At 39.4% G+C, this 121,896-nt stretch overlaps 1 protein-coding gene across 1 annotated transcript; it reads left to right on the forward strand.

Moving 5' to 3' along the window:
• The first annotated feature begins 28,921 nt into the window (after positions 1 to 28,921).
• On the forward strand, positions 28,922 to 121,074 carry RfC4 (replication factor C subunit RfC4). Its single transcript, XM_067155099.2, has 8 exons — positions 28,922 to 29,398; positions 29,484 to 29,595; positions 61,507 to 61,715; positions 76,523 to 76,718; positions 91,480 to 91,608; positions 97,845 to 97,925; positions 105,993 to 106,106; positions 119,699 to 121,074. The coding sequence occupies exons 1-8, from the start codon at positions 29,349 to 29,351 to the stop codon at positions 119,876 to 119,878; spliced, it is 1,071 nt and encodes a 356-aa protein (XP_067011200.1). The 5' UTR covers positions 28,922 to 29,348; the 3' UTR covers positions 119,879 to 121,074.
• Positions 121,075 to 121,896: the final 822 nt, after the last annotated feature.

A 121,896-nucleotide genomic window follows, 5' to 3' on the forward strand; every position in this document is an offset into this window, starting at 1 on the left:
CAACCAGCCGACTTCCTCTTTCGTTCCTTTGTCCCAATCCAAATTCTCCTTCTGTACTACCTTCTCTTCCTTGGCCTACCACTGCATTCCAGTCTCCCATCACAATTAGATTCTCGTCACCTTTTACATATTGTATTAAATCTTCTATCTCCTCATATATTCTTTTGATTTCTTCATCATCCGCTGAACTAGTAGGCATATAGACCTGCACTATTGTGGTGGGCATTGGTTTGGTGTCTATCTTGACAACAATAATTCTTTCACTATGCTGGTCGTAGTAACTTACCCGCTGCCCTATTTTCTTATTCATTATTAAACCAACTCCTGCATTTCCCCTGTTTGATTTTGTGTTGATAATTCGGTAGTCGCCTGACCAAAAATCTTGTTCTTCCTGCCAACGTACTTCACTTATACCAACTAGATCTAACTTTAGCCTATCCATCTCCCTTTTCAGATTCTCTAACCTACCACAATGATTCAAGCTTCTAACATTCCACGCTCCGACTCGCAGAATGTCAGTATCCATCTTCCTGATGATCGCCCCCTCTCGTGTAGTCCCCACCCGGAGATCCGAATGGGGGACTAGTTTACCTCCGGAATATTTTACCCGGGAGGAAGCCATCATCAGTACATCATTCATACAGAGAGAGCTGCATGACCTCGGGAGGTAGTTACGGCTGTAGTTTCCCATTCCTTTCAGCCGTGTAGCAGTGTCAACACAGCTAAGCCATGTTGAGTATTATTACAAGGCCGTATCAGTCAATCATCTAGACTGCCGCCCTTGCAACTACCGAAAGGCTGCTACCCCCCTTTCGATGAACCATTCGTTAGTCTGGTCTCTCAACAGATACCCATCCGATATGGTTGCCCCTGCGGCTCGGCTATCTGCATCATTGGGGCACGCAAGCCTCCCCACCGCGGCAAGGTCACATGGTTCGCAGAGGAGGGTGGTAAGGAATGGTAAAGACCCACCTTACTATAATAGAGAAATAAAGAGACTAAGAAGGAGGTGCAGACTGGAAGGAAATAGAAATGGCTGTGGAAGTAAGGAGAAATTGAAGGAACTTACTAGAAAATTGAATCTAGCAAAGAAGGCAGCTAAGGATAACATGATGGCAAGCATAATTGGCAGTCATACAAATTTTAGTGAAAAATGGAAGAGTATGTATAGGTATTTTAAGGCAGAAACAGGTTCCAACAAGGACATTCCTGGAATAATTAGTGCACAAGGGGAGTGTGTATGTGAGGATCTTTAAAAGGCAGAAGTATTCAGTCAGCAGTATGTAAAGATTGTTGGTTACAAGGATAATGTCGAGATAGAGGAGGAGACTAAGGCCAAAGAAGTAATAAAATTTACATATGATAACAATGACATTTACAATAAGATACAAAAGTTGAAAACTAGAAAAGTGGCTGGAATTGATAAGATTTATGGGGATATACTAAAGACAATGGGTTGGGATATACTACCATATCTGAAGTAGGGCTAACTTACTTGATTATTGTTTGGTTGGAGGAGCTATACCAGATGAATGGAGAGTTTCTATAGTAGCCCCTGTGTATAAAGGAAAGGGTGACAGACATAAAGCTGAAAATTACAGGCCAGTAAGTTTGACATGCATTGTATGTAAGCTTTGGAAAGGCATTCGTTCTGATTATATAAGACATGTTTGTGAAATTAATAATTGGTTCGACAGAAGGCAGTTTGGTTTTAGGAAAGGTTATTCCACTGAAGCTCAACTTGTAGGATTCCAGCAAGATATAGCAGATATCTTGGATTCAGGGGGTCAAATGGACTGTATCGCGATTGAGCTGTCTAAAGCATTTGATAGGGTGGATCATGGGAGTCTACTGGCAAAAATGAGTGCAATTGGACTAGACAAAAGAGTGACTGAATGGGTTGCTATATTACTAGAAAATAGATCTCAGAGAATTAGAGTGGGTGAAGCTTTATCTGACCCTGTAATAATTAAGAGAGGTAAATTCCTCAAGGCAGTATTATTTACCTTTATGTTTTCTTATATATATAAATGATATGAGTAAAGAAGTGGAATCAGAGGTAAGGCTTTTTGCGGATGATGTTATTCTCTATAGAGTAATAAATAAGTTACAAGTTTGTGAACAACTGCAAAATGACCTCGATAGTGTTGTGAGATGGACAGCGGGCTATGGTATTTTGATAAACGGGATTAAAAGTCAGGTTTTGTGTTTCACAAATAGGAAAAGTCCCATCAGTTTTAATTACTGCGTTGATGGGGTGAAAGTTCCCTTTGGGGATCATTGTAAGTATCTAGGTGTTAATATAAGGAAAGATCTTCATTGGGGTAATCACATAAATGGGATTGTAAAAAAAGGGTACAGATCTCTGCACATGGTTATGAGGGTGTTTAGGGGTTGTAGTAAGGATGTAAAGGAGAGGACATATAAGTCTCTGGTAAGACCCCCAATTAGAGTATGGTTCCAGTGTATGGGACCCTCACCAGGTTTACCTGATTCAAGAACTGGAAAAAATCCAAAGAAAATCAGCTCGATTTGTTCTGGGTGATTTCCGACAAAAGAGTAGCGTTACAAAAATGTTGCAAAGTTTGGGCTGGGAAGAATTGGGAAAAAGAAGAAGAGCTGCTCGACTAAGTGGTATGTAAAATTCTAAATTCCCATGGAGGGAATTAGATATTTTTCACCAATAGAGCATGTCAAAAATGTCAAAAACATATCAGATGAAAGGCTTTTTCATGCGTTTGCTCTATTAACCAGTGTTTTGTCTTAGGTCTGACACTAGACTCATCAGAGTGGGATGTGCCAGACCCTACCCACTGACACTGGGGTGTAAGAGGCACAGAGTGTAGGGTCTGGCACATCCCACTCTGATGAGTCTAGTGTCAGACCTAAGACGAAACGCTGTTTAATAGAGCAAACGCCTGAAAAGCCTTTCATCTGATATGTTTTTGTCACTTTTGACATGCTCTATTGGTGAAAAATATCTAATTCCCTCCATGGGAATTTAGAATTTTCCATTCGGAATTGCTAGGCGGGCAATAATTCCATTGTGGAGATTTATCTCCCGTATGCAGTTATCAGACTGTGCCTCTTATAAGGGCTTCTGATAAGTTCACCTGCATTAGAGGTGTGACGGTCCAGAAATAATGTGTCATTGCTCCAACTGCTCCGGTGACACGACTGGAGCAGTGACACGTTGCCGGTCCACTGACAAACCGGTCCAACCACAGATTGAGCTGAGGAGCATGGCAGAGCATGGTGACACGCTGCCGGTCCAGTGACAGACCGGTCCAGCTGAGGAGCAAGGCTTTGCGGTGACACGCTACCGGTCCAGTGACAACCGGTACAAGCACAAATGGAGCTGAGAAACATAGCATAGTAGGTTTACGTAGTCAGCGGAACGCACGATTCGCTCTGTTCTTCGATTATGTCATGATTACGCCTGTCTTATCTGATTCAATAATGGCACACTAGTGGTAGGTTGAAAGAATCGAAAATATTTTTTATCTTCAATTAATAAATACATACATAATAATGTTATTTGTTTTATGTCCCAATAAGTACATTTACTGTTTTCGGAGACGCCGAGGTGCCGGAATTTTGTTCTACAGGAGTTCTTTATCTTGCCAGTAAATCTACTAATAATAATGTTATTTGCTTTACGTCCCACTAACTACTATTACGATTTTCGGAGACACCGAGAGGCCAAAATTTAGTTCCGCATGAGTTCCTTTACGTGCCTCTAAATCTACCGATACGAGGCTGACGTATTTGAGCACCTTCAGATACCACCCGACTGAGCCAGGATCGAACCTCCAAGTTGGGGTCAGAAGGCCAGCGCTGTACCGACCAAGCTACTCCGCCCGGCACAATTTTATTTCAAGAAGTAAATTACAAGTAGACTTTGTGGAAAAAGTAACGATTACAAGTATTTTTTTAAAAAAATGTAATCGTTACAAGTAATCCGATTACTTTTACCCAGTTACTTCCCAACTAGGAAAATGATAATATTTTGTGTGCAATTCTTCCCTAAGATTCTGACATGTGAATGACCTATAATGTTGTTTAGAAATCGCCGATGATCATTTTGAAATATCTGACGTTTTAAAAAGTATTCGGTGTTGTGAATTTAAAATGTTCATTGATCGTATTTGCCAGATTAAATGATTAGTTATACTATTAAAAGAGACATTTAACTATATTTTAACTATGTAAAGAAAAACAGTCATTAATAATAATCACAATAATGTATTATTATTATTATTATTATTATTATTATTATTATTATTATTATTATTATTATTATTATTATTATTATTATTATTATTATTTGTAGAAACGTTTTAATGCTGAAATAGATTACTGTGGATTTCTTTCGTTTGCATGAAATATTGAACACCATACCGGTATGACTTCGTCCTGTTCTTGTCACAACCTCCCTAACGGTACGAGACGCCGACGGCTGTGTCACTGGACCGTTTGCGAATAGCAGTAACAGCACTTCCCGGTACAGCAAACTGCGAGTCGCAGCGCAAGACCGTCACAGTCTGGTCACAGTAGCAGACAGCAGTGGACCGGTAGCAGCAAACTGCGAGTCGCAACGCAAGACTGTCACAGTAGCAGTGGACCAGTAGCAGCAAACTGCGAGTCGCATTGCAAAACTGACACAGTAGCAGTGGACCGGTAGCAGCAAACTGCGAGTCGCATCGCAACACTGTCACAATAGCAGTGGACCGGTAGAGAAGAGGATCCTGGAGCAGGTTGTCACTGCTCCATTCGGAGAATAGGTGACGCGTACCGGTACACCAGTACCGACACACCTCTAATCTGCATACACCCCAGCATCAGTGGGTAGGGTCTGGCACATCCAACTCTGATGAGTCTAATGTCAAACCTAAGACAAAACGCTGGTTAATAGAGTAAACGCCTGAAATGCCTTTCATTTGATATGTTTTTGACATTTTTAAGAAGTATGTTCCGAGCTGTCAGCGGAGAGATGCCGTGGAATGACATTAGTAGATGAATAAGTTTGAGTGGCATTTATAAAAGTAGGAAAGATCACAATATGAAGATAAAGTTGGAATTCAAGAGGACAAACTGGGGCAAATATTCATTTGTAGGAAGGGGAATTAGGGATTGGAATAACTTACCAAGGGAGATGTTAAATAAATTTCCAATTTCTTTGAAATCATTTAGGAAAAGGCTAGGAAAACAACAGATAGGTTCTTCTTAATTATTATTTTGTGCATTACTGCCATTAATGGTGATAATGCACTATTTTGCTGCACTCCTTTTGTTATCTTAAACCAATTTGGGTATCAGTATCTATCTCCAATCTGGACAAAGTTCTGAGATTCCTTACAAAATATTTTGTACTTATATTAGTGCTGTAGCTACAATATACTCTTGTCTTCACTCTGTGGACACTACCATAAGTCTTCTCTGTGACAAGGAATAAAAATGCTTGGTCTTTTCTTCAGTCCCTAGGGGTGTAATAGCCAAGAGGTATAGTAACTGGCATTCCACAATGGTGATTGCAGTTCAGAATCCATGCAACACTGGAAGTCCCATGACTATTAAGACAATATCAAGAGTTGCATAAAACTACAAGTTTGCTTATTCTTCTCTTATAATACTTTTCAGAAATCATATGAACAACAGACACAGGTCAACTGGAAATCAGTCTTCCTGAACCCATAGAAATAATAATGGCCTTGGCCCATCAACTAAAATCTTGAGGTGTGGTAGATTAAAACAAAATCAATATTTACAAAATTAGGTCTTCAAACCATCCAGCATTTTATTTTATCTCACCTTGTGGATTCTCTCATCAGATGTAGATGAAAATAATAATAATAATAATTTCTAATGACTAGATTGTGTGCCAAAAACCTCTCCACAGTGATTCGTTTGTTGGCTGGAGACATAAAGCCTTGAGCAGTCCCCTTGGTGCTATTTGACAGGAGTACGATATGTGCCGGCACTGGGTTTCACCCTCTCCCTTCCTACTGTCATATATCATGTAATTCATTCCATCTCATTAACTCCTCTGATGAGGGTGACATGAGGAAGGGCATCCGGTCGTAAAAACTCGGTACGAAGATTCATCTCACTTCATACCCGACTCTGTAGAGAGACATGATATACATATGTATAATAATAATAATAATTTATTTACAGAGTTTACGCCCACATTGGAGCACTTAAATCAGACTACAACAAATTTATCCTCCTTTTCTTCTCCCAAAAAGTCTTGAGTCTGGTTGACCTGGCTGCCCTCTCCGCATCCGTTATAACATATTGTTTCCTCTGTACAGTGGTCAGAGGAAGCCTGATGCATTTATTCTTCAAAATACTTTTCTCGCCTCTGTTTTCTATGGTTTGCATGGTAATATTCAACTCCTCCAAATCACTTTGAACTTCTTTAAACCAATTGTTTTTTGATTTACTATTCCAAAAGTAATTAAATAATTGTTTTAAAACTCTGTTATCACTTAGTCGAAATATATGACAAAAAAGGCATAATAATAATAATAATAATAATAATAATAATAATAATAATAATAATAATAATAATAATAATAATAATAATAATAATAATAATAATAATAATAATAATAATAATAATAAATTTTGCCTGCAGTTGCTGCTGGGTGAATTGAGTAGCTCAGTAATTGTTGTTGCTGGTCCCAAGCCCGGATAAAGGAGGAGGGTTCAATGACAGGCTTACAGCAAAAACATCTGTTGAATCTAAATGCACTGGCTAAAATAAATATTGAGATACAAACTACTAGGGCATTCCCCACTTTAAGCGATGCACATCATTATCGCCTGAATGGTGTGAGAAATGTGCAAGGGCTACCCACTGAAGGATGGGGTGGGCTTAAGAAGCAAGTCCAACAAATCAGGATAGCATCCATCAACATTGGTACTCTGAATATTCGAAGTCGAGAACTTGCTGATGTACTGAATAACCGGCACAAAGACATTGCCTGCATCCAAGAAACAAAGTGGACTAGTTCCAAGGCTTAAGATATTGGTGAAGGATACAAGTTGTTTTACCATGGTTAAACACCTAACCGTAATGGCGTAGCTACTGCTGTCAGCCCTAGCATCCGAGATCATGTCAACGACGTTAGCCGTTTATTCGACCGACTGATGTCCATCAAGATTAGTAGTGGAACAAAATTGTTGCGCATAATCTCCTACTATGCCCAACAAACTGGATGTACCGACAATAAAAAGGATGAATTCTGGACCAGTCTTGAAACTCACCTACAATCTCTTGAGGAAAACAAGCTCCTTTTCATTGGTGGTGACTTAAATGGACACGTTGGGAAAAATAGGGATGGATATGATAGAATACATGGAGGTCAGGGGTTTGGAGAGAGAAATGAGGATGGGAACAGAATCTTGGATTGTGCTATGGCATTTGACCTGGCAGTAGCCAAAACCTTTTTCATAAAACGTCCATCGCACCTCATTACTTTTAGCAGTGGTGGAAGAAGTACACAGATTGATTACTGGTTAGTACAAAGGCGTGACCTGAAGTCAGTCATTGACAATACGGTTATTCCATATGATAATATTGCACCCCAACATCATCTGCTCCTCCCCAGATTTAGAATGCACCTTGATCTCTGTAGAAAAACCCTGAAGTCTACGTCTGAGAAAATTAAGTGGTGGAAAATAAACCAGCATTACACCCAGCTGAAAACCTCACTCAGTCCTTTAATTGTGCAACATGGAAAAAATGTCAACAAGGTTTTGACAACAATCACCAAACACATAAAGACTTTTGCCATGACCATTGTGGGTACAACAAAACCTGGATGTCGTTTCATCAACAAGGAGGTTTGGTGGTGGGGAGAACATGTACAAGAGGCCATTAAAGCAAAGAAATTAGCCTATAAGACCTGGCTCAATTTGAGAGCTGATGCTGATCATCAACAATACACCGGGCAATTTGGCTGTGCAGTTAGTAGTGCAGCTGTGAGCTTGCATCTGGGAGATAGTGGGTTTGAATCCCACTGTCGGCAGCTCTGAAGATGGTTTTCTGTGGTTTCCCATTTTCACACCAGGCAAATGCTGGGGCTGTGCTTTAATTAAGGCCATGGTCACTTCCTTTCAACTCCTACGCCTTCCTTATCCCATCATTGCCATAAGACCTATCTGTGTCGGTGCGATGTAAAGCAAATAGCAAAATGGTGTCAACAATACAGATGACTAAAGTCACTAGCAAAACAGGAAGTTGCGAAAGCTAAAGAGGAACATTATAGAGACAGGTATGATAAACTCAACACCCCAGAGGGAGCAAAATATATTTACCAACTAGCGAAAAATTGTCACCGTTCCACAAAGGATATTAGACATGTCATGACGATAAAGGATGAACACCAGAAACTACTAGAAAGACCAACTGAGGTCCTTGACCGATGGAAGAAACATTTTGAAAAAATCTCCTTAAAGAATTCCTACACCCGCCAATACCAACAGTAGATTCTGTGCATGGTCCAGCTCCACCCATCACGGTTGCTGAAGTAGAGGTCGCCATTAAGAAAATGAAAAACAGAAAGGCAACTGGACCGGATGACCTTCCATCAGAGGTGTGGAAGATGCTTGGACCACAAGCAGCTACGTTCCTGGTAGACCTATTCAACAAGAATTATTGATGAAGACTGTGCCCCTTCTAGTTGGCTTACCAGTGTTACTATTCTCATCTGGAAAGGGAAAGGAGATGTCAGAGACTGCTCCAACTATTGACCAGTTCGTTTGCTTTGTCATACAATGAAGATATTCGAGCGTGCCCTAGATGCATGCCTTCGTGACATAGTCCACATTGCCCCAAACCAATGTGGCTTTGTGAAAGGAACGGGAACGATCAACCCTATACATGCAACAGGTCTTTTGATAGAACGTCATAATGAAAAGAAGAAGCCACTCCACATCACTTTCTTGGATCTCGAAAAGGCCTTTGACAGGGTGCCTCGTGATTTATTTGGCATGCACTTAGGCTGCATGGTGTACCAGAAGTATATATTCGATGGATCCAGCTTCTGTATTGGAATGCCACCAGCTCTGTCCGATGTGCTGCTGAAATGTCTGCACCATTTCACATTCAAGTTGGCATTCATCAGGGATTGGCTCTAGCTCCACTTCTGTTCATTCTCTGTATCGACACCATCAGCACAAAAGTGTTAATACCACACTTGTGGACTCTACTCTATGCTGATGACATTATGGTCGCTTGTGAATCCTGCCAAGATTTGCAACAACTAGTCCAACATTAGAAAAACTCCTCGGACAGATATGGCCTGTGACTTGCTGTCGGGAAGACTGAGTACCTAGCGTGTGGGGTACAAAGTGATGGGTCTTTTAACATTAACTGCGTCCATATTCTGAAAACATCTCATTTTAAATATCTGGGATCACTTATATAATCACTTATATAATCGAATGGTGACACGCTCCCAGATGTTCAAAGCAGAATCAACGATGCCTGGATGAAGTGGCGCCAAGTCACAGGAGTCCTTCTTAATCAGAAGGTGCCAATATACCTGGAATCCAAAATCCATAGAACCATCATTAGACCAGTGGCACTGTATGGAATCGAGTGTTGGCCAATAACAAGGAGACACAAGCAACAGCTGCATGTCATGGAGATGAATATGCTTCACTGGCCAATGGGATTCACTAGACTGTACCACATCAGAAATGAGGATGTTTGGATGACATTTGGTAAGCCCTCAATCCCTGAGAAAATGCGAGAGAATCGTTTGCGATGGTATTGCCACGTGCTACGCAGAAACGGTTTTTCAGTTGCGAGAAGGGCATTACACTTAAGTCCTGAGGACCAGAGACCACAAGGGCGACCAAAGAAGTGCTGGCTCAACACTCTGCGGGAGGACATGCATGTGGTGAAAGTCTCTCCTAAAGATGCACAAGTCCGCATCAAGTGGAAATGAAATTGCACAACAGCAGACCTTGCAATTAAGCAGGATTAACAACAACAACAACAACAACAACAACAACAACAACAACAACAATAATTCTTCTTTCTTCTTTTCCTGCCGCTTTTCCCACACCTGTGGGGTCGCGGGTGCGAACTGCGTCGCACATGTGGATTTGGCCCTGTTTTTACGGCCGGATGCCCTTCCTGACGCCAACCCTCTATGGAGGGATGTAAGCACTATTGCGTGTTTCTGTGATGGTTGGTAGTGTAGTGTGGTGTCTGAATATGATGAGGAGAGTGTTGGGACGGACATATACACCCAGTCCCCGAGCCAGAAGAATTAATCAGAAGCGATTAAAATCCCCGACCCGGCCGGGAATCGAACCCGGGACCCTCTGAACCGAAGGCCAGTACGCTGACCGTTCAGCCAACGAGTCGGACAACAATAATAATAATAATAATAATAATAATAATAATAATAATAATAATAATAATAATGGCATGTGGCCTGTGGAGATACCTGGTGCTGATCTTTCAGGTTGACCCCTAATACAAATGGCACTAGGAAAGTTTTGCAATACGCAAAAACGGTTGGCTGGACACCCCTGTTATGGTGAGGGATGAAAAGAGGGGTGAAAACTAGTCTAGAAGACAGAAAGGCGTGACCTTCACACCAGTTGTTACCAAGCAGTGGGATTGAAAGCAAGTTAGGATGTCAGTGTGGTCTCAAGGTGAATATCGCGCAATTATCCGCTACAATTTTGCTCGTGGATTAATTGTTGACCAGTGCCTGGAGGAAATGACTCCTGTGCTGGGAAAAGACTGTCCACATCGGACTACAATTTTCCGCTGGTACAAAGAGTTCCAGAAGGGAAATTTTGGGGTTGAAGACGATCCTTGTTCTGGGCGACTGTCTGAATCAGTGACTGAGGAAAACATTGAAACTGTGAGGAAAATGTTACAGCAAGAGAGGCGGTTGACATATCGGCAGGTAGAAGAGACCCTCCACATCCCTGCACCAGTTATTCATTCAATTCTACAAGATCATCTCCATGTTAGAAAGGTTTGTTCCCATTGGGTGCCCCATTCACTTTCAGAGGAACAAAGGGCACGTCGAGTGAAATGGTGCCGAGAAATACTAAAACAATTTGAAAATGGGACTTCGCGTAATGTCGATAGCATCATTACAGGTGACGAAACTTAACTTTATTATTACGATGTCCCAACAAAATTCCAGAACAAGGTGTGGCTGTTTGAAGATGAGGGTACTCCTGTGACTGTGCGAAAGTCAAGGTCAGTGAAGAAAAGTATGATTGCAGTATTCTTCACTAAATGGGGCATCCTGACTTGGGTTGTGCTAGAAACGCAAAGGAAGTGGTACAGTGAGACTTGTCTGCCTCAGGTCATCCAGGCTCTCAAGCAGCTCCATCCAAGGTCACGGCTCAACACTTGCCCCTTGCATCATGACAATGCTCCAGCATATTGTGCTAATGTAAAAATGGATTTTATTGCCAGATCAGGGTTGACTGTGCTTGATCACCCTCCATACAGTCCTGATCTTGCCCTATGTGACTTCGCAGTCTTCCCAGAAGTGAAGATGAAGCTGAAAGGGCGGCGTTTTGCATCCGACGAGGAGCTTCTGGCAGCATGGGATCAAGAGTATAAAAATATAACCAAAGAAAAGTGGCAGATTTGGTTCAGTGACTGGTTTCAACGTATGGAGAACTGTATTGAGTGTGGTGGAAATTATTTTGAAAAAGTCTAAAGCGTTCACTCACATTGCAAAGGTTTCCTAGTGCCCTTTGTAGGTCACCTGTGCATCTGATAAAAACCTGACCCACGACCCACTGGACCAAAGGCCAGTATGCTAACCATTAATCAATCTATCAGTCACTACTGACCTGCATTTAGGGCAGTCGCCCAGGTGGCAGATTCCCTGTCTGTTGTTTTCCTAGCCTTTTCTTAAATGATTGCAAAGAAATTGGAAAATTATTGAACATTTCCCTTGGTAAGTTATTCCAATCCCTAACTCCCCTTCCTATAAACGAATATTTGCCCCAATTTGTCCTCTTGAATTCCAACTTTATCTTCATATTGTGATCTTTCCTACTTTTAAAGACACCAATCAAACTTATTCGTCTACTGATGTCCTCCCACGCCATCTCTCCACTGACAGCTCGGAACATACCACTTACATGTTATTTATTTGACAAACCACTTAATCGAGCAGCTCATCTCCTTTCTCCCAAGTCCTCCCAGCCCAAACTATGCAACATTTTTGTAACGCTACTCTTTTGTCGGAAATCACCCAGAACAAATCGAGCTGCTTTTCTTTGGATTTTTTCCAGTTCTTGAATCAAGTAATCCTGGTGAAGGTCCCATACACTGGAACCATACTCTAGTTGGTGTCTTATCAGAGACTTATATGCCCTCTCCTTCATATCCTTACTGAAAATGAAAACCTACAACTTGTTTTCCAGTCATTGACCGGGTCAGGGATGTAATGAATGAATCATATATAGGCTGTTAGTACAATGGGGTCGCCACTCCCAAAGTGATATATTAATGACTGATAGATGCTATGAAATGAGAATGGAGAGTGTTGCTGGAATGAAAGATGACAGGGAAAACCGGAGTACCCAGAGAAAAACCTGTCCCGCTTCCGCTTTGTCCAGCACAAATCTCACATGGAGTGCCGGGATTTGAACCACGGTATCCAGCGGTGAGAGGCCGACGCGCTGCTGTCTGACCCACGGAGGCTCTTACATCCTTACTACAATCCCTAAATACCCTCAAAACCATGTGCAGAGATCTGTACCCTTTATTAACAATCATATTTATGTGATTACCCCATTGAAGGTCTTTTCTTATATTAACACCTAGGTACTTACAATGATTCCCAAAAGGAACTTTCACCCCATCAACACAGTAATTAAAACTGAGAGGACTTTTCCTATTTGTCAAACTCACAACCTGACTTTTAACCCCGTTTATCATCATACCATTGCCCATCGTGCATCTCACAACACTAACAAGGTCACCCTGCAGCTGCTCACAATCTTGTAACTTATTTATTACACTGTACAAAATAACATCATCTGCAAACAATCTTATCTCTGATTCCACTTCTTTACACATATCATTGATATATATAAGAAAACATAAAGGTCCAAAAATACTGTCTTGAGGAATTTACCTCTTAATTATTACAGGGTCAGATAAAGCTTTGCCTACTCTAATTCTCTGAGGTCTATTTTCTAGAAATATAGCCACCCATTCAGTCACTTTTTTTTCTAGTCCAATAGTACTCATTTTTGCCAGTAGTCTCCCATGATCTACCCTATCAAATGCCTTAGATAGGTCAATCGCAATACAGTCCATTTGGTCTCCTGAATCCAGGATATCTGCTATATCTTGCTGAAATCCTACAAGCTGAGCTTCAGTGGAATAACCTTTTCTAAACCCAAACTGCCTTTTGTCAAACCAGTTATTAATTTTGCAAACATGTCTAGTATAATCAGAAAGAATGCTTTCCCAAAGCTTACATGCAATGCATGTCAAACTTACTGGCCTGTAATTTTCAGCTTTATGTCTGTCACCCTTTCCTTTATACACAGGGGCTACTATAGAAACTCTCCATTCATCTGGTATAGCTCCTCCAACCAAACAATAATCAAGTAAGTTAGCCCTACTTCAGATATGGTAGTGTATCTCAACCCATTGTCTTTAGTATATCCCCATAAATCTTATCAATTCCAGCCACTTTTCTAGTTTTCAACTTTTGTATCTTACTCTAAATGTCATTGTTATCAAAGGTAAATTTTAATACTTCTTTAGTATTACTCACAGCTGCTATCTGGACATTATCCTTGTAACCAACAATCTTTACATACTGCTGACTAAATACTTATGCCTTTTGAAGATCCTCGCATACACACTCCCCTCGTTCATTAATGATTCCTGGAGTGTCCTTCTTTGAACCTGTTTCTGCCTTAAAGTACCTGTACATACCCTTCCATTTTTCACTAAAATTTGTATGACCACCAATTATGCTTGCCATCATGTTATCCTTAGCTGATTTCTTTGCTAGATTCAATTTCCTAGTAAGTTCCTTCAATTTCTCCTTACTTCCATAACCATTTCTAACTCAATTTCGTTCCAACCTGCATCTCCTTCTTAGTCTCTTTACTTCTCTGTTATAATATAGTGGATCTTTATCATTCCTTACCACCTTTAAAGGTACAAACCTATTTTCACATTCCTCAACAATTGCTTTAAACCCATCCCAGAGTCTGTTTACATTTTTATTTACCATTTTCCAGCGATCATAGTTACTTTTTAAAAACTCCCTCATGCCTGTTTTATCAGCTCTATGGTACTGCCTAATAGTCCTAATTTTAATACCTTCCTTTCTATCACATTTACTTTTAACTACGACAAAAACAATCACTAATACCATCTATTACTTCAGTTTCACTATAAGGCTCATCTGGTTTTATCAGCACCGCCATCAGATGTACAATGCATTTGCTTACGGATGGGGCTGGGAGAAACCTTGCTTGCCTGGCGCTAGCCACTTGTGGGCTTGAGACGCGCCAGTTAAGGTCGAAGCATCTCTTGCCAGGCACTAGCTACGTTGGCAAGTAGGAATCAGCTATCTGTATGCTTCCACTGTCTACATTACAGTGGCTACCAAGACACACGGATTCACAAGGATAAGTTCTTGTTCGGTAATTTTCCCAGTTTCTGTTGTTATATTCTCCTTCAATTGTCTGCGTTATGTGGATTATTCCCCACAGATAGAAATCACACACACTGTGAGGTCGGGGAACATGGCAACCATAAACCCTGAGAAATGATCCTTTCTCCAAACTACTACTACTTCTTCTTCTTGATACATTTCTGCTTATGCAGGTCGTTCACAGAGCCTCTTCCAATCTTATCTTTTTTCCCACATTCTATCGTTCATCGCTGTCTGTCACTGTCATCCTCTCCAATTTATGTCATCCTTCACCTAATCCCTCCATCTTGTTCGTGGTCTTCCAATTGGTCTTCTTCCAGATTCTGTCCATTCCAGAGCTCTTCTTGGTAATCTTTCTTGTCCCATTCTTTTGACGTGGCCGAACCATTTCAGCCTGTTTCTCTCCAAAGTTTCTTTTAGAGGGTTAATCTGTAGCATGTTTCATATGGTTTCATTTCTTATCTTGTCCCTCCTTGTTTAGCTAAGATCTCTCGCAGGAAGTGCATCTCTGTCGTTTGTAATCTACTCAGATTTCTTTTTGACCAAGTCCAACATTCTGCTCCATAAGTCAATATTGGCAAATAATACAATTTATATATCATGATTTTTGCTTTGGTAGGTACTTTCCAATTTCTAATTATGTCTGATACACTGTAATACAATTTTGAGCAATTTCCTATCCTCTCCAAAATTTTTTCCTTGATGTTTCATTTCCCAGTTAGCTTACTTCCTAGGTATTTAAAAGCACCTACTTCTTTAAGAATTTTTCCATTATACCTAACATCCTTTATTTTTTTGTTTCCTGTACTGATTTTCATTACCTCACTTCTCGTTAAATTTATTTCCACGCCTGCTTCTTCAATTGCCTTCGGCCAGGTATTTCGTTGTTCTTCCAATTTTTGTTCATATTCTTCTCATATCATTACATCATCTGCATATGCTGTTGACCCTTGACGAACTTTCCTCATAATGTTGTCCATCACTATATTTAAGAGCACTGTTGAAAGTATACTTCCTTATCGAACTCCTCTGTCTGTTCTAAACCATTCTGACTTTTGCCATCTATTTTATTACACAGTTCAGACATTTGTTATACATGTTTCTAATTCTGAATTGCATTTCTCTTGATAATTCCATTCTATTCAGCCCTTGCCATATCTCTTCTCTTCTAACCTTGTCATAAGCCTTTTGCATATCTATGAATGCAACTGCGATGTCTTTCCCAAATTCCCATTTCTTTTCTACTACTTGTCTAGCTGTAAATATGGCATCAATAGTTGATCTTTCAGGTCTAAATCCTTGTTGTTCTTCTTTTAATTGTGAATATATCTTGTTCTTGATTTTTGTAAGATTATTTTTTCATAAATCTTCATGCAATGACACAGTAATGGTATTCCTCTGTAGTTCTCACAAAGTGCCTTATTACCTTTTTTTAAAAATAGGTACAATAATTGCCCTTGTCCAATCATCAGGAAGCTCTCCGTCAGTCCATACTATCTTCATTATTCTATACAGCCACTGCATTCCAATAGGTCCTGCAGCTTTAATAATTTCCACTGTGATGTCATCTATTCCAGGAGCTTTGGCATTTTTCATTTCTAATACAGCTTTTTCTACAGCCGACATTTGTAGATCTTTTCTTCCTATTTCATCTGATCGTTTATTCATCCCTTCCACTGTGATGTATAATATATAATTTCGTATGGCTATTTCTAGCCTAGTGCAGCCCTTGTAAGGCAGACCCTCCGATGAGGGTGGGCGGCATCTGCCATGTGTAGGTAACTGCGTGTTATTGTGGTGGAGGATAGTGTTATATGTGGTGTGTCAGTTGCAGGGATGTTGGGAACAGCACAAACACCCAGCCCCCGTGCCATTGGAATTAACCAATGAAGATTAAAATCCCCGACCCGGCCGGGAATCGACCTGGGACCCTCTGAACCGAAGGCCAGTACGCTGACCATTCAGCCAACGAGTCGGACACTGTGATGGTGATATTTATTTTATCTTCATCTATTTGCTTCGGTTCATTTGTTACATTTTGTCCTTCGTGTAGATTGTGGAAGTATTCTCTCCATAGTTTCAAAACTTCTTTTTCTTCCCACACAGGTTTTCCATCTTTGTTGATAACGTTTGATGTATTTTCTTTTTGCTTCCTTCTGTTACCTAATATGCAGTATAATATTTTCTTGTCATTATAATTCTCTTCTATCACCTTTGTAAATTTTTTTCAGGACATCTTTTTAGAAAATGCTATCATTTTCCTTGCTCTGTGCTCAGTCATTTCCATTTGTCTCTATTATGTCCGTTCTATTTCTGAACCATTCTCTCCACGCATTATTCTTCTTCTTGACTGCATCTGCAATTCTCTCATTCCATCATATAATTTCTTTGTGTCTGACTTTTGTTGATGTCCTTCCACAGGTTTCTTCTGCTGCTTTGACTAAAGCCTGTTTGAACCTTTTCCATTCTTCCTCAACATTCTTCCTCTCATCTTTAGGAAGTTGAGTTTTAATCTTTTCCCTATATGTCTCTTGGATTTCTCTATCTTTTAGTTTCCAGCATTTGATTTTATCCTGTCTTTCCCCCCCATATTTACCCCTTCTGAATTTCAACAATATCCCCACCAATAGTCTGTGGTCACCATCAAGATAAATGCTTGGTATCACTTTCACATATGTCAAGCATCTTCTGATTTCTCCGATTATTATTATATAATCAATTATGAATTTCTGTTGCAAGTTCCAACTGTATCTGGTAAACTTGTGACTATTTCTTTTCTTATACCATCCATTACCGATTATCCATTTATTTCTAATAACATCTCCCCTTCATCATTTCTGTGATCTTCTCCGTGGCTTCCTATATAACTGTTTCATATCCTCTTCTATCATTTCCAACTCTAGCATTGAAGTCTCCTATAATCACAGTCTTGTTAGATGTTACAGCATCCTCCAGTTTAGTGATAAACTCTTACTTTTCATCTATTTCACAACCTACGAGGATTGGGGCAAAAGTCGTGGCAACTATTTTTTTTCTTGTAGATATGTGAACGGATCACAAACGTATATGTGTCGTGTGGAAGTTCTGCAGGCATAGTGTGTATGCAGAACAACAGATGGCTCTGTGATAGCTGGTAGTAACGCAGCGAGGGCTGTAAAATCACAGTCGGTGAGTGTCGTGCGAGATGGAAGTAACTCATGTTGAGCAGCGTGCTTACATCAAAATAGCCATTCTCCGAGGGAGAAATGCGATGGAATGTCACAGTGAATTAGTAGAAGCCCTTGGGAATAATGCCCTACCATACCGTACAGTAGCACGGTGGGTAGGAAGGTTTCGGCAAGGACGTATATCAACCAGTGATGAGCAACGTTCGGGACGACCTGTCAGTGTGCGGACCGACGTGGCACGTGCCGTCATCGAGCAGCTCCTGGATGAAGACAGACGATGGACGCTACTGTAGTTAGAGAGGGCAAGTGACATCGAGGAACGCACCATCCACAGGATATTGCGTAATGAGCTGCAAATGCGCAAAATCGCATTGCGGTGGGTACCGCATCCACTGACGGAAGTTCAAAGATGGGTGCGCTATGCAATATGCTCCGACCACCTTGCATGCTGGCAACATGATGGCGATCAGTTCTTGTCACGAATAATTGCCATCGATGAATTTTGGGCCAGGGCATATGAACCATAACTGAAACGTCAGTCCGCGGAGTGGTGACATGCTAGATCCCGAAGGAGGCAGAAAGTCTGTCAGAATCCTTCCCCAGTCAGATTGATGGTGATTGTTTCGTATGACGTCAGGGGTGTCATTGTTAGCCACTTTGTTCCACATGGCAGAACAGTGACCGCACAGTACTACAGGGACTTCCTTGTGCAACAGGTACGACGTGGCGTTCGGGAGAAACGTCCGGATCTTGTGGACAGTGCAATAATCCTGCATGACAGTACAAAACCACATTAAAGCAGAGCGTGTAGGGCAGCTACTGCGACGTTGGGGATGGAAAGAATTGGAGCACCCACCGTACTCTCCCGATATTTGTCCCTGTGACTTTGATCTCATTCGAAAGATTAAGGAACCACTATGTGGTAGGCGGTTTGCAACACAAGACGACATTGCTAATGCTGTGTGCCAACAGGTGACCTGATTCACACATGGTGCGGCAAATGCTGAGGCAGATGGTATTCAGCGCCTCCCCCATCGTTGGCAGCGTGTGGTGTCAGTAGGAGGAGACTACTTTGAGGGTCTTTAGGCCCAGGTTTGTCATGTCAACTTTATGTGTATTGTGTTGTCATTCTTTTGCACCTGGAAGGCCATATTGCCCTGCATACTACCATAATAAATTAGTGTGTTACGATTTTTCAGTGCTATTCATTGTCCACACATGTAGTTAATTCCTTGTCCTTTCGCCTGTATATGTCACATTTTCCAACCGGACTGGTATCTTCAAGAAAAAAATAGTTGCCATGACTTTTGCGCCAACCCTCATATTTGAGGAGCATAAACCTGGGTTATATCAAGGATATTTCCTTCCATCATTGACTGAACTTTAATTATTCTGTTGCAAACATAATCCACATTGAGTACTTTGTTTGCCAATTCTTTAGCCACTATTACTGCAATACCATTTCTTCTTTTGTCTCTTCAACATCACTTTCAACAATCAAATGAGCTTTTCTCCAAACATGTCAGTTAATTCAGTCATGGATTCATGAGCTGTATTGACTGTTGCTGAATCTTGTTGGAAATACCCATAAAATTTCTCTTCATCTAATAACAATTTGGAAAAATGGCAGTAGTAGTAGACTGCAATATCTTTGTGCATTTATTGTATCCTGAAAAAAAAAAAAAAAAAAAAAAAAAAAGCCCAATAATTAGTTTCGCTGTAACAGCACACCAAACACCAATTTTTTCGTCCGTCGCCATAAGATCTATCTGTGTCGGTGCGACGTAAAGCCCCTAACAAAAAAACAAAAAAAAAATTGTTTTCGTCATGCAATGGAACCTCATGAATTAAATAGCGATTAGGTGTACTCCAATACCGATTGTTCTGTGAGCCAACATGTCCTCATAGATGAAACCATGCCTCATCAGAAAAAATTGAGGAAATTTTTGAAGACCGTGTTATTAGTACGGACTTATGGCCGTCACGGTTCCCAAATTTAACTGTTTGTGACCTTTATTTATGGGGGAGCTTAAAAAAATAAAGTGTATGCAGAAACCCTCACATATTGGACGAACTGAAAGAACATATCCGGAGAGAAATAGCCTCAATTACGGAAGACAAATTTATGCACGTGAATCGGAGTTTCCTAAGACGATTGCAGAAATGTGTGGATGCAGTAGGAGGACATTGGAGGTACGAGCTTATTTTCTTAATTCTTATTTTCTTAATTCTTATTTTCTTAATTCTTATTTTCTTAATTTTAATTTTCATCTTATGTCATGCACAGATAAAGTGAGCAAAGTGCTGCCCTTGTTGCTATGCCGCAGAGTGGAGTGATAAGTCAAATCAAATCAAAATCAAATCAAATCAAAATCTCTTTATTTGTAAATGAGGTGTCTACCTCAGTGGCAAATGGTACACTAAAATACATTATTGTCAAGCACTAAATATTAAATTAACAAGAGAAGAAAATTTTTCCTATAATACAATATTATACAATTTACGCTAACAATGTTTTCTATTAAACACACAGCTCATCCTTAATAAATTTATATTGTTTACAAAATTCTACTTATAATATCTCCTGTACTACTTACAAATATAGTCAACTGAGATACAGTATGTGGAATTACTTCAAATGGTACTATACAACTGGTATAACATTAATATTTACATTGCATTTATTTATTTACTATTTTTTTTTTTTTTTTTTTTACCCGTTCTGGATCCTAAGTAGCATAACGACCTGCTGCGTCTTAACCAGAGCCCCTTTTGCCACCACTTTTCAGAGTTCCTGAAGGGCCTTCACAGCTACCGTAGCGGTCCCAGGGCCCTCGAAGTCCCCACTGTACTTCACCCCTACAGGCAGTCCCCTACTTTGGCTGTCCAAACTCCTTAGACCAGGGGATGGAATTAATTTATTCACACACATTTTTTTTATTTACAATAACCTGCACTGGTCGAATGCCCTCTAACACTTCATTTATTTTCTCTGTTGCTGTTTATTCTCTTCTTGAATATCTGTACAGATTTTGGAAAGGATCAAACACTACCCCTGGTAAACTGTTCCACTCCTTCACACCCTTCCCAATGAATGAAAATTTACCCCAATCGCTTCTGCTAAAATTCCTTCTAATTTTATATTTGTGGTCAGTCAACAGGACATAGATAAGCTGGATGTGCCATTTGCCCAACTGATCAGAGAAACTCACTGTAGCTATTTCAGCCTCAGCCAGCCCTTAAGCTCAAAAGTACCTGGATCCAAAGCAGCTCTGGCTTGCTTGACATTTTCTCAACTTCAGTTTAAAATAAAAAAATTAAAAAAAGTGCTCCATTTAGTTAGCACAAGAGATTTATTGCACACCAAACTTTTGACACCTATAAAAAATAAAAGTATAAAATAAAAACACCTATCCGTACTTGATAAACATGTGTCAACATTGATGGACTTTCGTCAAAGGATATTACCTTCTTTTAACCATATCCAACAGTTGCATAGGGTCCATGGATATGTTGGAAGCGCCACTTCTGTTCAAATTTTAAATACTACATGAATTTATAAATTAAGGATTTGTATGCAATATTTTAATTTCACTGGTAAATCTGCGAGGCAGATAGTGCACAAACTCCCAACTCCCATTACAAAAGTTGACCGACAGTCAGCCAAACTTCCGAGCCCCATTTCTAGGTCTGCCATTGGGTGGTAGATAGTAGGAACTCCGGAGCCTCTTGGATGTGTTTTTAAAGTTACAGGCAAGGTTACAAAGTAGTATGAATGCATAGTAAAGTTATCTTCCGTATTGCTGTTTAGTTTTTCATTAGGTGCATTCTCAATGTCAGTGGTATATTTAATTAGTGTATGGTATTATGTACATCAATGAAGTGAATTTTATCTTGCACTAGAGGAGAATAGTACATTTGAGACTTCCAGTGTGCTGTGAACTAGTGTATATGTATGTGAGTTCAAGAGTGGTGTAAATACAGACTGCGGTACAGGGATTACAGAAAGCAGTTGGAAGTGTTCAATTGAAAACTACTTATGGCTCCTTTCTTTATGTTCATTCCCTCTCACTCTCTCTGAGGTAATGACTATCAGAGGCATGTTTTGTTGCCTTAATTCTTACCTTACTCCTCCACAAAAGACTGGAGAATTGATTTAGCTTGCAAGAAGTAAGGTTAGCAATATTTTACTTAAATGCTTTCATAATCATTCAGAAACTGTTATAAAGCTAGAAAACTATTGTGTTTGTTTTATCGATAATCACATATGAATTCAATGTGATATGGTTTAGTTGACAGTTTCCTCTAAGTAGAAATCCACACAACGCCACTGCATCCAAAGGTATTTATTACAGATTAGGATCTCTAAATCGTGGCTACTACTACTAAATTGTTTTTATTCTTTCCCTAAATGGGGAGGAGGGCCTCTAGATGGTGCGCCGACTCTCAGACCAGGAGATTTGTTATGGCGAAAGAGATGCTAGGAGGTGACGGGTTTGGCTGCCGTGGCCTATACTAGGAACTGTCCCAGCCTTAGTGCAGGAGAATAGAAAACCTTGGTAAACCATTCTCAGGGCAGTCGACAGTGGGGACCAGAATTATTGAATACAGAGGCGTAGAACCACGGTAGAGCCATTGCCACCCCTCTTCTGCTCGGTTGGTTGGAGTGCAGAGCTGTCGGACCAGCCGTGGCCACTTGTAAGCCGAAGTCTACTCTGCAACCACCGCCGTAAATCGCGATTTGTTTTTTGGTCCTTAACTCGCGAACAGTACCACAACGGCGTATAGGTAGAGCCCTGCACGGCTGCGGATATCCACGAAGTTACTGTCTTGGTGGATGCAAACTGTATGGCAGAGTGGATAATTTTGCTGATAATATTTACATTATCCACGGATAACAATTCACGGATGCAGATAATGAAGTTTATTCATTTTCACTCAGGTATACTCTTATTTTTGCTTGTCGTTACGTGACCCTTGACAGTGGTATGGGAGAATTGTGATATATATATATAAAGAGCCTTGAGACCATAAAGCCGTAAATCTGACTTAAGCCCAACTGGCTCCTGCCCATAATTAACGGAAGGAAGGAACGAAGGTCAATACGTTGGTAGTTGTCGCAAGAGAAAATCCCTCATAAATCCGTGACTGTGGGGATCTGATGCCAGGAATCAGGCCTATTGTATTATATTAACAGATCTATCTGTTTCAATACCTTCGGTGTTATATAGGAACTTAAGTTAATATTTACAATATGTGGATAACCATTTGCGGATGCAGATACCATTTGTATATCTGCGCAGGGCTCTACGTATAAGTAGGGAGTTAATATCACACCGATTAAAAACAATACCACTTTTGCTTATTTATTTTCTCGACAAGCACACGTAAAATTAATAATAATATGAAATCTCAGCACGTTCTTATTTTCCACCGTCTCTTATACTCGTATTTTTTCATTTATTTCTTCCACCGCCGTCTCGATCCTCTTATACTGCCTGCTCTATACCATTAGTTTAACACAGGAAGGCGCGACTACCAACAGTTCTCCAAATCGCCGTAAGAGTGCAGCAGTAGACGCACAATCTTCGCTGTCAGTGTGGGTGTAGCACTGTATTATTGGTGCATGAATGTGTGTGAAAACCTGAGTTATTTTGTATAATGAGTAAACGTGTCTGGTCACTTTCGTTCGTACAAGATATATTTTGAATAGAACTGTGAAATGAATTAATCATGTTATGTTTATAGATATTTCAAAAGTGATTTTAAGGTGTTGGTACTTGTTTCTTTCCGTTCGTGCAAGGTATATTTTTCGTAGAACTGAAACTTCAGATTCTTTCCCCGAAATATTCAACTGTTGTATACCATGTTGCCAATCTCAGCAAGGTTGTTCGCAGCCAGAAAATATACGACTCCATGAAATACAGTCTAGAAGAGAATTGAGAGAAAAGCGGCTGTCGGCTTTATCTAGGCAAGGACCTAATGAAGGAAGTAATTGGATATCCTCAGATTACTCTCGCATCTGTGCCTTTACACCTTATTTCAGAATTTGATGGAGCCTCCGCGGCTCAGGCGGTAGACGCTGGCCTCTCACCGCTGCGTTCTGTGTTTCAAATACCGGTCATTCCATGTGAGATTTGTGCTGTACAAAGCGGAGGCGGGACAGGTTTTTCTCCGGATACTCCGATTTTCCCTGTGATATTTAATTCCAGAAACACTCTTGAATATAATTTCCTTTCATCTGTCATTCATTAATCATTGCCCCGGAGGGGTGCGACAGGCTTCGCCAACCGGCACAATTCCTATCCTCCCTGCTAGATGGGGGGGCTTCATTCATTCCTTCCTGGCCCGGTCGAATGACTGGAAAGAGGCTGCGGATTTTTTTTCCAGAAGGTGATTAAAGCCGTGGTGGACAGTGGATTCCTTGCGATAAAAATTGTGACGGACAATCACTAAACGCCTCATGTTTAGAAATTTTGGACAACCTCAGATATCCAGACGATAATATTCCAATCAAACTAGAAACAGGAAATCAAATCCTAGCTTGCGGGTACTAGGTTCGTGTTGTTGAAGAGAGGATGGAGTGTGGCATTTGTGTCAATAATAATGTTATTTGTTTTACGTCCCACTAGGCATTTGTGTCAGCAACATCTCACTGCCTAGAGCTTCGACACCTCTAAATGGAACTGATTATACATCAGGACAGAGGAGGAGTTCGATACCCAAAACCTAGTTTTGTTGCTCTGGTGAAGCATCTCCAGGAGTTCGTTTAAACTGATGTGCCCTATTGTCGAAGTCCTTCAAGCGCATGAGCGTAATACGAGGACTTGCGACGTCTTCCCTTTCAGAATACCGGGCGAGTTGGCCGTGCGGTTAGGAGCGCGCAGCTATGAGCTTGCATCCGGGAGATAGTGGGTTCGAACCCCACGGTTTGCAGCCCTGAAGCCGTTGGTTTTCCGTGGTTTCCCATTTTCACACCAGGCAAATTCTGGGCTGTACCTTAATTAAGACCACGGCCGCTTCCTTCCCATTCCTAGGCATTTACTATCCCATCATCGCCATAAGACCCATCTGTATCGGTGCGACGTAAAACAAATATTAAAAATCTTTCAGAACGTGTTTTGTTACAGTGTGAGGTCAAAGAACATCAGCAAAATGTTAGTGATATTATCCTAACCAAGTTCGTAAGACCTCTATTATTTGATATTGCGTTGGCAAGAACACAAAAAGTACGGTACCACTCCAAGCCTTCGTCCAGGAAAATCTTTAAATTGTGCATGAAGAGGCCAACTGCGACTTCGTGCAGGTAATATTGCCGATATTTAATATTACAGATGTATTTTACGAGCTTCAGTGAACATATGACCATACTGCATAGTGTTTTGTAGGCTGTCGTCATTAGAATAAGTTTAGACCATTGTGCGTCTATGTCTGCCATCTAGCGGAGAAATTTTGTCGCAGCGTGGTCGCAAAAAGGCTCGCATAGAGCAGGCAGTATAGGAGGATCGAGACGGCGGTGATTTCTTCAATCACCGGGCGAGTAGAGTTGGGTCGGAGTCGTTCAAAGGAAGGAGCGCGCTCTTTCGCTCCGCTCTCCAGATGGAGTCAGCTCCGGGGAGTCGTTCGAAGGAGCGGTTTGCTCCAAGCATCGCACGGCTCGAAGAGCCTAGCCTCTTCCGCACCCGCACCCCACACACCACATTCACTCGCTCCTTCGACACGCTCCAAGCATTGTATCGCTCTTCCTTCGCTCATTTAAAGAAGTGTGCGTCTGTGCCAATGCTGCCAACGACATCGTGAGAAGGTAAGGAAGGAAATGGTTGAAAATCTATATTATTAATAAATACATTCTGATGTAAGTCCTTGCATGGAATATTGGAATGATATAATTCCGAGAAGAAGAATATTTTTCCTGTTAAATATTTTAAAAATAACGACGACAAACAATCTGTGTTGGTAAGCTGTACCCTTGTTCACCCCCACCCCTTACTACAAACTGTGTTTAGGACGTAATTCATCAAATAGCCAATAGATAGCATTGCAATACGGTTCTAAACCCGACAAATTGCGAGAAATACATACACAGGAAGAGAGAGGGTATCAGCATCTGTTAACCAGATGTGTCAGTCACAGTATACCTGCCCCTGCCATACAGACATTATGACCAACTCAACCCGTAAACCATTCATTAATAAACAAATTCTCATAATTCCAATGTACATTGAGAAAATTCGTCATTTCTCTTACGCAGAATTTGATCACTTCCATAACGCGACAAATCCCTATGTCTTTCTTTAATTATTTTATAGAAAAACATATGCGTCAAAATTTCGAGTAGGCAACATTATCTGCTTTTTCCTTTTTATTCATTGGCACCAATGTTCCATTGTGAACTGGAGTTTGTCGAATATCGGTCTATGGTCAGTTTTGCCTACAGTGTTCAGTGGGAATCATGGCTTCAAGGCAAAAGAAAAGGAGTGACATTTTAAACTTTTTTAAAGATTTAGGCGATGGGAAAGCAAAGTGCAATTTTTGCTCAAAACAGATTTCGTATAAAAGTGGCAGTATGTTTAATCTCGAGCGCCACGTTCGAAATTTACATCCTACTATGTCGTTATCTACAGAACGGCTAACGCCCGCTCTTCCCTCTTCAGAAGAAATTTCGGATGATCGTAGGTCAGCAGTGGCTTCGATTGCAACTTCTAATGAAGATTGTACAGTCACACCAGCATCAGCCTGTGTTACACTTGAGTAAAGCGGAACGCCCCACCGGAATTCGGGTCAGACGTCCATTAGTTCCTAGATGCACCGACCTCTTTCCAACAAAAGGAGTAGAGAAATCGACTTTTTAGTTTTGGAGTCAATTGTGGAAAATTACTTGCCATTCCGCATCGTTGAAAGTAAAAAATTTAGGGCACTGATTCATAAACTCAATAAAGCTTATAATTTGCCTAAAAGAAAAACTCTATCGCAAGTAATTCTTCCACAATTGTATAATATGACGAAAGAATTTGTCAAAGAACAATTGGAGTCCGCAGTCTACTGTATGTGACATTACCTACTGACTTGGACTTCTATGAACAACGATTCCTACTTGTCCGTGACGGCTTATTTCATCGAGGGAGTCGAGTTGGTACCATCTGTTCTACTGGAGTGTTTCATTACGACGAGAAGCACACGGCTCGAAACTTGGCTGAAGAACTCATAAGAGTTGCTTGTGAGTGGAAAGTGGAGACTAAAATCGTGTGTATTGTTAGCGATAACGCTGCAAATATTGTGGCTGCAATACATCAGACAGCCTGGAGGCAAATCCCATGTTTTGCCCATAATTTAAATTTAGTTGTGAAGTCGAACTCCACTGTGTTAAAGACATCACTGCGAAAGTGAAAAAAAAATGTGGACTTTTTCAAACGCAGCTCACAAGCTGAAGGCAAACTGCGAAAAATGCAGGAGCAGATGGATGAACCAGTCTTGCGTATTAAACAAGATGTGGTAACGAGGTGGAATTCCACCTTCGTTATGCTCGAGAGGATTATTGAGGTCCAACAGCCCTAATTTCAACAATTGCCTTAAACTACCCTGATCTGCCGCAGCTAACTAGCGATGACATCCAAAAGATCAAGCAAGTTTGTGAAGTACTCAGAGCTTTCAAACGGGTCACTGAAGAGATGAACAGTGAGAAACAAGTGGCAGCCTCTAAAGTGATTCTGCTGAGCCAGTCACTTAGACAATGGTGTGCCCAGTTTGTAAATAACTATGCAATGTGTACGGAAGTGCAGGAGATGGCTCAAAAGATACTGGAAGCTCCCACAGTAAGGTTTACAAATATCAAAAAGAGTGCCATATTTTCAGAGGCAACAGCAGTAGATCCGCGCTTTAAATTGCATGGTTTCGCGGATAAGAGTTGTTATAACTCTTGCAAACAATGACTTATCCCTTTTTTGTGAAAGTCACCAACTTCCCGTCAGCTCAGATGATGTTTCTCCTATTGCCCTCTCTGAAAGGAGTCCATTCACAGCTAAAGTTTCGAGTTTTGTCCGGAGTCCACACCCAAAATCAGCTGCGATAATTCAAGTGGATAACTTTCAAGAGCCATTGTTGCCTCTGAAAGGAAATCCACTTGTTTGGTGGTCAGAAAGACAACATGTGTACCCTTCTCTCCACAAACTGGCATTGAAGCGTTTGTGTGTAGTCGCTACTTCAACGCCTTGGGAGAGATTTTTTTCTTTTCAAAAGCGAATGTCCCAGATTTTATTTTTAAATTATAATTTAAGTGAGTGGTGTATTTCGGGCGATGTACTTTGTGTAAATAGTTTGTACATAAACTTTAGCTTCTAGTTTTAGATGCCTTAGAATATTATTATAAGAGTGCAGCCGAATGAGTTTACCATATTAAACACTACGTCATTCCATTTAAAGTGATAATTTACTGGCACGAAACAAATGTTGAATAGCGAATTTGGACAGGCGCTGTGTGTTGCCAAAGGACGTCGTTTTAAACGTGGCGGTAAACACAGACAGGTTACGTGTACGTGTCGAAGGAGCGGGAGTTGGAGAGGGAAGAGCGGAATGGCGAGGAGCGGAGCGAGCTCGGGGGATGAGCTGGTTGAAACTCAAGGTAAGTTCTCTTCACTCTCTCTCTCGACGCTCTCAGTATGAGCGAGTGTTATGTTTGAACGGTCCGCTCTTTTGAAAGGAGCGAGCGGGGAGTCGCACCACAAAAAGAGTCGTTCACCAGGAACGACTCGCTCCTGAGCGACCCAACACTACGGGCGAGTTGGCCGTGCGGTTAGGAGCGTGCGGCTGTGAGCTTGCATCCGAGAGATAGTTGGTTCGAATCCCACTGTCGGCAGCCCTGAAGATGGTTTTCCGTGGTTTCCCATTTTTACACCAGGCAAATGCTGTACCTCAGTTATGGCCACGACCACTTCCTTCCAATTCCTAGGCCTTTCCTATCCCATAGTAAGACCTATCTGTGTCGGTGCGACGTAAAGCAACTAACAAAAAATATTTTCTTTATCTAAACTTTTTTCTTTTTGTGTAGAAGTTCGCTACATTGCACGTCATGCAATAGGTAATCATTCAAGTAGGCCCAACATCGTCAGACGTTCGGCGAGGAACTTGTTCCATCATAACCCCGGATAAATCTAAAGAAGGACTAAACCAAATAATTATTCTGTTCGTTATGGAAGGACATTCTTAGTACAAGAACAATTTTGCTAAGGCGATTTCAAACCACAACAGCGAAGCCTAACTTGTTGGTTTATGTCAAGCCTATATAGACCCATTGTTTCTCATAAGTTGGTGCACGTGAGAAAAGAGCGCCAAAATGTTGGTTCACAACTGGTTGACGTAAGTCTCATGCTCTGTCATGTATAATAGTGCTCCCTTAAGATAAATAAAGAAAATAGAAGAAATCATTCACATAGTATCTACTTCCGACGTAAAGAAGAAGACAGTGCTTGTGGTAACAAAATAAGATATTACAATAATGGTTGAAGAAACAAGTGGTACGAAGAAAAGTGGCTTTTCAATGCCATGGTAAGATGAATTTCCCCACAAATTCCCGGTATTTTCTGCTGTAAACTGTTCCTAATGTGTGATATAATTGGTATTCTAATTTCAGGATTGAAAAGTATCGTCCTCGAACATTCGATGAAATAGTTGGCAATGAGGAAACTGTGGCCAGATTGGAAGTATTTTCACGGAATGGAAATTTTCCGAACATTATCATTGCAGTAAGTATGTAGCCTAATTTTGGAATCTTGTAGTCCTCAGAATTTATTGTTTTAAGGCACAATTGACAATATTACTACTGTCTCACTGCTGTTATTCATATTGTTCACATAAAAATATTTAACCAGAGCATAGTCTTCAACTGTGGTGCCATAAGAGCAACAGGATTCAGTTTATATCTACAGAGTTTTGTATTTTTTTGTGTGGATAACTCATGATAAACTTTGATTCTCAATTGAAATGGGGCCTACTGTAACAATTGAGCAAAAGTAATCTAGGGGAGTGAGGTCTAGTGGTAAAAATCTTGGACGATGGGTAGCAATTTGTCATAAAAGAAAGAAAAGTTCCACCTGATCAATACTTATTTATTATCACATGTATGATAGAATTCACATGTATATTAGGACCGGTTTCGACCTCTTACAAGGTCATCCTCAGCTGCATTAGAATCTTACGTTTGCATTTTGTATTATGCCTCATTCTTGAAAGCTTTATGACATACTCTGAAATTTAACAACATTATGTTGATTACATTGCTAAGAGTTCCAATGTTACAACATAGCTAAGTTTATAACATGTTAAATACTCTTATTACATAATATAATAACCCAATGTACACATATAATTATAATAAAATGAGTTTGTCTTTTTTTTCTTTCTAATGCGTAATGAGTAGGGCCTATGTAGGAATAGTTTACCATAGGCATTTGCCTATTCAGTTAAAATAAGCTCCATTCTCATAAATGTTTAGTCATGTATGAGGCGAGCTTTGTTGATGCTTATGAAGTGATTAATGTTATTATAGCAGTAAATTAGCAGTAAAATACGCTATCCAAATGGAATTATATGCTGAGAGTTCAATAAAACATATTATAGGCCTATATCTACATTAAAATATTAGCAAACGTAGTTAAACGTGCTTGAATGCATTTGTGAAAGTCTAAAACAGCTGATAACAATAAAGCTTGCGTTGTTTTACAGTACGTATTACATTACCGTGTTTTTGTGGTAGTTATGCGTGAAAGAAGGTGCGGGGTGGTGAATAGGTCTCAGGCTACGAAATTAAAGTGAATTTAAAATTTAACAAGGTTATATTTTCTTTTCAAAATCAAGAAATAACAAACATGGCAGGTACAGAGTAGCAAGGCAACAAAAGTACAATTACAGTATTTACAGGATTTGGGCTTCGAGCCCCGCGATCACAATCCTTGAGCAATTAGCTCAGTTTTACCCCAAACACAAGTGTCAACAGAGGGGCAGAGAACCCCATTCATGCCTAGGAGCACTTGCTCCAAAATACACAGTAAGGCCTCCTAGAGGTGCGCAGAAAACAAAATTTTCAGAAAAAGAGCAACTTGCTCTCAAAATTCAGGCCTGTCAAAGGCCCCACCTAATTCCACTTTCAAGCTGTCCTTTCAGGACATATACACAGGGGTAAAATACCCAACCTACTGAGGTCTGTTAAATGACAAGAAGGTTAATTACATGACCTCTAAAATAACAATTTGAGAGGAGGCGATCTGCACTCCTAATACACTTGTTTTTAAAACCTAATCTGGCTCTAGGCCACTAATGCAAGGGCTAATCCCATACTACAGAGGTGACTTTAGAAAAGAACAATTTGCTTTACGTTAACGAAGAATAGGTTGAGAAAAATAAGTTCACCTCAAAACAATATGATTGGGAGCTCGAGAGGGTTAAGCACTCTCTATCCCGATATGCAGTTTAAAAGATGGAATAGATACAAGTTTCTTTACGTTTTAAGGAAGGTTACATAATGGAAAAACTTCGGACCCGCCCCGAGAGTTAAACTGCTGAGCAAGCAAGAAAAGAAGTAATTAATCGGCCATTACCTGGTTGTTGACTGCCGCCGAAGAAAGAGGCGCTTCCCGCCCCCTGCTATGTACTTTACACACGAAAAGATGGAACAGAAGTGGCCCGGAGACCCTAAAATCAGCAGTTTATATACTCTCGCGGAAAGTTCGAGGCGTTAGAGGAATGAGAACACCCTCCCACAAACTCTTTATTGGGTAGGATACAGCAACATATTCAAGTTGGGGGAAGATACATCCGATTGGTCAGAAATTAATAAAAGAAATTCGGGATTGGCTAAATTTAAAACAAGGGGAAAGAAAGGGTTAATATTGCCAACTTAAACAATGACAGAAGGAAATTTAACAAAGAACAAACTTTTGAAATTAAATTTTCTCCAAAAGAACAGTTCTTTTTCTTCGCACTAGGGTGCACTATTGTAGTTCTTCAGTAGTGTCCTCTAGAAGAGAAAGTTCACACTTCTTACTACCGGTAAAACAAAAATACATCAAAAGTGGCACAGTTCAAAAACTTCAAACTTTCCAAGTAGTGACATCTTCCGAGAAACTTGAAAATTAATACCGTCGATAAAGTTCAGACTTCCTCCAGCAGAGGAGTTTCAATTGGCGCACATTTTAAATTAGCGGCGTGGAGGTGTACCGCCCGGTACAGAAATAATGTGAAATTTGCCCATTATACAAACATATAAACACATTAAAATATTAAAACATTGTAAGATATGTTTCGACGCAAATGTCTGTCTGTAGTCTAAATTAACAAGTGACAGCACATTTTTATGTTGTTTTAAAAAGACTAATGAACATGCGAGTTACAAGCCTGAATTTGTATAAACTTAGCCGATACACTTTGTGTATAACTCAACCACTTTATCTTTCTAATTTTGTTTTTGTGACTTGAACATAATCCTGGCTTGTTTGACGTGGCTGATGTTCTGGAAATTGTTCAATTTGAATGACAAAGTCGTAATTATTGGTGGCTCTTTCCTTTCTTATGATGTTGGTAAATATTGTTGTGGAGTGGTTGAGATGCATGCTGCTTGGCTGTCTGTCGCGTATTGTAACATTGGAACTCTTATCAAAAGTGTAATCAACATAATGTTGTTAAATTTCAGAGTATGTCATAAAGCTTTCAAGAATGAGGTATAATACAAAATGCAAACGTAAGATTCTAATGCAGCTGAGGATGACCTTGTAAGAGGTCGAAACCGGTCCTAATATACATGTGAATTCTATCATACATGTGATAATAAATAAGTATTAATCAGGTGGAACTTTTCTTTCTTTTATGACATTTGGTGGCTATCAATATGGAACAAAATGAAATTTATAAATCAGGGTAGCAATTTGTCATGGTGAATGCTGGGTACACAGTCATCAAAACTACGCACCTTCTAAGGTTGTCAATTTTGAGAGTGGTTGGCAACAGTTCCCTAAGAGTCTCTCCTATTCTTCTCAGTTTTTGGTTAACTCTGTCCAGGATATCTTCAGTGAGCATTCTGTAATAGCATTAACTTGAATGCTTTTGACTCTTCTTCCATCTTGCAAGCGGTCATCTGCATTTTCCGTATCAATGTTATACAGATAATAGGTTAGAAAACTTCAAGGCCTTACTCATAATGCTGATGCATTCTTTATCCGATATTGCTGTGATACCATCTTTCACATGAAATTGAGTCATGCCCTCTGTTATCCTCCCAATACTAATATCAGCTAGTAGTTGAAATTAATTCAAAAAGTTGGAAGATTGCATGTTCAAATCACGTCAGGGCTATCAGTTGTTGGCTTTGCGCACAAGTAGGGTCACTGTTATTTTCATATAATACACTTCATCATTGTATAACCACATCACAGAACACTTCAAATATTTCAACACTTTGTTAGTCAGCTCAGAACTGAAAACTTTCAGCACTACTCCACTTTTACTTAAACAGCAAATACAATTGAAACACTTTTGCTGCCAACTTACTTAATCAGAATTACTTTCTCAGTTTGATGTTCTGTCTTCACTTCAGCCTCCTGTATCAGTGCGTATGTCGAGCTAAGCAAGTATTAATTTATCACTATTTAAATAGCCATGAATGAAATCGAACATCTGCGGAGTCTCTCAGTGGATACAGTGAAGCTCTTTAAAGTGAATATCTCCTTATTTTTATTTTTTGCTTTACGTCGCACCGACACAGATAAGTCTTATGGCGACGATGGGACAGGAAAGGCCTGGGAGTAGGAAGGAAGCGGCCGTGGCCTTAATTAAGGTACAGCCCCAGCATTTGCCTGGTATGAAAATGGGAAACCACGGAAAACCATCTTCACGGCTGCCGACAGTGGGATTCGAACTCACTATCTCCCGGATGCAAGTTCACAGCTGTGCGGCCCTAACCGCACGGCCAACTCGCCCGGTTAAGTGAAGATCTCACCAATAGTGAGTTACGGACTACAGTTAGTATGGGACCATTTTACCAAGAGTAATTAAAGAGATTTAGAGAAGACGAAAGCTGTTTATCTAAAGAAAGTTCTTAACCTATCGAAATTTACTCCCTCACGATTTGTATACGAACTAGTTAGAGAGAGGTTCTTTATAGAGGACCTGCGAGAGTGGATGCTACTACATTCTACACCTGCCTTCAACAGTGTTCTACAAGAACTTTATTTAAAGAAAAAGGAAATATGGAGCACGTTTTATACCACGGATGCCATGATCACTCAAGATTGGAAACAATCAAATTATGAGGTATGACGTCATGACACGATTTGCGGTACATGGCTTCCATCACAGAATGTGACAATACGAAACATCATGAACCGCAGGATTGTATGTGTTAGCTGTGCAAGAATTGTTGTGACTGCTATCACTTCCAGGAATGTGGAAAAAGAGTGGTGTCCTTGACCAAATTTTGTAGGACTAACACAAAGATCTACATATGGTATTTTAAGTTAACATTTATTCCATGTATTTATGTATATAACTATCCCATGACCATTGGCTGCATTAAATTATTAAATATACAATTTAGGGTGTCTAATGTTACAAAGCTTTCCTAGTATTACGTATAGGAGAGATAGAAGTGTTCATTGCTACTGCTGAGGACTGTTCTGCCCGCTCTAATAAATACGGTTATTTTTATAGTAAAATATCACAAAATGAGCAACATTACAAAGTAGCCGGCTGAATGAATAATGCCGTTGGCCATAATTAATTCTATGTGGCGTCACTCCCAGAAGTCAACACAAATAGTTTTCATTACCAGTGGGGAACAATAAAAAACTCCTAAACAATCAGACCAGCGGTCTGATATGAAACAGTGCCCCTGCATCACAGGGTCACACTCCCGTCGAGACGTGCTCTGCGAACTACCTTTGACCGGGTGAGTTGGCCGTCCGGTTAGGGGCGTGTGACTGTGAGCTTGCATCTAGGAGATAGCGGGCTCGAATCCTACTGTCGGCAGCCCTGAAGATGGTTTTCAGTGGTTTCCCATTTTCACACCAGGCAGATGCTGGGGCTGTACCTTAACACTCCAGTGGGCGTGCGGAATACAGGTGTCCTCCAGTGATTTTGTTTTGCGTGACTACAAGGGTTGGCAGCACTCGTGACGTTGAGCGGCCATATACCTTTCTTCCCACTCACCCTCCGCCCATCAGTGTATTGTCAGCTTTTATGCTCGCCAATTGTTGCTGTGACCTCGTGTTTATTTGTGCTGTGCAGTAGTGGAGGACACTTGTCCGTGGGCTCACTGGCGTTACAGTTTTTTCGGATATTGCTGTGGTATTTTTTTTATTTCATAGTTTTGAACGTCGTAACGGTTTAATTGAAATAGTTTATGCGTGATAACAATTAATGACAAGTGAACGTGAACAGGTACGCCGTTGGCTAGATGAGACTGAGGGTAACGAGAGTGTTCTAGGTATAGAGGATGAAGATGAACGAGAAGAAGACCACTTGGAATATGACACAGAGAGTAGAGAAGATGAAATCAATGCAGAGGATAACCCGGCTGATGTTCCTGACGACTCTGAGGAAATGGAAGTAGTAGAAGAAGCAGTTCTTCCTCCTGGCCCGGTCCTTCCTGCCGCTTTCGTCAACTCAGAGTTTTATTTTGGAAAAGATCGCGCATCAAGGTGGTGCTTAGAACCTCAAGTTGCCCAGACTTCTCGTACAAGTCATAACATTATATCAGTTTTCCATCGCCCAGGACCTCAAGGGTCTGCGAAAAATGCTATCACTCCAGAAGCTGCATTATAATGTATAATTGATGACGAAATGGTGAAAAAATACTTGATTGTACTAACATATACATAACTAAAATTCGCCCTCAGTTTGTCAGACAAAGGGATGCTAGGCCCACTGATTCCCGAGAAATTCGTGCATTGATTGGTATATCTTGCTGGGGTTTTGAGGGCTGGAAGAAGAAACGTATATGAAATGTGGGATAATTCACACGGCACGGGAGTAGAGGCTGTTTATGTAACCATGAGCGCAAAGAGGTTTTGATTTCTTTTATGTTGTCTGAGATTTGATAACGTACTCAACAGAGATAAAAGAAAATCTGTTGACAAACTAGCTGCTTTTCGAGAAATCTTTGATATGTTCGTGCTCAGTTGCAAGAATGCATACAGACCAGCCGACTATCTTACCATTGATGAACAGCTAGTTGCATTTAGAGGAAACTGTCCCTTCTGGGTGTATATGCCTAGTAAACCTGCAAAGTATGGGATAAAGATCTTTGCTATGGTTTCCACAACAACCTTCTATGCTACAAACCTTGAAGTGTATGTAGGGAAACAACCAAATGGCCCTTTCAGAAGAAGCAGCAACACGTCAGATTTAGTTTTGAGATCGGTGCAGCCTATTTCAGGAACCAATAGGAATATTACCTGTGACAATTGGTTTGCATCTGTGCCCTTGGCAATAAAGATACGGGAAGAAGAAAAAGTAACTATGATTGCTACACTGAGAAAGAACAAAGCAGAAGTTCCCCCAAACTTTCTACCTGATAAGTCAAGAGAAGTCAAAAGCAATTTGTTTGGTTTTCAAAAAAGCTGTACGTTGGTATCTTACGTACCGAAGAAGAATAAGGCTGTGTTGGCAATATCAACTATGCATGACAACATGGCAATCAATCCAGATACAGGTGATGAGGGAAAGCCCGTGATCTTTACTTCCTACAATGAAACCAAGTATGGCGTTGACATTTTGGACAAAATGTGCCATCAATATGACACTGCGAGAAACTCAAGAAGATGGCCACTAACAATCTTCTTTCATATTCTGAATGTGGGAGGAGTAAATGCTCTTGTAATCTATAAAACAAATCAAAAACTTGGCTTTGTGAGCTGCTGTGATTTTTTGAAACAAATGGCTTTCACCCTGATTAGACCACAAATTGGACATTGTATCAGTTTGGAGACGATACCACAGGAAATAAAGACAAGAGGAAGGATCCTGCTGAAACTGGACAGGGAAGAAGTTCCACCTCAACCAGCATCCCGAGGAGTGGCTGTGAAAGGAAGATGCTACCTCTGCGGCAGAGCCAGGAACAAGACTTCAAGGAAAGAGTGTATGAAGTGTCATGTGTGGGTGTGTGTTGATCATATGAGAAATATATGTGCAAGGTGCATTGAATAAGCTAAAGTTTATAAAGTTTCAACATTTGTTATGCTTCACTAATATGGAAAATTAGGTATGTACTTTAATTTTTTATACTAAGAAACCAATTTGTATTTTCAAACTAGAAAGTAATAACATTTAATTTTTATAGTTTGTCATTTAAAACATAAAACATATACATATTCACGTTTTTATAATATTCATAACATATCAAACTTATACATGTTTTTGTTTGATTTACCATGATTGTATATTTTCTACTTAATATTTTGTAGAATACACTCTTTTTATTAAAAATGTGTTTAATATATTCCTACCTAATGCAAAACAAACAATCATGATAGCTAAATATACATTTCCTAGGGTAAAATCGCAAAACAAAGTGGAGGACACCTGTCCTCCATGCGCCCACTCGCGATACAGCAAACTGCGTGCCCACTGGAGTGTTAATTGGCCATGGCTGCTTCCTTGTAACTCCTAGGCCTTTCCTACCCCATTGTCGCTATAAGACCTATCTGTGTCGGTGTGACGTAAAGCGACTACCAAAAAAGTACCTTTGATGTGTTAGACCAGAACATAATGAAATAAAACCAGGGCACACTTGTACACTTTGTTTGTATCGCTGTAGTGTTGTGCAATTTTTTAATCATGTTTTAGTGAATATCTTTTAAATATCATATAACACAACTAGTAATCACAGAATCCTTTAAGCTGCTAGTTTGTAGAATAGTGAAGACTGTATGTTTTTGAGAGGGTTTAAAGAAATTTCAATCGTGACCATCTTGGTGAGAGGTTATTGACTATATTCTCGCTGCTGGATGTTGTCGCACAATCATATTCTGCCATTTAGATATTCATAGGTAGTCACAACAAAAGTATTCAGAAGAGGTTGTTGACAATGACCCTTCATGTTGTGATTTAAAAATTAAATAAATTGCCAAGCTGAGTTGCTCAGACAGTGGGGCCTGGCTTTCTGAGCCCGAGTTGGTGGGATAGCCTAGATCCTGGATTAGTCTGGCGGTATTTGAAGGTTCTCAAATATGCCAGCTTCTTGTCATTAAATTTTTTGGGACATTAAAGAACTGCTGTAGGATTAAATTGTTGCACCTTGGTATCTCTGAAAGCTGTAAAAGTAATGTAAAAACCCCATAAGATTATTATAATTATGACACCGTGGTTAGCTGGTTCGAGTCCCATTGGTTGAAAACATTTTCACCATCAGAATGTTGGCCGGCAGGATAGGGGAGGTAGTGGTATACGATTTCTAATCACTAGATTGCGTGCCAAAAGCCTGGATGAAATTCTAAACCTCTCCGCAGTGCTCATGGAGTGAGAGCATATGACGCTGTTGATGGTGTTATTCAACAGGAGTAGGCTATGTGCTGGCACCAGGTTTCATCCTCTCCCATTCTACTGTCATGTATCACATCATTCATTTCATCTCATTAACTCCTCTGGTGAGGATGTCAGGAAGGGCATCCAGTCATAAAAACCCGCCACGACAGATTCATCTCGCTTCATACTCGACTCCGTAGAGAAGCGGGACAAGGGTAGGACAAACAAACAAATAAACATTATTATTATTATTATCATTATTATTACTAGTACTTGAATGACAGGTTATAAGCTGCTATTTTTCCTTTCTTTTTTTTATGGTTGCATTCTTTAATTAAAGCACTGTTCACATCTAATTTTCTATTAAGTACTGGATAGGAACACATAATAGGATAAACAGAACGACACGTCAAAATCAGAAGAGGGAACTTAATGTTGATTGAGCCGTTGGTTTCTTTTCCACTTTTCATATTTGTCCTGTATTCCTAGTCCTTTACCACCTGTATTCATCTTTATCCTTTTGCTCTTCCATTTTCCTGTGTTTTAACCAACTTTCTTCTTATCTCACACTTCCCACATCAAGACTGAAGATCTGTCAAGGTGGTCCCTTGAAAAGTGTTGAAGGCCGCTACCTGACGAAGCTGGGAAGCAGAAACAAGCTTATCGGGGGGCTGAGAAGATATGGATGTAGAAGAATTGGGATTGATGAGGTGAGAGCATATTTTTAGACATGATAATGTAGCTTTTGGGCTCATTCCATGTCGGGGGGGAAAAAAAAGAGGAGAAATTCTTTATGTTTTGCGGAAACTTTGCTCCACGTCTTCTGGAGATAAACTCGTCTGGCCACAAGGAGGATTTCTATAATAATGACAGTTTGAATTTGGGAATAGGAGGCTGAGAAGAAATGGATATAGTTCTCTCAAATTCAAACGGACTTGAAAACATCAGTCTAAATATTTCGGTGGGGTGGGGGTCTTGGATTTATGTCACTTTGGAACTGAAGAGAGGCTCGAAATACGAATTATGCAGAACAAGTAGACTAGATTACTTTGTAAGTACTCAAACTTTCAAATATAATGCTTAATGATATATTTAATCAAATATTTCACAAATGCTGTATTTATTCACAATTTACAAATTTTATAATGCATAATAATATGAATAAAAAATAAAAATGCCTACAATACGCAAAACATAAATTTAATTTAGCAAAACCTAACATATGACAGGAAACAAAGCTGATTGCCTCGAATTATATCTTGTATTTTTGAACCACAAATTTTTGGGGATAATGTTTGTAAGGACCCATTGGTACAGTACAGTATTGTTTACGTTGCATAAACTTGTCAATGATAGAGAGTTGGGTGATAATATGAACAAGTATTATCAATACTGTACATATTTACGCATGATTTAAATGATTTGATAGAATCTGAGGATGTTCTTGTAGAACGAAACACATCATTCTTTGTGTAATAATGTGTATTTTTTACAGGTATGTTTATAGTGTTATAATTTTTATTGAAATTTTGTGTGTTTGACAGACTGGAAAGTTTTTTATGTCCTTATTCGGTTGTAGTAACCCCTATAATACTTCATCATAATCAGTTTTCCACTCCAGTTGCCCGGGTGTGGTTTACAAGTTCTCTCCACATCTGTCTGTCCATGTACCACTCTTCTCTCAAGACGACATCCCAGCTGACTCCTCTTGTTCCTGTGTCCTCTTTCACTTGGTCCAGCCATCTCTTCCTAGGTCTTCCTACTGGTCGTTTTCTGGCCATGACTGTGTGTAGCCATTGTTTTGCTGTCCTTCTATCGTCCATTCGTTTGACATGGCCAAACCATTTCAAACGGGCCCTTGTCACTTTTTTATTCAGGGATGGGTACACACCAGCTTCCTCCTTTATTCTTTCATTCCTTACCCTGTCCCTTTTTGTCTTCTGTACCATAGTTCGTAGGAACTTCATTTCTGCGGTTTGTAGTTTGCTATCCACTTGTTGGGTTGTTGTGCAGGTTTCTAGGCCATATGTTATTATGGGGGTGAAGTATGATTGGAATAGAATCTGCTTTGATCTTAAGGGAACTTTCGTTCCAGGGGAGGTTCCGAACTTGATGGTAAAAGTGAGCTGATTTTTGAATGCGGTTATTATTCTCATGCTGTATTCTGATATCACTTGAAATGATGCACCCAAGATATTTATATTGGTCTACTGTTTCCAGCTGTGTACCTTCCAGCATTATTTTTCTTTCTTCTTCTGCTTGTTGACAGACATAGTAACAGTTTTCGATTTATTTATTGTTAATCCGTGTGCTTTCAAATGTTCATTCCAGGTGTTCAGCCTCTCTTGGACTCCCTTCTCTGTATTTCCCCAAATTACTACATCATCTGCAAATGCATTGATGTACATATTGTTCTTCTGCTTAATTTCTTTCATGACTTCATCCATGGCAGTGATAAAAAGTAAGGGTGAAAAAGTACTGCCTTGTTGCACTCCTTTAGTGGCTTGGAACCAATCAGAATTACCGTTTCCTATGTGTATGCAACTGCAGCAGTCTTCATAAAGCATTTTAACTTTCTGGATAAGCCCTTCGGGTACATTTTTCTTTCTTAAGCATTCCCATATAGTCTTCCTTGGAACACTATCAAATGCTTTTTCGAGATCCAAAAACACTAGTGTTAAGTCTTTGCCCTTCTCCCAATGCTTTTCTAACAGTATTCTAAGTGCAAATATGAGATCGGTAGTTGATCGGTGTTCTCTGAATCCATGTTGTTCTTCCCGTAGTTGTGGTTCTATTATTTTCCTTAGCCTTTTTTCAAGTATTTTCTCAAATATTTTCAAACCATGAGACAATAAAGTGATCCTTCTATAATTGCTACATTTCTTCCGGCTTCCTGTTTTGAAGAGAGGTATTATTATTCCCTTTTTCCAATCATCTGGGACTTTCCTATCCTTCCATATTGCATTAATTACTGTATGAAGCCACTGCAATACTTACATATCAAAATTATGTTTGAACCTTATTATATATTTCTCATATTGTCTAATTGGTGCACCTATTCTGGAGGAAGGTTGAGCCACACCAAAGGACATTATAAAAGTCATATATTGAAAGATTATATTTGTAATGTGTTTTTATGTTATTGAAAATGTGTAATATTTAAATCATATATCAAGAACATAGTATTTTTTTTTTACAAGAACAAATGATTCATATGTGCAAGTGACATTAGTTTAAATGGACTCTTGTATGATCATAGCATGTTGTATCAGTGAATCAAGATATTCCAGTGCGGTATATTGAATATTGATGACAGTAAGTTGCATATAATGTCTTTTCCAATTGTGATTGAAAGGATCGAAACTAGTCCCTAATATATAATGATTAACACGTTCGCTGCCACCATTTTCTAAAATACCTTTCTCAGGAGCTGTTTTGGCAGTAACTTTGTGTCAGCCAATCCTAATAAATGGCACTAAATTTTGTCAAAAATGTGTCCATCGAATTAAAAAATAAATATGCATTTAAAACAATATTTATTTTTTGACTCTTGAACGTGTCAGTGGCACTTCAGGCCGTGTTTCGGATGAGAGTGACATAAAGCGTCAAGCAATACTTTTCTCTTGTACTAATTATTTGTATAACAATGCACAATGTGATGGATCAGAGAGCACAGTATTGTAAATAAACATTTGTTTGTCCCAAATTGTGATGAAATCCAGTTTTATTGTTTCATCTACAACTTCTTGGAGAAATAAATCTTCAGTAAAAGATGGAAGTAGTCAATAGGCTGGTTAACGTCCAGGCAAATAAGAAGGCTTTCCTTCTTAGTAAACGGGAAACAAGTCATTCCTATTGGATTACCTACCCAATTAATTTCCTCCTCATTTGCGGATGTTGATTGCACATTTTCACGAACACTGTCGTCTTCATTCAGCGCACTGTTGTCACTTTCACTATCATAATCCTCCACTCATCGTCCTCATTGCCTGACAGTATATCAGATTCGCTGTCAGAAACCTCTAACGTTTTAATTAAATCTTCATTACTATAAAATTGTCTCTCGTACTTCTTTTTAGGATGAGATGGACCGGGCCCTGACCTGTTCTTCTCCATTTCGAAGCAATACTGTTTATCAACTAATTACTCAAAAATGGAACCGTGCGTGGCAAAATTGTTCTAAAGATAACCTTCCTGCAGTGCCGGAATAACCACTAGCATCAATCCCCAAGCCAGCGCGTTTCTATGTAGCTTTAGAAACATAGGGCTCTGGATGCTTTAAAGCGGCAGCGGCATTGCTGCATTTATCACCTTGACGCTTTACGATGTGCATTCAAGTTCTAAGGCCTCCGATTTTTTTTCTCCAGACTGGAAAGAAATAGAAACATGTGCATTGTTTTAAAAGGAGCCCGCGTTCGTTGTCAAAACGTCACAGAGATGGCAGCACTATACGACAGATGGATTTTTAGCGCCAGCCGCGAGAATGAGAACTGTTTTAGATACTTAAAATGGCGAGGTTTTCCTTACGTGAACAGCGTGCAATCATTCGTTTTTTGAATTTGCGTGGTGTGACACCAATTGAAATTCATCGACAGTTGAAGGAGACATGTGGTGATGGAGTTATGGATGTGTCGAAGGTGCGTTCGTGGGTGCGACAGTTTAATGCAGGCAGAACATCGTGTGACAACAAGCCGTAACAACCTCGGGCTCGCACAAGCCGGTCTGACGACATGATCGAGAAAGTGGAGAGAATTGTTTTGGGGGATCGCCGAATGACTGTTGAACAGATCGCCTCCAGAGTTGGCATTTCCGTGGGTTCTGTGCACACAATCCTGCATGACGACCTGAAAATACGAAAAGTGTCATCCAGGTGGGTGCCACAAATGCTGACGGACGACCACAAGGCTGCCCGTGTGGCATGTTGCCAAGCAATGTTGACGCGCAACGACAGCATGGATGGGACTTTCTTTTCGTCGATTGTGACAATGGATGAGACGTGGATGCCATTTTTCAATCCAGAAACAAAGCGCCAGTCAGCTCAATGGAAGCACATCCGCCACCAAAAAAATTTTGAGTAACCGCCAGTGCTGAAAAAATGATGGTGTCCATGTTCTGGGACAGCGAGGGCGTAATCCTTACCCATTGCGTTCCAAAGGGCACTACGGTAACAGGTGCATCATATGAAAATGTTTTGAAGAACAAGTTCCTTCCTGCACTGCACAAAAACGTCTGGGAAAGGCTGCGCGTGTGGTTTCACCAAGACAATGCACCCGCACATCGAGCTAACGTTACGCAAACATTTCTTCGTGAAAACAACTTTGAAGTGATCCCTCATGCTCCCTATTCACCTGACCTGGCTCCTAGTGACTTTTGGCTTTTTCCAACAATGAAAGACACACTCCGTGGCCGCACATTCACCAGCCGTGCTGCTATTGCCGTAGCGATTTCCCAGTGGTCAAAACATACTCCTAAAGAAGCCTTCACCGCTGCCATGGAATCATGGCGTCGACGTTGTGAAAAATGTGTACGTCTGCAGGGTGATTACGTCGAGAAGTAACGCCAGTTTCATCGTTTTCGGGTGAGTAGTTAGTTAGAAAAAAATCGGAGGCCTTAGAACTTGAATGCACCTCGTAAAGCGTCAGTGGTAGTGAGCGTATTAAATAATTATAACATAATTTACGGTATTGAATAGGTGGAACTTCCAATCTTTGTTCATAGTGATACTGATAATTTTTAATATGGACCATAATGAAATTAATTTCACATAACCCACACCCATTCACTACGTTTTCCTTTCACACGCGGAGCTTTAGGTGCAGTTTCACAGTCTTTTGTATGAGATGAACTGTCACTTTCACTTAAAATTTCTTCTTCACTATTACCATAATCGCCATCACTATCCTCTGAATCACTGTCTGAAACACTTTCAATTAACTCTGCAATAGTATTGCTGTCTTTGCCCTGTATTCCGCCCGGACCCAAGGCTAGGAGACCGACTGACACCTGATGAAATGATTTTGCTTTCAGAGGCTACAATAGGGCAATATTTAATGGTACAAGTTCTTAGAAGGAGAGCTATAAACAAGCCACTTTCCTGTTCTGTTTATAGTTGCAAAAGAGAAAACTTTGCAGGGGTGATCAAAATAAAATGTGGATGGAGAACTCCCATTCTTGATGTACTTGTGAAGGGAGAAGGCTGGCATCTAGCCCACACAATATACAGGAAGCCTACACATGCTGACTTTTATTTCAATAAGCAGAAACAGTCGATGATGAGGATGCTGTTTGAGCTAGCGAAGAGATTGTGTCAGCCAGATCTATAGCAAAGTGGCCCCTCTTCTCGGCTTTACAAGCTAATGCCCATAGTAAAACTGCAATGAAGAGGGCTATTGGAGTGTCCTTCATAATCGGAGGGCAGACGCATGAGAAAAAAGCATTCTTTCCATATATCCCAATAATTATGAATGGGAGAGATAAAGTTGTAAAGCATCACAAAAACAAGGGTGCCTTTACAACAACAAAGTAATAGGGTACCCATTTTCTGGAAAAAACAGGGAAAACAAAGGAAAATAAAAATGCAGAAAATATACGGGAAAAACAAGGAAATTACTTGTCACATCAAAATTAAGCTTTCAATCTAAGACTAATGGTTCATGGTGTGGGTTACTGTAGTCACGTCCTAGTTCGTGAACCATGGGCATTGGCTGAGTGGCCTATTAAGTGGTCCTGAGAGTCGAGATACCAGTTGCTATGGAATGGGAGTGGGCATCTCCGACACATTCTTAGTCTTGGCCCTCCTTGTGCTCAGGCGGCTAGGACTATACAATCCACCGGTGGTCCATAACCCGTTAGAGGAGAGATCCTCACTTGGACTATGTGTAAGTAGGGTAGCATCCTGCTTCATGAATTTACCGAGCTCAGAACATTTTAAGCAAGCCTCGGACCTATGGGAGTAACGGAGTCCCACTCCCATTTGACAGGCGAGGGACTCCTTGGAAACAGCTTGGCTAACGAAATGGAATGATGCAGAGTTGATTCCCATAGGGAACCTAAAATATTTGTCCTGAATGAGTAAATTTATAATACCAATATAATGGTCCGTTATTGGACATTATAAATTTTCCAGCTAACTCATTCTTGGTTGCCTGCGTTTTGCCCTAGTCTGCTAAGTTAGGCTCGTCAGTTAGGACTTAGCACACCACCCAAGACGCAAGGCTAGTGCATACCGTGGAGGCCACTGCATAGGCTATTTGAAGCCACCAGCAGTGCCAATGCACTATGAGAGCTATGTCTCATTTCCAAACATAGATGCCTGCCTGGCCATCAAATGATGGTGAGTTGATTCCCGTAGGGAACCTAAAATATTTGTCCTGAATGAGTAAATTTATAATACCAATATAATGGTCCGTTATTGGACATTATAAATTTTCCAGCTAACTCATTCTTGGTTGCCTGCGTTTCGCCCTCGTGTGCTAAGTTAGGCTCGTCAGTTGGGACTTAGCACACCACCCAAGACGCAAGGCTAGTGCATACCGTGGGTGGTGTGCTAAGTCCCAAATGACGAGCCTAACTTAGCACACGAGGGCGAAACGCAGGCAACCAAGAATGAGTTAGCTGGAAAATTTATAATGTCCAATAACGGACCATTATATTGGTATTATAAATTTACTCATTCAGGACAAATATTTTAGGTTCCCTATGGGAATCAACTCTGCATCATTTGATGGCCAGGCTGGCATCTATTTTTGGAAATGAGACATAGCTCTCATAGTGCATTGGCACTGCTGGTGGCTTCAAATAGCCTATGCAGTGGCCTCCACGGTATGCACTAGCCTTGCGTCTTGGGTGGTGTGCTAAGTCCCAACTGACGAGCCTAACTTAGCACACGAGGGCGAAACGCAGGCAACCAAGAATGAGTTAGCTGTAAAATTTATAATGTCCAATAACGGACCATTATATTGGTATTATAACGAAATGGAATTCGATGGGGAGCTAGCAGTATTAATGGGGCTTATGGAAGAAAGAAGGTAGAACTGGCTGAGTCAGCAAAGAGGATGCATCTGGATGTGCTAGGAGTAAGTGATATTCGGGTAAGGGGAGATAACGAGGAAGAGGTAGGAGATTATAAAGTGTACTTGACGGGCGTGAGAAAGGGAAGGGCAGAGTATGGGCTAGGGCTGTTTATCAGCAGTACCATTGCACGCAACATAGTTTCTGTTAGGCATGTAAAGGAGCGTATGATGTGGGTAGATTTGGTGGTTGGAGGAATTAGGACGAGGATTGTCTCCGTGTATTCACCATGTGAGGTTGCAGATGAGGATGAAGTTGACAAGTTTTATGAAGCATTGAATGACATTGTGGTCAGGGTCTACAGCAAGGATAGAATAGTGCTAATGGGTGATTTCAATGCAAGAGTTGGGAATAGAACTGAAGGATACGTAAGGGTGATTGGTAAATGTGGGGAAGATATGGAAGTTAATGGGAATGGGAAGCGTTTGCTGAACTGTGCTAGTATGGGTTAAGCAGTTACGAATACATTCTTCAAGCATAAGGCTATACACCGCTACACATGGGAGGCTAGGGGTACCAGATCCATAACAGACTACATCTTAACTGACTTCGAATTCAGGAAATCTGTTAGGAATGTACGAGTTTTCTGGGGATTTTTCGATGATACAGACCCCTACCTGATCTGTAGTGAACTAAGTATCTCTAGGCCTAGGGTAGAGAAAGTGAAATCTGTCTGCAAACGAATAAGGGTAGAAAATCTCCAGGACGAGGAAATTAGACAGAAGTACATGGACATGATTAGTGAGAAGTTTCGAAGATTAGACAGTAAGCAAGTTCAGGATATAGAAAGTGAATTGGTGGCATACAGGGATGCTGTAGTAGAAACACCAAGGGAATGCCTAGGAACAACTGTGTGTAAAGATGGGAAAAGGCGAACATCTTGGTGGAATGATGAAGTGAGAGCAGTTTGTAAATGTAAAAAGAAGGCTTATCAGAAATGGCTCAAAACAAGGGCCGAGGCAGACAGGGATTTGTACGTAAATGAAAGAAACAGAGCAAAACAAATAGTTGCTGAATCCAAGAAGAAGTCGTGAGAAGAATTTGGTAATAACCTGGAAAGGCTAGGTAAAGCAGCAGGGAAACCTTTCTGGACAATGATAAAGAATCTTAGGAAGGGAGGTAAAAAGGAAATTAACAGTGTTTTGAGTAATTCAGGTGAACTCATAATAGATCGCAAGGAATCACTGGAGAGGTGGAGGGAATATTTTGAACATCTTCTCAATGTAAAAGGAAATCTTCCTGGTGGTGTTGAGAACAGCCAATCTCATGGGGAGGAGGAAAATGTTGTTGAAATTACACTTGAGGAAGTGGAAAGGATGGTAAATAAACTCCATTGTCATAAAGCAGCAGGAATAGATGAAATTAGACCTGAAATGGTGAAGTATAGTGGGAAGGCAGGGCTGAAATGGCTTCAGAGAGTAGTGAGATTAGCATGGAGTGTTGGTAAGGTACCTTCAGATTGGACAAACGCAGTAATTGCACCTATCTATAAGCAAGGGAACAGGAAGAATTGCAACAACTATCGGTATCTCATTGATTAGTATACCAGGCAACGTATTTACTGGCATCTTGGAAGAGAGGGTGCGATCAGTAGTTGAGAGGAAGTTGGATGAAAACCAGTGTGGTTTCAGACCACAGAGGGGCTGTCAGGATCAGATTTTCAGTATGCGCCAGGTAATTGAAAAATGCTACAAGAGAAATAGGCAGTTGTGTTTGTTTCATAGATCTAGAGAAAGCATATGACAGGGTACCGAGGGAAAAGATGTTCGCCATACTGGGGGACTATGGAATTAAAGTTAGATCATTAAAATCAATCAAAGGCATTTATGTTGACAATTGGGCTTCAGTGAGAATTGATGGTAGAATGAGTTAGACAAGGCTGTAATCTTTCATCTTTGCTGTTCGTAATTTACATGGATCATCTGCTGAAAGGTATAAAATGGCAGGGAGGGATTCAGTTAGGTGGAAATGTAGTAAGCAGTCTGGCCTATACTGACGAGTTGGTCTTAATGGCAGACTGTGTCGAAAGCCTGCAGTCTAATATCTTGGAACTTGAAAGTAGGTGCAATGAGTATGGTATGAAAACTAGCCTCTCGAAGACTAAACTGATGTCAGTAGGTAAGAAATTCAACAGAACTGAATGTCAGATTGGTGATACAAAGCTAGAACAGGTCAATAATTTCAAGTATTTAGGTTGTGTGTTCTCCCAGGATGGTAATATGGTGAGATTGAATCAAGGTGTTGTAAAGGTAATGCAGTGAGCTCGCAGTTGCGATCAACAGTATTATGTAAGAAGGAAGTCAGCTCCCAGACAAAACTATCTTTACACCGGTCTGTGTTCAGACCAACTTTGCTTTACTGGAGCGAAAGCTGGGTGGACTCAGTATATCTTATTCATAAGTTAGAAGTAACAGACATGAAAGTAGCAAGAATGATTGCTGGTACAAACAGGTGGGAACAATGGCAGGAGGGTACTTGGAATGAGGAGATAAAGGCTAATTTAGGAATGAACTCGATGGATGAAGCTGTACGCATAAACCGGCTTCGGTGGTGGGGTCATGTGAGGCGAATGGAGGAGGATATGTTACGTAGGATAGGACTTTACAAGATCAGTGATATAGGGACAAACAAAGGGGGTCTGGGGGCGTAATCCCTCGTGTTAGAAGCCGTGAAGCGGCCTTAGGCATCTACTTTCGTGTGGAAACATAATTGAATAGGGTAAGAGAAGTAGAGGGAGACCAAGAGGACGATGGTTAGACTCAGTTTCTAATGATTTAAGGATAAGAGGTATAGAACTAAATGAGGCCACAGCACTAGTTGCAAATAGAGGATTGTGGCGACGCTTAGTAAATTCACAGAGTCTTGCAGACTGAACGTTGAAAGGCATAACAGTCTATAATTTTAGTGTATGTATGTATGTATCTAAGACTGGACCTGAACGGAATGATCGAGCAAGTCATACACAGCAAATAGTACTTTGTGTGTGAGAGAGAGAGCAATAAGATAATTTCTGGTCTTTACTTTGATAGTAAAATACAATGTTTGTAGACTATAACTTCCTTCAGTAATTTGTAATAGCTTTGTTCTCATTAAATCAAAACTTACATTATAATGTAATAATATAAATAATACAATTTAATAATATTATAAATTAAATATACAATAACTCTCATCTTCTTAATGTTCCTTTTAGAATATCCTGTGTTCTAAAATGTTTTAATATGTGCCAACTTTTATGTATTGCCTGTAATTACTATGGATTTTGCCTCACTATTGTGGAAAAATTATTACCCGAAAGCAAACTTATCACAGAAAAAAATTCTATAAAGAAAGGAATGTGTCTCTGGTGCTTGTTTCTATACACACTAGTTGACCAGCATACTGTTCAAACAACACTTCCATTTGCTATAGGAACTGGGATCTTATTCCTGAAATTCCGAACACTTACCCATATGTTTCTCTTACGAGTGTGTGTAGAAAGGGGCACGCTCACTCATACTGATTTGGAGAATTAGTTCCCTGATGAACACAGGCATTAGTTTAAAGAGTGATCAACTGATGGCTTGCTGTGAGTAGTGTAATTCATCAATACTTTAGCCCTGGAGACAAGACTTTCACAAGCCCGGAACGACTGTCGTTTGTTTCCATGCTCGCGGACTTCTCGGGAAGGATGTTGTCAAGCGGTGCTCAATGCTGCCAACCTCTCTACTTACGAACTAAAGAGTGAGTGGTGCTTAAATTGGTGGTGGTGGTGATTATTGTTACACCATTTGTCTGGTCTGGTTCTTGCCTTGCGGACGGTTAGGATAGGACCTGGACAAGATCAGTGATATAGGGACAAACAAAGGGGGTCTGGGGGTGTAATCCCCTGTGTTAGAAGCCGTGAAGCGGCCTTAGGCCTCTACTTTCGTGTGGAAACATAATTGTTCTGAACTGGTTCTTGCCGTGCGGATGGTTAGGATAGGAACTGGACAAGACCATTGGTCTGGACTGGTTCTTGCCGTGCGGACAGTTAGGATAGGATCTGGACAAAACCTGTGCTATAGGGACAAGCAAAGGGGCGCTTTTATTGTGCTGGGGTTGGTAACAGATTATGATTATCATAATTGACGGAAATGAGATCACATGCCACTTTACGTTGGCTAATAGGAATGCAAGTAGCTACTTCAGCAATGAAAATGGCATGTAATACTCATTAGTTTATAACAGTAAATGTATATCTTGGGGCAGGATGGTGGGTTCCTGGACATCGCTATGAACACGTCTCTCTTCTGAGATGCATTCCAAGTAAGATTTCATTAATTTTCATTTACTTATAACGTTAGAAAAATCTTGTCTCCAAGGCTGGATTTTTAACTTGATAGCCCACTTCACAGATTGGTATAGCTTGTTTCACGTATGATACATTTATTTCAAGTTCTTTATGCTATTGTAAGTATTTGTGCAAAATATGTTTCAGAATGAGAATTCCAGAGTATGATACTTACTTGACTGTGTCTCTTATATATCATGTGGGATGTCACACTAAATTTAATGTAGGGAAAAGAGATTTAGTTTACTAGTGGGCATCCTGAGTAAATACAGTATTCCAGCAGCTCTGATCATCTAAAGACCCTCGGGACCGTCTCTCCAGCACTGGCGTGTATCATATTCCTTGATTGCACAGAAGGGTTTATCAAATGCAGCATTATTACCATGTTGTTTGTTGTATCATCCAAGCAGAAAAATCTGCAGTGGAAGGGTACGCTTGCTTCTTTGTAGGACATGGAGTGCAATATGAGGACCCCACCCCCATATCATTCTTGTTTCTACCGAGAAGTTATCTGTAACATTGTGTTGCTGTTAAACCAACCTATTTTTTACCCCCAGAAAAATAGATATTTCAGTTCAGGCCGTATGATATTTCTGCATCTTGAGTATGTTTTATGCAACCTTACCAATCAGAAAACCAAACATTCAAAAGAAAAGCACAAACATCAAGAAGAAAACAAGCACAATACTTACCGAAAGGCAGTAGCATAAAATATGAAGCGTGGAAGGCAAAGCGAGAATTAAAAAGGCCAGGATCTTACATAACTTTGACAGGTTGCCAGGTAAATACTGCTAGCTACTAAATGACACACCAGATAAATTTGAAATGAAGAAAATTTACTAAGCAAATGTAATTTGAAAATGGTATAAAATAAGAACAATAAAAAATATATAAAATTCTTTTTCTGAAATTTAAAAATGCAATCAAGCTAGACGAGGAAAACAGTATTTTAAAATAAAGTAGAAATTAAGGAAAAATGGAGCTCACATAAACATAGGCTTCCGCCGAAATTAAGGTTTGAAAATTCATTAATAACTCATTACCTTACATATAGAAACATTAAAATTGGTTGCAACCGATATGCGGGCCCGCGATATAAAATCACTTTAAAACTGAAATTTGCTACACTACAAGATACTAAGTTACAAGATGCACACAAGGACACACGAAAAAGAAGAAAATTTAGTGGCTCCAACCGCGAATAAACATTACACAAAAGAAACGAGCTAGATGAAAACACAATAAAATAATAGTGCAGAGCAATCCGAACAAAATGAAGTATATTAAAGGAAATTTACAATTAACGGTGCACTCATAAAAATAATAAAGGACACCGAAAAACCAAACAGAAGCTACCCGTTACCGACGCGAAGCCAAGATCCCCTAATAATCATCAAAGCCACCCAAAATATTAACGTATCATCAGATAAGATAAGAAGGGGTGACATGACGTAATAAAGACAAAAGCAAGGAACCCAAACAATGGGAGAAAAGATAATAAGACAACGAAAGAAAAGTCCCATTATTAAACTTAATTTCGACCAGCAAATTTCAATTTTAAGATTTTAAGTTATTAAAATAATAATAATAATAATTATCATTTATCCAAGAGGTGATAGTGCCAGTTTACATTAGCCTTACTTAATTAAATCACCAGCGATTTACATACTTTAGAACAGAGGGGGCCGTGGAATGCGCTACGATGCGAATATGAGGTGTCATTAATTGAGGCCCGTAACAATGCGATAATCATTACATACAGATAACCAGCCACGAAGGCAATAGGACAAAATTAGACAGCAATATCAACCAAACAGGACAACACTAAGGGAGAAAACACGCACCGAAATGAATTACCAAAAAAATAAAAGTAATAATAATAATAATAATAATAATAATCGCCATCATAATGAATATCAAGAAACACAGTTGGCAAAAATGCACCCCGACAAAAACGTAAGATAAAATCACTTACACAAAATATCACCTCATAGATGCATAACTAGCGATCCTCGAGCTCCCTACATTACATTAAATTTTCTTTTTCAAATGCATTCACTTCAAATATATATCAGATTTTGCTTACAAGGTTAACCAATACCAAAATAGTCGTTTATAATGTTGCTCATGTCCAAGATGAAATTACTCACATAGGTGCCTGAACGACTGGGATCCCTTCAATAAATTATAATTTTCAGTACTTACTTGGAGTAAAGATATCCAAACTTACAAGACACTTGAAACTTTGAATTCCGATAACGGATAACTCACTGCACCAAGTTTACATGTTACATTAAGAACAAAAAAAGGGTTGGAGCACACTGGATAACTTTGAAGGAATAATAGGGCCTAGCCCTCACATTACTCCTTAACCGCCGGAGTCAAGCTCCATTATAATAGCTTTCCCTTTTCGCCAAGCCGTCTGCTTGGGAGCTTCATACAACACAGCCATCTTGGAGAGTAACGGGGAGCTGACTACAGCAGACTACTGAGCTCACACCGAGCTAGCCGAGAGGCAGTCCCATAATTCAATGCGTGCACCGCGAAAATGCGCAGAAGTTACAAATGATAATTCGGCGCACTACAGAGTTCAGTCAAATGCCTGACAATAATGGATAGATAACTTGAATTAAATTGGTCTGGTAACTTCCACAGTTAAGAAACAGTTCTAACAATGGCCGATAATACAGATAACGGCTGGATACACAAGTCGACATGACAGATGAATAAATAAATACACTTAGATGCTTTGATGTAATAATTCAGTTATGTCCTGTAAATATTAGTTCCCATTTTCACATTACAGTTCTCCCCTCCCGAAGCCAGAACACAGGGGAGGCGCAAGTCCAAAACAATGGATAGCATGCCAATGGTATAATTTCAATGTCCAAACAAATCTTCATACGTTGGATACAGGAAGAGAGACACCAATTTTTTTTTTTTTTTTTTTTTTTTTTTTTTTTTTTTTTTTTTTTTTTTTTTTTTTAGGTTCAAATAACAAGGAATGGTCTTACTTGGTTGCAGGAATGTTGACCTTCACACAATACTAGCAGATTACATGTTGAGTGTGAACAGAATGGGATGCAACGTGGCCAGCGTCTCATCACACACCACACAAGTTGACAGTACATGACACAGAGTAGGATTATCATACCAGTACAGAGTGTAGTAGGCAACCATAGGTATCATACATTCTTGCTCTCTTAAGGTAGTTGCATGGTTGGAAAAGCGCGCGCAACACAAACTGCAACATAATATGTCGGAGCACAGAATAATGCTCCAAAGACCGTAAATAATTTTGCAGGTCGAAATACACAACACAGGCATAAATGGCGTCGTGGCATGGCACATAACTAATCACTCGAACAGCCGAAACGAAGTAGCACTCGAAAAAGTCTGATGGAGGATACCGTTGAAAATTTAGATGTATAATTTATGATGTCACTTGAAGTTTATAATCATAATAATTTACATAGTCTGTCATCGATAGTAATATCTGACAATGTATCTTGCGTGTGAGTAAGTTACATAATTTTGAAGAAAATAATAAACGCTATTTTTAAGGAATCCAGTTTACATGACCATAAATATGTTTACAAAATTTTGATGATTAAGTAGGCTTAATTTGACTCAAGTGTACACGTCTAATGCGTTTGGCAATAGGGTCGTTAACTAACAAGGATACTGGAGTTAAGAACTCTAATACCGTACAAGGACCGTGATAACGAGCTGCTAATTTAGCAGAAAATTTATTTACAGCTTTACTACTAGGATAAGACTTGACAAAAACAGTGTCACCCACAGATAGATTGGTAGGCCTGCGTCCTTTGTCATACTTCTTTTGCACATTATCATAGGAAACAACAAGTTTTGCTCTAGCTCTGTTCCACATTTTACGAATCTCCTCCGGATCTGGATCATCAGGGAGGAGGGAATCAATGTTAAGCACATTAGAAATGGGGGAAAATGGGGTAAATCCAAGCATTAAAGACATGGGTGTTTGGCCATGAGACTCGTGAACAGATGAATTAAACGCATAAGTAAGCCAATGAATACAAGAATCCCATTTAGGTTGTTGGTTATGATGGTATGCAATGAGGGCAGCACGTAAGTTGCGGTTAACTCTTTCAGCAAAACTGGGGTTGGGATAGTAAGGAGTAGTGGTGACGTGAGATATCGAGAGATCAAAACAGAACTTCCTAAACAGGTTACATGCAAAGGATCTAGCATTGTCAGACACAATAAACTTAGGAGGACCAAATACAGAAAAGATCGAATTGAGACAAGATATAGTGGTCTGAGCATCCATCTTTCTCGTCGGGAAAATCCAAGTAAAACGGGTAAAACCGTCAACACACACTAGTGCAAATCGATTTCCTTTAGAGCTTAATGGGAACGCTCCGACATAATCAATGAACAGTCTCTCCATTGGTTTAGTAGGGTGAGATGAGGACAACAACCCAACACGGGTATTCAAACTAGGTTTACTTATACTGCACAGTCTACAAGCTTTGACCATTTCCCTAATGTGAAAATCCATATTCTTCCATATGAAATGCGTTCGTATCTTTTGTCGAGTTTTGAAAACACCTAAATGTCCTCCCATGGGGGAGTCATGGTAATACTTAAAGATTTCAGGGATGAGGATTTGAGGACACACAATTTTGTACTTATTGTCATGTCTGGCCTTGCAACATAGGACATTGTTAACAAGCTTATAAGGTTTAACAACATTACCATCTTCAAGTTGTTTAACAATAGAACTAATTTCAGGATCACTAGCTTGCAATTTTGACATATCATGGAACAGCAACGGAGAGTCAGTCAAGATAGCATTAATGCAATTGGATTGGCATGCAGAATAGTTAGGAAGGGAATTGACATCAAAATCAGGAGGGTGAAGAGGCTTTTCACCAAACATCCTACTCAATCCATCAGCTACAACATTTTCAGTACCACGGATGTGGCGAACATCAAAATTAAAGGCGGAAATGCGGATTGCCCAACGGGTCAATCTACCCGTGCGCTTAGGTCTATTTAATACCCAACTAAGTGCCATGTTGTCAGTTTCAAGAAGAAATTTAGAGTGTTCTACATACATGCGGAACTTTTCAAGGGAAAAAATAACGGCCAAACATTCAAGTTCGTATATGGAATACTTCATTTCATCTGAATTCAGGGTACGCGAGGCATAAGCAATGGGTCTCCTACCTAGCTCATCTTCTTGGAGGAGGACACCAGCAACGGCAGAACCAGAAGCATCAGTTTGAATAATGAAAGGTTTTGAGAAGTTAGGAATTGCCAGGACAGGGGCATTTGCCAGAGCAGATTTAAGTTTATCAAAAGCAATTTGTTGAGGTTCCTTCCAGACAAATTTAACATCCTTACGCCGAAGGGCATTAAGGGGAGCAGCAATTTGGGCAAAATTTGGGATAAATTTTCGAAAAAAATTGGCCATACCAACGAAGCGGGCTATTCCCTTCTGATCCTTAGGTACTGGAAAATCATAGATGGCTTGGGTTCTACTCTGGTCCACAGCTACACCATTAGGTGATACGATATGACCCAGGAAAGACATACGAGGCTGCGCAAAGGAAACTTTAGATCGCTTGACAGTGAGACCAGCTTGCTTAAAGCGACGAACCACTTCCCTGATATGAGAGAGATGTTCCTCAAAGGTTTCCGAGTACACGACGACATCGTCAAGATAATTGTACACAAACCTGAACTTAATGTCAGACAATATGGAATCTAGTAGTCTCGACAACACAGCTGCGCCCGTACTGAGGCCAAACGGGATTCGTTCGTACTCGTATAAGTTCCAGTCCGTGATAAATGCAGTTAAATGCTTACTTTCCTCGGCCAGAGGGATCTGGTGATACGCCTGATTGAGATCAAATACAGAATAAAATTTAGCACCATAGAAGAATGAAAAGCAAGTATGCAAGTCAGGTAGTGGAATTGATTGCAAGATAATCTTCTTATTGAGAGATCGGTAGTCGATCACAGGCCTGAAGCCACCTTGGGGCTTAGGACTAGGAAGATGGGGGACGCATAAGCAGAAGTTGAAGGCCTGATAACTCCTTCCTCAAGCATCTTATCAATAATTTCTTTCAGAACCTTCATACGTGGGGGAGATAGACGATAGGGAGGAGATCGAACAGGGATGGTGTCACTCACATCAATTTTATACTCAAGCACATTAGTTACCCCTAGCTTATCCGTGAATACCTCAGGAAATTCATCACACAATTCATGTATCAGTTGAGCTTGTTCACTAGTTAAATGACTCAGGTCACATTTTTCCTCAGTAACTTGGTCGTGTGCATCAATAGAACAGAGATGTTTACCAGAACAAGGGAGATAATTGACCAATGGCAGAGCATAATCTGTACAAAACTTGAAAGACAGACAACGATTATGGGCATCAAGAATTAATCCTACGTGAACAGCAAAGTCGTAACCAAGAATTACATCATGCGATAATCCTTCGACCACAATGAAATTAAATTTCCAGGTGAAATGATTAATACGAATTTTGACCTTTACATAACCTTTAACATTCAAGACAGAGCCGTTTGCGGCATGAAACACAGTTGAAAGGGGCTCAAGGTTCGGAAATTTACAGACAGATTGATTTTTAGAAAACCAAGACCAATTAATAGCAGAGGTAACACTGCCAGAGTCCACCAGTGCAAATGTAGGCTCATTATTGATTTCTACAGGAATAATCGGAATTTTAGAATGGACATTCCCTGAAATACTTTTACAGTCACCAGGACAAACATCATCATTATCATAGACATAAGTATTATCATGGTCATTCAAATTACTCATGGAGGGGCTTGCGTTATCAGTACTTTCACCTAGTCAGATGCGCTGATTAGTATTACTCAAGTTGAAATTAGCAGAGGGAGGTGGATAATTTGGCACCGGGTAAGCAACGCCTTGAAATTGGGGGCTAGGAAAATTACTAGTAGGCAAATTCTTCCTCTTTACCAATGGGCATTTGTTCCTCAGATGGTCTTTAGACCCACAAGCAAAACATTTTTTTGAAACAGCACCTAAACTACTGGCGTTCAGACCAGAGGACTGCCTAGGAGAAGGACCAGTTGGAGGGGGTACATTAACAGGTCTACAACTATCACCATGTTTGGCTTCTTCAGCCTTAATACAAGCCACTTTCAGCTCACTAAAGGTTTCAGGACATTTCCTAAAGGACAGGTATGAACGGTACTCAGGGGATACACCACTCATTATACTATCTACCATATTTGCCTCATCAATAGATAACCTGAACACATTACAATAAAACTTAAGGTCATTGACATAGTTAAACAGGCTTTCAGAATACAACTGTACCCGAAAACAATGTTTTGCAGTTAAATCTTTGAGCGCTCTGAAAGGTATAAACTTCCTTAAAATTCCATCATGAAATTGGTCCAAGGTAGTATCACCTGAACAAGCTTCTAAGATCTCAGATTTAAGGATACCAACACAATGGGAAAATAGGGTTCGGAATACACTGGAAGAGCTAAGTTTAAAACAATTTGCGGTCTCTTTTACCTCGACCAGTAATCTCAAAAAGGACACTGTTTCCTCAATTGAATCAATGGACAACTTGGTAACCCCTTTAAGCAAATCACAAACAGGGTTCACATTATCGCACCTTAGCATGCCAGGATTATCAACCAATAATACAGGTTGGCCATGAAAAGCAGCTAATGAGTGATTACCCAAAACAGAGCCAGAAATGGGTTGGTTAAAATCATGAGCAGCAGAAATATTGGGGTCATTATCTTGAGAACCAGCATTAATATTAATACTTCCCAGTTTAAGAGTTTGCATGATGACGTTCAAATCAGCAGATATGTTAACAGCCCTAGTTAGCAACACAGTACATTGGTTCAGAGTGGACCGATCCATTTTTAAGGTAAACAGATCCTGGAGGCGATTCGTGTAATGCGTTACACGTGCTATTTGTCTCTGTACCTGGTACTCTGAAGGTTGAGATGTTTTAAAGGCATCAGTTAATTCACTTATTTCATCTAAGGCATCAGTAATGAACAAAACAGACTCACCAATCTCTGCTTCTGACATGTCAGGTACAACAATGGGGAGATCAGCAATTTCTGAAAGTAATTCTACGTCACCCTGGATAGTACCGGATGGCTTCCTACCGCGAATCTGCACCTCATAGCTTAACTCCAGCTTCCGCAACATTCTAGGAACTGGCAAGGGGCGAGACTCCATGATTGACATGAAACAGACAACAGTTAGATTAGACTTTACACTTGGTCTTACAAATACAAGTTTAAATACCAGTTATTTTATTTTGAGCAACTAGCAATGTTGACCTGGGCAACTTATCAAGGTGTTAGAATAACAATAACAGTAACCACGCTCTGCTACCACTCACTACTGCAACCTTACCAATCAGAAAACCAAACATTCAAAAGAAAAGCACAAACATCAAGAAGAAAACAAGCACAATACTTACCGAAAGGCAGTAGCATAAAATATGAAGCGTGGAAGGCAAAGCGAGAATTAAAAAGGCCAGGATCTTACATAACTTTGACAGGTTGCCAGGTAAATACTGCTAGCTACTAAATGACACACCAGATAAATTTGAAATGAAGAAAATTTACTAAGCAAATGTAATTTGAAAATGGTATAAAATAAGAACAATAAAAAATATATAAAATTCTTTTTCTGAAATTTAAAAATGCAATCAAGCTAGACGAGGAAAACAGTATTTTAAAATAAAGTAGAAATTAAGGAAAAATGGAGCTCACATAAACATAGGCTTCCGCCGAAATTAAGGTTTGAAAATTCATTAATAACTCATTACCTTACATATAGAAACATTAAAATTGGTTGCAACCGATATGCGGGCCCGCGATATAAAATCACTTTAAAACTGAAATTTGCTACACTACAAGATACTAAGTTACAAGATGCACACAAGGACACACGAAAAAGAAGAAAATTTAGTGGCTCCAACCGCGAATAAACATTACACAAAAGAAACGAGCTAGATGAAAACACAATAAAATAATAGTGCAGAGCAATCCGAACAAAATGAAGTATATTAAAGGAAATTTACAATTAACGGTGCACTCATAAAAATAATAAAGGACACCGAAAAACCAAACAGAAGCTACCCGTTACCGACGCGAAGCCAAGATCCCCTAATAATCATCAAAGCCACCCAAAATATTAACGTATCATCAGATAAGATAAGAAGGGGTGACATGACGTAATAAAGACAAAAGCAAGGAACCCAAACAATGGGAGAAAAGATAATAAGACAACGAAAGAAAAGTCCCATTATTAAACTTAATTTCGACCAGCAAATTTCAATTTTAAGATTTTAAGTTATTAAAATAATAATAATAATAATTATCATTTATCCAAGAGGTGATAGTGCCAGTTTACATTAGCCTTACTTAATTAAATCACCAGCGATTTACATACTTTAGAACAGAGGGGGCCGTGGAATGCGCTACGATGCGAATATGAGGTGTCATTAATTGAGGCCCGTAACAATGCGATAATCATTACATACAGATAACCAGCCACGAAGGCAATAGGACAAAATTAGACAGCAATATCAACCAAACAGGACAACACTAAGGGAGAAAACACGCACCGAAATGAATTACCAAAAAAATAAAAGTAATAATAATAATAATAATAATAATAATCGCCATCATAATGAATATCAAGAAACACAGTTGGCAAAAATGCACCCCGACAAAAACGTAAGATAAAATCACTTACACAAAATATCACCTCATAGATGCATAACTAGCGATCCTCGAGCTCCCTACATTACATTAAATTTTCTTTTTCAAATGCATTCACTTCAAATATATATCAGATTTTGCTTACAAGGTTAACCAATACCAAAATAGTCGTTTATAATGTTGCTCATGTCCAAGATGAAATTACTCACATAGGTGCCTGAACGACTGGGATCCCTTCAATAAATTATAATTTTCAGTACTTACTTGGAGTAAAGATATCCAAACTTACAAGACACTTGAAACTTTGAATTCCGATAACGGATAACTCACTGCACCAAGTTTACATGTTACATTAAGAACAAAAAAAGGGTTGGAGCACACTGGATAACTTTGAAGGAATAATAGGGCCTAGCCCTCACATTACTCCTTAACCGCCGGAGTCAAGCTCCATTATAATAGCTTTCCCTTTTCGCCAAGCCGTCTGCTTGGGAGCTTCATACAACACAGCCATCTTGGAGAGTAACGGGGAGCTGACTACAGCAGACTACTGAGCTCACACCGAGCTAGCCGAGAGGCAGTCCCATAATTCAATGCGTGCACCGCGAAAATGCGCAGAAGTTACAAATGATAATTCGGCGCACTACAGAGTTCAGTCAAATGCCTGACAATAATGGATAGATAACTTGAATTAAATTGGTCTGGTAACTTCCACAGTTAAGAAACAGTTCTAACAATGGCCGATAATACAGATAACGGCTGGATACACAAGTCGACATGACAGATGAATAAATAAATACACTTAGATGCTTTGATGTAATAATTCAGTTATGTCCTGTAAATATTAGTTCCCATTTTCACATTACATTTTAGGAGTGTGATATCTTGCTTAGAATATGTATGTGAATACTATGAAAATTAGAACTAAGTCAGAAAAGTTTCAGAAGTTGTATGCATCTCAAGACTAACTTTCTCTACTCATTAAAAAAAATAAATGATGATTTCTTTTATTTCAGGGCCCTCCTGGCGTCGGAAAAACCACCACTATACTGTGCTTGGCCCGTGCACTTTTGGGGTCTGAATTTGAATCAGCTATTTTAGAGCTGAATGCATCAAATGATAGAGGAATTGAAGTTGTGCGCAATACAATAAAGATGTTCGCTCAAAGAAAAATTAATTTACCACCTGGTCGCCATAAAATTATTATCCTAGATGAAGCAGACAGGTGAGTTTATTTTCAGAGAGTTTATTCCAGTATATATATAGCTTCTCTAGGCCACAAGGCATTCTATATTTTACAACTGTCGAATTACATTGTGAAGGTTTGTTTTGTGAAAATAATGACTAAACAATGTATACGGACCAATAAGTTTGGATGCCCTGTATTCTATGATTGGTATTTTTAACTGAGCTCCGTTGTGATTGTTTTATTTCACAGACTTTTTTTTTTATAGTTGTGAGACCACATAATTTTTACAAATTTAATGCTGTTTCATTTGTAATCAGTTATTGGCAAATTTTATAGTACAGTAGAAGTCCGTTATAGCGAGAACTCATACCAGCGAAAATTTTACTCGCTATAGCGGATTCTTGTTATACCCAATTTTTTTAAAAAAAATCGGAAGAACCCCCATGCACATTAAAATCAGAATGAAAAGGCAATCAGATTGTTCAAAACTTGCGTTTCCGCAGATGGTATCTACACTACGGCTTACTTGTTTGTTATTTTTCGTGAAAGTGAGAGTTTAATTTCATTCTGAAAAAAATTATAGTACCGTATTTCTCTGAATCCAAGGCGAACACCACTTTTTTCTTCAAAAATGTAAATCAGGCTCAAAAAGGGCTTTGTAAAATCATATGAATGCCTTTGTTGTAGAGTACGCATTTTAGATGCCGAACACTGGCTTTTGTTATGCCATATTTTTATGCAGCTGTACAATTATTTTTTTTCATTTATGCGGTTTTGATGACCATTAACTTAAAATTGGCATCATAATACTGAAGGGAACCCGTTGAGAATTTGCCGGCAATACCTATTCCATGAGTCTCTACAATACGACGATCCACCAGGAAAATATTCTTGCTGCCTATAAAACTGTTATTTTTTACTCAGCGTCAGATATAACCGGCAACCACTTCGCGCACATCTCGCTTGCCGAGTTCGGCCAACTTCAGCGGCTAGCGATGTATAGGCCTAATCGCGTACGTTGAAGTTCAAGGAAAGAGTTTATTGCACCACGGTATGGCCATTCTGCTCTTGAGTTTTTCGTGCATATACGGTACCTCATAATTTCATCTTCGTCTTCTTTAAAGCGTCCTTGTCACATTTTTTGTACAGTACGCACTTTTTAAGCTATCTTTGTCTTCACGCTAACGTCAGATATTGGCTTTAGTTAGGCCTATGCACAATTATACTACATTTCCGAATATTTAATAACCATTAACTTAAAATGGGCATCGTAATATCGACGAAAACCCGTTGTTAATTTGCCGGCAATACCTGTTCCGCGTATCTTTATAAAACGACTATCCGTCACGAAAATGTCCCTGCTGTCTATAAAACTTAATTTTACTAAGCGTCAGGTACAGTAGACGCGTTATAACTCTGCCAATGAATAGCCGTGGCCTTTGTAAGAATTCAAAGGCTAGCATGTTTTGATGCCATTGTGCAGATTTGAGAAACAATTTTGTAGAGGCTAATAGAACGCCATTCTCTCTTCACTATTTTCCAAGGTCCATTGACGTTACACACAGGCACTGTACAACCGGTTGTCGCGGCTAGCGATGTATAATAAAGAGGCGGTCGTTTATTGTCAGCCACAGACGTATAGATGGTTGTCAAGGAGTTTTGTGTATACGTGTGCGTGCGGGAGTGAAAAGAAGCAGCGTGGTTACCACAGCAGTTGCCAGTGGTATTCGTTACTGTTAGGCCGGGAATGCAAGACAACCCTTGATTTTTGGCGCATGAAACTCTGAGGAAAAAAACGTCGTCTTGGATTCGGAGAAGTACGGTATCACTCAGAGGCTTCTGTGGCAAACATTGCCGATTTCTTCTTCAAACGGCATTGCCCAACCTAACCGTATATGTATCATGAAAACATATTTGTAATGCATGTAGAGAAATGATAACCTCCTCGCTAAAAATTTACATGTGAATAGCCTTACTATAATCTATCAGCTTCATTGTCCGTATTGATGAATTAAGAATGCAAGTATGAAGAATGAGATTTCCACCTAATCAATACTTTATTACAAAATGTTTAAAGTTATCTACATTGCGAAATGTAACTAGACGCGAGAAAAGGTGAACTATCCTCTGAAATCAGTGATGTACTCTGCCATATCTTGAGGTGTATCAGATTCTTACTTAACTTCAGCCTTTATTTTTAACGAGTTAACAACTGCCATGTTATTTATGCATTTATTACGAAAACGTGTTAGGTATCGTCTTTCATTTTGAATTTTCTTTAGATTACAGCAGTCGACGGATATTACCTACTAATCGACTCCAACATTGCCTTCGAATTTCGACGAGAGCGCTCGCAAATGCACATAGTGAGAAAACTGTACTGTACCAAAGATGATTGATCACATTTTGTGGCAAACGTTTCAGTTTTCTTATTCAAACAGCGTCGCCTATCCTGACTTAACCGTACTAGACGTATGATGAAAACGCTTCAAGCACTGTCAACGAGAGAACTTGCTAGTGAAAATAGCGACGAAACGATACCGAAGGTAATCAAACGCATGCAACATAATCGCTGGGGTGCATAAATATTGGTAAGGGGAAAAATCGCGCGCGCTTAAGCGCTCGAATAACGAATGCGTCAATGATAGGGCTCTCGCTGTAACCGAAGGATAGTACATGGTTTAATATAGGAAATTTGAAGGGACAGCAAACAATCGGCGTTATAGCGGGGTTCTTGTTATATGTGGTACTCGCTATATCGGACTTCTACTGTATTTGAAGTGAAGGAAATGTGCATATAACTGGGCAGAAAATTTGTATGAATTTCATGTTATATCACTTCGGACAAACAAAGGTCAAATAAACTCTTTCCAACTAGAGCATAAAGTAAGCGTAAACTAAACAATGTAACTTTGACTGATTCACATTTCTTTCCTTGTTTATCCGCCCAGTATATAGTCCATTGCTACATTTAAAAATGAGCTGTTTCTGTAAGTTTGAAGTTCAGAGTATTGAATGTGAAAGCATTGTATTGATTGAAAATTATATTATTGTTCTAAATTTCTGGTCAACATCTTAAACATCCGATATCTCCTCACGGAAATGCCTAAATGTCTGGTAGCTGTCAGCCATGAGGAAGGTCACGCACGATTGCACAACCTTGAGTCATTTCGCGTCAGTGGCTGCTGTTAAAAAGCATAACTGAGGGAAACGTCTGAAAAGTGTTGAAGACTATTGTCTTAAATGTACTTTAATAAGTTTATGGAAACATATCCCAACAGTTCAATTAACAATATCATGAAATTAACATCAGAGTTCACCAATGCGTCTGTTTCAAGTGTATACAATGCATGGGAAGAATTTTCTACTACCGATCATGTTTTGAATTTGTTTGTTTTACTATTCGGAGGAACGTGCACAAATTTTCAGAAACGCAATGAACCCCCTGCAATTAACAAAGTGTTATTAGAGGTAAATTCTGATCCTGAACTGCCAGATTTTAAAAACATCTTCCCATCACACGCTACGGAAAGAAATACGTTTCGAGTTCATCAGCAGAAATCTAAAAAGCGTTGTAGTTGACAGAGATGATGATATGCTGTAGTATAGACGTTATCTCCGCAAGATAACGGATTTGACACAACAGGGGCGTAAATTATACTATTTGGATGAGATTTGGATTAAGGAAGGGCATACAGCATCAAAGGTATGGAAAAACACTACTGTAACGTCGAACAAACAGTAATTTATTTCGGGTTTAAGCACAGGGCTAAAAATCCAACAGGGAAGGGTAAGTACATTGAAAGTGATGACAGTTTCGTGGAGGGTGGTGATCTTGTGTTGGAGTCTTGAAAAAAACGGAGACCATCACGAGGAAATAACTGGTGACATATTTAAATTGTGGTTTGAAAGAATATTACCAAAACTGATGCCTGGTAATGTTATCGTGTTAGACAATGCTCCTAATCACACTGTGAAGTTAGAATGTATCCCAAACAAATCCTGGAAGAAAGCTGAAGTAATTTCCTGCTTGAGAAGTAAACTCGTATCCTCATCCTGAGGTGGAGCAGCTCTTTTCAGGCACACCCCCGATGGAGGTGAGCTGCATGTACCATTTTAACCGCATACCAGCCCTCCTGCCATATTTAAATTTCTGGCAGTACCGGGAATCGAACACGGGCCTCCGAGGACGGCAGCTAATAGTGCTAACCATTACGCTACGAAGGCGGAGTAAAAATGCAACATGTGATGAAGGACTTGTTAAAACCAAATTGCTAGAATTGGTGAAGACTTGTAGGCCTTGGTTCGAGAAATATGTAATAGATAACTTAGCCGAACAAGCGAGGCGCACTGTACTCCAAACTGCCTCCGTATCACTGTGAATTAAATCCAGTAGAGATGGTGTCGAACCAGATCAAACGTTATGGTGCCAGCCTGAACACCACTTTCAAACTTTGTAACGTTTGTAAACATCTTGACAGCATTTTGTGAGGTGAGAGCTGGTCAATTATCTTCCTGTGTCCAGCATGTGGGTACATGAGGAGAAAACAAAATGGGACCTATAAAGTGCCATAGTTACTGTAGTTTAAAAAAAAAAACTATGAATTTAGGAGAGGATTCTAGTGATGCAAGTGACAGGGAATTGAGCCGTTTGTAAGTTCAGATTAATGAAATAGAGGTACGTGTCACGTAAGTAGGTCTACTTTTTAATTTTCATGGCAAATATATTTTATAACAATGATGAAAATTACAGAGGCATTACCCTCCTATCACATGGCGTTAAAATTATGGAGAATTATTGAAGCCAGAGTAAGGGATATACATACTAGAGCTTATCTTAGAAGAGGAACAACATGGCTTTAGGGCTGGAAGAAGCACAACAGATCTGATATTTGCTTTGAGGATGTTAGCAGAGAAACACTGGGAAAGAGGAAAAGACCTAATTATTGTGTTTATGGACCTTGAAAAGATATGATAATGTTCCTAGATCAACTATTTGTAAAAGGCTTAGAAAACTTGGAGATGGTCACTTTGAATGGTTCAATACAACCCGAGGAGTACAACAGGGAAGTGCCTTACCACCTCTTGTATTCATAGCAGTTATGGATATAATTTTAAAGTAACTAAAAGGAAAAGGTAATAAAGATCTTCAGTCTCTGGTGTTTGCAAATGATGTGGCGATATGGGATGAAACAGATGAGGGAGTGCAAAATAATCTGAATATATGGTGTAAGAAGTTTGATGATTATGGAATGAAATTGAACCCATTAAAAGCAGTAGCATTGAAAATCAGCAGACAGAATACAGAATGCAACATAAAAATACAGGATCACCAAGTTGAAGTACAGTGTCTTATTTTTAGCTGGTTCCGCAGCACCACTCAGAGCACGGCATGGCTGGTGCAATGACACTCGGTCGCTAGCCGGTATAATGCGTGCTTTTCCTCCCCACTACTCACAGCAATTCACACTTATAGAAATCCATTTCTAGTGAAACTATTAGTCTAAAACCTACCTGGCATTACATTTGGTGTTCAGAATGTTGTTCCCTCAGCTATCAAACACGCCTGACACCTAGTAAATAGATTTGCAGACACTCGGCGAATCTCAGCCCGTGTGATGTTCGAAATAACTTGTGTAATGTTCTCTTGTAGTTCTCTTGTGTGAGGGTTGTTCACATACACTTTTCCCTTCAGCATCCCCCACAGGTAATAATCATGGAGATTTAAATCAGGAGATCTACGGGGATAATTAACCACACAATCTTCGAAAACTTTCCGTATTACCTCCATGGACCAATTAGCAGTGTGTGCCGTCGCATTATCTTGCATAAAGTAACCATTACTCCTTTCTTCTTCCATGAGCACTTGAAGGAATGGTCTGGAAATGAGGTCTATATATCGATCAGCATTTATTGTTTCGTAGAAAAATACAGGCCCTATAATTCTATGAGCACTTATTGAGCACCAAACACTTATTTTTACATCATGAAGTGGACGGACATGCAGGGTGGGATTTTCTGCACACTAGTAGCGATTGTTTTGATTATTTACATAGCCAATTAAGTGTAGCCATGCTTCATCACTATAAAATAAAAGTTCTGGGTCAACATACCCATCGTGAACTGACTGAAGCAACCAGTTACAATACCGAACCCTAGCAAAACTGTCTGGTCCTCTTAAATATTGGGCAGGGGTGGGTTTGTACAGTTTTGCTTTTAACAGAGGATAATGACACATTAGCTTGTACACCGAAATGCGACAGGGATTTTGTTGGAGTTCTTTTCAAGAGAGCTCCTATCTCGTTCAGCTTTTTCTCTGTTAAAACGGTTCGTCTCCTGCATGATTTCTTGTCAAGAATGGACCTGATGGTGCAGAACGTCTTGACTAATTTACATACCGTTCTCCTATGGGGAGGGAGGATGCCAGGAAATTTGCGAATGAATCGAAAGTGGCATTCTGTATAAGAAGAATGCTTCTCATAGCACAACACAATGAATACAGGCTGTTCTACTGTATACATCACTCGTTAAACACACAGTTAGTATTCCTACAGAAACTACGCTTTTTTAAAGCAAACACATTGAACACTACCAATACCGCAGATGTTGAACTGAACTATTGCTGTGAAGCAAGGTTATCGCTACCGTACTGCATTAGATCATCTTAGCCGGTCATGAAGCAATATATCTCTCGGCAAATGATTCACCTGGCCGCGCTATCGCCTTCCGTGCATGTTCCCCGACACATAAAAGCCATAAAAAAGACCCTCTAGTACACCAATTCAGATATTTAGGAAGCGTAATGGCTAGTAATAATAGAGCTGAGATAGAAATAACAAACAGAGTAACCAAAGGCTCTAACTTTTACAGTATCGTTAGACACCTACTGTGGGGTGAGAAAGTCCCACAAAGAACAAAAATGATCTTGTACAAGTCATATTTCATTCCCATCCTTAAGTATTCTCTGGAAACCTGCACACTAACATCAGAGGATTGTAGTAGGATTCAATCCTGTGAAATTAAATTTCTTAGAGCTGCCCTCCAAAAGACATGACTTGATCACGTGAAAAATGATAAGATCCGATCTAACCTAGGTCTAAATGCATCGATGGAGGTAAGACTTATACAGGGCATCTAGACTTAAATGGTTTGGGGATGTTAAACGAATGAATAGCACAAGGTTACCATGTGCTTATTTGGAAAAGAGAACAACAGGTGGAAGACCAAGAAGAAGATGGATGGACCAACTGAGAGATGTGGAGTGAAGAGGATGGAATTGGGAATCTATCATGGACGACAAAATCTTTTTGAATAGGCAACTTTGGAAGACGCTAGTTTTCAAACACCCTACCTGGCTCGCTGGAAGGGCAGACCAATGATGATATATTTTTGTTACCGTATCTCAAATGTGTCCAGGCAAAGCATCTACAGTATATTAGCCAGTTTTCATTTATGTTCATATTTACATAAAGAGCAGGCAGTGAGACATGTGTACCTCACAGAGTGATATCAAATGTTTATTTATGTCTCCTTTATTCTTTCTTTGGAAAGAGTTTAGAAATATAACACCACCAAGCATGCGGCTGGAGTTGGGAAAGATCCTAAAAAGTATGAACAGTAGGCATATGCTGGGGTTGTACCTTAATTAAGGCCATAGCCACTTCCTTTCCAATCCTAGCCCTTTCGCATACTTGCGTCACCAAAAACCTTCAGTGTGTAAGTGCAACATTAAACATCCAGCACGAAAAAAAAAAGTATGAGTTGAGTTTAGGGAAGGTAGTAGGAATTGACTAGTTGAGTGTGCAGTTAGTGCAAGTGGCAGGAACTCTAGCAAACCAGTGGTTTTATAGACCCTTCAGCTTTGGAAGGAAAATATTACCCCAGAAGACAGAGAGCAGGTAGAAATACACCATCATGCATGGCATTACACTGCTGTCTCATGGCTTAAATATTCTGGAAAAAGTCAGAGAATAGATTCAGAAAGTGTGTAGAACCATCCTTAGAAGATGAACAATATGGTTTTAAGCCAAGAAGAACAATAGGCCTCATCTTTGTTGTCAGGATGTTAATGTGAAAGTACTCGGAAAAAGAGAAGCATATACATCGAGAAGGCCCATAACATCATGCCTTGGGAGCAGATTGGGGTATGCTTGAATGAACATTCAGACTAAGGTATGAATGTAAATGAGATGAAAAGTCAAGCTGTAAGTTTCACCAAGAGGAAAAGTCCTCTCAATTTTAATTATTGTGTTGATGGGGTGATACTGCCTCATGGGGAACACTGTAAGTACCTGGGTGTTAGTATAAGAAATGATCTTCATTGTGAAAAACATATTAACAAGGTTGTTAAGAAAGTTACAGATCTATTCACATAGTTATGAGAGTATTTAGGGGGTGTAGTACAGATGTAAAGGAGAGGGGGGTATAAGTCTCGGGTAAGACCACAGTTAGAGTATGGCTCCAGTGTATGGACTACTTGATACGAGAACTGGAAAAAATTCAAAGGAAAGCAGCAGGATTTGTTCTGGTTGATTTCCGACAAAGGAGTAATGTTATGAAAATGTTGCAAACTTTGGGCTGGGAAGACTTGGGAGTAAGGAGATCAGATGCTCGACTATGTGATATGTAAGAAGATGTACAATATTAGAAGGATCCACCTTTCAATACTTCGTTGTGGATCCTTCTAATATTGTACATCTCCTTATTTCTCTATTCAATACGGAACGATCATGAAGTTTTTAACTTTAAATTATGTGATATGTTGCGAGTGATAAATATCATTGTAGTTCCGTATTGAAGATTACTATACTTATAAGAATTGCTAATTAATTCATTATATAACCAGGTTATAATTATTATGAATTAATTAGCAATTCTTATAAGTATGTCATATGTTCCGAGCTGTCATTGGAGAGTTGTCGTGGAATGACATAAGTAGAAGAATAAGCTTGAGTGGAGCTTTTTAAAGTAGGAAAGATCATAATATGAAGATAAAGTTGGAATTCAAGAGGGCAGATTGGGGCAAATATTTGTTTATAGGACGAGGAGCAAGGGATTGAAATAAATTATCAAGGGAAATGTTCAATACATTTCTTTGAAAATGATTAAGAAAAAGCTAGGTACACAACTGACAGGGAATCTGCCACCTGAGTGATAGCTCTAAATGCAGGTGATTGATTGATTGATTGATTGATTGATTGATTGATTGATTGATTGATTGAACTGAATATTCAAGGCTGTCTTAGCAGAAAAAGGTGAAGATACTGTATGAGGGGAATAGGAGCTGTGTGCAAATTGAGCTGTAGGCTGTCTAACTGCTTTGAAATTTAGAGAGGAGTACAGCAAGCAGTGCTTTGTCACCCTTCACATCCCATCATAATGGATCTCATCATAAAGGCACTTAGATGAAATGATTATCAGAACTTAGAAGCCTTCACATTAGCAGACGGTGTAGTGATTTGAGCTGACTCCAAAAACGATATGGAAAACAGAAATGGAGTCAGGATTTCAAACAATATGGTCTAAATATTAGCCACTGAGTGGCAAAATGATGACCCAGCAATCCTGCTTAATGGAACAGTGCTGGACAGTGTTCTAGAATTTGAATATTTAAATAGCATACATGAGAACAGTTGAGGAGCTATCTGACAGCGAGGCATCGGTTGCAGTGTAGAAAGCCAAGAGGATTTGTTGTGCTGTCCATGTGCCAACTTGTAATCCGTAGGCTTTCAAGCTGAGCAGTGATCATTTGGTAGGCCAAGGCCTGTCAGGGCTGTAGTGCTATGGGTTTTTACATTTTATTTTTAGATAGTATGGTGTCAAAAAAGACAACCTGGCCAAATATGAGGTGAATAACTGTATCTAGGCAACACAGTTCAGTTTAACCAGCAAGTACAGTAAGACAGCTGCTGTGGGATAAGGAAGTACCACTGAAAATGATGACACTCTGCAACTCTTAGTTTAACCCCCATCGTTGCACATAGCTTGGAAACTGATCTCTGACTAGAAAGGACAATCAGAAACTCCAACAGGGAAAATGAAGTTCGTACACTCCGAGGTACAGAAGACCAGGATGGACAAAATCAAATGAGGAAATCTGAGAAGTAGTGAGAACAGAAGACGCATCACTCCAGAGAACTCAGGAAAAAATAAAAATTGTGAGGCTATTACAGCTGGATGCAGCCCTTGTTAGATAGACCTCTGATGAGAGTGGGGCAACGTCCAAGTTATGAGGAGCTGTGTGTTACAGTGGTAGGGATAATGTTCAGCTAGAAAACTTTGGCATATTCTTGTTCTAATTCAGATGACCATTTCTCTGCAAGTTGTTATGAACTGCTGCTTCCTCTGTCTTCATTAGTCAGTAATGGTTGTGGAGATTTTCTTGAATAATCTATAGTAGCCTTAATGCAGTTTTTGCCTTGTGATTTTATATTCACAAGATGTTGACTCTTAACAGGAGTACTTTTTTCTTTGGATCTGCCTTGTCAATACTTAGCAGGTGCAATGTTTGTTTATTGTCTATTGTTGTAGATTTGTTGTGCTGTCCATGTGTCAGCTTGTAATCTGCAGGCTTTCATGCTGAGCAGTGGTCGCTTGGCAGGTCAAGGCCTGTTGTATATATATATATATATATATATATATATTTTTACATAGTTTACGCCCCCATTGGAGCACTTTAATCAGTCATACATTAAAGTCTAATAGTACTAAATATTGTCAGCTTTTCAGCTTTTTCTTCTGCTCCCAAAACCTCTTCATCCTGTTGGACCTGGCTGCCCTTTGGTTGTCAGTAATGGTGTACTTCCTTCGTTCAAATGTTATGAGTTTGAATTGTTAGTGTTTATTCCTTAGAATCCTCGTCTTTTCTCTGCCTTCAATTTGGATCGTTGATAAATTTTATTCTTCTAAATCATTCATGATCTCTGTGAACCAAGTGTTCTTTGTTTTATTTTTTCAGAAGTAATTAAATGATTGCTTCACTAGTCGAGTTTCTGGCAGTCTGAATACATGACAAAAAAGGTCAGTTCTCCTTTTTCGCATTGTATCTGTTATTGATTCACTTTCACGATATACCACTTCATTAGGTAATAATCTCCTTTGGCCATCAACTTGGTGTTTCTTATTGAAGATTGTCCTGATGATTCTTCTATCTACTTTCTACAATTTATCAGTTGTTGATTTAGTGTTCAACTTGAATGTTTCACTAGCATAAGTTGTTTCGGGTTTTACAAGTGTATTGTAATGTAAAAATTTAGCATTCATGGAAAGAGATTTTTTTTAAAATGAGTTGGCCAGGTGATTCGCTGTACTGTCTTCTGTTTAGATGTTCTGCTGTTGATCGATGTTTTCTCTTTTGTGTTCCAGGTTATAATTTCCCCCAAGATATTTGAACTTATTCACAGACTTAATTTGTTTGCCATTGTCGAGGTGAATGGCTGGTGTATCAATTCTGAAGGTCGGCATCATTTCAGTCTTTTCAAACGAGATTTGCAGTCCAATTTTTGCAGTAATTTTCTCGAGTTCTTCAATTTAAAATTTAGCTTCTTGTGAAAATGGGAAACTACACAAAACCATATTCCGCTTCCATATACTATTTGCTAGTAATAAATAGACAATAAACAAACATTGTACTTGCTAAGTATTGACAAAGCAGATCCAGAAATAAACCATAGCACTCCTCGAACCCCACTGTCAGCAGCCCTGAAGATGGTTTTCCATGGTTTCCCATTTTCATACCGGGCAAAGGCTAGGGCTGTACCTTAATTAAGGCCATGGCCGCTTCCTTCACATTCCTAGGCCTTTCATGTCCTGCCATCGCCATAAGTCCGATCTGTGTCGGTGCATCTTGAAGCAAAAAAAGAAAAATTGTTCCAGTTCTGTTCCAAGATCTTTTTAATACCAACTGTTTGGTTCCAATATCTTGACCAGGAAACCTTTTCCAGACATACCAAGTCTCCCGATTTGAGCGGGAGACTCCCGGTTTTTCATCGTATCTCCCGATCGCCGGGTCCAATCTCCCCATTTTCAGAGCAATATCCGTAATTTTCGTATTATTTTAAACTCCCGCGGATTTCCTCATTCTGTCGATATATGGCTGAGTATGGCTGGTCGATAGTAGCTCTAATAATGATACCAGATGGCAATACGGGGCACGGTGGCCGGTCATGTGCTGCTCTTTGGTCTGTAATACAGTCATTCTCTTTGCAAGCGAGTCAAGCGAGTAACATTCTCTTTGGAGTAACCTAACCTCAGAAGTAGCACACCATAGTCGTTCTACCCGGGGCAAGACCTGCAGAACTGCTCGTGTTGTGCCTTAATATTTGTTTTGGCCAAAATGTAAAAAAAAAAAAATTAAAAAAAATGTAGTGTTTAAAAATGCTTATAGGGAAGAGTTTCTGTGTTCGAGTGAATCCAGAAAGGGACCAACGTTCACATTCTGTACTATATGTAGGTGTGATTTTTCAGTTACACATGGCGAGAAATGCGATATACTCAAGCATATGCAAACGAAAAAAACATAAGGAGAGTGTCCAGTGTGTAGAAAGAAACCAGAAACTGAACTTTTCATGTAAAAACCAAGATGTAAATCCTGTGACGAATGCCAAGGCGTTATTTACGTCATTTTTAGTAGAACATAACCTGCCTGTAAATTGTGCCGATCACGCGGGACCTTTGTTTCGCAAAATGTTTCCTGATTCGGAAATCGCTCAACGATATGGGTGTGCTAGAACGAAAACAGCGGCTATCATTACATAAACGTACATGGAAGAAAGTGCGAAAATTGTATCGCATTTGCAGGTGAATGCATTTTCTGTTGCTACTGATGGTAGTAATAAAAGCGACTTGAAGATATATCCCATTGTTGTAACATTTTTTTAGGCCTGAACTCAATGAAATTCAGAGTTGTCTACTCTGTGCCTAATTTAGAAGGGGATGCTACTGGAGCTAACATAGCCAATCTTTTGCTCTCAACTTTTCGAGAATTCTGCATTCCATTAAAAAACTGCCTAGCTCTTGGTGCTGATAATGCTCCAGTAATGGTAGGATTAAAGAATGGTGTGGCAGGATGTTTAAAGCTTGAAAATAGTAACATAATCATCGTAGGCTGCTTGCTGCCGAGAAGGGTGCGGCGTGTTTGCCCGTAAATGTAGATGAAAGTAATTTATATATTTTATTATCTGGAAAGGAGTGCAAAGAGGAAATAAAAGTTCAGAGAATTTCAGACTTTACAGAACACAGAGATCATGAAAATTCTGAAGCATGTGCCTACTCGATGGTTAACACTAAGAAGGTGTTTAGATAGGATTTTGCTTTAGTGGGACCCTTTGGTTACATTATTCAGGAGCGAAATTGTGAGTAAGGATTCTCAGATGGGAACTTTGAAGACTTACAAAATTCCTAAGCACAGTTTAAGTGCATATGTGTCTTGCTTGTCTGAAAATGTTAAGGATTGTCATAACATTTCACCTCACTCCTCAGTTGAAAGGAAAACCCTGTCATCAGTTTCACAAAAAAAAAAAAAAAAAAAAAAAAAAAAAAAACTACTTGTGACACGAAGAGCCATGCATTGTCACGTAAAGAACGACTTTTCATGTTCGTTTTATCAGATTTACATAAATCTTTTTGCCCTTTTCTCTCAAGTTTTATGGATATCTTTGAGAATCCAAACGTAGCTCTTCAGTCAAGTATGCTGCACATCCACTTATTGAGGTAAGTTTTGGAGGAACTGTTGAAGAATGTGATGGCAAGGTTTGTGAAACCAGACGTTATTAAAAGATCCTCTTCTCTCCTTGATGTAGATTATCATACTCCAGCAAATCAAAAGGATAATTGTGATCTGATGATAGGGAACTCTGCGTTTGTTTTAGTGAACACCTTGAAGTCTGAGGAAAAGTGCATATTCTTTAAGTCTGTTAGAAAGTGTTTTTTCTTCATCGTGTGACTGCATGGTACACAAATTTCCATTCAAAGACGAAGTTTTAATTAATGCAGAAGTTGCAAATATTTCTGCTATAAGTAAGGCATCATTTTCTAGCCTTAGATTTTTCATTAACAAGTGTCCGAACATTTTGATTAGTGAAACGGAACATTTGGATAAAGAAACTGATATTCTGCACTCCCAGTTCTGTAACTTTCAGCTCGAAGAAACATGCGTGGCAAAAGGAAGAATTGATGTTCAGTGGGCATTGGTAGGTCAGATGAAATCAGCTGATGGTGTACTTAAATATGGCAGACTCTCTAAGGTGATGTTTGCTATTTTATAAATTCCACATAGCAATGCAGAATGTGAAAGGATTTTAAGCAGAGTCACAAAGACAAAAACACAGTTCAGATCCTTGCTCTCTGAACAAACTTTGGAGAAACTTTTAACCTTGAAATCAGTTCAGCAAGGCAAGTGCTTTGAGCAAAAATTTAGTTCCAAGTTTCTGAAAAGGGCTAAGTCAGCTACTGGTGTGTTGAACAACAATTAGTCGTAATGTGATCACCATGTTGAAGGATGAGAAGTCACATGTTCCTACAGTTCAGGTATGTCCGGTATTTAGTATTCACATGTAAATGATGAAAAATATATATATGGGCAAATAGAATTGTTAATGTATTGAATTATAATAAATTTCTACATGTTCTGCCTTCAGTGATGTGTCGTAATACGTCGTGATTCGCTCCGAAATTTCTCCTGATTTTTCACTTTTGAAAGTTGACATGTCTGCTTTTCTTTTTTCTCTTTAATTATACAGTGCATTCAAGGATGACCCAGTTACTGATCCCTTTTGATATGGGTGGTCTATTTCTGCTAGGAGTAAGAGAATGAACTTCTAATAAGCTTTTGTTTTTCCCTGCAGCATGACAGAAACTGCTCAGCAGGCTCTCAGGCGTACAATGGAGTTGAACAGCAGCACCACAAGATTTGCCTTGGCGTGCAATAATAGTGAAAAGATTATTGAGCCAATCCAATCTCGATGTGCTATGCTACGTTTTGGCAAACTCTCGGATGCTCAAATAATGGCGAAAGTTATTGAAGTGTGTAAAAAAGAAGAGGTAAGAAGTAATTACACTGCAGATGATCACTCATCTGAAATTGATTGAATCTGATAATTGTTTTAAAAGGAAGTACAACTGGGGCAAATACTCTTTCTTAACACTAATCTGCGAGGAAATAGGAAGAGGTCCAGTCCTTTGAAAAATGTAGGCATCGACAAAGGAAAGTGAAGGGCCACAAAGGGCGTGCAAATGAAATACTTTCTAGGCCTCATGAACCTGATACTGTCTGGGTCAGAAGAGAACAAGAGTTGATTGAGGTGAAAGTGAGGAGTGTGAACAATGCCAGACTCAGCTAGGGACCCATGGTTGCCACCCACGCTCCCTAGTTGAGAGCCCTGGGGTCCCTTTTAGTCACTCTTATGACAGGCAGGATTCTACCACTTCCACCCACAGGGGGTTCATTATACTCTGTTGAAGTTCCCAAGTCACAATAGGTTTCTGCAGCTGTTGCTATTCAATATACTGGATATTGTGTAAAATTTGTGCCTGAAAAAAAAAAAAAAAAAAAAAAGCAAATATGACAGACCTAAGTAAGGGGAACGTTGTTGCCAGTTTGAATCATTACTTATGAAATTAAAAAAATAGTCAGACTGAGCAAGTTGGTTGCATGGTACGGGATATGTAGCTGTAAGCTTGCCTTTGGAAGAGGGTGGCAGCCTGGAATATGGTTTTGTGTTGTTTCCCATTTCCCATTTTCACAACAAGCAATTGCTGGCTCGGTGTGTATTTTAAGGCTACAGCAGTTTAAGAGGTAATTCTACACCAAATTGGTTATTAAATACACTGCATTATTATTGAGCGAGTTGGCCAAGTGTTTAACGTTATGTGGTTGTGAGCTTGCCTTCAGGAGGTTGTGGGTTCAAGCCCTGAAGATGGTTTTCTTTGGTTTCCTGTTTTCACACCAGACAAATGCTGGGCCTGTGCCTTAATTAAGGCCACTGACGTTTCCTTCCCGATCCCAGCTCGTTCTCATCCAGCGTCTCCAGAAAAACCTGTTTTAGCTGTAGTAACGATAAACCACTTCACTTGCCCAAAAAAAACCATCAACATTCATATCACTATTGTACTTATCTGATATCTGAATAGCCTTCCAATCTTGAAGGAAAATCGTATATAAACATTTACAATTGTTAACGATCCACCAATTCAATACACTATTTAATCGGATAAAAGACATCACGTGACAGAAATTATCAGTACATGTTTCATCCACCTAGTTGACATCTTCAGCTACATAAGTACTAAACCATTATTACACTTTGATTATTAAAAAGAGAACATGGGAATATTAAAATATCCATACGGTTACTAATTCATGACCCATTAAAATTGTGGAATGAACCACAAAATTAAAAACCATGAAATAGAAAGTACATCTATCGAGTCGTAAAAATATCAAATATTTTTTGTATGGCAAATCAGTCACATGAAAGTCTTAAAATTGTTTGTTGGTATGTTAATACACAGTGTCTTGATGTTATGGGAAACCAAATAAAGCACTTTAGTTGGCCTGGAGCAAACTCAACTGACAGAGGGAGTGATTATCATCAAGTTGTTTTTCTTCAGTTCCCGTTTTCAGTTCTCTCCTGGTTGGTTATGAGCCAAGGACCTCTATTTTTGCTTGTCTCTCAACTGCTCTTTTTCCTGTGTTCAGTATTTCTCCTCTGTTCCCTCCTCTCTTCTCTCTTCTCTTTATCCATCCACTTTTTCCAAGTTCTTCCTTGTGGTGTCTTTCTTGTTGGTTTTTATGTGAATATTTCCTTTGAAACTCTAAACTTGGTTGTTTCTGTCCTGTAGTTTTGAAACTCCAGGCCTCTCTTTAATTTCTGATTCACCGGGCAAGTTGGCTGTGCGGTTAGGTGTGCGCGGCTGTGAGTTTGCATCTGGGAGATAGTGAGTTCGAATCCCACTGTTGGTAGCCCTGAAGATGGTTTTCCATGATTTCCCATTTTCACACCAGGCAAATACTGGGGTTGTATGTTAATTAAGGCTATGGCCGCTTCCTTCCAACTCCTAGGCCTTTCCTATCCCGTCGTCGCCATAAGACCTATCTGTGTCGGTGCGACGTAAAGCCACTAGCAAAAAAAGTTTCTGATTCTGTTTTTTTTTTATGTCATCCCTACGATACCTCTAAGAAATTTCATCTCTGCCACATGAACTCTACAATCATCCCTTTTTTCTTATTTTGCCTGTTCCTGCTGTGTATGTCAATGTCATTAGCTAAGGGGTTAAATACTGAACCTCTTTGCATTTCCTTGGAACTTCTTAGTTCCATATTTTACTTGCTCACACTCTGGTAAAAGCCATTTACTTGTATTCACTTTCCGACCTCCTTAGTTATCTTCTCACTTCTGTGATTATTATATTTCCCAAGTACAGTGAAATCTCATTAGTGCCTTCCTCATTAACACGTTTTCCCGCTTGACAAAAAAAGTACCTCGCTTACCGCGTCACGAATTTTCGCTGTTACCGCTTAGTTCGATTGCATTTTTCCTAGTCCTGAAAATGTTATTTGTCATCCCTTACGAAGGAAACATGATTTCTCATTTAAGAGCCGTCACCACTGTTGCGTGATTACAGAAAAAAGGCCTTAGATTCTTGAACTTTGCAAGATAAGTTGAACCTTCAGGGAGCAAGCAGTTAGCCTCAAGAATGTTCGGTTTTGCTTGCCGGTTAGCAGCGAGATAACACAGTGAGCCTATAGCTTGTGCGAAGTTAGAAATTTATTTTATGTGAAGTGGAGCAAATATTTGTTGCGTAATACCGTAGCCTATATCTGGATTAGGAACATAATCATGTGAAAATGACTAGCATGGGGGATATTTGTCTTGTGATAGTTAGTTATGGATAAGGAAAAACTTGTGAAATACCTTTCTATTATTATTAACTTTATTGGCCACATTGGATCACTTGAGTCTTCCATGTACATTTTTTCTTTGAAGGTTGTACTGTTTGATTCTTCTTATCTACCTAGTACTTCTTCATTCATTCTGATCGCAGTGTTATTAATTCGCCCGAAATCTCTACAGGCCTTTTATGTATCATTTCAGTTGAAAATTTGTGATTCGTAAGAAAGGTGGTAATTTCATTCATTTTTCTCTGATCTGTAATTTCGAGTCCAGTTGTTTTGAGATTCTCTTGAATTTCTTTGATCCAATGCCCTCCTGTCTTCTCTCTCACTAGTTGTCGTAAAATCCTGTTTTTTGGTAATTGTAAGATGTGAAAGAAATACGTGATTCTTTTATTCTTCATCGTGCTGGTAACTGGGTCATTCTCTCAACTCTCCAGACTCCTTCAACATGGCACTTTTTATTTATAAAAGTTCGAATAATTCTTCTTTCAGTTTTGAGGAGTTGATCAGTTCTTCTTTCATTTTTAATTTGGAACAAGGTTTCGCAAGCGTAAGTGGCTTCGGGCAAAATTACAGTTTTGCAGTGTTAGATCTTAGTGTCTGTTGACAAGCATTTTTTGTTGTAAGTTGACCAGGTTAGAAATTGTGTTTTTTTCATTTTTTTGGTTCTATTTATCCATGTTGCTTTCTTGCTTAAGTTGTGCATAGTGATTTCTCCAATGTATTTAAATTGTAGGACTATGTTATTTTTATGATCATTTATGATGACTTTGTTTATTCCAAGGGGTTTCATTGGCATGATCTGAGTTTTCTCAAATGATATTTGTAATCCTATTTTTAATGCGATTTTCTGGAGACTGGTGATCTGAGCACGGACTTCTTCCATGTCAAGGGCTAAGAGAGCTAAATTATCTGCAAACCCTAGGCAGTTTGTGCTTATTGAGGGTTTTGCTCCAATTTTGATTTTAGGTGGGTTTTCTTTTTGCCAAATTTTCATGATGTAATCTAGAGCCACATTGAAAAGCAGTGGGGATAATCTGTCACCTTGTCTGGGGCCTGTATTTATTGTAAAAGCATTTGACATTTCTCCCCTGAACTTTACTTTGGGAACTGTGTTGGTTAAAGTTAGTTCAATAATTTTTGTTAATTTAGGATGAAGGCCATATGATCTGAGGATTTTTAAAAGAGTGGTTCTGTGTATACTATCGTAAGTCTTTTTGAAATCTATGAATGAAATAAAGCAGCTGTTTATTTCTGTATTTGTAATATTCCATTATTAGTTTCAGGCTGATAATTTGGTCTGGGCTACTTCTGAATGAGTAAAATCCTCCTTGGTATTCTCTGAGTTGTGGTTCAAGAATGTTTTTCATCCTATTGTAAAGTATGCAGGAGAAAATTTTGTAAGTGCAGTCCATAGGGGTTATTCCTCTGTAATTGTCTGGATTCGTTTTATCTCCTTTTTTTGAATAATGGATGGATTACGCCTGAGGTCCAATGTTCTGGGATTTTCTCTGTGATCCATATTTTGACTATATGCTGATGTAGATTTACGATTGCTGGTTTCCCTGCGATTTTCCAGATTTCTGCAAAGACTAGGTCTTCACCACATGCCTTATAAATTTTTAGTTCCTTACTTCCGAATTCTTCATGTCGATCAGGTACATCCTGCTATAGTATGCGACAGTAGACTGTTCTACCTGCGACTTTCTGGCTGAGGGTTGGGCGGCCGTTACCAAACCTGACAAACTAAGGGAGAACCAATGGCTATGGACAGAGGAGTTCACCCTTAGGGGGCTTGTTGAAGCCTTCGTGTAGGAAATGACACATAAATTCACCAGGAATCTGCTGCCTTGCAGATGTGGCAGGGGACTGCTAAAGACTAAGGGAGATAACCCTGACAGAAAATCTTCTCTAACGTTAGGCCTAGCAAGTCAGTTGGAGAATAATTGCAATCGCTTTCAAGACAAATACGAGCCTCGGATAGAAGAACTCAAGGTAACGACAACAGCTAGGTGCGTATGACAGCTTACAGCCTGAAGCTTCACCACCTGCGAAACCCAAATCAAGACCCAGTTGCCGGATTGGAACCTTTAATATTCTAACACTGACAAATAAAACTGAAGTAGTAGTTGATATGATAGTAAGGAGGAAAATTCTTATCATGGGGATGAGTGAAACCATATGGAAGGCAACAGGAATAAGACACCTCCGTGTAGACTATAATCTAGACTGGTCTGGAAATAATTTGGAGTCAAGAAATGGAGTGGGCTTTATACTCCTTAAAGATATTGATGTTTGTAGCCAGATTGGATTTGTCAGTGGTGGAATAATTAAAGTGTCAGTAAATTGGAATGGAGAATAAATATCATATAATCCAGGTCTATGTTCCACAATCAGGATGTTCAAATGAAGAAAAAGAAGCCTTCCTGTCCAACTTGAAAGAACATATGGATTGTGAAAATTTAGTAGTAATGGAAGACTTTAATGCTCAGGTTGGATCAGACAGACTGGACTATGAATCCTCCCTGGGTCCTCATGGAATAGCGAATAGGACGACAGAGGGCAAACATCTTCTAGATCTATGATGAACAATATGTTTGTAAGTAACAATTGGTTCAAGAAAAGCGACACGCATAAGATCACAAGGTATAGTTGGGACGATCAATATGGAACTGTGATTGATTATATAATTGCCGACCAAGAAATTTGGAAGATTGTAAATGATGTCAAAGTAATTCCTAGTGAAAATTTGGATGGAGACCCCAGGCTGTTGGCTGCAGATATCACAAAGAGAAGACCTCTCTGCAACAAAAGAACACCAAAAATAAAAACTTGGAGACTTTCTGAACCAAGGGTGAAGGAAATGTTTCGAGGAAATGTTCAGAAGATGTTATCAAAAGATCTGAGATCTGCAAATGAAGAATGGGATAACCTGAGGAGAGTATTGGTCAAGACAGCTGACAGAGTACGTGGAAGGCAAAGCCAAATAAGAAAATCCAAAGAAACAACATGGTGGAATTAGGATGTAAAAGCTGCTGTCAAAGCTAGAAATGGTGCAAGAATAGCTTTGTACCGTACCCGAGTACGAGGAAATACAAGTGAAATAGAGGATAAACTATTATTTTACAGAGAAAAAAGATTACAGGTCAAAAGAATAGTTGACAGTGAGAACCAGAAATGCAAAGAAGATCTTGCCAATAGAATAGGGCAAAACAAACATAAGAAACTCTTGTATAACATTGTCAAAAACAAAAGAAGTGATAATTGTACTATCAACACAGTAGAGCTTCCAAATGGAGAGGTAACTAGAAATGAAAATGGAATATTACAGGAGTTCAGTAGATATTTCAATCACTTACTGAACTGTAATACAACTCATGACACACAAGGTTTGACCTGGCTCGAAGTGGAGACAGCAATATATAAAATGAAAAACAAGTCTACAGGATTGGATGAGTTCAGTGTATACATGATCAAAGCACTTGGAGAACCTGGAATACAATGGTTGTACAGAGTTCTAAATAAAATTTGGGAAGAAAATGAAATCCCCAGTGACTGGAGGCAAGGAGTGATTATTCCACTATTTAAGAAAGGTGACCGAAAGAAGTGTAACAACTATAGAGGTGCAACTCTTCTATCTCATGGGTTAAAAATATATGAGACCATCCTGGAGAGAAAAATCAGAAAATTTGTTGAACCTAAACTTGAGGAAGAACAACATGGATTTAGAAGGAACAGATCAATGCTAGACCTCATTTTTTCAACAAGAATGCTCTTTGAAAAATATTGGTACAAGAATAGAACAGTTATAGTTGTATTCTTGGGTATTGAGAAGGCATATGATCATGTACCACGTAAGCACATATGGGAATGTCTGAGGCATAAAGAAGTGCGAGATGAGATGATAGCTTGAGTAAAACAACTATATCAAGACACAAAGAGTTGTGTGCAGATTCAAGGAGGCAGGTCAAACTGTTTTGAAACCAAGAGCAGAATTCAACAAGGAAGTTGTCTATACCACTTCTCTTCATTACTACAATGGATGAGGTTTTATAAAAGCAGTAAAAATGAAGGATCAGACAACAAATGCACTTGTATGTACTGATGATGTTATGCTATGGGGTGAGACAGAAGCAGAAGTTCAAGCTAAACTAAATGTTTGGCAAGAAGAATTTGAAAGAATTGGAATGATCAACAGCCGAACTAAAACCTTCGGTTTAGTGATGAGTCGAAATCCTGAAGCAATCCCACCTGCGAGTGCAAAATGAAGAAGTAACTTCAAATACTTAGGGAGTTTCGTTTCCTCTGACAATACCATAAACCAATAGGCAATAGAATACAGGCTGCATCAAAATTCTACCACTCTGTTCGTCAATTACTTTGGGATGAGTCATTTCCCCAAGTTTGCAAGCACATGCTGTACAAAACATATCTTGTACAAGTATATTCTAACATACGGACTGGAGGCAGCAACGTTGACTAGATCTGCACAAAGTCGCCTACGGTCCACTGAAATGAAGTTCCTTTGGTCATGTCTCCAAAAGACAAGGAGAGACAAAATAAGGAATGAAAGTATTCGGCAACAACTTGGATTGGACAAGAGCCTGTTGGAAACCTTAGAATTAAGCAGATTATGATGGTGTGGACATATGAGGAGGATGACTCCAATTAGGACCCCAAGAGCATACTATGAAAGGAATGTTGTTGGTAAGAGGCCCCCAGAGGGAGGCCTCGTGATAGTTGGGAAAAGCAAATTTTCAAAGACCTTGCCAAACATGATGAAAATTGGCAGCGAAAGGTAGAACATCAGTTGTGGATGGACAGGACAAACTGGAAGAGGGTCGTAAACACCTGCACTCGGCTTGCTGGAGCGGAAAATAGATGATGATGATGATGATGATGAATTGCGAATTCTGCCTCATTGATGGAGGCTCTATTAGATCTGGGGTGTTTAACTTGGGTGTGTCAGTATTTACTTCCAACGTTTCCAGTGGGTCATCGCAATTTAAAAGTTTGTTGAATGTCTCTGCGAGGTTCTCCGCATTTTCTTGATTAAATCTTCCTAATTTATCTTTCAGCATTAATATTGGGGTCTCATATTTTTTTAAGGTATTTGCCAAAATTTTTATAATAAATTCGTGATTGTTTTTTTTTTTTTTTGTTAAAACTCTCTTCTATCTTTTGTAACTTATTTTAAGATGTTTGGTTTACGTGATTACGTAAAAAGGCTTTAAATTCCTAACTTCACAGGATATGTTACACGTTCGGGGAGCAAGCTGTTAGCCTCAGGAATGTTCAGTTTTGCATGCCGGTTAGCAGCAAGGTTGCTGAATAACACAGTGAGTCTATTTGTGCTTGTATTTCGCATTCCATTCAGAAGTTAGAAATTTATTTTGTATTGAGTGGTACATTGAAGTGCAACAAGTGTTTGTTGCGTGATACGGTAGCCTATATTAGGATTAGGAACATATAAACATACATATCGCATCACAAATTTTTGCTATTACCGCTTACTACGAGTACGATTACATTTTTCCTAGCCCTGAAAATGTTAGTTGTCATCCCTTGTGAAAGAAACATGATTTACAACTTGGGTGAGAGCCATCACCACAGTTGCATGATTACGAAAATTCAAAATTCAAATTCAGAATTCAATTTCTATGAAACATTTTTCCGCCTTGTCAATACTTTCCTTTTTTATAATTATCTACTGTACATGTTTCGAGAGCTACTGCTCACTTCCTCAGCAGTGCCAAAACATCAAATTAAATCCTTGGACTTAATACATTTGTACAATACAGTCATCAACAAAACAAATTATACATGAATCTTGAAATCTTTAAAATATTTCTTGTGTGTCTAAACTGTTCACTTACATTTACTATGTCATTTAGTAAAAACTTTAAAATTAGAATGATTTTCAAATCATAAAATGAATAAAACATATTTAGTCACTGTATGCTAAAATTTAAAATGTACTGTGCTCTTGAAACTTCTCCTTTCCTTAAGTTCTTATTTACACCTAAAAGGAGCTGTGGTAGAGTGTCGGCCTCCGGATCCCAAGATAGCAGGTTCAAACCTGGCAGAGGTAGTAAGATTTATGAAGGGTGGAAAAAAAAAGTCCATTTGACACTCCATGTCGTACGATGTCGGCATGTAAAAGATCTAATACCGATACAGTTGGTCCATTATTGGACATTATAAATTTTCCAACTAACTCATTCCTGGTTGCCAGCGTTTCGTCCCAGTGTGCTGAGTTGGGCTCATCAGTTGGTAAATAGCACACCTACCAAGACGACTGGCTAGTGCATACCGTAGAGGCCACTGCGTAGGCTACCTGGAGCCACCAGCAGTGACAATGCACTATGAGGGACTTTGTTTCATTTTCAAAAATTGATGCCTGCCTGGCCATCAGATGATAAAGATGTTGATTCCCATAGGGAACCTGAAATATTTGTTCCGAATGAGTAAATTTCTAATACCGGTACCAATATAGTTGGTGCATTATTGGACATTATAAATTTTCCAGCTAACTCATACCTGGTTGCCAGGTTTTGCCCCAGTGTGCTAAGTTCGGCTCATCAGTTGGTAAACAGCACACCTACCAAGACGACTGGCTAGTGCATACCGTATGGGAATCAACATCTTGATCATCTGATGGCCAGGCAGGCATCAATTGTTGAAAATGAGACAAAGTCTCTCATAGTGCTTTGGCACTGCCGGCGGCTCCAAGTAGCCCACGCAGTGGCCTCCACTGTATGCACTAGCCATTCGTCTTGGTAGGTGTGCTGTTTACCAACTGATGAGCCCAGCTTAGCACACTGGGGCGAAATGCTAGAACCAGGAATGAGTTAGCTGGAAAATTTATAATGTCCAATAATGGACCAACTACTGTATATTGGTATTATAAATTTACTCATTCGGGACAAATATTTCAGGTTTGCTATGGAAATCAACATCTTTATCATGTATAAGATCTCTGGTGACACATTTGGTGTTTATCCGACAAAATTAATTAAAATCTCAGACATAGATGCCCAAGAGATTTTCAGTTTACTCGGTATGCCATCTAGTAGGCCCAGAGTAAAATGGAACTTCGAAATTGACGAGCAGACAGCCAGATGGCGTCAAATTGAAATGTCTGCACACCATAGCAGACGCCATACAATTATTATTATTATTATTATTATTATTATTATTATTATTATTATTATTATTATTATTATTATTATTATTATTATTGTTCCGGGGTATCTGTGGAACAGCAGAGGTGAAAGAAGGTGCTGGGATGAATAGGTCTCAACTTACGAAATTAAAGTTAATTTAAAATTTAACAAAGGTTATATTTTCTTTTCGAGATCAAGAAATAACAAGTATAACAGGAACTCAGTTGTATATCAACAAATTAAGAATGTACAATTACAATTTGTTAATGGTTTTGGGCTTCGAGCGCCCAGACACACAATCCTTGAGCAATGAGCCCAACTTTACTTATGTATAAGGTTCAACAAAGGGGCAGAAAACCCCAAACATACCCAGGAGCACTAGCTCCCAATTACCCAGTAAAGCCTCCTCGAGGCACACAGAAAATCTACTTTTAAGAAAGAGCAAAACCGCTCTCAAAGTTCAAGCCCATCAAAGGCCACACCAAACTCCACCTTCAAGCTGCCCTCCAGGCACGCAAGAACAGGGGTAATAATACCCAATCAACTGAGGCCTATTAAGTAAAGAAACAGGTCAATTACATGGCCCAAAATTCTGAGTTGAGTGGAGGCGTAACTTGCACTCCTAACACACCTTTTTAAAACCTATATGGCACTAGGCCGCTTATGCAAGGGCTAATCCCATACTACGGAGGTGACACGATAGGAAAACTTTATTACATTACAAAAGAAGGGAAAGTTATGAAAACATAGTCACCTCAAAACACAATGAGTGGGAGCTCGAGAGGGTTAGGCACTCTCTATCCCAATTTGTAGTTAAAGAGATAGAACTTTATACCAAGTGTCTTTTACATTTTAAAGGAAGGTTACATGATAAAAGTTTCGAACCTGCCCCTAGGGTTAAACTGCTGAGCTAGCAAGCAAGGAAGTTATTGAAAGGCCATTACCTGATGGATGAACTGCCGCCTGAGGAAAGAGGCGCTTCCCGCCCCCTGCTATATAATCACACTAGGAAAGATGTTACTGAAGTGGCGAGGAGACCAGAAAATCAGCAGTTTATATACCCTCGCGGAAAATTCGAGACGTTTCATGAATGATTACAACCTGCCCACAAAATTTTATTGGATAACAGCAAAAACTAATACACCAGACGAAGAAGAAACACCTTATTGGTGGAAAATTAATTACAGAAATTCCTGACTGGCTACATTCAAAACAGGCGGAAAGAAAGGATTATATTGCCAACTCTCAAACCACAGAACAAAATTTAGCAAAAACAAAACTTACGAATGTTAAATTTCTTCCGGACAGTCATTCCTTTACACCAGAGAGCGTTATCAGTTTTGGTAGAGACATCTGTTAGAGAATGTTCAAAGTTCTTGCTATGGAGCAGACAAACATGAATCGAAATTGACATAGTTCAGAACACTTCAAAATTTACAGTAGAGACATCTTCCGAGAAACTTTAGAATTAACATGGTTGTTAAAGTTTAGACTTCCTCCAGTAGAGGAGTTTCAACTGGCGCAATGTTTGAATTAGCGGCGCGGAGGTGTACCGCCCGGTACAATTATTATTATTATTATTATTATTATTATTATTATTATTATTATTACACTTAAAAAGAAAATAATATTTCTTTGTGTCTAAACTGTTCACTTACACTTACTATGTCATTTAGTAAACACTTTAAAAATAGAATAGTTTTCAAATCATAAAATGAATAAAAACCTATTAAGTTAGTCACTATATGCTAAAATTTAAAATACTTTCTGCTCTGTTCTTGGAACTTCTTTCCTTAAGTCTTTATTTACACTGCTATAGTTCTAAGACCTTTCATATAAATGATTTCTCCTCTTAATCCCATCTACCGAGCTCGATAGCTGCAGTCGCTTAAGTGCGGCCAGTATCCAGTATTCGGGAGATAGTAGGTTCGAACCCCACTGTCGGCAGCCCTGAAAATGGTTTTCCGTGGTTTCCCATTTTCACACCAGGCAAATGCTGGGGCTGTACCTTAATTAATGCCATGGCTGCTTCCTTCTCACTCCTAGCCCTTTCCTGTCCCATCGCCGCCATAAGACCTATCTGTGTCGGTGCGACGTAAAACAACTAGCAAAAAAAAAAAAAAAAAAAAATCCCATCTGACCATACGAGCCATTTTAACCGTCAAGTTCTTCAGTTTCAGCTGGTACCAAATTTGTCAAAATAAAAACAACATTACACTTGTCTGAACCAAACAAACATGTCCTTGCTCTTCTGCTTGCTGCCAATGACTTTACGAGGCGAGACATTAGATCACTACATCTGATGAAAAGGAATACCTATTCAAGTTACGAATGTTCCCCTTCAGGCAACATAAGTCATTACCCACATTACTGTTGAGCAAACATAAATTATAAATCAAGTTGCTCGTCTATACAGATAGGTATTCTAACTCCAACTCAGGAACATTTGGTTGTTGTAGGAGCGACGACATAGTTCGGCATTAACCACAGCAGTTTTGATGTGTCCTTTGGTTTCAAGTTTGGATGTGTTGTTCGGACTTCATCAATGTTTTCAATTAAGATTGTAAATTGTGACATACCAGTTTGGTTAATTTATTATTGGTTATATGTGTGCATATGTCTCCCGATTGGAGTGTGGTTGAAGATGACCCAATATACAAGGTGTCCGGGTTAAAGGTATAATAATATAAAATTTAATAACTTCAGAAATAATGGAGATATTTATTGGTGTTTTGTTTCTTCAACTGCGACAAGTAAAAGGCAAAAAAAAAGCCCTTTACAGTAGAACCCCTTTTTAACAAATCTCAGGGGGATTTGATATTTATTCCTTAAAAAGACAAAATCCGTTACACTAGTACAACGTAGATTTCGGCTTGAGTATGGACTGTTACCAACTGATGATGTTCCCACTTGTGTAACAATCATGAAATGGGACAGGCGCCTTCAAGAATCTGGAACCTTGCTGTCGATGTCAGGCCGCCATGCCAAGCACGCAGTTTCAGAGGCTACTGTTGATTTAATCCGTGAGTCCTTCAAGTGGAGCCCTCGTAAGTCAATTCGACGAGCAAGTAGGCAGTTACAGTTACCTCGTTCGACAGTACATAATGCCGTCCACAAAAGGTTGCGCATACGTGCATACAAACTGCAGCTTTGTCAGAAAATCAAACCTCAGGACAGGCCGCTGTGGAAGGCATTCGCGGAGACAATTCTGAGAAAAATTGATGGAAACGAGGCATTCCTCGATTCGGTCTGTTTCTCGGACGAGGCTACATTCCATATTTCCGGCATGGTAAACAAGCACAATTGCCACATATGGAGATCTGAACCTCCCCCCACGTAGTGATAGAGTTGGAACGAGACTCTCCGAAAGTGAATGTGTGGTGTGGATTGTTGGACAGGGTTATTGGCCCATTCTTCTTCGCAGAATTAATGGAACACATTACCTAGACATGTTGGAGCAGTATGTTGTGCCACAACTTCCTCATGGTGTGATCTTTCAGCAAGGTGGTGCACCATGCCATTGTGCGGAAATTGTGAGGGATTTCTTGAATTGTGAGTTCCCAGATCGCTGGAATGGGAGAGGTAGTCCATCAATTGCTTGGCCCCCTAGAAGCCCCGACATTACGCCACTTGATTTTTTCCTGTGGGGGTTTGTCAAGATCAAGTGTACCAGGCACCAGTTCGTGATCTACCAGATCTGCGTCATCGCATTCGTGCAGCTATTGCAAATGTTACGCCTACAATGCTGCAGAACACTTGGAGCGAAGTGGAATACCAATTAGATATCTGTCGTGCCACGAATGGTGCGCATATCAAGGTTTATTAGGTATGTAAACAAACATTTTGAGTTACCCTACTTGTAGAAACAAACCACAAGTAAGTATCTCCATACTTCTCAAGTTATTAAATTTTATATTATTAGACCTTTAACCCGGACTCCTTGTATATGGGGTTGAAACTAGTCCCAGTTTTATAAGACAATATACAAGCTAATGGTATTGAATAGGTGGACCCTTCTCTACCCTTTGATAGTGACCCTTCTCTACCCTTTGATAGTGATCAATTGTCAATATGGACCATTATGAAATTCATAACTTATGGATATATGATTTTCTCTTGTTCTACTTCATCTAATCTTCATGCACCCTTTCAGTAGCTAGTTCTGTGAATCTAATATTCAGTAATTTTGAAAAATACTGTTCCCATCTGTGGATTATATCTTTGTTGTTGTTGTTGTTGTTGTTGTTGTTGTCGTCAAAATCTGTTTTGCTTCTGTCTTTACAAACTTTGTATCTTCTCTTATTTCTACTCTTCTTTCCAAAATGTACAACACCTTTTTTATTGCCTTTAATGGCCTCCTACAAGCTGTGTGTGAAACTTTTGCAGTATCTCCCTTTCTCTTCCTGTACAACCTTTTGTTACACTGATTGGCTTCTTGAATCTTTGCCTGTTTTTTTTTTTTTTTTTCATTTCTGCTTCCTTCTTCCCCCAAGTCATTTGCTCCTTCTTTATTGCTTCCCCTTCCCTGTCATTCCACCAGATTGTCTCCTTTTCACCAGTGCTAATTGTATATTTGACCATGTTTTGAGTGACTACTTGCTCCTATCTGATATATGTTAGAACTGTGGATTTCTAGTGGATAGTTTATCAGAAGCCACTGTTTTATGTGGATTTTGTGTCCTTTGTTGCTTGTATTTTTTAATGCAGTGTTTTAAAACAAAGTATGTGTTTCTCTTCATAGGTTCCGTACACTCAGGATGGACTTGAAGCGATTGTGTTTACTGCTCAAGGTGACATGAGACAAGCCCTTAATAACCTGCAGTCTACATTTAATGGTTTTGGTCATGTTAGCAGTGAAAATGTATTCAAGGTATGATTCTTTCTTGGCAAATGTAGAAACAGTTAATGACCAAAGTAGACAAGTTTGACACCATGAGATTTGGCAGTGTGGTTCAGGCCATGTAGTTGACGGCTCTCATTTCAGAGATGGTGGGTTCAAACCTAATGTCAGCAGCCCTGAAGGTAATTTCTGTGGTTTCCCATTTTCCCACCAGCAAATGCTATACGTTAATTAAGGCCATGGTCACTTTCTTCCCAGTCCTAGCCTGTCCTGTCCTATCATTGCTGTAACACTTGTCTGAACTGATGTGATGTATAATCATTAATAGACAGGTGTGGCAACAATAGTTGATGGGAAGGTGTTAGGAAAAGGATGATCTGTGAAACACATTGTCGCTTTGGAATGGAGACCTTGTATCTGCAATTTAGTCTATAGATGACATGTAAGTGCAAATTGGAAATACAGTAGAACCCTGTTTTAACGTGCCCGCTCTTAAGGGATTCCCGCTTTTAACGAAGATTTGTATTATGCATTATTGATAAAAAATAACTCAATGGTCGGTTATTTGTCTGTCAGTTGAGCAGTAGGCCTACCACACAGTAAACCTAATCGCTGCTTTCATTTTAATTGTTTTGCGCTGCTAACTTCCCAGCTACCGGCGTGTCGTCATTCCAAGTGGTGTCATCTTCACTGCCTTCTCTTGTTTTCGTTAGCCATGCACTGCAATCGAGACAGAGAGCATTCAAGGTCCCGTCTCTTTGAACCTTTTAAAATTGTTTTGTTCCCGACTATAGAGTCCAAACTGTGTGAAGCTATTCTCAAATGGTTTCTGATATTCCCAGCTGGTATACGTGTACCAGAAGCCACTGCTGAATAAAGTTGTGTTGTTGAAAGCGTGCCAAAACACCAGCTGATAACTAGCGTATGTTATGAGTTATATCTCCGAATGTACCGGTAATGCATAGTGACTGGAAGCATTCTTTTGGTAACTGCAGCTGTTGAAAGTCAGGCCCTTATTTTTAAGTATATTTCATGCTTGTTCTCTACATTTATTACATCAGGATTTACCAAAACAGCTGTAAATGAGATAAGAGAGACCACATTGTTTATGTTAGGTATGCTATCGCCCGGATAGTGCCAAAAGTTCCACGATGGAAAGAATAAAAATAAATAACAGGAACGTTTCCCGCATTTATGGATATCTACAGGTGTAATATCAATATAAATGGTCCGTCATTGGACATTATAAATTTTCCAGCTAACACATTCCTGCTTGGCAGCGCTTCACCCCAGTGTGCTAAGTTGGGCTCATCAGTTGGTAAATAGCACACCCACCAAGATACATGGCTAGTACATACCGTGCAAGCCACTGCGTAGGCTACTTAGAGCTACCGGCAGTGCCAATGCACTATGAGAGACTTAGTCTCATTACCAAAAATTGATGCCTGCCTGGCCATCAAATGATACAGATGTTGATTCCCATATAGGGAATCTGAAATATTTGCACCGAATGAGTAAATTTATAATGCCAATATAAGTGGTCCATTATTGGACATCATACGTTTTCCAGCTAACTTATTCCTGGTTGCCTGCGTTTCGCCCCAGTGTGCTAAGTTGGACTCATCAGTTGGTAAATAGTACACCCACCAAGACGCATAGCTAGTGCATACCAGGAATGAGTTGACTGGAAAATTTATAATGTCCAATAATGGACCATTTATATTGGTATTATAAATTTACTCATTCGGGACAAATATTTCAGGTTCCCTATGGGAATCAACATCTATATCATTATCTACAGGTGTGGCGGTAATACGTTTTATTATCATAATGTTTAATTTCGTACATTCATTGTCTCTCATTTTTTATTAACGCATACCCTAGTATGTTTTGTTGGCTCTCCAAAAATCGTTGAAAGTAAGTGGAGACATAAAAAAATTATTATTATTATTATTATTATTATTATTATTATTATTATTATTATTATTATTATTATTATTAGGGAGCGGATTTTTATGTAATTAGATTTTTTTTTTTTGCGTAAGTTTTAACACAAGTTACAAAGTTCATTATTCCTATTGTGCATCCCCAAGTGTAAAAACTTAATCTTATTTCACATAAAAACACATATTTTCACAATTTTAAAATGTAAATACATATTTTAAGAAAATCTATAATAAGCACATAAATCGGCAATATTTGTTAATCAGTAAAATTTAAAATGCTCCTGTGTTATAAAATAAGGCTCATATTTTCATTTTACGATTACGGTATTGTTTTTAACAGTGTATTTAACATCATGTATCTGTATCTGTAGACTTCCCTCCAGAAGTTCTAAAACTTGGTTGTCACTGGCTACGGCGTTACATTTAGACAGCGATTTGATTTGCTGCACAAGATGTTTCCTTGCATGATGTCATTCCAACTCGCTTTTATGAGTCAGCTCGCTCGGGTTTTGTTTATAGAATATCAGCGAAAGGCAATCACGGAGAGATGAATGAAATGAAAACCTACAACCTGTTTTCCAGTCATTGACCGGGTCAGGAATGAAATGAATGAATCATATATAGGCTATTAGTGCGATGGGGTTGCCACTCCCAAAGTGATTTTATTAATGACTGATAGATGCTATGAAATGAGAATGAAGAGTGTTGCTGGAATGAAAGATGACAGGGAAAACCAGAGTACCCAAAGAAAAACTTGTCCCGCCTCCGCTTTATCCAGCACAAATCTCACATGGAGTGACCGGGATTTGAACCACGGTATCCAGCGGTGAGAGGGCGACGCACTGCCGTCTGAGCCACGGAGGCTCTCACGGAGAGATAAGGTGACGTATTACCGTTACGACATGGGAAACTGGGAAGAATATTGCCCCACCATTAGGTAGTGGGATTTCATCGCTCCTAAGAGTAAGGTTAGCTGTTCGGGTCCATATATCATTCCCGTGGTCATGTGGTTTTGTATGGATTTCTAAGAAATATTTCCTTCAGTGTCCGCTGCTATTCTTTTTATTGAAACAAGTGATTCACCATAGATGCGTGTGTCGTAACCTGCAAAATAATGCCAAAAGAGAAGTCGAGTACAAGGTCGCGTCTTCAACAATATGTGGTGGAATTTAAAAGCATTTTCACTACTGATGGAAAAAGTATTATTTTGCCAACCGTGTGGTAAAACAGTAAGTGCAGATCAACGTTCTCAAGTAACCCCGCATTTGTCTGGAAATAAGCCTACTGTGGCTGCTTCGCATGTATGTTTGCGACAATTACTAATAGCTGAACCAGCTACTTCAATTGCAGGCGCATCGAAATATTCCCAGTATTTAGATGTGTGCAGAGCATTTGTTTGCGCTGACATTCCTCTTGGCAAAATAAATAATTCGGGACTGAGAAATTTTCTAACAAAGTACATTCATTTCGAGCCTCCAGACGAATCCACATTAAGGAAAAACTATCTCCCAAAATGTTACGAAGAAACTTTACAGAGAATTTGGGCAGTATGTGATAGCGAAAAAGTGTGGGAGAGCATTGACGCAACCACTGATTCAAGTGGCAGAAAAGTAGGAAATGTTGTAGTTGGTGTGTTAAAGAATGACAAAACTGCTGGTGAACATTCTTATTTGCTAGCATGTAAAGAAATGCTTGCTGCAAACATTGTCACTGTAGCTAGGTTATTCAGTGAAGCCATGCACTTTCTTTGGCCAAAAGGTATAAAATTCTACCATGCATTGCTTTTCCTTACTGATAGTGCAGCATATATGAAAAAGGCAGCCGAAGGCCTTTCTGTGAGCTTTCCGAAAATAATACACGTAACTTGCGTTGTTCATGCTCTACACAGGTTATGTGAAACTGTGTGGGCTCAGTATCCTCAAGTGGATAAATTCGTGTCTAATGGCAAAAAAGTCTTCGTAAAAGCACCCTCAAGAATCGATCTGTTTAAAGAGAAAAACCTGGATCTTGCGCTTCCTCCTCTGCTTATTATTACGTGGTGGGGTACTACACAGACAATTTTAAAAGTTTTACAACCGTTATGAATGCACTAGATAAAAATGACGCGTTGTCAATTGATATTCTTTGAGAGATACTGAAAGACAGCTCTTTGAAAAATGATTTGGCGTTTATATCTGCCAATCTAAGCTTCTTGTGTATAACTATAGACATACTTGAAAAATCCACTTAACCTGTTGTCCGAAACAGTGAAGGAAGTGTGCGCTGTTGAAAATAAGTTAGATTCACTCCCGGTTTTGCAGGTACAGGGACTGTTAAAGGTCAAATATCAATATTTGTTCAGGAAAAACAGAGGATTTCAAACAATGTGCCAAATTTCTAATGTATTAGAGGGTGCTCATGTTGCCAAAATTGATGGTGTTGGTGACATTCCTCTCTTTAACTATGCACGTCTGACTTCCTGTGATGTGGAGTGATTGTTTTCGCAGTATAAGGCGTTCTTTAGAGATAATCGGTATGCATTTGTGATGGACAATTTGGAGATGACCTTTGTTGTTCAATGGAATTCTGAGACTACTTCTAGCAACTAATATTCCTGCGTGTGATGGGTGAGTACGAATTGGTACCATTTTTTCAAAGATGATAGGTTGCTTTTGTCATATTTAAACAAAACATTACCTTTTAAAAAAAACCATTCATAATATCTACTCTGACATATCAAAAATTAATATACCATACTGCACATTTCCATACACAGACACCAATTTGCCTTAAGGAGCACGTTTGGTAGCACCATATTCTAATATGAAATGTTATACTTATTTACTTCTTGAGCGCGAGTAGTTATGTGATATTTAAAGGGAAATAATTTTAATTTGTTATCACATATTTTAAAGTTTTACAGCACATAAAAAAAAAAAAAAAAAAATTCACATTTTCAGCACACAAAAATCGGCTTTCTAATTATTATTATTTGTTAAGTACGTTGGCGAGTAAAACAATTGTAATTGGATTGTTTTATCACATTTTAAACCTACTTCTCTCCCAAAAAACCCTAAATTGGCCCGAGTTACGAGATACGATCACTTTGTTAATGATCTCGCCTGCCTATATTAATAGGCCTAGCAACAACCGTGAATATTTCCTAACTAAAGTAAACTTGTTTCCTCATTCCGAGGTGGTGCAGCTCTTTTCCAGACAGGCCCCCAGTGGAAGGGAGTTGCATGTGCCATTTTTACTGCAAATCAACCTTCCTGCCATTCATAAATCTGGCAATACTGTACCGGGAATTGAACTAAGGTCCCGAGAACGGCAGCCAATTGTGCTAACCATTATGCTGGGAGACATTCTTAACTACAAAACACAGACATATATACATGCCTGATGCGTGCTTGCAATGCGCGGATCGGACACAAAACAATTCCCCTTCAGTATTTGTGCAACGTCATCAGAGCTGCAGTAGGCCTATGCTTTGGAGGCGGACATTTCTTAACTACGAAACACAGATGTACCGCATGACTTCAACGCATGTTTTCAGTGCGTGGGTCGTACGGACGAATTTATTCACAAATTTGTGTGATGTCATCAGAGCTGCATAAGGCTTGTACACACTTCGAAGAGGAGTTGTTGCTCTTCTCTTATGAATTACGTGGGGGGGGGGGGGGGGTCTTGTATGCAAGATTTATTTCTTTCATTTTCTTAGTCTCAAAAAGCCAAGATTTGTCTAATACATGAGTAAATACATTAATTCCTGGAAGGGAACCGTTATTTAATTTCATTGATTGTGAATATCTCTCCTAGTACACTGTATTGTGCTTCAAAGGAGGCTTACTGTAGTGTCTCAATGGCACACTAGCCACCATTGTCTTGGAGAGACATGGCTTTCCAACTGATGAGCCTGCTGCCACACTGGGGTAAAATGCCAGTGGTTTCACAATTGGAAAAGTAATAACATTTCATGTTATGTTAGCTCAGCATTCATTCTAAATGTTAAGAGCTTTTAATAGACACGAGGGAGTCAGAATGTTTGTCACACAGGGGTCTTTTAATGTGCTGGAAGCCATCTTCACGGAAATGTTGCATTTGAACAACCTTGTTTGCCACTGACCTCAGTCGGGATTGAACCCCCTTATCTTCGGAGGAGAACGTCAACAGCTAACTGCCTGTGCCAATGAGGTCAACATTAAGTTTTTGACCCTGGAGGGCTAAGAAATCATTTCCAATTCTATTTGAAGAATCTTAGAAGTTACTATTTGTATTGTATGCTTAACTAAGTAAACCACTTCAATGATACAAACTGCTAAATGGTTAATTCTCTTTCAGGTATGCGATGAGCCCCACCCCTTACTTGTGAAGGACATGTTGCAACATTGCGTTGAAGGTGATATAGATAGTGCATACAAGGTATGTAGTTATCACATTTAATTGATCTGTCTGTCTGTCTGTCTGTCTGTCTGTCTGTCTGTCTGTCTGTCTGTCTGTCTGTCTGTCTGTCTGTCTGTCTGTCTGTCTGTCTGTCTGTTAGATCATCAGCCCAGAGGCTGGTTGGATCCTCAAATAGCACCACTAAAGGTTATGCAGTTATAAGGAAACCCCAAAAACCAATGACAGCACCAAAATGAGGCGTACTAGACAAGATGGGGAGTGATGTAGTTTGCCATTGCTTTCCTCACTGGGTCAGAAAGTACTATTGCAGCACGACTGACCCTATGAGCAGCACCTTTCGTAACACTCAGACGCACCAGTCGTGCTCTGAATGTCATTACACAGCACTACTCATACCCTAGCAGCTTCCATATTGTCACAGCCAATGATGTTGACTGGGACTTCGGTGGAAGCTACACTTTACTCTGGCCTGTGCAAAAGTACTGTATCCATCAAGAAATGACAGCAGGCAGATTTAATTGATACAGAATGATTTTCAGGACAGAGTACAGTGATTTAAAAAAAATAATATGTGGATGAAGTACAGATGGAGAAGATTGGTCGTCTTCTTCTTCTTCTTGATATGCCTGTCCATTTCAGATGTTGGCGATCAGCATGTCAATACATCCTTTATCTGTAACTGATCTGAAATGTCTTTCCGAACTTGTACTGAACCATGTTCTCAATTTCTTCAGTCAAAGAATTGTGCTTCTTCCGGGTCCTTTATTTCCTTCTATCTTCCAGTGTTTCTTCATCCTGTTTTTCCCATCTTCATTAACAAATATATATTTGTGTACAGAGTGTTTCAGGAGAGGAGCAGTGGTAAGGACTTCTCAAGTACAAATAGTTTTATAAATATATGTGGAATTCCAGCTTTAGGTAAGGATTGCATAAGAACTTTTCAGAAATTATTGTAGGCACACAAATGGCTTCTTGATCCAAAAACCGTACGTAATGTGCAACAGTTCAACCCAGATGCCTTTTGTTGCATTTATTGATGCACAAACCTGCATCCTTTGTAACAGTTCACAGTACAGTATATGTTCAAAAATTCCACCACCAATTTTAATGAATTTTTCATCTCTCTTGGCAATACAGTAAAACCTCGATAATTTGAAATCGGTTAACTCAAAATCTCGCCTAATTCGAAGCAGCTCTCGTTCCTGGAAACATGAGATACGGTTTCACATGTTATTTAAATTGTTTAATTCGAAATATGGATAATTCATAATTCGAAGAACCACCAACACGAAATTCGGAAATGCCAACCCTTGCAGCGTCACAATATATTCTAAGACCCGTTACTGCATGCAAGTAACCTTGATTCACAGTTTCAACCTCTCAAATGCCACGGGGAAAAACTATTTCCAAAATGTACCCAACAAGGTGCATTTACAGTATTCAAATAATGCACTTGGATTACTCACTGGCAAACATTCCCTCACGCAATGAAATCAAAAGAAAGAAAACATGATTCAAAGTCAAGGAGAAATCTATACTGGCTCGCCTATGCAAGTGATTTCTTCATTGAATTACTGTACTGTATGCATTTTAGATGCCTTGTACTTACACACAAATTACCCGATGTCCTTAAAACATCACGACTTATTGAACTTTCCTATGACGAGGGGAGAAAGTCTCTCGCTTCCGACCGCATTACAACAGTACAGTGACTATACTTGTATGATTTCCCGCCATGGCACTTCTAAGACCCATTAATGCATACAATCACCTTGATTCTCAATTTAAGTTTTTCAAATGCCATGGAGAACACTATTTCAGAAATGTATCCAACAAGGTGCATTTACATTATTCATATAATGCACTTGAATAAAACAATGGCAAATATAACCTCACATAACGAAAGGGGGAAAAAAAAAAGAACATCATTAACTATAGACCGAGTCCGTTATGTAAAGCATCACAATTCATTCAAAGATTTTTAAGAATGAACTATCATTTTTTGTTGAACAAATCCGTTAAAAACACTAAAGAATTTATTGATAAATTAAAAAAGTTTAACATTCAATCCAATCATTCTTCCCAGTCATTTGATATTGTAAATATGTATCCTAGCATACAAATTTCCAAGGTATACCCCATCATTCAAAACAATTTAAGCAAATACAGCAGCCTAAGTATATCAGAAATACAGGATTTCATGTCTGTGCTTATTAGTTATAAGCAACATTTATTTCACTTTCAGTAATGTTATTTATCAACAAGAAGGATTGGCTATGGGATCGCTGACCTCGGTTATCTTAGCCAAGATTTACTTGGATTTTTTGGAACACACCAAAATTGATGATAATAATAATAATAATAATAATAATAATAATAATAATAATAATAATAATAATAACTTTGACAACATCCTTTTCTGGACAAGTTATGTAGATGACACCATAGTAATTATGGATGAGAGCATCACAGACGCTGCTACCACCCTCATTAATCTAGATAACATTGACCCGCGTATAAAATTCACACTTGATTCCGAAATTGAACGGAAAATTAATTTTTTAGATTAAAATATTATCAGGCACCCAAGCTACTTAAGATATAAGAATTTTTAGAAAACCCACCCAGTCAGTCACTACAATCAGTCAAGATTCTTCACACCCCCAAATTCACAAAAGAGCAGCGTACAACAGTGTACAAGCTTCAATGTCCCAATGTCTAAAAGAGACCTCAAAAATGAGTTGAACACCATTCTTAATATAGTTAAATCTAATGGATACAACTGTTTCTTTATTAAAAAATAATCAATAAATATAAATATCACGACAAATAAGGAAACAAACACACCAAACCCTGAGAAGAGTCAGAAGAGAACACCTTAGGCAGAAGTCACAGAAATGGATGAGAACTTCAAGAAAAACAGTACCAGATTATTCCATAAGGCCTTTAAAAATAAAATCAAAGGCTGTATAGCACCGAGCCTGCATTTCAAGAAAACAGATGGAACTCTTGCCCTGAACACTAAAGATAGCTGTGAGATCCTTGCAAAGTACTTTGAAGACCTCCTTAACTGTGAATCACCACGGGAAAGTTTTGGATATTGAGAAGGACACAATCCAGAACCCAGATCCAAACCACCAGACGAGGAAGAGGTACGGGAAGTAATAAACTCCCTAAAGAACAATAAAGCATCTGGTGAAGATGGAGTAATAGCAGAACTGTGGAAGATAGCGAATGATGCCTTATCACTGAAGGGACAGAACTATTCCAGAATATTTGGAGAGATGAAAAAATTACCTGAAGACTGGGTAGTGGCATTAATACACCCTCTAAGTAAAAAGGGACCGTAAACAGACGTCAACAACTACCGAGGAATATCACTTTTATCTGCCACGTATGTTTTTTTCTAAACTCCTATTGAACAGACTGGGACCGCAAATTGACCACAAGTTAGGAGTGTATCTGGATGGCTTCAGGAGAGGGCGCTCTTGCCAGGATCAAATCTTGAGTCCAAAAATGATAATCGAATATTACAATGCGCGACTAAAGAACGTCTTCATAGCTTTCGTTGACTTTCAAAAGGCATACAGTTCAATAGATACACACTGATGTTGAGAGAATATGGCATCTATCAAAAAACACTCAACTTACTTAGGTTAACACTAACAAACACCATATCCAAATTGAAATTTTGAGGAGAGATCAGCAAACCCTTCCAGATAAAAACAGGTCTGAGACAGGGTGACAGCTTATCACCAACACTGTTCAACGTGGTTCTAGATAAGGTCATGAAAGCACTGTGGAAACATAATGACTCAGGTGCTATAATAGGTAGTAAAAATAAGCACGTCAAACCCAAGTGTTTGGCCTTTGCTGATGATTTGGCACTCTTCACTGAGACAGAACAGGAAGCAATAACATAGATAAATGAACTACAGGAGATAGCCAAAAAAACAGGTTTAAAAATCTCCTTCACAAAAACAGAGATGATGAGCACGGACAGGAATTATGTGAAAATAACAATGAAGATGAAATATGGCGAAATGAAGGTCACAAAGCAGTTTGAATACCTGGGAGAGATTATCAGTAGCAACAGGATGGATAAAGAGACCATGGAAAATAGGAGACTTACGTTGGAAAGGCTAAACACTGCCACCAAACCCATTTACAACAAAAAGAATCTTTCCATTAATGCCAAACTAAGCAACACTAATGAACCTGGAAAAACTATTAAAGATTGAAAGGAGAATATCAAGGAGGATTTACGGCCCAAGGGTGGTAGAGAGAAACTACAGATTACGATCAAATAAGGGGATATACAAAAGAACAGAAGACCTGGAAACAACAATAAGGAAAAAATGGCTGCGATTCTATGGACACATGGTCAGAATGGATCCAGCAAGGTTAAATAAACAAATTTTTAATAAAATATACTACTTGAAGAGCCAGGGGGGATATGCCAAGCAGATGAAGGAAGAATTCAAGAGGTTAGGAATTTCAGATGAAGAATGTCATGATAGAGACCAATTCAGGTAAAGACTTTCCAACATAAAAGTTCTTGTGGAAGAAAAGAAAGAGCACAGAGGGGGAAGATGGACTGAGGAGAGAAGAGTGCAACATTCTGAAAGAATGAAGGCACTGTGGAGAAAGAGGAAGGAAGAAGGGATGATAAGAAGGAAGTGAAGTGGTAATGGCGTGGTCCTAAGTTTGGCCGGTTCGCAAGAAAGAAAAAGATAAACAAAACAACTCCTCCCTTTCTATCTTTATGTTCAACGAACAAATTTACAAAGTCGCCAACATCTTTAAAAAGCACGATGTAAAAGTAGTTTTCAAAATCAACAATAACAATGCATAAGTCTTACGTAATGCTACATCCATAAACAAGTTCAATAGTTTTTCAAAATCAGGAGTTACAGGATCATTTGCAATAGTTGTAATTCTTCTTATGTCGGACAGACCGGGAGGAATTTTAATATAAGGTACTTGGAACACGTTAATGCCCTGAAGTATAATAAATTTTCATCCGTAGGACAGCATATGCATGTCTATAATCACAAATTCACAGACATAAAACAAGATATGGAAATTCTCAAAATCATCAACAAAGGACCCCTCCTTAACATTACTGAAAGCTGCTTCATACATATTATAACCCGAATCATAACCTTAATGACATTTCAAAAGAGCCAAATATCCTATTTGACCTTCTAATTCTCATTTTTAGAAACGTCAAACCAACAAAACGTAATTCAGTTTTCATAATATTCACAGCACCTTTCCTCAGCAGCCATCTCTTTTCTCACATCCTTCGGCCCCGCATAATTCTCCCCTTCCCCTCCACCGCCCTCTCCTTTCCCCACCCCCACCCCCTTGCCCCACCCCTCCACCCTTGCCCTGCCCCTCTCTCTCTCTCTCTCTCTCCCCTTGCCCCGCCCTTTCCTTTTCCTTTGAATCTCACAACCGTTGGTATGAGGCACAGAACAAAACGCCGCGCACACGTGCCGCAATGAGAGGTAAGTTTCATATAACCTGTGCCATTTGACTAACATGTTCTTTCTTTCCTTCTGTTCATTAATTTTATCCAATTTTATCTATCATTCATTCAGGTTATCTTCATGGACACCACAATGAATTGCAAATTTATACCAGCCACAAAGGATGTGTCAGTTTTAACCATATCTTCATGTGCCATCCTGACAATGCCCAACAATATTTTAGCTTGATTTTAACAAGCTCTATGGGAACATTTCATTTTATTTACGTTGGTTGATGTGGAAACATCATCTAGCAGTTCTGTGTTAGCTGGTGGTTATTTACAGTGGCATCCAGTGGCTTGCATACTGTTAACACCACTCAAGTAGATTTGGTTTTGGATCTGACTACAGAATCAACTTTAGCAGTTCCCATTTTACAATTGAAATTGTAATGATTAGCAGTGATGGGACTAACAGTTCTATCAATATTAATACAAGAAAGAGTCTGGATGATGAGCATACTCCAGGTGCTAAGAATTTAGTGCCTAATTTATTTATCAGTTTGAACATATAGTTCATTGCAGATTTTAATGTTAATTATGTGTTTGTACATTAGTTTTTATGTCAATTGTGTGTTTGTACATTTGTTTAGTTATTAGATGTATTACATTAAGGCTGACGATGGCTAGCCAAGGCCAAAACTAGATCCTAGTTTAGTATTGTAGTTCAATAATATTTGCATATTATAGTATTGAAAAGGGTGGACCGTTATGACATTAATTTAATAATTATTATTGTGATCACAATTCAATACGGATCAAAACCATAAAGTTTATATCCAGTTATTAATTTTGCAAACATGTCTAATATAATAAGAAGGAATGCCTTCCCAAAGCTTACCTGCAGCGCATGTCAAACTTACTGGCCTGTAATTTTCAGCTTTATGTCTTATCACATTTTCCTTTATACACAGGGGCTACTATAGCAACTCTCCATTCATTCGGTATAACTCCTTCATGCAAATAATAATCAGATAAATACTTCAGATATGGTTCTATATCCCAACCCATTGTCTTTAGTATATTCCCAGAAATCTTATCAATTCCAGCTGCTTTTCTAGTTTTCAACTTTTGTATCTTGTTGTAAATGTCATTGTTATTATATGTAAATTTTAATACTTTTTTAGCATTTGTCACCTTCTCTATCTGGACATTATCCCTGGTGATGCCGACAGTTGGCAAAAAAAGCGTGGCTCATATAGTCAATTCCTACGCACTGAACAATATTGTCAATGCCGATGAAACTGCATGTTTTTTTAAAATGTCGAGCCCAAACAGACCTACGGTTTTAAAGGAGAGAATTGCCAGCCGGGAATCGTACAAGGGTGGGGGTCATCGTACTGTGTTGCAATGCACACGAAAGCGAGAGACTTCCTCCCTTCGTCATAGGGAAGTTTGATAAGCCACAATGTTTTATGGGTGTCGGGCATTTTCCGTGTAAGGCATCTAAAAATTGCAAACAGTACAGTAATCCAAGAAACAAAGCATTTGTACAGGGGAGCCAGCATAATTTGTCCTCTTCTTTGAATCGTGTTTTCTTTTCCTTTCATTGTGTGAGTTAATGTTTGCCAGTGATTTATCCAAGTGCATTATTTTCGGAAATAGTTTTTTCCATGGCATTTGGAAGGTTTATTTTTTTTAATTTCTTATTTTTTAAATATTTTTTTTTCTATTTGCTTTACGTCGCACCGACACAGATCGGTCTTACGGCAATGATGGGATAGGAAAGGCCTAGAAATGGGAAGGAAGTGGCCGTGGCCTTAATTAAGGTACAGCACCAGCATTTGCCTGGTGTGAAAATGGAAGCCACTGAAAATTATCTTCAGGGCTGCCGCCAATGGGGTTCGAACCCACTCGAGCTTAGTGGTTTAAACTGTGAATCAAGGTGATTGCGTGCATTAATGGGTCTTAGAATACTTTGACACGGCACGGGTTGGAAAACCAAATTACGAGAGAGGTACCATAGCGGGAAATCGTACAAGGATAGAGTCACTGTACTGTGTTGTAATGCAGACGGAAGTGAGAGATTTTCTTCCCTCATCATAGGAAAGTTTGATAAGCCACGATGTTTTAAGGGTATCGGGTGCTTTCCGTGCAAGTACAGAACATCCAAAATGCATACATTACAGTAATCCAATGAATAAAGGACTTGCACAGGGGAGTCAGTATAATATGTCCTCGTCTTTGAATTGTGTGTTTTTCTTTCGTTGCGTGGGGTTATGTTTGTCAGTGATTTATGCTAGTGCATTATTTGAATACTGTAAATGCACCTTGTTAGACACATTTTGGAAATAGTTTTCTTCCCCTGACATTTGAAGGTTTAAACTGTGAATCAATGTTAATTGCATACAATAACAGGTCTTAGAATATTTTGAATCGCAGCAGGGGTTAGCATTTCTTAATTATGAGTTGGCAGTTAATTCGAAATCACGTAATTCAAAGTCCGATTTTTGCGTCCCAACGACTTTGAATTAACAGGCTTTTATTGTATTTGGTTTCTTTAAAAATATTGATTGAATCTTTTTATTATGTTGGAAATTTTCTCTTTGCAGATAATGTCTCATCTCTGGAAACTTGGTTACTCAGCGGAGGACATAATCACTAACATTTTTAGAGTGTGCAAAACTATGGCAGTGGTTGAGTCCTTGAAACTTGAATTTATTCGTGTAAGTAAATATTATTTTACTATTATATGATGAGAGAATTACCTGTGCTACTCTGTTTAACGTGCTGGGACTGTTCCTTAATTAAGGCCACGGCCGCTTCCTTTCCACTGGTAAGCCTTTCCTATGTCATTGTCGCCATAAGACCTATCTGTGTTGGTGCGACGTAAAACAAATTGTAAAATAATATTTGTTTAACACCTATTAAAATTTTTTTTGTCAAATCAAATTAAAAGCATTCAATTTTTGGTTGCAGTGGTAAATAAAAGTGTCATTTGTACTAAATCAATGCTAGAAGAAAACAATTGGCCAAATAACTCATTTATATACAGTACAAATAACTAACATTGCAAACCAAACTACACATGTAAGTGCATTTCTAGAGGTTTTGAAAAAGCATCAGTCCTCAAGTCTTGTAAGGATATTCCCATAAGAGGCAAATACCATATTCACTATCTACGTTTGAACACAGCATCCACAATGCCTTCACACAACTCAGCAAATGCACTGTGGTCTCCCTTCATGCTCAGTAATGTGTCAAGTACATTTATATCTTCACCTTTTTTGGGCACTGTCTTTCACAAGACCAAGGTAGCCTGAAAGCAGCACTTGACTGTTAAGATTTTTCAGAATTTCAACATTGCCTACTGTCTTCCTCACAAATGTTTCACTGTTTCTGGAAATGCTCTAGACATCAAAGAATTTTCCCATGTTTGTCATGAACACACGCGCAGCGTTCGACATAATTAGTCTGGTCAGCTTTGTTTCACGGAGGCCTCCCAGATTTTCAAACAATTGTCTGTCACCAGTCTTTACCACTAGTTTAAGTTCGTAATGGCAGGAGTTGTCTGAGGACCAAACATTTGTTTGTTCACCAACTGAAATTGTTGAGCAAGTCACTAATTCTGCTGCTGGGTTGAGTACCTCACGTGGTAGAGCGCTGTCCTTCTGAGCCCAACTTGGCAGGTTTGATCTTGGCTCAGCCCAGTGGTATTTGAAGGTGCTCAAATATGTCAGCCTCATGTCGGTAGTTTTACTGGCACGTAAAAGAACTCCTCTAGGACAAAATTCCTGCACCTCCGCAGCTCTGTGTCCTCATTTCTGTATTTTAATGCTCTTTTAATCTTATTTGTTTATTGTGTCTGTGCTGATAATGTCCCAAAACATGTCCACTATTTTTTTATAATTATTCTTTTCAGATTATAGTGTCGTGCATTAATTAGATGATTAAAACTGTACATTTTTCTGAAGTTATTTCAAGATGATTTCGCCATATGATGCTGCAAGCTGTTGAACATGAAACATGACAAATTATTTATAAAATACATTTTTTGCAAGAAATTTTGTATTAGATGTTTAAAAATGTGGAGGAATTTTTTGGAATAAATCTTATTCACAAAATTTTGTTGAATTACATCAACTTGAAAATCATTCATTGCAATTTCCAATGTTGTAAAACACAAAGCTTCAGCTTTACTGCCTTGCACAAAAATACATTCATGAAATTTCAGGGTCCCTCGTCTTTATATATGCAATAAGCCTCACTTTACTCCTTGGCGATTTCAATGCCAGATAAAAATGTGATGGGTAAGCTATGAATTTGCAATTGTAATGCTTCTCGGTGTGTGTGCAGAACATGAACTCTTCATCACCAACACTCAGTTTCGACTGCTTAACTGCTTCAAGAACACGTTGCTGCATCCTCGATCCAAGCATTGGCACATTCTTGATTATGTCATTACACGGCATTGTGATAAAGAATATACTTATTACCAGAACAGCAAGAAATATTGATGATTGTTGGACTGACCACAAACTCCTTATTTGTAAACTCAGGATCTCCATACGCCCTAAACCACCACCTAGACATCCCCAAATCTTGACCAGAAGAAAGTTTAACATGTTTAAACTTCAGGATGAATCCTTTGCCCCAGAATTTCAAAATATAATCAACAGTTAACCCAGTTCGCACAAATGACATTCAGCTAGAATGGGCTACTTTGCAGAGGATAATCATGAAGTCAGCCGAGGAAACCATTGGTTCTGACGACAACAATGAGGAAATTTTGTGTCTCGTCAACACAGAAAGGGAAACCTACCCATCCCATCATCAAGATCCATCCTCCAACATGAAGAAAGCACATTATTTTAGAACTCAAAAAGTGTGAGACAAAGGTAAGAGAAATACCCAGTGGCAACAGAAAGCTCAGGAACTTCAAAAGCTATCTGATGCTCGGGACCTGAGAAAATTTTATGCAGAAATAAAAGAGCTGTATGGTCCATCTCGCTCTTCAACAGATACACTGAAAACTGCTGACAACATTACCACTCTTACCGACAGCCATAAAATCGTGGAGCATTGAAAGGAGCATTTCTTCACCCTTCCACTGCTGATGAAGACTTTCTTTGTGATGTGCCTCATCAGCCTGAACAATCATGGATGACAGTTCCGCCAACTTACCAAGGATTTAATCAATCAGTCAATACTGATCTGCATTTAGGGCAGTCGCCCAGGTGGCAGATTCCCTATCTGTTGCTTTCCTAGCCTTTTCCTAAATGATTTCAAAAAAACTGGATATTTATTGAACGTCTCCCTTGGTAAGTTATTCCAATCCCTAACTCCCCTTCCTATAAATGAATATTTGCCCCAGTTTGTCCTCTTGAATTCCAACTTTATCTTCATATTGTGATCTTTCCTACTTTTATAAACGCCATTCAAACTTATTCGTCTACTAATGTCATTCCACGCCAACTCTCCGCTGACAGCTCGGAACACCCCAGCGTCAGTGGGTAGGGTCTGACACATCCCACTCTGAAGAGTCTAGTGTCAGACCTAAGACGAAACGCTGGTTAATAGAGCAAACGCCGGAAAAGCCATCCATCTAATTTTTGATCTGACATACCACTTAGTCGAGCAGCTCTTCTTCTTTCTCTCAATTCTTCCCAACCCAAACATTGCAACATTTTTGTAACGCTACTCTTCTGTCGGAAATCACTCAGAACAAATCGAGCTGCTTTTCTTTGGATTTTTTCCAGTTCTTGAATCAGGTAATACTGGTGAGGGTCCCATACACTGGAACCATACTCTAGTTGGGGTCTTACCAGAGACTTATATGCACTCTCCTTTACATCCTTACTACAACCCCTAAACACCCTCATAACCATGTGCAGGGATCTGTACCCTTCATTTACAATCCCATTTATGTGATTACCCCAATGAAGATCTTTCCTTATATTAACACCTAGATACTTACAATGATCCCCAAAAGGAACTTTCACCCCATCAATGCAGTAATTAAAACTGAGAGGACTTTTCCTATTTGTGAAACTCACAACCTGACTTTTAACCCCGTTTATCATCATACCATTGCCTGCCGTCCATCTCACAACATTTTCGAGGTCACGCTGCAGTTGCTCACAATCTTGTAACTTATTTATCACTCTATAGAGAATAACATCATCCGCAAAAAGCCTTACCTCCGATTCCACTCCTTTACTCATATCATTTATATATGTAAGAAAACATAAAGGTCCGATAATACTGCCTTGAGGAATTCCCCTCTTAATTATTACAGGGTCAGATAAAGCTTCACCTACCCTAATTCTCTGAGATCTATTTTCTAGAAATATAGCAACCCATTCAGTCACTCTTTTGCAGCTATCAATCGTCTGAAACCCAGAAAGGCACCTGGTCCAAATATCATCCCTCTGGATTTAATTCAAGCTGGTGGTCAGTCACTCAAAACAAAGATTTTCACTCTCATCCTCAAAATTTGGGAAGTCAGAGAAAATCAGGCAAACTAAAAAATGCCACTATCATCACAATCTTTAAAAAAGGTGATCGCAGTATTTGTAGTAACTATTGCGGTATATCACTAGTATCTATTGTAGATAAAATTCTCACAAGAATTCTGCTTAACCGCCTCCAGGTTATCCCTGAGAGAGTCCTCCCAGAGTCCCAGTGTGGGTTTCAAACTTCCAGAAGCACAGCTGATCTGATCTTCTGTGCAAGGCAACTTCAGGAAAATTGCAGAGAGCAACAGAATCCTGTCTTCTTAGTCTTTTATGACCTGGAAAAGGCATTTGAATCTGTTCCAAGACCTGGGCAGTACTGAAACCCTTTGGCTGTCCTCAATGTTTAGTTGATTTGGTTCAGCCCCTCCACGATGGCATGACCGGACAGTTTTGCCCTCAGAATAGGATCTCGGATAATTACTCATGGACTGAAACAGTGCTGTGTGCTTGCTCGAACAATATTTGCATTATATTTGGCAGCCATGCTACACGAATCTTCTACGAACAGCCCAGGTGTGGAGGTTAGGTATCGTTTTGATGGAGGGCTTTTCATCCTAGCAAGACTTCGTTCCCGAAGGCTCACCCAGGTTACAAAGGTAAAACCAAAATGCTGTATGCAGATGATGCTGCATCACCTACACTCACACCAGGGGAATTGCAACAGTCGGTTAACTGCTCCAAGAGTGCATGTAATTGGGAACATGCATCATTTTCAAAAATATTTTTTTTGAAAAGTACACCAATGAAATAGTATGTAAACGTATTACATTGTGGTATGTTGCCTTGTTTTCTACCATTAAAAAATATTTAATAGTGCCTTTCCGCAAGGCGAGTCAAACGGCCTCTGACGTAAGCGGCGCGCTGTGACGTCACGATCCAGTACCGCATGGAGCTCTACCAGCCGTTGTGCATCAGCCGTTGCTAAAAGCCGATTGTTTATTATTCATGATCGCGAATAACTTCAAAATGACAGAAGGAAGGTTCAAAACAGCACAATCAGACAATCTAACATGTGTAGATGTCATCATTCTTGAAAAATAGTGACTTTTGTGGCCGCAGAATTTTGCGGATAAAAAACAAGTTTGTAAGTGGCATCTTTTATATACGTGCAATTTACTGTAACCCATAGTATTAGGATAACAACTGAACCTGGATAGATATCACATCACTTTCAACATTTCCTTCTAGACTGATTCCCCTATTAAAGAATAACATTACATTTTCGGGCTTTCAGCATTAGTAAAGTAAGAAATCGGATTTCAGCACTAACATAAACATATAGGTAGCATTATAGTACTAGTCCGCTTCTGTGGTGTAGTGATTAATGTGTGCCACTCCCGGAGGCCCGGTTTCAATTCCCGGCTCTGCCATGAAAGTTGAAAACAAATAGTACGAGGGCTGGAACGGGGTCTACTCAGCCTCGGGAGGTCAGCTGAGTAGAAGGGTTTCGAATCCCACCTCAGCCATCCTCAAAGTGGTTTTTCGTATTTTCCTACTTCTCCTCCAGGCACCTAAGGCCACGGCCGTTTCCTTCCCTCTTCCTTGTCTATCCCTTCCGATCCTCCCATCCTCCAACAAGGCCCCTGTTGAGCATAACAGATGAGGCCTCCTGGGCGAGGTAATGGCCCTCCTCACCAGTTTCATCACCATACTCAAAGTCTCACGTTCCAGGACACTGCCCTTGAAGTGGTAGAGGTGAAAGCCCTCGCTGAGTCCGAGAGAAAACCAACCCTGAAGGATAAACTGATTAAAAAAGAAAGAAAGAAGGAAATAAAGAAAGATCATAGTATTATAGGGCTATAATCTATCATTCCCCAAAAAATATATGTTTATGGTTGGGACAATTGACCTACCCACTTCCGGGGCCCATGAAAGAGAATTAAATATCTTTGTGGAGGGAAAAAGTTAAACATGGTAAAGGTAAATATGACTTCATCTAGTTTTCACAAGTCGGGCTGAGTGGTTCAGACTGTTGAGGTGCTGGCCTTCTGACCCCAACTTGGTAGGTTCGATCCTGGTTCAGTCCGGTGGTAGTTGAAGGTGCTCAAATACGTCAGCCTCGTGTCGGTAGATTTACTGGCACGTAAAATAACTCCTGCAGGACTAAATTCCTGCACATCGGCGTCTCCGAAAATCGTAGAAGTAGTTAGCGGGGCGTGAAGCCAGTAACATTAATTACATTTGGCTTTTAACAAGCTGAGCATATCAGGAAAGAAAAGTGTCCTGGTGACATTTTAGTCACTCAATACAAGAATGTCTATGGGTGCTGTGACTTTAATTTTTTTTTTGCTGTTTGCTTTACGTCACACCGTCACATAATGGCGACGATGGGACAGGAAAGGCCTAGGAATGGGAACAAAGCGGCCGTGGCCTTAGGTACAGCCTCAGCATTTGCCTGGTGTGAAAATGGGAAACCACGGATAACCATCTTCAGGGCTGCCGGCAGTGGGGTTCAAAACCCACTATCTCCCGGATGCGAGCTCGCAGCTGCGCGCTCCTAACCGCACGGCCAACTCGCGCGGTTTTTTTACCCTTCGGTTTATTGACTTGGCTTGTATAACCTAAAACTTAGGCTAAGTTGGATTATATTTTAAACACCTACATCACTATTTTCACCTGTGTGCAATTATGTTATTTATTTCATTAATATTATGATAATTATTATAATTGAGCATTGTTAACTTATAAGACTCCAACAGACAAGCATTGGTTTTGTGTAGAGTTATACATTTGTTAAATTCACGTCGTTTCCTTTCATGATGTACACGCCTATTCTTTGTTTTTACCAATTAAGCTCTTCAATAAAGACATACATAACTGTCCCATGCCAAGATATATTGGTAGAATTAGAGCTGTCAAAATGGTTCATAACCCCTTTGATTTATTATCTTGACATGGATCACCCAAAACATAGGTTAGGTTTGGAGAATACTTTAATAATCAGCATTATTTAATGCACCGTTTATTACTTTCATATTCCAAGATGTAATTGAAGCATTTAAATAAAGCATCATACATTAAAATTTAAAGTTTTACCACTAGAACAGCTGACATGGAAAAGTGATTTGAAAATTCAAACAAATGCATCTTACGTTAAAATTTTCAAAAAATAAACTGTAGACTTTTCCGATATATCACCAGCATTTCTCCAGCTCGCCAAAATCCATTTCTCCCTAGTTTTAGCGTCTTTGGAACGTTTATAAACAATTTGTTTGGGATGGTATGCGATGTGCTATTGCACATCGGAACTCTACACCATTTATAAGTTTTCTGCCTCACTGTCTGCGCAGGATTCATTTTAAGTCTAAAATATACCACTCAGATTATTATCCAATGTATAGACCTCGAATTTAACCATACTAGACACTAACGTAAAGTAGAAATACGCGAAGTGTATCCTGCTTCTCACAGCACACTACGTGTTATTTCGTCTGCTAATTCAGTCAACCTGTACGATGACGTCAGGCCAATGAGATCGCATACTTGCGTGACATGACATTTTCGTAGATTTTTATCATGTTTGGAGTTATTATTTGTACATTCTGATCACATTTTTGAATTCTGCATGCAATTTTGTATCAGATTAGCATATTTTTAATTAAAACCCCGGATCATGCATGTTCCCTATTGTTTTGGTCTCACCATTAACGTTCAAAATACCAAGGTCCTGGCACAACCCTTCCACATTTCATCATCTCCATCTCCGATACTCCACCTGAGCAGGTAGGCCACTTTTCGTACTTGGGTAATATCCTATCTGTAAGCTGTAGCTGTGAGCAGGATGTGAAGAAGGGAATTGGTGCTGCCCATGCAGCATTTGGAAGACTACCACACCGGGTGTTCAGGAATAAAGACCTGACCGTGAAGACGAAACTCATAGTGTACCGCGCTGTTGTCATCACGACATTGCTGTATGGTTGTGAAACTTGGACCCTTTATCGACGTGACTTGAAAAAGCTTGAGCTTTTCCACCAACAAAAACTTTGATCCATTCTTAGGATCAAAAGGGAAGACCATGTCACCAACATTTCTGTTCTTGAGAAAGCACATGCCAAGAGCATAAAATCGTCCATCATTGGTCATCAGCTGAGATGGATTGGCCATGTCCGTCCAATGAGTGACACCAGATTTCCACGCCAAATCCTGTATGGCGAATTTTTTTTCCGGCACCAGACCTCGTGGAGACCCCATGAGGCTCGCTACAAGGACCAGCTTTAACACACTATGAAGATGACAGGTCTCACTCCACAAACCTGGGACACGCTTGTTCAAGACCGTACAATTTGGTGCTGGATCATTCCTGCTGCTGTCAATCTGTTTGAAGGGAAACGACGCAGATTTGAAGAGGCCAGGAGGGAAGCACCAAAACTCCATGCAACAATTCTGTGCAGTCTGTGTGAACGCTTGTTCCTTGCTAGAATTTGTCTGTTCAACCATCAAAAGTACATCCACAGACAGAAGTGAATTTATTGGAAGAAGTTAATTACTTGGAAACGAGTTAAAGCCGATGACAATCTTCAAGCCTTTCAGGATATAATTTTTCTAATTTTTCACATTCCATGATTTTGGTAAGCATTGTTTATAGCAGCTTTATATGTCAAGGAAACAATAAAATAAAATGTTTAAAATATCTTTGGGCTTGATTAGTTCGGTCTTGAGTTTGTGCTGTACTTAGATACAAACTGCATAATCATGAATTTGAGCACATTTCCTTAATCCTCTACATCCGTAATCATTATCCGAAGATTTCTTGCACCTTTATTACATTAATATTCACTAGATACACATTTCTTTTATTATTTTGTGCTACTAATAATGCAAGTGTTTTAACATATCTCTCTAAGTGAATTATCTAATATGTTACTAAAAATAATTTCAGGTACTGTAATTGTGGTTATTCTAAATATTAATGCATATTCCAATGTTTAAATGTTAGAGGAAGAAAGTTGAATCATGAAAAATGTTTCTAGAATATATATATACATATATACATACATGCCAACTTTCCCAATTTAAGCAGGAAACTCCCGATTTTTCATCGTTCTTTCTGATCTCCCGATTGCCGGGACCGATCCCCCAATTTTCAGAGCAGTTTCAGTGATTTTCGTATTTTTTTTTTTTGCTAGTTGCGTTACGTCGCACCGACACAGATAGGTCTTATGGTGACGATGGGATAGGAAAGGCCTAGGAGTTGGAAGGAATCGGCCGTGGCCTTAATTAAGGTACAACCCCAGCATTTGCCTGGTGTGAAAATGGGAAACCACGGAAAACCATCTTCAGGGCTGCCGATAGTGGGATTCGAACCTTCGAACCTACTATCTCCCGGATGCAAGCTCACAGCCGCACGCTTCTACGCGCACGGCCAACTCGCCCGGTACGTATTATTTTAAACTCCCGTGCATTTCCTCGATATATGGCTGAGTGACTGGTCGATTATCGTTCTAATAATCACAACCGGATAGCAGTATGGGGCACGGTGGCCAGTCATCTGCTCCTCTTTGCTATTTGTTTTATGTCGCACCGGCACAGATAGGTCTTTTGGCGACGATGGGATAGGAAAGGCCTAGGAAGTGGAAGGAAGCGGCCGTGGCCTTAATTAAGGTACAGCCCCGACATTTGCCTGGTGTGAAAATGGGAAACCACGGAAAACCATCTTCAGGGCTGCCGACAGTGGGGCTCGAACCCACTATCTCCCGATTACTGGATACTGGCCGCGACTGCATCTATCGAGCTCGCTGATCCTCTTTGGTCTACTATAATACAGTTAAATACTCAAATTGCTTAATAATAGGAAGTGGAAGTCGCAAGAGAGTAACCTGACCTCAGAAGTAGCACGCCATGGACGTCTACCTGGGGCAGGACCTGCACAAGTGCTCGTGTTACGTCACTGAGTAGTGCTTCTTGGTTGTATGTCTTAATATTTGTTTTGACCAAAATGTCAAAAAAGAAATACGATTGCAGTGTTTAAAAGCGCTTACAGGGAAGAGTTTCCATGTTTTAGTGAATCCAGGAAGGGACCAACGTTCACATTCTGTGCTATATGTAGGTGTGATTTTTCATTTGCTCATGGCGGGAAGTGCGATATACTCAAACATGTGCAAATGAAAAAAAAACAAAAACATAAGGAGAGTGTCCATTGTGTAAAAAGGAGCCAGAAACTGAACTTTTCATATAAGAACAAAGATGTAAATCCTGTGATGAATGCCGAGGCTTTATTTACGTCATTTATCGTGGAACATAACTTGTCTGTAAATTGTGCCGACCACGCAGAGCCTTTGTTTTGCAAAATGTTTCCTGATTCAGAAATCGCTAGAACTAAAACTAAAACAGCGGCTACCATGATAGAAATGTGCATGGAAGAAAGGGCGAAAATTGTATCATATTTGCAAGTGAATGTATTTTTCTGTTGCTACTTATGGTAGCAATAAAAGAGATTTGAAAATATATCCTATTGCTGTAACATCTTTTAGGCCTGAACTCAATGAAATTCAGAGGTGTCTACTCTCTGTGCCTAATTTAGAAGGGGATGCTACTGGAGCTAACATTGCCAATCTTTTGCTTTCAACTTATCAGGAATTCTGCATTCCATTAAAAAACTGCCTAGCCTAGTAACGTTAGGATTAGAGAAGGGTGTGGTAGGATGTTCGAGGCAGGAAAATAGTAACAATCATCGTAGGCTGCAGCGAATTGTGTGATGTGCTTGCCTGTAAATGTAGATGAAAATATAATTGATATATTTATTATCTAGAAAGAAGTGCAAAGAGGAAAGAAAAGTTCAGAGAATTTCAGACTTTACGCAACACACAGACCAGGAAAATTCTGAAGCATGTGCCTACTCGATGATCACTAAGAAGGTGTTTAGATAGGATTTTGCTGTAGTGGGACCCTTTGGTTACTTTATTCAGGAGCGAAATTGTGAGTAAGGATTCTCAGATGGGAACTTTGTGAAGACTTACAAAAATTCCTAAGCACAGTTTAAGTGCAGATGTGTCTTGTTGGTCTGAAAAGGTGAAGCTTTGTCATAACATTTCACCACACTCCTCAGTTGAAAAGAAAACACCAGTCATCAGTTTCACCCAAGAAGAATTAAACTACCGATGACACTAAGAGCCATGCTTCGTCACGTGAAGAATGACTGTTCATGTTCCTTTCATCAGGTTACATAAATCTTTTTGTCTTTTTCTCTCAAGTTTTATGGATATCTTTGAGAATCCAAACGTAGCTCTTCAGTCAAGTATGCCACACATCCACTTATTGAAGTAAATTTTGGAGGAACTTTTGAAGAATTTGATGGCAAGGTTTGTGAAACCACAAGTTATTAAAAGCTCCTCCTCTCTCCTTGATGTAGATTATCATACTCCAGCAAATCAAAAGGATGATTGTGATCTGATGATAGGGAACTCTGCGTTTGTTATGGTGAACACTTTGAAGTCTAAGGAAAAGGGCATTTTCTTTAAGTCTGTTAGAAAGTGTTTCTCTTCATCATGTGACAACATGGTACACAAATTTCCGTTCAAAGACGAAGTTTTAATTAATGCAGAAGTTGCAAATATTTCTGCTATAAGTAAGGCATCATTTTCTAGCCTTAAATTTTTCATTAACAAGTTTCTGAACATTTTGACTAGTGAAATGGAACATTTAGACAAAGAAACAGATGTTCTGCACTCCCAATTCTGTAACTTCCAGCTCGAAGAAACAGACCTGGCAAAAGGAAGAATTGATGTTCAGTGGGCATTGGTAGGTCAGATTAAATCAGCTGATGGTGTACTTAAATATGGCAGACTCTCTGAGATGATGCTTGCTATTTTATTAATTCCACATAGCTGTGCAGAATGTGAAAGGATTGTTACCAGAGTCACAAAGACAAAAACACAGTTCAATCAATCAATCAACGCTGATCTGCATTTAGGGCAGTCGCCCAGGTGGCAGATTCCCTATCTGTTGCTTTCCTAGCCTTTTCCTAAATGATTTCAAAGAAATTGGAAATTTATTGAACATCTCCCTTGGTAACTTATTCCAATCCCTAACTCCCCTTCCTATAAATGAATATCTGCCCCAGTTTGTCCTCTTGAATTCCAACTTTATCTTCATATTGTGATCATTTGTACTTTTATAAATGCCATTCAAACTTATTCGTCTACTAATGTCATTCCATGCCATCTCTCTGCTGACAGCTCGGAACATACCACTCTTCTTCTTCTTCTTTCTCAATTGTTCCCACCCCAAACATTGCAACATTTTTGTAATGCTACTCTTTTGTCGGAAATCACCCAGAACAAATCGAGCTGCTTTTCTTTGGAGTTTTTCCAGATCTTGAATCAGGTAATCCTGGTGAGGGTCCCATACACTGGAATTGCTGTCTGAACAAACTTTGGAGACACTTTCAACCTTAAAATCAGTTCGGCATGGCAAGTGCTTTGAGCAATAATTTAGTTCTGAGTTTCTGAAAAGGGCTAAGTCAGCTACGGGTGTGTTGAACAACAATTAGTCTTAATGTGTTCAGCATGTTGAAGGATGAGAAGTCACATGTTCCTAAAGTTCAGGAGTGTGCAGTATTTAGTATTCACAACCAGAAAGGACAAGATCAGAAATGAAGTGAATAAGAAAGTAGCTGGTATTGAGGTTCCTGTTATCAGTGTCATAAAGAAACGCAGACTTCAGTGGTATGGGCACGTAATGAGAATGAACAGGGAAAGACCTGCCAGAAAATATTTCGACCTTAATCTCGTGGGAAGAAGACCACAGGGAAGACCAAGAAAACGTTGGATAGAGACTATAAGATCAGATGTGGAGGAGAGAGGATACAAATGGGAGGATGTACTGGATCAGAAGATGTATGAAGACAGAAGGAGATGGCGAGCGCTTGTACACCACACCCGGGAAACTGGAGTCGGGAAACGATGATGATGATGATGATGATGATGATGATGATATAAATAATGAAATATATATAGGCCAAATAGAGTTGTTAATGTATTGAATTATAATGAATTAGTACTTGTTCTGCCATCAGTGATGTGCAGTTCGCTGCCAAATTCCTCCTGATTTTTTTTTTACTTTTGAAAGTTGGCATGTCTGTAAATGCATTTTTCTGCCACCAGCAAGACTCTTTCTTTTAAACACCTTATCACATCCTTATTGATCCATTTCCCTCTGTAACATTTCACGCTGCCGGTTGAGTTGTTCGTGCGTTTAGGGGTGCACAGCTGTGAGCTTGCATCCGGGAGATAGTGGGTTCGAATCCCACTGTCGGCAGCCCAGAACATGGTTTTCCGTGGTTTCCCATTTTCACACCAGGAAAACGCTGGGTACCGGGCGAGTTGGCCGTGCGGTCAGGGGCACGCGGCTGTGAGCTTGCATCCGGGAGATAGTGGGTTCGAATCCCACTGTCGGCAGCCCTGAAGATGGTTTTCCGTGATTTCCCATTTTCACACCAGGCAAATGCTGGGGCTGTACCTTAATTAAGGCCACGGTCGCTTCCTTCCAATTCCTAGGCCTTTCCTATCCCATCGTTGCCGTAAGACCTATCTATGTCGGTGCGACATAAAGCCACTAGCAAATTAAAAAACTTTTCAACCTGCTCTCGTAATAGTGTTTTTATTGTTTGCATACATTCTGCCTGTACTCATTTTAGAAATGTGTTCGAAGTTCAATATTTGAAATGAGGAATTGTATGTAATGAAGTGTAATTTAAAGTTTTGCTGGTAAATGTTTTCTATTAACCAAGTGTCTGGTGACACTGGAGAATATTGAATGATAACAGAATAAATATCAAGTGAATATTTGCCCTTTCGTTTTAGGAAATTGGCATTACTCATTTGAGAGTAGTGGATGGCATTGGCTCTCTTCTCCAGCTGACTGGATTATTGGGACGCCTCTGTTTGAAGTCAGAACCAAAAGACAAAGAAGTATCAAGAACCAAAGATGAAGAAAAAGCTAAAGATGATCAGATGGAAGTGGAGAAGAATGGGACTGATTGAGGGGAAGGAGGATGGGTATGAATGTGTGAGTGAATGTTGTGTGGTGAAATTGAAAATAAAAACATTTCTTTTTTATTCATCTTTTAATTTCCAGCCATGGCTGTTCCTGTACATTATAAATAGTAACCATCAGTATAACCAAATCACAGAGTACCTTTGAGAATCATGCCTGTTGCAGCCATTGTGAGTAGTGGCTTAGCATGAGTGTACGGTAATGTGTTGTTTGTCTTAACAGAACATAGTACACTTAACACGTTGACTGAAGAAAGGAGCTGTTAAAGGAAACCACATGCGTCAAGGTTCTGGTCGACCAAGTCTGACCACACCAAGGGAGGATTGCTAAGCACAATGTAGCCCCTTTGCATCTGTGCCTGCTGTCCGGATCCAAATAATGGACACACTACAACACCCTGTTCATCCTGCACAATTGGTCGGAGACTAGCAGCTGCTGGACTACTGAATCACCATCCTATGCATAGGTTGCAATTAACACTACAACACATACAGGTGCGTTTGGAGTGGTACCATACCTGGAAAGCCTGAATTGCTGATGAGTAGCATTGCATAAGTTTTAGTGGTTAATCTCATTTCTGCACCTCAGATAACCATTGTTTGCGAATGACAGCTCCAAGGGGAGAGGGTATATTCTGCCAGTGTTCTGGAGAGACGCGCACTGGTGTTACTCATGGCGTCATGGTGTGGGCAGCCATCAGGTATGACTTCAAGTCACTTCTGGTAGTGATTCAAGAAGGCTGAGGCCTCACTTGTATGCCAAGGACATCCTACGTCCTCATGTGTTACCTCTCATCTCATGAGATAGTAGTCTGGTACCATCTTTCAATAGGACAACACTTGTCCACACACGGCACGTGTATCTATGAACTGTCTGCATGATGTTGAGGTACTCCCTTGGCCACCAAGACCCCCCTATCTGTTCCCTATAGAACCTGTGTGGACCAGCTTGGATGTCAACTCTGTCCCAGTGCCAGTATCCAGGATATCGAGGGACAGTTACAACTGTTTTGGATCAACTTGCCTTAGGAGAGGATGCAGCACCTGTATGACACCTTTCCTAACCAAATCAGTGCATGCATCCAGGCCCGAGGGGGTGCAACACCATACTAACAAGGGACCAATAGAGCTCATACTGCCAACTTTCTTGTACGTTTCACATGATTTTGTAATCACTGAAATAAAATCACATACCTTCTCAACACGTGAAGTTTCTTTTCATTTCCTCCCCTCCTAGCTGCTTAACTTTTTTGTCAGTGAGTGTATTGTTATAGAACTTAATAGTACCATCATAAATTATGGTTAGTATGTACTGTAGAAGGCTCTCTTTGCAGTTTAATTAGGTTTAAAATACTGTAATTCTGAAAGTCTTCGATTTAATAAACTACCTATAAGATGTCTAGTTTAGGATCCTGTTTCCTGGCATCTGTTTGAGCAATAGTATGTTAAACAAGCATCTTCTGATACTTCGCTTTAGTGGCGGCAGTGATGCCAGAGTCCAAAGGCTGAAGATGACTCGTGCAGTTTGCAGGAAAGAACACCAATTCTGTGTTGCTAAGGTGGAAGGCTGGAAGATGTAACAAAATGTTTCTCTTTTCACAGCCGATCATCATCTTCATCATCAGCCAATTCTATCATTACATTATGTGGCCTCTAAGTCGTGAACTCAGGTAAGTCTTTAGCAGAACTCTCCAGGTGGAACGGTCTCAAGCAGTTCTCTGCCAGGTAGCACCAGCTGTTCTCTTGATGTCTTTGTCCCATCTGTCTGGCGGTCTTCCTCTTGGCCTTTAATGAACTCTTGGACTCCATTCTAACACTAGCTTCATTCACCTGTCATCTTCCCTTTGAGCAATATGTTCAGCCCATTGCCATTTTAAGGTGGCTATTCTCTCAACAATGTCATTAACTTTAGTGACTGATCTGATGTCATCTGCTCTTATCTTTCCTTGAAAACCTAGCACTGACCTTTCCATGCCTCTCTGCGCTGTCCTAAGTTTCCCTTTTGT

This window comes from Anabrus simplex, chromosome 1 (assembly GCF_040414725.1).
Source record: "Anabrus simplex isolate iqAnaSimp1 chromosome 1, ASM4041472v1, whole genome shotgun sequence".
Taxonomy (NCBI): domain Eukaryota; kingdom Metazoa; phylum Arthropoda; class Insecta; order Orthoptera; family Tettigoniidae; genus Anabrus; species Anabrus simplex.

What these genes read in the sequence shown, in the direction of transcription:
- RfC4 (XM_067155099.2), top strand. Translation starts at nt 29,349, where the DNA reads ATGGTTGAAGAAACAAGTGGTACGAAGAAAAGTGGCTTTTCAATGCCA. An exon ending in TTCCGAACATTATCATTGCA is followed by an intron (nt 29,596 to 61,506) that starts GTAAGTATGTAG and finishes CTTTTATTTCAG; the next exon opens with GGCCCTCCTGGCGTCGGAAA. An exon ending in TGAAACTTGAATTTATTCGT is followed by an intron (nt 106,107 to 119,698) that starts GTAAGTAAATAT and finishes CTTTCGTTTTAG; the next exon opens with GAAATTGGCATTACTCATTT.